Source organism: Hyperolius riggenbachi, chromosome 5 (genome assembly GCF_040937935.1).
Source record: "Hyperolius riggenbachi isolate aHypRig1 chromosome 5, aHypRig1.pri, whole genome shotgun sequence".
Lineage (NCBI taxonomy): Eukaryota > Metazoa > Chordata > Amphibia > Anura > Hyperoliidae > Hyperolius > Hyperolius riggenbachi.
Genome location: NC_090650.1, coordinates 374,877,123 through 375,021,301, shown reverse-complemented (window position 1 = coordinate 375,021,301; position 144,179 = coordinate 374,877,123). Strand labels below are relative to the sequence as shown.

The following is a 144,179-nucleotide window of genomic DNA, read 5'->3' as shown; positions in this document are numbered from 1 at the left end:
GCCGCATAGGCTGCAGTGCCCACTGTGTAATTTGGGCACTGCCAATGGCCAATAAATATCAGTGATTGGAGGTGCAGATATTGTAAAAGGGAGCATTTAACGGCAGAAGGCAGCGCTGATATGGGCGGAGATTGCATAAGGCAGCACCGGCACTTACATTATATCAACAAAAATCAGATTGATTCAATTAATCGGATTGTTTAAGAGATTGTTGTCCGTTAGTGGTCTTGAACAATCGTTTCCGATCGATCATACAAATGATCAGAAACAAAGAAGAAGGGGGCGGGGTAGGGGTGTTTGTTGTTGAGGTGTAGGTTTTATTAGGCATCAGTAGAAGGAAGGGTTAGCGTTGGAGGAGTGTTAGGTGATAGTAAAATATCAGTAAAAATTACATATATTCTACTATCAGAATTAGCCACTGCCTAATAGTATACAGTGGGTTGCAAAAGTATTCGGCCCCCTTGAAGTTTTCCGCATTTTGTCACATTACTGCCACAAACATGCATCAATTTTAATGGAATTCCACGTGAAAGACCAATACAAAGTGGTGTACATGTGAGAAGTGGATCGAAAATCATACATCATTCCAAACATTTTTTACAAATAAATAACTGCAAAGTGGGGTGTGCGTAATTATTCAGCCCCCGGAGTCAATACTTTGTAGAACCACCTTTTGCTGCAATTACAGCTGCCAGTCTTTTAGGGTATGTCTCTACCAGCTTTGCACATCTAGAGACTGAAATCCTTGCACATTCTTCGTTGCAAAACAGCTCCAGCTCAGTCAGATTAGATGGACAGCGTTTGTGAACAACAGTTTTCAGATCTTGCCACAGATTCTCGATTGGATTTAGATCTGGACTTTGACTGGGCCATTCTAACACATAGATATGTTTTGTTTTAAACCATTCCATTGTTGCCCTGGCTTTATGTTTAGGGTCATTGTCCTGCTGGAAGGTGAACCTCCGCCCCAGTCTTAAGTCTTTTGCAGTCTCCAAGAGGTTTTCTTCCAAGTTTGCCCTGTATTTGGCTCCATCCATCTTCCCATCAACTCTGACCAGCTTCCCTGTCCCTGCTAAAGAGATGCACCCCCCGAGTATGATGCTGCCACCACCATATTTGACAGTGGGGATGGTGCGTTCAGAGTGATGGGCAGCGTTAGTTTTCTGCCGCACATAGCGTTTTGCATTTTGGCCAAAAAGTTCCATTTTGGTCTCATCTGACCAGAGCACCTTCTTCCACTTGGTTGCTGTGTCCCCCACATGGCTTGTGGCAAACTGCAAACGGGACTTCTTATGCTTTCTGTTAACAATGCCTTTCTTCTTGCCACTCTTCCGTAAAGGCCAACTTTGTACAGTGCATGACTAATAGTTGTCCTATGAACAGAGTCTCCCACCTGAGCTGTAGATCTCTGCAGCTCGTCCAGAGTCACCATGGGCCTCGTGACTGCATTTCTGATCAGCGCTCTCCTTGTTCGGCCTGTGAGTTTAGGTGGATGGCCTTGTCTTGGTAGGTGTACAGTTGTGCCATACTCCTTCCATTTCTGAATAATCGCTTGAACAGTGCTCCGTGGGATGTTCAAGGCTTTGGAAATCTTTTTGTAGCCTAAGCCTGCTTTAAATTTCTCAATAACTTGATCTCTGTTCTGTCTTGTGTGTTCTTTGGACTTCACGGTGTTGTTGCTCCCAATATTCTCTTAGACAACCTCTGAGGCCCTCACAGAGCAGCTGTATTTGTACTGACATTAGATTACACACAGGCACACTCTATTTAGTCATTAGCACTCATCAGGCAATGTCTATAGGCAACTGACTGCACTCAGATCAAAAGGGGCCGAATAATTATGCACACACCACTTTGCAGTTATTTATTTTTTAAAAATGTTTGGAATCATGTATGATTTTCATTCCACTTCTCATGTGTACACCACTTTGTGTTGGTCTTTCATGTGGAATTCCAATAAAATTGATTCATGTTTGTGGCAGTAATATGACAAAATGTGGACAACTTCAAGGGGGCCAGATACTTTTGCAACCCACTGTATTGTAATTTTACTGATTTTCTACTGGTGGCTTTTCCTGACCTAAATTACCTTGCTGCCCTTTTTCCATGGGCATAATACTCCAGACCTGAGTAGGGAGGGTCACTGAGATACAAATAGTGCAGAATTATTGCCAGATTGAGTGCTAGTTTAGTTTAGGGAACACAGCAGGAAATCTCATAGGAAAATTCCACTAACGTGATTGGGTGGGCAGCACCCTCGCGAAATGCTAGGTTTCAGATAAGTTGTAATAAACTATGCCCACACTATTTGGCCAATCACAACACTTTATGCTGTAGAGGGTGCTGTGATTGGACAAGTGTTTCCTATGAGGTTTCCTGCTGGGTCCTATAAACTAAACTAGCACCCAGGATTGTGCAAACTTGTGCAGCATGAAAACTGACCAGTCCAATGCCACCTTAGAGAGCCCCAGTGTTGCCTAGATCTGGCATGCCAGATCTTTTGCATTGTGTGCATTGTTCTACTCACCCCACCCACCAAAAGCCACTTCACTGTGAGCTGCATATAATCCCTCCTCCATAACAGATTCATCCCTAGCATTTAGGCTAGTTATAAGGCCTCTTGCACACTGCACGCGATTCCGATTCAGATTCAGATTTTTAATCAGTTTTTACATCCGATTCAGATTCTGATTTGCAGTTTGCGCCCTGCACACTGCAAATCGGAATCTGAATCGGATGTAAAAACTGATTCAAAAGCGGAATCTGAATCTGAATCGCGTGCAGTGTGCAAGCGGCCTAAGTCTGTTATGAACTGGAACTCAAGGATCTCTCTCTCTCTCTCTCTGCTTATTCCTGATGACAAACGAAAGGAAACCAAGAGCTTTCATCTTTGAATTTTTTGCCTAAAGGTGCCCTGTCACTAATACAATCTTGATTGTACCATCTTTCAAACATCAATGTAGTAAAAGGGAAAACTAAGCAGATATACGTTGAATGGATATTTTAGGTATTACTTCATACTGCATAGAAGTGGTAAGATTGTGTACAATCAAGATAGTATCATTGATGGGCACCTTCAGATTTCTCTTGATTGGTGCAGACCAAGGAAGAGCTCAAATTTGAATAAAGCTGCCAAGGTTTCCCAGCCTTCAGTTGGTATGAACCAATTGGAATCTTTGGCAGGAAATCCAAATACGCCAGTTGTAGGGTTCCACCATTTGGCTGCAACAATAGGCAAAGGTCTGATGGCTTTTTCATCAATATATAACACACATGAAGAAAAGCAGGTATACAGGTTTGTTTTTCTACAGTGTCTTAAAGGACAACTGAATCAAGAGGGATATGGAGGCTGCCATATTTGTTTTCTTTTAAAGGATACCCAAAGTGACATGTGACATGATGAGATAGACATGTGTATGTACAGTACCTAGCACACAAATAACTATGCTGTGTTCCTTATTTAACTCTTTCAGGCAGAGAAAGAAAAATGAGGTATGTAAGTGGCTGACTCATTCCTGACTCAGACAGGAAGTGACTACAGTGTGACCCTCACTGATAAGAAATTCCCCTTTTTACCTCTTTCTAGCTCTCAGAAGCCATTTTCTGCTGGGAAAGTGTTTTATAGTTGGAATTTCTTATCAGCGGGGGTCACACTGTAGTCACTTCCTCTCTGAGTCAGCCACTTACATACCTGATAATTAACTCTTTCAGGCAGAGAAAGAAAAAAAAGGAACACATTGTTATTTGTGTGCTAGGCACTGTACATACACATGTCTTTCTCATCAGGTCACGTCTGGTATACTTTAAGCAATATCAGTTACCTGGTTATTCTGCTGATCCTCTGCCTCTAAAACGTTTAGCCATAGATCCTGAACAAGCATGCAGCAAATCAGGTGTTTGACATTATAGTCAGATCTGACAAGATTAGCTGCATGCTTGTTTTAGGGATTCAAACACTACTGCAGCCAAATAGACCAACCAGGCAACTAGTACCATTTAAAAGGAAATAAAGATGGCAGGTTGGCAGACTCCATATTCTTCTCACTTCAGTTGTCCATTAAGTAAACCTTATGAAGTGACTGATTAAAGCATCTGTAAATGACCTGGTTTACTTTAATTGGATGAGGTGGCCATCTAGTAGCCCAGTTATATTATCTCCAAATCCTTTTGTGGGGTATAGGGGTGGGAACGATGCTCTTGGCTAGAACATTAGGACAATGGTGCTTTGCAAGGAGATAAGATTCTCTCTTTTTCAGGTATCCCTTGTTTACAGCCAGGTGGGTTGGTTGGCTGGCTTACAGAGGCAAGGTAGGAGGGCATGTGTGTGTGGCTTTACAAGGGCTTTGTAGCCTGTTGGGAAAGGTAAAGAAAAATAATTTTTTCCTCCCCTTTTAATAAAGTTTGCATACTTTTTTGATTAAATAGGTATAGGGTCAAAAGTGACCCTCTATACCCATTACCTGGAAGGGGCTGGAGATATCTTGTGGTCTCCTTATTAAAGGGGGCTCACAGATTCCAACATATGCCCCCAGGACCTATCCTCCCCATTCCCCACCTCTCCAGGGCACCGGAGGTGGGGAAGAGCCTGTTTTTCATATGGACAAGTGCTCTGATGGAGGGGGAGGCTTTGTCAATAGAGTTGGGCCGAACCTCCGATTTTAGGTTCGCGAACCGGGTTCACGAACTTCCGCGGAACGTTCGGTTCGCGGAAAAGTTCGCGAACCGCAATAGACTTCAATGGGGGAGGCGAACTTTGGAAAAAAAATTCTGCTGGCCACAAAAGTGATGGAAAAGATGTTTCAAGGGGTCTAACACCTGGAGGGGGGCAAGGCGGAGTGGGATACACGCTAAAAGTCCCCGGGAAAAATCAGGATTTGACGCAAAGCAGCGTTTTAAGGGCAGAAATCACATTGAATGCTAAATGACAGGCCTAAAGTGCTTTAAAACATCTTGCATGTGTATACATCAATCAGGTAGTGTAATTAAGGTACTGCTTCACACTGACACACCAAACTCACCGTGTAACGCACCGCAAACAGCTGTTTGTGTAGTGATGGCCGTGCTGGACTGGTGCGCACCATGGCGAGAGTGCAGGTTTTGGTGGCTTTACAGCCCATATGGTCGCCTGGCTGATGTAGCTGAATGACAGAACAGTGACTGTCCAGTTGATCAAATTTGGTCTGACCACAATGAAGCAACGACCTTATTATCTTTTGTGTGCCCCCCGAGACACTCATCTAGGCGCCGGTCATTGCTTCATTGTGATACCAGTAGGGTATTGTACCGTGTTAGCCATCAGTAAAAGCAAGAAGTTTTAAATCAGGATGATACCATTTATTGGCTAACTACAAATGAATAAGAATAAACAAGCTTTCGGCCTTGCAGCCTTCGTCAGGTTTATATCCTGTTAGTTTGCAAGCTGGTGGTACAGACAGCTTATATACATGCAACATCAAAAGGAAAAACAGATATTTTTTTCAAGCATAAATACATCATTAAGATGCCTTAATACAAACAGACCATCTAAATGGGGTAAGATGTTTACTTTATTGCTCACAGACCTGGTATTAGGATTGACCCAGAGGTATCGTAAATTCTTAGTTCACAAGTTCAGCTAGGGTGGCTGAGACAGTTCATATATCATCAATCTCATACCAATATAGAAAGTTGTTGTCCTTATTCAGACCCTTCTGCACAGCTTTGAAACAATTTATAAATTTTGTTTCTGCTATTAATCGGTCATTTGACGTTTTGAAGCCGCCCTTCAGGGCAGTGACACGAAGATCATCCATGCTGTGTCCGTTGGACCGAAAGTGTGTAGCAACTGGGAGTCCAGATTTGGTATCATTAATAGTGTGCCTGTGTCCATTCATACGTTTGCGCAGAGTTTGTCCAGTTTCTCCCACGTACATAACATTGGGGCATTTAGCACACATGATCAGATATACCAGATTGGTGGACCCACAAGAAAATTTACCTTGTATTCTGTACTCCTGTTGTGAACCTGGTATCGTTACCCTGTCAGTGGAGTAAATGTGTCTGCAGGTCCCACATATTTTTTGTCGGCAGGGTGATGTTCCGTTTTGTTGAGGCCTATTCAAAGAGCTCCTGACAATCATCTGTTTTAGATTGTGTGGTTGCCGATATGACAAGAGTGGAGGTTTAGGGAATATCGTTCTCAGTCTGTGATCCTTGTGTAAAATGGGATGAAGTTCCTTAGCAATCCTCCTTAAGATTTCCAGGTGTGGGTTGTAGGTGACAACCAAAGGGACACGTTCCTCTTTCTGGTTTTGCTTATATTTCAGGAGTTCAGTCCTGGGGATGATGCTGGCTTTCCTGATTTGGGCCTCAGCCATGGGAGGACTGTAACCTTGTTTAATGAAAGTGTTCTTAAGGTGATCCAGGTGCTTGTCTCTGTCCATCCTGTCAGAACAAATCCGGTTGTACCTTATAGCTTGGCTGTAAATTATAGAGTTCTTAATGTGCTTGGGATGAAAACTGTCATATCTTAGGTATGTGGGACGGTCTGTAGGTTTGCGATACACAGAGGTTTGTATGTTGTTACCCCTGATGTATATGGTGGTGTCCAGAAAGTTAATCTCTGTGTGAGAGTAGGTAAGTTTCAATTTGATTGTAGGATGGAAGGCATTGAAGTTCCTGTGGAACTGGAGAAGATCATCCTCACTTGCGGACCAGTTGATTAAAATATCATCAATGAAGCGGAAGTAGGCCAAGGGTTTTATGCCACATGCATTGAGGTATTCCTCTTCGATTTTGGCCATGAATAGATTTGCATACTGTGGAGCGAATTGCGAACCCATTGCCACGCCCATCTGCTGTAAATAGAGGTCCTGTCCAAAAGTGAAATAATTATGAGTGAGAATGAATTTGATCAGTCCAGTAATAGGTTTTACAGGTATGCCCTGACCCTGAAAATATTTACGGCAGGCCGCAATACCATCATCATGGGGAATGTTCGTGTACAGGGACTCCACGTCCATCGTGGCCAGTATGGTTCCCTCAGGTACTGGGCCGATGGCTGACAGTTTGTTCAGGAGGTGGGTGGTATCCTGTAAGTAGCTGGGTCTTTTACAGACAAGAGGTTTCAAAATGTTTTCCGGCCACCCTGAGATGTTCTCTGTAAGAGTTCCGCTCCCTGAGATTATGGGCCTGCCAGGGTTTCCCTCTTTGTGGATCTTGGGAAGCATGTAAAAGCAGGCTGTTCTAGGCTCTTCAGGGATAAGGGTCCTTACATGTAGTCTGATGTTTGCAGGCAATCTGTTAACCATCCTATTAAGTGCCATCCTGTAGCCTTTTGTGGGGTCCCCCTGTAATTTGGCATAGTGAGCGGTGTTGGATAATTGTCTTTGTGCCTCCTGGATGTAGTCACTGGTGTTCATTATGACTAAGGCACCACCTTTATCCGCTGGTTTAATAATAATGTCCTTATTCTCCTTAAGGGATCTGATGGCCTGTCGCTCCTGTGGTGTTACGTTCTGGGCCAGTGTCTTTCTTTTACTCAGGATCCTGTCAGAGATTCTGCGTCTGAATTTGTTTATGTATTTATCCAGGGCCGGGTTTTTTCCTTCTTTGGGGGTCCATCTTTTTTTCTTTTTAGATCTGGTGCGTTTTGGTCCATTATCCATTGTATCACAGGCTTCCTTATCATGGTAGTGTTCCTTGAGTCGCAGCTTTCTGAAAAATTCCTCCATATCTCCACAGAGTGCAATCCTGTCTATGGGTCTCGCAGGGCAGAATGACAGGCCTTTGGAGAGTACTGACATTTCAGCTTCAGTAGCCTGATAAGAGGAAAGATTCATTACACCTGTGGGTTGCTCTTTTTCTGCTGCTTGTGCATCCAGGCGTCCACTCTTAATTCTAAGTCTCTGAAGTTTTTTCTTTTTGTTGTTAATTAGGAATCTCTGTAGTTTCACATAGAAGGTCTGTAGTTGATCCTATGTATATCCAGTGTGGTCATTATTCAGAGACAGTTTCAGGCTCTGTATCTCATCCTTTGTAATCCTCTTACGGTTATAGCAGACTCTTAAAAGGTTATTCCGTATTCTCTCCGAGCTCCTCCTGCAGATTTCTTCTGCAAACCTGCTATTGTATGTATGCAGGGTGGGATTCTGTATCCTTAGTCCTTGAGGTATAAGTTTTTCCTTTTTGCATGTAGTCAAGAAAAATATGTCGCTGTCCAGTTGTGCAAGTTTCTTCAGGTCTTTCTTTAGTTCCAGGAAAGTGCGGTACATTGCGGTATCTTCAAGCATAGTAGTAGCAGTAGGGTATTGTACCGTGTTAGCCATCAGTAAAAGCAAGAAGTTTTAAATCAGGATGATACCACTTATTGGCTAACTACAAATGAATAAGAATAAACAAGCTTTCGGCCTTGCAGCCTTCGTCAGGTTTATATCCTGTTAGTTTGCAAGCTGGTGGTACAGACAGCTTATATACATGCTTATATACATGCTTGAAAAAAATATCTGTTTTTCCTTTTGATGTTGCATGTATATAAGCTGTCTGTACCACCAGCTTGCAAACTAACAGGATATAAACCTGACGAAGGCTGCAAGGCCGAAAGCTTGTTTATTCTTATTCATTTGTAGTTAGCCAATAAATGGTATCATCCTGATTTAAAACTTCTTGCTCATTGTGATACGCAAGCCCCTTCACCACGGCAAGGTAATGATCACGAAGGGGAATGGGCGCATGTACATGCCTTTTCTCTTGTTGTTGCAGCTGCCCGCAGTGCAGCCAGAAAAATTAGGCAGTCATGTACACGCACCAGAAAAATTATTACAGCGGCCGCTGCTAGCAGCAGCCTAAAAAATTCAGCAATCCGCCTGGAGTCCCGGACCCTGTTGGTGGTGGCGGAGAAGGTAGTCAAGCGGCCTGCAGGCAGACATGCTGTGTGGAGGGACTGGGAGCGACTTAGTCTTCTTGGGGCAGGCCAGGCAGCCAGTCACACGGCGTGCAGGCAGAGATGCTGTGTGTGCGGGGACTGACTTAGTCTTGGGGCGGGCAGCAGCCCTCCGGGATCCATGCCTCATTCATTTTGATAAAGGTGAGGTACTTAACACTTTTGTGACTTAGGCGACTTCTCTTCTCAGTGACAATGCCTCCAGCTGCGCTGAAGGTCCTTTCTGACAGGACGCTTGCGGCAGGGCAGGAGAGAAGTTGGATGGCAAATTGCGACAGCTCTGGCCACAGGTCAAGCCTGCGCACCCAGTAGTTCAAGGGTTCCTCATCGCTGTTCACAGCAGTGTCTACATCCACACTTAAGGCCAGGTAGTCGGCTACCTGCCGTTCCAGGCGTTGGTGGAGGGTGGATCCGGAAGGGCTACGGCGAGGCGTTGGACTAAAGAACGTCCGCATGTCCGACATCACCATGAGATCGCTGGAGTGTCCTGTCTATGTCTGCGTGGACACGGGAGGAGGATTAGTGGCAGTGGTACCTTGCTGGCGTTGTGCTGTCACATCACCCTTAAAGGCATTGTAAAGCATAGTTGACAGCTGGTTCTGCATGTGCTGCATCCTTTCCACCTTCAGGTGAGTTGGTAACAGGTCCGCCACTTTGTGCCTGTACCAAGGGTCTAGTAGTGTGGCCACCCAGTACAGCTCATTCTCCTTGAGGTTTTTTATACGGGGGTCCCTCAACAGGCAGGACAGCATAAAAGACGACATCTGCACAAAGTCGGATCCAGTACCCTCCATCTCCTCTTGCTCTTCCTCAGTGACGTCACGTAAGTCAACCTCCTCCCCCCAGCCGCGAACAATACCACGGGAAGGTTGAGCAGCACAAGCCCCCTGCGACGCCTGCTGCGGTTGTTCTCCTGCCGCCGTCCCCCCCTCCTCCTCCTCCCCCAAAGAAACACCTTGCTCATCATCCTCTGAGTCTGACTCGTCTTCTGCACACGACTTCTCTTCTTCCTCCTCCTCCCCCCTCTGTGCTGCCGCAGGTGTTAAGGAAACAGCTGGGTCTGATGAAAATTGGTCCCATGCCTGGTCCTGCCGTAACGGTTCCTGGTCACGCTCATTCGCAGCTTCATCCGCCACTCTACGCACAGCACGCTCCAAGAAGTAAGCGTAGGGAATTAAGTCGCTGATGGTGCCCTCACTGCGGATCACCAGGTTGGTCACCTCCTCAAACGGCCGCGTGAGCCTGCATGCATTTTTCATCAGTGTCCAGTTGTCGGGCCAGAACATCCCCATCTTCCCAGACTGTTTCATTCTACTGTAGTTGTAGAGGTACTGGGTGACGGCTTTCTTCTGTTCTAGCAGGCGGGAGAACATGAGCAGGGTCGAATTCCAGCGAGTCGGGCTATCGCAAATCAGGCGTCTCACCGGCATGTTGTTTTTCCGCTGAATTTCCGCAAAGCGTGCCATGGCTGTGTAAGACCGCCTCAAATGCCCACAGAACTTCCTGGCCTGCTTCAGGACATCCGCTAAGCCAGGGTACTTTGCCACAAATCTTTGAACAACTAGATTCATGACATGTGCCATGCAGGGTATGTGTGTCAGCTTCCCCATATGCAAAGCGGCAAGCAGATTGCTGCCGTTGTCGCACACCACGTTGCCTATCTCCAGGTGGTGCGGGGTCAGCCACTCATCCACCTGTTTCTTAAGAGCAGCCAGGAGAGCTGCTCCAGTGTGACTCTCCGCTTTGAGACAAGACATGTCTAAGATGGCGTGACACCATCGTACCTGGCATGCAGCATAGGCCCTGCGGAGCTGGGGCTGTGTAGCTGGAGAGGAAAACTGCCACTCAGCCAAGGAGGAGGAGGACAGCGAAGAGCATGTAGCAGGAGGAGAGGAGGTGGCAGGAGGCCTGCCTGCAAGCCGTGGAGGTATCACAATTTGGTCCGCTGCGCCCTGCTTGCCATCGTTCACCACCAGGTTGACCCAATGGGCTGTGTACGTAATGTAGCGGCCCTGCCCGTGCTTGGCAGACCAGGCATCCGTGGTCAGGTGGACCCTTGACCCAACGCTCTTCGCAAGAGATGACACCACTTGCCTCTCAACTTCACGGTGCAGTTGGGGTATGGCCTTTCTCGAAAAATAAGTGCGGCCTAGCATCTTCCACTGCGGTGTTCCGATGGCCACAAATTTACGGAAGGCCTCAGAGTCCACCAGCCGGTATGGTAACAGCTGGCGAGCTAACAGTACCGCCACGCCAGCTGTCAGACGCCGGGCAAGGGGGTGACTGGCCGAAATTGGCTTCTTCCGCTCAAACATTTCCTTCACGGACACCTGACTGCTGCTGTGGGCAGAGGAGCAGGAAGCGCTCAAGGGCAGAGGCGGAGTGGAGGAGGGTGCCTGTGAAGGTGGAAGGGAGAAAGCGGCAGAAGCAGATGATGCACCTGAAGGAGGAAGAGGAGAAGGAGGGTGACTTTTCTTTTGTGTGCTGCTGCTGCTTTTGCTCAGGTGGCCATCCCATTGCTGTTTGTGCCTTTTCTCTAGGTGCCTTCGTAAGGCACTTATCCCTACGTGAGTGTTGGCCTTTCCACGGCTCAATTTTTGTTGGCAGAGCGAACAGATGGCTTTGGTCCGATCTGAGGCACACACATTAAAAAATGTCCACACCGCTGAGCCACCCTGGGATGTGGGCACTATGGGGACCTCAGCAGCTGATGCTGAAGGGCAAGTTGGCTGGCTGTACATAGGTGGCGATACATGGTGCCGGACACTGCCACCAGCTGTTTCTGACGAAGAGCTGCCCCAGCTTCTTTCAGCAACTTCTCTCCTCCTACTACTCTCTGACTCCCCCTCTGAACTGTCCCCCTCTTCATCTCCTCTATTGGGAACATACAGAGGATCCCTATCATCGTCATCATCGTAATCATCCTGCCCAGCTTTGCTTGCCTCAGAAAAATCCAAACATGCACCATCAGTAGGTCCTTCATCCTCCTTACACGTTACATCCATAGTGTTGCCGCGTAACTCAGACATATGAGCTGGTGAAAATTCATCTGGCTGTAACAACAATGGTTGTGCATCAGTGATTTCAACACTAAATAATTCTTGCGCAGTGTCAAATGCAGCGGAAGTGGTGCTAGTAGTAGCGCTGGTGGCTGAGCAAGATGAGGTGTTCTGTGTCGCTAAATACTCAACCACGTCCTGACAATCTTGGGAGGTGATGGGACGTGCCTTCTTCCGAGCACTGTACTGTGGGCCAGGTCCACACGAAATTACATTTACACGACCTCGCGCACACCTGCCGGGTGGCCTTCCTCTGGCTCTGGCACTACCTCTTCCTCTACCTGTTTTGTCCATATCGGGTATGCACAGAGTGGTATATCACTCTGCGTGCACTCACGTAGGTAGGTGGGTTCACTTAACTGCACAGGTATGCGCACTGATGCGGTGGGTTCACTGAACAGAACAGGTATGCCGTGGCGGGTTCACTGAACAGTACAGGTATACAGTGGCGGGTTCACTGAACACAACAGGTATGCAGTGGCGGGTTCACTGAACAGAACAGGTATACAGTGGCGGGTTCACTGAACACAACAGGTATGCAGTGGCGGGTTCACTGAACAGGTATACAGTGGCGGGTTCACTGAACAGGTATACAGTGGCAGGTTCACTGAACAGAACAGGTATGCAGTGGCGGGTTCACTGAACAGTACAGGTATACAGTGGCAGGTTCACTGAACACAACAGGTATGCAGTGGCGGGTTCACTGAACAGAACAGGTATACAGTGGCGGGTTCACTGAACAGTACAGGTATGCAGTGGCGGGTTCACTGAACAGGTATACAGTGGCGGGTTCACTGAACAGAACAGGTATACAGTGGCGGGTCCACTGAACAGAACAGGTATGCAGTGGCGGGTTCACAGAACAGGTATGCAGTGGCAGGTTCACTGAACAGGTATGCAGTGGCAGGTTCACTGAACACAACAGGTATGCAGTGGCGGGTTACTGAACAGAACAGGTATACAGTGGCGGGTTCACTGAACACAACAGGTATGCAGTGGCGGGTTCACTGAACAGGTATACAGTGGCGGGTCCACTGAACAGAACAGGTATGCAGTGGTGGGTTCACAGAACAGGTATGCAGTGGCGGGTTCACAGAACAGGTATGCAGTGGCAGGTTCACTGAACACAACAGGTATGCAGTGGCGGGTTCACTGAACAGGTATACAGTGGCGGGTCCACTGAACAGAACAGGTATGCAGTGGCGGGTTCACTGAACACAACAGGTATGCAGTGGTGGGTTCACAGAACAGGTATGCAGTGGCAGGTTCACTGAACAGGTATGCAGTGGTGGGTTCACTGAACAGGTATGCAGTGGTGGGTTCACTGAACAGGTATGCAGTGGTGGGTTCACAGTACAGGTATGCAGTGGTGGGTTCACAGAACAGGTATGCAGTGGCGGGTTCACAGAACAGGTATGCAGTGGCAGGTTCACTGAACACAACAGGTATGCAGTGGCGGGTTCACTGAACAGGTATACAGTGGCGGGTCCACTGAACACAACAGGTATGTGTAATATCCACCTTTTGCTCCAGCACCAGCAAACTCATCAGCAGGAGTTTGCAAACATGACTCTTCACACAGCAAGCAGGAGATAGACTTTTCTCAGGCTTCTTCAATGTTTACGTTATTTATTCAAGTCACAGAAAGACAGATAGATACAGTCATCATATCCTAGCTATGCCAATCTTCATGTTGCGTTACAAGCTCGTGATGAGACTCCCTGCTGAAGTCTATCAGGTACCTTCTTGTATCTACTCTATGTTACATCTAGACTACCTATGTACAGCTTACATTATATCAGATTACAGAAAGGAAGCACATACTTAGAGGTCCCAGTCAGCCTTGCGAGCTATTGCGAAAGTAAAGAGCAGAATGCCCTCTCCATCGCTCACCCCAGATTTAATACCGACTAGGAAAGAGTTAAATATGACATCATCTTCGCCATCCCCTATATCCGTCTATTGGTGGACCCACTTGTGGTGTCATCATACACACCTACTCGATTAATAATCAATGAGGCATTTGACCTACATGCAGGCCTGTGGATATTTACATAACATGGCTGATGTTTATTGTTCTAGTGGCGGTACATCTGCAGGTCAGGGAGACCTGCGGCCTTGTACTAGAACAGCTTCTTGGTATGTTCTAGTTCTGCTGACAGAACTGCAGATTTTCTCTCAGAGAAAATCCCCTTAAAGGGCAGGTCTGCTCATCAAGCCTTTTTGACTAACTCAGTCCAAATAACTAAGGCCTACTTAAATTATAACAATCCCCCCTAAAAAGGCTTGACCCGCAGATCCCAGCTTCTGAACCCACCCGTACCTGGTTTCTTTTCTTTAGGTTTCACTTTTCGATGTTCGTGCTCACACACCTTCTCTGCTCTCGGTGGTTACCCCTTGAAGAGAGAAAGAGCACGACCTCTTGGTCTTCCTGTAACCAGGCTCTCTGGGAAGGCCCTACTTCTAAGTCCCTCTATACCACATGCTCAGCATTTGCGTCACTTACGTATCACTCACAAACTTGCATGACCACAGAAAAGTGAAACTCGTTTGGTTGTTACTCAAGGGAGCAGTGCCAGGTGCCTTCTAAAAGAACGCCTTTATACAATCAGCTCCATCACAGGTACTACTAAACCTATACCCGTAACCCTGTATATCCCTTAATTTGAAAATATCGGTTCAGGAGATTGTTTATGAGGCACCAATCTCTGGACCAGGTTAATTTGTTTTACGTAATTTTAACACGCAACCTCACCTGGATAATGATGCCTAACGTTGTCATCCCCATCCAGACGACCAGTGGGTGTAGAAAAAACTTTGGAACTGCAGAGGCCCCGTCCGAGTGTCCCTGGAACATCACCGGAACCTCTGTCCACCAGGTCAGACTGGCACTCACCTGCTCATTTTTTGTGTTCTACCTCGTTAAGATCACCTGTATCATGGTGAAATCTTACCTCTAACTTCGTGTACTGTTTGTTTAACCTTTGTAACAAAATGTGGTCGTCTTGGATCAAATCCTGTTCCCCTTTGTCCCATGTCGTGTTCTCTTTCAGGACGGGAACTACCCGTGAAATTTTGCACTTTAGAGTTCTCTTAACAATTTGAGAAACAACGTCATCCAACCTGGATGACTGGATCCATATGGGATCTCCGCTCCCACAATATGTTCCCCTTGGAAACTCTCCCTTATCGGAACAATTATGAGAATATACCTTGAATGTATCATTAGACCTTATGTTAAAAAAACCAAACCTTTCCTTCAGCCACCGGAACTATCGGTTGGGCTTCAGGGTGGATCTTTTGAATGGTATCCTCGCATTCTGCGTTCTTGAGCCTGCAGGCTTCTTCACTAAATTTGACTTGCCCCGGCCAACGCAGGTATTTCTGCAAGAATTGCCTGCATGAGGACAACTCTACTTGCTTCACCTCCCCGTCTAGCACCAAAAAAGGTTGACCTCTCAGGTCCTGGTGTGAGACACGGGTTGAGGTGAGAACCAAGGAAGTGGCGGTGCCTAAAGGAATCTTGCACCGTTTCCCTTTGTTCACCCAAACATCTCGAAGCTGCCATGCAAAAGATCCTTCTCCAGAAAAATTAATATATCTCCCCTTGTCCAATCTCAGTTGGACAGGATTTTTAAGCCTCTCCCTGACAAAATATGCCCCCAACCGTCCTGATTGGACCTCTTCCCCCCTTACGTCCTGAGGCACAATAAGTACCTGAGGTCGGGAAGACAGTACTCTCTGCAATCTTTCAATTAAGAGTACCTCTTCACTTACCCACCTAGCATGAGGATAAGCGGCTGCATATGGACTGTGTAATATCGTCCCCTGTTGTGACCCGTGTGGTGTGAATGGGGTTCCCTGTGTGGGCTTTCCCTCCCCCGGGACTGCTCTCCCCACCCTCTTTGTCACCTGGAAATGTGGCTTGATCTCGATTTTTACTTTTTGTTTTGAGAACCACCAACCCTCGGCTATCCAGCTTTTACATGTGTATAGTTGTTTCAGAGGCACTCTCTGTTGGTAGCTCCAGAGTGTGATGTTGTCCCCTGCGTCTCTCTGGTAAAAGAATTGACGCCTCCTGCTCGTTCCTCTCCATTCTGGAACCATCTCACTCTGCATAACCAAGACAAGGTACCCCTGAATCACACACTCCACCTTTTGCATGTACCCATTGTACTGCAATGTACCTTTTAACAAACCTTTGGATCGGTGCATCGATTCTGGGAGTGTGACATTCAATAGCAGGTTTACACTGCCGTTCACGTCACCCTTCCAGCACACCTGACCTTTCAGCCCTTTCACCCACATTGTGCCATGTGCTGGCACAAGTGCTCTTTTCCTCCGTCCCTGCATGGTCCTTCTGTGCCAAGCGGAGGGAGGTGTGAAAGGATTAGTACCTTTGTCACCCAACATTAACATGCTTGGGCCTTGCATTCTCATTAACCTCTTATTATACATGAGAATGTCCTCTCTTCGTTCTCCTAGGACGGAATGGCAACCTAGGATCACCATCAGCACGGTACTCTTCATTATAAAAGCACCACCTTGGGAAAGAAAAACATTAGCAATTTGCACTATGCTTTGCTCAGACAGTTTTTTTAGACATTTTCCGATCTCAGGAACCTCGGTTTTTAGTCTCTTTCCAATTTCAGGAATCTCGTGTTTTAGTCTCTTTCCAATTTCAGGAATCTCGTGTTTCTCCAAACTTAGATTGGCATCTGAAACCTTTCGCTTATCCGACTGACATCTCCATCTTTGCTGCCAGCACTGCAGCTGTCTTGATTCCATATTGCCCAACTCCTGAAATCGAAATACAAACAAATCAATTCTTATTAATGATTTGGGATTCGCCCTGCGGCTTGTACTCTGTACACTTGAAATTGATCAATATATATCGTAATTGATCTCGTTGCTCTATGGTTCTCATGAACTCTGTTTACTCTTATTGGTAGATTGGAGTTAAACTTCACCCCCCTACCTCAGTACTATCCTCAGTACTTACCTGTTTAAAATATGCTCCCGCGGACTTCACCTTTGGAAGCTCTCACCTCATTGCAGCTCACTCCACATCCCCCCTTATCTGTCCATGCGCAGCCGTCGCATGCACAGATTACGGATGCCACACCTGTTGCTGCTTTGCAGGTGAGCCTGCAATGCTCTTACTCATTTTCGCATTGATTTATCTAGAACTTCATTGCGATACCAGCTCTGCTAGAAGTTCTGTGTGTTGTACCCTCTGATCAATGTTTGCCGTGCCACTACCCCCAGACCTCACAAAAAACCGGCTGCCTCCCTGTAGGAAGGAGCACTTTGCACTTAAACTACACAGGGTGCAGGGCTAAGCATACCAGCGTCACATGCCTGTATGCAGATCCCTGAATGCCCACATGGTAGGTAGTCACATGGCAAACAGCGTACTGTTACACTGTCACTCTGTACATGGCAATTCTATCATCTGTATAATTGCCCCATGAACTGCGGTCAGTTTTTGTTCTTTGTGCTACAATTGATAGGAGCTGGAAAAAATATATTTGACCAATCAGTGGACGAAAAAAAAACCGCACAAAAACCAGCCCCAGCCCAGCATAGACCTCTCAGTCAAGCTCTGGCCCTGTCCACGACAAAAACCGGAAAAAAACGTTACCGCCCTGCAACAGCGGCCGACAGAAACCCGGATTGGTCAACTCCCTTTTTTCCAACTCCGGCACCCCCTTGCTGCACTGTTGGGAACTCATGCAACACCCATTAAGGTGCCCCACTTACAGGAATAATCCCTTAAGCAACTCAGTACAGACCCATTTCTGATCTGCGCTGTTTCTTGTCTCCCTGCACCTAGCTGGGAAACATTTCCTATCCGTGAGCCTGCAACTTGCTTGGCTCACGTATGCGGACACTCCCTGTATCCAGACTTCTTCTGAGGAAATCATCTGGAAGCCAAGAAACTCAGTAGAATCTCTCTACTGTCCCCACTCTGGACCCCCCTCCCACCAGCTGCTTCCGTGCATGGCGCCTTGTGCACAGCTGTGACATGGGACGTGGGATCCCCCCCAGCACATCCTCCCCCCTGCCATCGGGGCGTGCTTATCAGTGGGCGCTTCCCGCCCCCTCCCCTCCTGATACATCATGCAGATGGGAGTGGTTTTCTCAGAAACCCGACGCCATGTTGAGTCATGGCATGCCAGCCAAGATGGCTGCTATGTCAGTCCCCCATAGCAACCACTTAATCCTATGCACCTTCAGAAAAAAACAGTTAGAACATACATAGAACATACAAGGCATAGTATGCACAGCAGTTTGAGAAGTTTCCTATCTTGGACATGTAGATGGAGGGAAAAAAAACATCCTGAACAGAAGGAATTCTCCACAACTACACCGGAACTTCAAAAAGCCAAATGAAATCATCTCCCTATGTTATAGCCTACGAGGGAGACACTAGCTGTCACTATATTTACGTCAAACTTTACTCCTAGCATAAACCTTTGCCTGGAATGCGGAGTGACAAAACTGAACAAATCTTCCAGCTGTTAGCAGATATCCACGGACACAAACCTTAACCGTGCTTCCCCCAATCTCTAGAGAGGGGGGTGGGAGGATGCCCTGTATTGGCCCCCCTTCCCACTAAACCTACGCTCTGCGATCCGCAAGAAAAAAACAAGAAAACCCATGACACTGAATCATGCTGAAATTACAGAAACATCACATAGCACTAACTAATAGCACTGAACTGGAACCAGCTTGCAGAACATCTCAGAAACACCCCTATGGACAGGGGAAAAAAAACGTGCTGTCTCTCTCTCACTTTTCTCATTACCAGTCTCCTCTCTCTTCCCTCTCTCTCCTTCTCCTCTACTACTCGAAAGCCTTAGCCCCCCCTTATCTCTCCTGCGGGGAACACCCATATCTGGCAAACCTCCCATACTCCCGCTGGACACACGGGAGAAAGAGAACGAACAAACAAAAACTGCACACAGCAGCCACTAGCACAACCCGAGAGAGAGGAAAAAAAACAATACAGGAAAACCAGTAAGAACACACACTGGAAACCTTAGAGAGAAAGCACTGCTGGAACAAACTGTCAACATGTAATACCAAACACTTGCATTAGAATTAAACAAATGAAACACTATACTTGCCAGTGTCTTGAGACGTTCTCCCCAAATGACCATTCGTTACAGCATCGGTCAAGTTTTGCTCGCGAAGTTCTGGACCCCCTCGGGCTACTGATTCCTTCGTTCAGCAGATCGCCACCACTACGGCACTTGCACCCCAAGCCGCCGCCCGGGACAGCCCACGATCTGGATTCTGGCGTTAGGCGTGTGTACAATCACACCTATATGATTCAGTCCACGAACCTTCGCCACTGTAATTACTCGAACGTCATTCCGTGCGCCCGGCTTTCTCGCAGCCTGGCAGCACCACTTATCTCTTCTCGATAAGTTTTAGCGAGCGTCTCAGCGTCTCCTCCGCTTGTTACTGTGGAAGTCCTGGAAAACTAGATAACAGACTGACATCTGGCCCGGTCCTTGCCTGCCTTTTCTGCTAGGCAGCGCTGGGTTCACGGCACCAATTGTAATATCCACCTTTTGCTCCGGCACCAACAAACTCATCAGCAGGAGTTTGCAAACATGACTCTTCACACAGCAAGCAGGAGATAGACTTTTCTCAGGCTTCTTCAATGTTTACGTTATTTATTCAAGTCACAGAAAGACAGATAGATACAGTCATCATATCCTAGCTATGCCAATCTTCATGTTGCGTTACAAGCTCGTGATGAGACTCCCTGCTGAAGTCTATCAGGTACCTTCTTGTATCTACTCTATGTTACATCTAGACTACCTATGTACAGCATACATTATATCAGATTACAGAAAGGAAGCACATACTTAGAGGTCCCAGTCAGCCTTGCGAGCTATTGCGAAAGTAAAGAGCAGAATGCCCTCTCCATCGCTCACCCCAGATTTAATACCGACTAGGAAAGAGTTAAATATGACATCATCTTCGCCATCCCCTATATCCGTCTATTGGTGGACCCACTTGTGGTGTCATCATACACACCTACTCGATTAATAATCAATGAGGCATTTGACCTACATGCAGGCCTGTGGATATTTACATAACATGGCTGATGTTTATTGTTCTAGTGGCGGTACATCTGCAGGTCAGGGAGACCTGCGGCCTTGTACTAGAACAGCTTCTTGGTAGGTTCTAGTTCTGCTGACAGAACTGCAGATTTTCTCTCAGAGAAAATCCCCTTAACCACCCTGGCGTTCTGATTAAATCGCCAGGGTGGCTGCGGGAGGGTTTTTTTTAAATAAAAAAAAAACTATTTCATGCAGCCAACTGAAAGTTGGCTGCATGAAAGCCCACTAGAGGGCGCTCCGGAGGCGATCTTCCGATCGCCTCCGGCGCCCATAATAAACAAGGAAGGCCGCAATGAGCGGCCTTCCTTGTTTTGCTTATATCGTCGCCATAGCGACGAGCGGAGTGACGTCATCGACGTCAGCCGACGTCCTGACGTCAGCCGCCTCCGATCCAGCCCTTAGCGCTGGCCGGAACTTTTTGTTCCGGCTGCGCAGGGCTCAGGCGGCTAGGGGGGCCCTCTTTCGCCGCTGCTCGCGGCGAATCGCCGCAGAGCGGCGGCGATCAGGCAGCACACGCGGCTGGCAAAGTGCCGGCTGCGTGTGCTGCACTTTATTTGATAAAAATCGGCGACCTCCGGCGGTGTTGGACGAGCTGAGCTCGTCCAGACCGCTCAGGTGGTTAAAGGGCAGGTCTGCTCATCAAGCCTTTTTGACTAACTCAGTCCAAATAACTGAGGCCTACTTAAATTATAACAGTATGCAGTGGTGGGTTCACTGAACACAACAGGTATGCAGTGGTGGGTTCACTGAACAGGTATGCAGTGGTGGGTTCACTGAACAGGTATGCAGTGGCAGGTTCACTGAACAGGTATGCAGTGGGCTCACTGAACAGAACAGGTATGCAGCCAGGAACAAGCTAAGCCTAACTAATCTTTCCCTATGAGAGACAGTCTGTAGCAGCTCTCCCTACTCTCACTAATGCAGGCACACGAGTGACCGTAATGGCCGCTGCTGCCTGCCTTATATAAGGGGGGTGGGGCTCCAGGGGCTAGTGTAGCCTAATTGGCTACACTGGGCCTGCTGACTGTGATGTAGAGGGTCAAAGTTGACCCTCCATGGTGCATTATGGGGCGAACCGAACTTCCGCATACGTTCGCTTGCGGGACGCGAACGCGAACCACGGAAGTTCGCATGGAACCGTTCGCAGACGAACCGTTCGGCCCAACTCTATTTGTCAACCCTCTCTTACAGAGTCCCCCATATCACATATACCATGTGGGTTGGTATGGGGGAGCCTCAGGGAGGTTGACTCCTGTCTATAATAGCCTTGCCTCTTCTCTCGTATCTTTGAAATCCCCATTGCTAGCCAGTTGCCACTGCCCCAGGCACCACAGAGCTCCTTGAATGTCTGCCCGGCTCTCCTGGGACCGTTGTTCCCGGTCACTCTGCACCAAACCAGCTGGTACTGCTATTGCTCCCCACTGCTTCTTCTAACACTGGAGTCCTGGCAAAGGCATCTTCATAGCTCCTGTTGGAGCTGGATCATGGGTACCAGAGGTGGGGGAAGAGCCCCAGTGATGGACCAATGATCTATTTGGCTAGTAATGTCCTATGCACAGAAACAAGCATGCAGATAATCTGGTCAGATCTGACAAGAATGTCAGCAACCCCTGATATTCTGCATGCTTCTCCAGAGTATATGGCTAAAAGTATGCTAGATACACACCATACAATTTTCTGGCAGATTTACCTGCCAGATCAATTATTACCATCTGAATTTTTATCAAATTTTCTGATCAATTTTTCAATCGTTTTGTAAATTGATTTTCATAGAAGTGAATGAAAAACGATAGGAAAAAAATGGTCAAACAAATTATCAGAAAAAACGATAATCGATCGAAATTCAGATCGGACATGTTGGAAATAATCGATCTGGCAGGTAACTCTTCCAGAAAATTGTATGGTATGTACCAAGCATTAGAGGCAGAGGATCAGGTAACAGGTATTGCTTAAAAAGGAAACAAATATGGCAACCTCCATATACCTTTTATCAAAGTTGTCTTGCCTTGACAAATTTCACTTTCAGCTGAAGTCAAACTTTCAGAGGCCCAGTGCACACCGAGCGGTTTTTGGAGCGATCCGATGGCCGCATCCGCCTGGAAAAATGCTTGGCTAATGTATTGCAATGGGATGGTGCACACCGGCGGTTTGAGGTTTTTGCCAAGCCGCAAACGCGCCTCCTGCTGCGCGTTTGCGGTTTGCTAAAAAACCTCAAACCGCCGGTGTGCACCACACATTGAAATACAATAGCCAAGCGTTTTCACTGGCTGATGCGGCTGGTGGATCGCATACAAAATCCGCTTGGTGTGCACCCGGCCAAATATCTGCTCTCAAAACCACTAGCGTTTGACGATCTGCTAGCGGTTTTGGTGTGCACTGGGCCAGACAGGAATAAGCAGGCTTGTCTGGAGTCAGGTATCCTTTGTCTTATCTTATTGTCTGGCAAGTTACAACTGTTGTCTTTACATACAGATTTTGGACTTGTTATTCCTTCAGGCTGGGGGCACACGTGGCAGTCCAGAAAACCATGAATGTTGTGCATTGTGTGTTTCTGCACATTTTTGTATGTGGTTGCACTTTGGGTATACTTGCATTTTTTTTTTTTTTTTTTAACATCCTCCCTGGAGAAAAATATGAGTACATACGTGACGAAACCGGTAGGGCGTGGCCTCAGGAACGGCGGTAGCAGAGACGCAGATGGGAGAGAGCGGCCGAGTTTTATACTTTGATATGCGCATGATCTTCTTACACTTGTGAGTGCAACTTTTATATGTTTTAATAAAATCGGAGTTATGCTATGGAGGCATTTGTTCTGAGTTTTTAAGGAAGGAGAGAGCAGGAGGAAAGTGAAAGTCCGGAAGGCGGCATCTGAATGACACCCAAGCGTGTTTGCTGATCTGGAAACAGTCAGCCTGTGAATCTGGTGAGCGTTCTGAAGTTCTGTGGTGGCGGTGTGTGCTGGCACAGAGGTGCTCACTGGTGGAGGGTGTCACTAAGTAGCATTGCCGCAACTGGATTACGCTATGTGCTTTTCTTGTATTGTTTGAGCCCAATATAGAATGAAGCTGATGAGGAGAGCTGATGCCTGTTTTTGTGCTGAGCGTGAATGCTGATATCTTGCTATCAGCCACTGGACACCGGTGAGAGTATAACTACTAACTGTGGAACTGTGTGCTAACTGCAAATCTGGAATTTGGGGGAACTATATGCTGGACTCTAAAGTAGAGTGTGTGGATAAGGGAATTTTGGACTGTGCTTAATCTAACATGAGCTGCATGATTGTCATATGATATTGTATTCTACATATCTTGCTGAAGCATAGAAGGGTACAGTGAGCCATAATCCCAGCTGTTTCCCACGCACTTGGAGCGCTGTACACATTACATTACTAATGAGTACATGTTGTTGTGGCACTGCTCAGTTCGGTGCAGGGAGCCAAATGACAGCTCTCCCTGCTGCCGCTAAACTCCGAGGTGGCAATAAATATTATTCCCCCTCCGAGTTGTCGCAGCTCGGAGGGAGCTGTAATACAGGTCCTGGCAGCCACCGGAGTCCAGAATTACCACTACCTGGGGTGCGCAGCATAGCATTGCTGCCATGACAGCGCCGCACCGAAATAACCGGCTTTGGAGAAACACTTTTTCTATATGCCCTTAGGAAAACGCAGAGATAAGAGTTTTACTTTGCGCCCCATAGAGGTCTATTGTTTGGCATAACACGTTTTCCCAAAGTGCTCACTGCCTCAGATTGCATTACAGAACTAAAGAGAGGTATATGTAGGCTGCCATGTTTATTTCCTTTTAAAGGAAATCCAAGGTGAAAATAAACTGATGAGAGAAACAATTGTATCCATCTTTCTCCTAAAAATAACTTATTTTAGATATCCCAGAGTTTTATTTTATATTGAAATCTTGTTTTTAAAGAGAACCCGAGGCCAGGTTCTAGGAATGAAATCCCCATACAGAGGCTGGGTCTGCCTAAAGAGCCCAGCCTCTGTTGCTATTTAGATTCCCCCAAAGCCCCCCCCCCCCTCGCGCGCTGTGAGACCCCATAATTCACAGCCGCGCTGCCGACACTGAGCGTGTCAGTAGCGGCTGAGTTTACCTTTGTAATGCCAGTCTCCGCTCTCCGCCGCCTCGCTCCGGTCCCCGCCCACGTCCCTTCTCTCCACGCTGTTTAGAGGTGAGGGACGCGGGCGGGAACAGAGCTCTGCAGGAGGCGGGGGAGAGAGGAGACTGACGTTACAAAGGTAAACACAGCCGCACAGCGCGGCTGTGAATTATGGAGTCTCGCTGAGCACAGGGGGCCTTAGGGGGAATCTAAATAGCAACAGAGGCTGGGCTCTTTAGGCAGACCCAGCCTTTGTATTGGGATTTCATTCCTAGAACCCGGCCTCGGGTTCTCTTTGTTTTTACTGTTTTATTGTCTCTGCTCAATTACACCTTCATTGAAGTATATCAGAGCTATGAATCATTGACCCTTTTTTATCTCTTTCCTGCTCCGGGAAGCCATTTACTGACAGGAAAGTGTTTTATGGCTATAATTACTTATCACTGAGGGTTATGCTATAGTCTGATCCAGTCCGACCCAGATATGCATACCTGATTTTTAACTGTTTCAGGCAATGAAAAAAAAGGAACACAGCCTAGTTATTTGTATGCCTGGCACTGTACATACACGTCTACCTCATGTCACCTCGGTTGTCCTTTAAGCAACACCAGTTGCCTGGCAGCCCTGCTGACCCTCTTCCTCTAATACATTCCGCCATAGACCATGAACAAGCATGCAGCAGATCAGGGGTTTCTGACATTGTCAGATCTGACAGATTAGCTGCATGCTTGTTTCTGGTGTTATTCAGACACTTCTGTAGCGAAACAGGCCAGCAGGGCTGCCAGGCAACTGGTATTGTTTAAAAGGAATAAACATGGCAGCCTCCATAGTCTTCTCACTTCAGTTGTCCTTTAATAAACGCCTTCTTTATATGGGCAGCTGCAGACAGGGCATTCACCACTTATAAGCGGCTTTCGTAGATATTTGCATTGCTTACAAGCGCTCAGCATGGGCAATAAGGAGGCATCTGTCTCATGGAGACAGAGTGTGTAGGCAACCAAAGTCAGGCGTGACTAGGTTTTTTTTTTTTTTTTTTTTAATGCAGCCCAAACCCCAAATCGCTTCTGCAAGATAAAATGAAAAATATCTGTTGTCCAAAGTCCAAATCACCCCTCTTCTTAGTCACATGGGCAGGAAGAGGAAGAGTGATTGATCAATCAATCAGACGAGGCAACGCCTCACTGCCTAGGACTACATCTCTGGACAGGTTTAGTAGTAGTAGTAGTAGTAGTAGTAGTAGTAGTAGTAGTAGTAGTAGTAGTAGTAGTAGTAGTAGTAGCAGTAGCAGTCACCTTTTTATGCTTTGCATTTTTACAAAACTTTTTCTCAGCATAAATAATTTCAAATGATGTCCTATTAAAAGGCAAATTTAAAAAAATTAAAATGCTTAAACATGGGCTTCAGGATAAAATAAAACAAACAAAAAGAACACAATGAAACGCAGCATAGTATTTCTATAATAACCTTTATTAGTATTTTTAAAAGATACAAGATAATCCTAAACAAGCTAATAGTAATGTACATTTATCATACAAACAAGTAACGTAGTATAGGAAACAATTGTTGTGCTCTGGCACCCTGTTAGCATGGCCAAATCATGTTTCTAATCTCCTCCCACTTTCACTACCTGGATAAAATGGCTGGATTGAGCGATACAACCACATACATTGTATATAGTATCTGCAATTCTATATGCTACACCATGGTTCTTGAACAGAAAGTGTGACTCCACTCACATAAGCATAATACAGATGCTCCACACTGCTTTTCTAAGGTTCAAGATAAATCACAGGCATTAATACTGCATATGGTACTGAGTTTTGGCCCGGTTATACGATGCAATTAAAGTGTACCTGTCTACACAACATGGAGGCGGCTATTTTGCAAACTGACACTATATTCAAGGCTTAATTCTCACTGAACCATCATGCTAGATACACACGATACGATTTTCTAGCAGATTTACCTGCCTGATTGACTATTTCCAACATGTCCGATCTGATTTCCAATCGATTTTCCGTTCACTTCAATGGAAAATCAATCGGAAATCAGCTAGGATCTCTTGGAAATAGTCGATCTGGCAGGTTAATCTGCCAGAAAATTGTATCATGTGTACCTACCTAGCATAAGGGCTCGTTTCCACTAGTGCGGTGCGAATCGCTGGGATTCCACCGCTGACGAAATCACATGCGGATGCGATTCCGCGTGCGTTTTTGCCGCGATTTCGCATGCGATTTCGCATAGGCAGGGTACATGCGAATTTAACCATGTCACTGCCTGGTTCAATTTACATTAGGTTTCATGCGAATTCGCACGCGAAATCGCAGCAAAAAACGCATGTGCGTTTTCCCTATCAAATACATAGCCTGCGAATCGCCTGCATTCCTCACGCAGGCGAATTCTGCAGGCCCTACCGTGCAGAAAAATCCTGCACAGAAAAACGCTGGAAAAAACTGACAAGTGGAAACAGGGCCATCCACTTGTATTGGCTGTGCGAATCCGCATGCAGACAACGCATGCGGATTCGCTCTAGTGGAAACGGGCCCTTAGTTCTGCTAAGTAGTTGACCAATTTCTCTTGACCATTTCCTTCTAAAGTGGAATGTGTGGGCAGCCATGTGACTGACTTGATCATGTGATTGATTATGTGTTTGACTGGTTGAAATCATGTGATCTGCTGTCATTTAGTTTACACGGGAAGCAAAAGTGATACAAGATCATATGCCTGCATCCAGCCAACCCCGTTTTTTTTTTTTTGTTTTTTTTACGGTCATGTTTCTCCGTGAACGCTTGTGGAAATTGGTTATTTTTGGTGTTAAGTTTTAAACAGGAAGGAGAACTAAAAATAGATCTTGGCTATATTTCATTGGATTAGGTAATGAATAAAAATAACATTTGTAAATTGGCATATTAAAAGTTTGTCATCAAGCATTTGTGGAAGCCTTTCATATTGTCAGTCAGCTGCTTGACTACTTATTGAAAGATAGTCTAATGACTGAAATGCGGGAAGGCAGGCTGGACTTTTCTGCGTCCTACAGGCATCTGGGGGTGAAAGCAATAATGGGGTCTGTCAGGGATCACTTAAAGGAAACCAGAGACAAGATTGAATAAAAGTTTTATACATACCTAGGCCTTCTTCCAGCCCCATGCGCACGGTTCGCTGCCACGCCGCCGTCCTCAGCCTTCTCCCTCTTTGGTAATGGGTCCTGTAAGTTTTGCCAGTCGCAGCTAGTCTGCGCAAGAGAAGTGCACTCTCTACCTATCTCTCGGGCCGCCGATAAATACGTAGAGAGCACACCTCTTGCGCAGACTGGTCGCAACGGTCAGAGCTTATGGGACCTGGAGCTGGAGAAGGCGGAGGATGGCGGTGTAGGAGCGATCCGTGCGGATGGGGCTGGAGGAAGCCCCAGGTATGTATAAAAAACTTTTATTCAATCTCGTCTCTGGTACATTTTAAAGGACGACAAGTGAGGAGATCATGGTGGCTGCCATATTTTATTTTTAAACAATATCAGTTGCCTGGCAGCTCTTCTGCTGTATTTGGCTGCGGTAGTATATGAATAAAAACCAGAAACATGCATGCAGCTAATCTTGTCAGATCTGACAATGTCAGAAACACCTGGCCTGCTGCATGCTTGTTCAGGGTCTATGGATAAAAGTATTAGAGGCGGAGAGCCAGCAGGGCTGCCATGCAACTCGTAATTCTTAAAAGGAAATAAATATGGCAGCCTCCATATAACTCTTGCTTCAGGTGTCTTTTAAAAAAGGTTGTTTTCACATGCAGCCCCATAGAGGGCTAAATAATAGGGATGGTCAATGGGATGCAAATAATTGCAGGTTGATGCAGATTTACGTAAGAAAATAGATATGGTTTGAAAATAGCTAAGTCATATCCCACCTTAGTGTCATTGCGTTAGTCAATTTTCAACTTTACATGATGACAAATCGCATAAAAATGCATCAACTCAGAATTATTTGCATTTCACCCACCAGCTCGAGTAATAAACAAAAAAAAACAAACAAAAAAAAAGCTACTGCTAATGCAGCCTATGCTTGTCTTATTTTAGGTTAAAGGAAACCAGAGCTGAATGGATTTAAAAGTTTTATACATACCTGGGGCTTCCTCCGGCCCCATCCGCTCGGATTGCTCCCACGCCACCATCCTCCGTCTTCTTCTGCGCCGGTACCGGGTCCCGTAACTTCCTCCAGCTACGGCCAGTCTGCGCAAGAGAAGTGCGCCCTCTACATATCTCACCGGCGGCTGCTGGAGAGATACGTAAAGAGCGCACTTACCTTGCATCAGGCTGGCCACGACTGGAGGAAGTTACGGGACCCGGTATCGGCGCAGAAGACTATGGACGGTGGCGTGGGAGCGATCCGTGTGGATGGGGCTGGAGGAAGCTCCAGGTATGTAGAACACCTCTTTAGTAACCAGAGGCTTTCCTTTCCTGAGGTAAGTACCTCCTAGGGGCACTTTTTCACTTCGGTTTCCCTTTAAAGGACAAATCTGAGCTCATTTAAAATAAAATAAACACCCTTACCCGGGGCTTCCTCCAGCCCCTGCCAGCCATCATGTGCCCTCGCCGCAGCTCCGCCCACCGCCGGTGGCCCAGGGGTCACCTCCGGCGCATGATGTCCACTGCGCCTGCGCGAGCGGCTCTGAGTCACACTGGCATCATCCGCACTGTACTGCGCAGTAGTTCTGCGCCTGCGCAGTACAGTCCGGATGACGTCAGCAAGACCAGCGAGCCGCATGCTGGAGCGCAGGAGAAGCCGACCCGGAAAGCTGACCTGGCATCTCCACCGGAGGGGACCGGGAGCCACCAGAGCTGCGGAGATAGCACAGGACGTATGCAGGGGGCATCCAGGTAAGTGGATTTTTTATTTTTAAACTGCTCGGACCTTCCCTTTAAATCCATTATGCATGTTAGCTGCCTGTCTCAATTGATTAGTTGTTCTGATGTTGTGTATACTTTCACTATCAAATAAGCCCTAAAGGCCTGACTATCAAACATTGTCAGATGGCAAAATACCGTCCTCCAGCGTGACCCAGCTACACAAAATGTATTCCCTATCAAATTGTTTTTATTTTTACTAACATCCTCAATTATACCTTTTGAAGTACTAAGAAAAGATCCCCCTCCCCCCATTCCCAACTCTTAGGGCCGGTTCACACGGACGGCAGGCGGCGTCTACCGCCAAGCGTTCGGGACCCATCGGCTAAACGCTCCCATTCAAGTGAATGGGAGCGTTTAGCATTGCGCGGTTACCGTCGATTACCGTCGATAGCATAAGCGCGGCGTTCCAATCCCGATTTAACGCGTCGTTTCGGCCGTCCCTAGAAGCCGCATGCGACGTCCAGGGACGGCTAGCCGACGCGGCTTCATGTCCCCCTGCGGGGAGGAGAAACGCTGAACGCGACGATCTCAGTACTGCCGCCAGCGAACAGGACGTCAAAGGACGACACGACTTCCTGGCCGCCCCAACGCCGCCTGCCGTCCGTGTGAACCGGCCCTTATTAGGAAATCATACAAACTGTAATTGGTACATTCCATTAGTTGAAAACAATGGCTTTTCTCACCAGTAGAAAAAAAAAACAAGATCTTTGAGTAAATATCAAACAACAGACACTCCACAGGTAAGCAGATTCCAGCTGCAGCTCATTTAAAAAGATCCACATGAAATTATCCCGCTGGAGATAAACGCACAGGCCTGATGCCCCGCCCCCCTCCCTGCAAAGGAAGTATGGACAGACATGGGTGTACCTGAAGATCATAATGAAGTATAAAGTTCTCAGGAAGAAGAGTACACTTACAACTTCCACATACAGCAATGGGGGCCACAGGGAAGACGACATACATAAAAGCTTGATGAGCACTCAGTTATTGCTTTGTATATAAAGGTGCATTCAGATTATGGGGAGTAACTGTGGCTGTATCAGAGGGCTGTGTATCAGAAATTCAGGATCTCAGATAATGTTCTGGCCATTGTATTGAGCAGTCATGGAAATCTGCAGGTAAACTGGTGCTTATTAGGCAAGAGAGGCATGCAGTAATATCGGAGAATGCAGCCTATGCTCTGTATCGGAGATGAAGTGCATTAAAAGGATTTATACATACCTGAGGCTTCTTCCAGCCCTCTTTATTTGTTACCACACAGTGAGAGAGTTATCTTATCTCTTCATTCCTTAAGTTACCTCCTTTGTAGTTATTTTCACACGCAGTTAATTAACAGCCTGTTTAATTTTAGAATTCTGGAGTTATTTTAAGGATTGAAGAGTTACCATAAAGACAGAAGCGTTAACTTTAGGTTTGCCTGAGGTTAATGTTTCCTGAATACTACATGCCTCATCACCATGGTGATAACTCTGGAAATGTTATTAAAGACAGGAGATAAGCATAGTGAATTGAGGCCTATGTATGCGCAGTCCCGGCCGCACAACCCCGTCCCCGATTGGGCTCCCGTGGCTGGGAGCACATTTGGGTGGGCGGGGTGCACACATACAGGACCACACATGTGCAGGGACCCGCAACGGAGTGCCCTGGACAGACTCAGGGGGCACACGGACTACAGGGGGCTGGATGAAGCCCCAGGTAAGTAAAAATCATTTGCTGCAATTCATCTCAGGTGTAGCCATTTACTTCTAATTTATCACCTGATGTGGCAAAACTATGGCTTCCTCTCTGATCAGAATCGACTCCTACCACACACAACATATCGATTTTCAAAAGATTCCAGCAGGGAGCAAATTGAAAAAAATAATTGATGGACCCAAATCGTTGAACACTCCCATGCAGTGCACCACTATGGGCTGCCCGTCAATCAACCGCTTCTCCAGCTCCTCCCCCAAATAAGCTAGATTTTCCTTACTGTCCCATCCATCCAAAATGGATAGATTTCATACTGAAAAATCTACGAGAGATAGGCGTGCAATGTGTGGGCAGGTAATAGAGTCTTCTCTGATCAGATTCCAGGTGACTTTCTGCTAGTGCAAATTGTGAAATAAGACCTGAACTGGGATGAGCCTAGACATCTCTCTGAACATCTTACTGGATCACCTGAATTTCATCCTTCAAAGAGGACCAGTCATTACTAGACACACAACATACGGTACTTGTAGTAAAGCGAATATAAATATACAAGCTTTCTTCATGGAAGAATTGCATTTTCCTCCTTACTCAGCATGTTTTCCTATGCTGGGAATATCCAATATGCAATATCCCGTCTAATCGACAGGTGATCGGACAGGAAGTTGTACCATGTGTACATTTCCAAACTGTTCCAAATCAATAAAAGGGACCGATTCTCCAATATTAACTTCACAAAATCAATCCCTTTCTCTATTAGAAACAGATTGAACTGGTCGGAAGTTAAATTGTGTATTCCCAGCATTACAGATGATGGTAGAGCAGAGTGTCAGTTTGGTAGACAAAGGCAGAGGCCGCCCTGTCTACTAAAGATAAGGAGAGCTGCCCTGTCTACTAAAGATAAGGAGAGCTATAGACTGCTTCATAGATAGGCATTTCTTTCTAAACTGCCATCAATCACAGGTGTTTACTGATCCATTGCTATTGAGTGCAGAGAGGGTGGTGTGATATGTGCTGGAGCTGTGCTGGGTGCCAATACAGCTGTGCATCATCACATCAAACACCACAGCCCTACAAGAACTTCTCTCACCAGTATCGGTGGTGTGTGTGTGTGTGTGTGTGTGTGTGTGTGTGTGTGTGTGTGTGTGTGTGTGTGTGTGTGTGTGTGCCGTGGCATACACATCTGTCCCACAACTGTCTGGCATACATATACGTCCCACCAGTGTCCCTTGACCTAATTGTTTAAAATGGACTTGACCTCTTGCACAGGGTAGAAGGAAAAAACAGAGAGAAATCCATCCTGTATGTATTTAGAGAGAGATAATGATCGGGAGATGCAAAGGATGACTGGCACTCGTAGCTTACTGGATATTCAGCAGTTGGATTGATGGACCGAATAGACTGTGCTCACCACCAAGTAGAACATACATCCGAGATTCAAGAAGAAAAGTAGGTCTGGCACCAGTCTGCTGCTTCAGTGAAAACTTTAATCCAACAGGTACAGTAAGGTTAACATCAGAGTACAAAAAGACGGCCTGACAGCCGTTTCGCAGATCTTCCTGCTTCGTCAGAGGCCTACTTTTCTTCTTGAATCTTGGATGTATTTAGAGAGCCTTTCTAATTAAGTGTCATCTGTGACTACTCACAAATTGAATTTGCTCCCTCAGCTGTATCAGCTGGCTGACTTTAGCAGAGCAGCTAAATTGTAAACACAGAATTTTAACCCTAGGTCTGCTTCCATGAAAGCAGGAAGTAGACACACTGGATATTTATTGCAGGATTTGTATCAGCTGTAACAAAGAAATGTTTTCTTTTGAAGGTTATTATGCTGCTGCTTATCTTTTAGAGCAGAGAGGAAGTTTTGAGTTCAGGTCTGCTTTAGAAAAAGAAAGCCTCCCGCTGCAGTTTTCATCCATTGTGTGAATACGCCAGGAGATAGAGACTTGATGTGACGGCCCTCTTGACCAGTATTGGGTTAAGATGCCCAAACATTACTTGATTTTTCATCAAGCGATTAAGCAATCGACTTCATTGGGTGATCAAAAACAGTGCGGTGGATTAAAGGTCAATTGACTAATTGCCCACACACTGCAAGCAAGATCCTATGCGATTTCCCTTTACTAATCGAGCCTTCATACTCTGAAACCAAAAATTGATTCTCTGTTGATCAAAATCATGTGAGCAGATTATTTTACGAATCTACCAATATTCTCCATTCTGCCCAATCAAATACATTGGTTGATTGGACTATATATCGTCCAATTTCCATCGATCTTCCAGAATGGAGCATAATTGATTCTACCCAGATCTGATAAAATGATCAAATCGTGTGGTTGATCATACAGGGAGATCATATTTTTCTGAGCTCATGCAGGATTATGTAAATTTTATCTAAATAGATGCAGCTTGAAAATGGACCAGTCAATTTAAATCTTGGGACTTGATTGGTGCATTTCCAAGCTGCATAAATTTGCATACAAATTTACATAATCCTGCATGAATTTGGAAATATTTGCATCTCATTGATCATAACTAAGGCCACATACACACATCAGACCATAGTCTTTGGAAAATGAAAGATCACAGACCAATCATACCACCCTTCCTGTAGTATAAGAACCATACTCTACACAGTCTTTTCTATGGAGCTGAACTCCCCATCAGAAAAAAATCTTTGCAAGATGCTGAACACACAGATCCTGTACAGACACAAAAGATCAGTATCTGCAAAAGATCTGTTCCTGCCAGAAATCCATTCCTGCAAATTGCAATGATAGTCTATGAGATCTGCAGATCATCATACACACATGATTTAACTGACATTCATCTGCAGATCAGATCCACCAGGATGGATTTTCAGATCTGCGGATCTGCAGATGAATGTCAGTTAAATCATGTGTGTATGATGATCTGCAGATCTCATAGACTATCATTGCAATTTGCAGGAATGGATTTCTGGCAGGAACAGATCTTTTGCAGATACTGATCTTTTGTGTCTGTACAGGATCTGTGTGTTCAGCATCTTGCAAAGATTTTTTTCTGATGTGGAGTTCAGCTCCATAGAAAAGACTGTGTAGAGTATGGCTCTTATACTACAGGAAGGGTGGTAAGATTGGTCTGTGATCTTTCATTTTCCAAAGACTATGGTCTGATGTGTGTATGTGGCCTAATTGTAAGCCCTTTGGGCTGGTGCACACCGAGCGGCTTTTTGGGCGTTTTCAGATCCGCTTGCGGCTGCGGATCTGCTTGGTCAATGTATCTCAATGGGGTGGTGCACACCAGAGCGGGGGGCGTTTTGCAGAAACTAAAAAATGCCTGGGTGAGGCATTTTTTGGATTGCGGGTGCGTTTCTGCCTCAATGTTAAGTATAGGAAAAACGCAAACCGCTCTGAAAAACGGCACTTCAGAGCGGTTTTGCAGGCGTTTTTGTTACAGAAGCTGTTCAGTAACAGCTTTACTGTAACAATATATGAAATCTACTATACTGAAAACCGCAGCAGCAATCCGCAAAACGCTAGCAAAACGCCTCATAAAAATAAAAAAAAGCGTTTAAAAATCTGCTAGCATTTTGCGGATCTGCTAGCGGGTTTTGGTGTGCACCAGCCCTCTCTGATTAGCACAGGGTCAAGCAAGTGACGGGACAACAGCCGCTCTGCCTCACAGAACTGACTCTCCTCTCCACCAGCGTCATTCACATTCTGAAGAAGCAAAGCTAAATGAGGAGGCAAATGAAAACCTTTCAAGAATGAGTCTTCACAGTTCTAACAATTTTATAAATATACCGTACACCACTCGTGACTGGTTCTCTTTAAAAGGCCTTGACAACAGCCACTATCTGACAGACAAGAAGCACATCATGATGCACCTTTAATGCAAGCTGCTACATTTTGGTTTAAAGGAAACTTATAGTAAAAAAATATGGAGGCTTCCATCTTTTTTGCCTAAAAAAAAAAGTTCACAGGCTTTCATACCGATCTCTTAGCTTTAAGGGCTCATACACACACTAAAACACTTGGCCAAAATGATTGGTCAGCGAGGTCTCAGCCAAGAGTCTAGCGTCTGTACAGGTGTCTCATGACCACTTATAGTGGTATGATCTCTAAGATACACCAATGAACAAACCTATTATGTTCACACGACCCGCTCTAAGGAAGCTGTTGCTTGTGTGCAGCACCATCGACCCTCCTCCTCTCTCCATTGGACAGTGCATGATTTTCTGTTACCGCTGAGAAGTGTGTCTGTACAGCCAGTACACACCAGTGTCACCGTAAGGATGAAGTAACAATGGGTAAGGGCGGCACACACAGAGTGCAGGTATCTGGGATTAAACCACCCAAACTAAAATTGAAAGAGACACTGAAGTCTTGTTTTTCTTATTCATCCTTCTTCAGCATTACATTCTAATCTGAATCACTGCATCCCCGCGGCAGAACAAGTTATTTATTGCCCTGAAATTGCCCTGCAAACTTCCAGGGTTTGCATCATTCTGCTTCCTGGTAGAGGCAGAGCTTTGCGCAGTAGCTTTGCCTCTACTCCAGTCAAGCTCCACCTCTCCCCGCCCCTCTCAGTCTTCTTTCACTGAGAGGGGCGGGAAGAGGCGGATATTGACTGGAGTAGAGCAGAGCTACTGGGCAATGCTCTGTACCCCCCCACCCACCCCCCGGCAGCAAAATCTACAACCTGCAAAGTCGTGGAACTTTGCAGGTCAATTTCATGGCTATAAATGACTCATTCTGTCGTGGCAATGCGGGGATTCAGCTTAGAATTTAATGCTGAAGAAGGATGAATAAGAAAGTAAGGTAAAAAAACGAGACTTCAGTGTCTAAGTATTTATTCTTCAATACATAAAAGATAATTTTAAAGCATTTTCAATCTTTAAAAAAAGGTTTTAATTTGTATGATAAGTAAAGAACAAACTTGTACTGCTGTTGTAATTGGCAAATATAATCATTGCCGGCCAGGAGACGCTCCTTGCCTCTCTGCCCGGCCTCTTCCCTGAGCTCCCCCGCCTCCTATGCCAAAGTGATGCATTGCCGTGGCAACAAATTTGAAAAATCTTTGGAAATGAACTTTTATGTACCCAAGAGTAGGTACTTAAATTTTACTTCAGGATGTTTAATCCCACTTTAAGTCATGCAGCAACAAGAATGCAAGTGGTAAGATAAGAGAACATCTTTATACTCAGAGTCTGTGACCCAGAAAGTATTAAGGTGCCCATTAACAGTACAATCTTCCGAACAATCAACCATATGGGCGATCGGATTAGGTATCCGTAATGTAGCCAATCGATGATGAACGATCATTCAGTCAATCCAAAATTTTGGAACAATCCTTTTAGTCTGATCGGATTACTTATTTTCCCCTCCGTAGGTACGCCCAAATGATTATTCCTGATCATTGACGGTTGATTGTTTGGGAAACTGGATTGTTAATGGCCAGCTTTAAAGGCATAAGGACCAGAGTTGCAGTCAGGCAAGCAGCACTTGTCAAATTAGAATAAAGATGGCGGCCTCCAGATCCTTCTCAGTACAGGTTACCTCTAAATGCAATATAAATGGCAGCATGAAGGCATTAGAAAAAGAAAAAAAGTGGAATGCAGATTTCTATACTTCTGCATTATCACCAAAATAATGGCACAAACGGAAAAGAATAGGACATTTTACAGTACAGCAGACTGGAGATGGAAGGCTAGATGCAGATAAAGCTTGAATATTCAGAACATAGATATCTAGCAGCAAAGACAAAGCTAATTTGCATATTATGTAGTGCAATGGGTATTTAGCACATCTCTTCCCAAATACTACCCCCACCCCCCTTCCCTCTAATGGATATGGATTCATGATAATGAATAGGCACACTTTGGCTTCAGGGTCGTCGCTAAACTACAGGGCCCATCATGCCTTGCTCCACACCAGGATATGTTGGAACCTCCAGGTCAGCAGTAGCAAAGTGTGTCCAACTAGATGCATTAAAAGGAAAACCTACCCCTGTCAGAACCAAGGCCACATCCCCGCATCATCAAGTCATTTCCTACAACCTATGATCCTCCAAGTTCCTGTAACCCGAAGAATGCAAACTGCAGTAGTCTGTAACTCATGAGGGAGCTGTACCTATGCACAGCGCTTTACCGTACAAGTCAGGAATCTGCAAAGTCGTTCCAAGTGGAATAAGACCTGGGGTGGAATATCCCTTTAAGTGGTACAAAGGCTGAAGAGTCCGTCGGTGTACTATTCTGAGGTAAATCCAGCCATACACTTGTTAAGGAAGCTAATTTCCAGAATCATTAGCCATAAATAAACACACTAGAATGTTCTATCACAGACGAATCTATGCAAAGGTATGCTCTGGATAGCTAACTTTTATAGCTCCCCAATAACAGGCTCGGATAAGACAAACTAAGCCTAATAGATAGGCAACCGCCCAGGAGACGTATGTGGCATGGTAGTGTCTGGCGAAATCTTGTGTGCCAACCTAGGAAAGAACAGAGATTACAGATTACCTACAGCAGTATTCTGCATGCACAGTTCATTTTAACACGGTCATCAGTGTTTCTCAACATTTTATTGGTATGTACCCCCTTTAAAACCTGAGTACCCCCTAGCATAGTAACCATTATGACAAGTACCCCTTAACAAATACATATTGAATCGTAGTGCATGATAATGGTTCTAAACAACTTTCAAGTATTTACTATTGCTTTTAATTAGCTAAAATACTCATTTGGTGTTGTTTAAATAAGATTTATAATTTTCTAAAACTCTAAATTGGTTATTCTTGGTTAAGTGTATCAAGCCAGAGTACCCCCTGGAACCATCAGAAGTACCCCATGGGGTACGCGTACCACACGTTGAGAACCTAGGATCTAGACAGTGTTCCCCAACCCTGTCCTCAAGGCCCACCAACACTGCATGTTTTGTATAAAATCACAGAAGTAGTTAATCCGCTCTGCTGAGACACTAATTACTCCACCTGTAATTGTGTGTGGTTTCCTGCAAAACATGTACTGTTGGTGGGCCTTGAGGACAGGGTTGGGGAACTCGGATCTAGAAAGTAACAGTCGTTTGCTTTTACCTGCCACGCAATGTATTCTTTCCGATGTAAATGTAACTTGCATCTGTCACACTGACCTTTTCCCTCAGTAAAGTCCAGTTCAGGCCTCTTGCACACTGCAAGTGATTCCGATTCAGACTCCGCTTTTTAATCATTTTTTACATCCGATTCAGATTCCGATTTGCAGTTTGCTCCCTGCACACTGCAAATCGGAATCGGATGTAAAAACTGATTAAAAAGCGGAATCTGAATGACTTGCAGTGTGCAAGAGGCCTCACACTTGCGTTAGAGTGGCAAACGGATCAGTGAAAACGGATCTGACCACCAGTCGATCAGAGCTGTTGCCACTCAAGTTTCTGTTACGCTGCATCCATGTGAAGAAACGATCAGTTTTCTCATTGCCTCCGGTTTTTAACAACACCCCCATCCCCCTCCTGTAAGGGACCCTGAGCAGAGAGCGCGGCTATACATTTTAGCATACCCACGAATACTTAGTAATTTTTCACTTAACTGCCCATCTTCTAAAGCTTTCTCACCACGGTCTGGCCAGTGTAAATCATACTGGGACCAGCAACTCAAAGTCGCGCTGTGACCCCGGAAGCTCCTTTCGTGCACTGAGCACAATGAAGAGCTGCTCATGCAGGGATAGGCTGAGAGAAGGATGACGGAAGCTGGAGCATGTGCAGATCACATGATCTAACTTCCGCTTCTGGAGTCACAGCGAAACTTTGCTGAGTCGCCAGCCCAATGCAATTTACACCAAGTGGAGAGAAAGCATTGGTAATAATCTCACTTACCGGCCCGCTTTCTCTTCTCGGTCCAGCCAGTGTAAATTGGATTGGACCGGCGACTTGTATCTTTCAGTTATACATGTAATTAAGGCTTAGTGTGGTTTTCCTTCTTAAAACAGAAGGCATTTGCAATAATTCAGCTTTAAGTGTGTAACTGTGGTTACCCCTAACGCACCTTTGCTGAAGATTATCTCTTTATGCCCCTGATGCCAGGATTACATCCAGAACTTCTGATGTATAGCAAGCCTATAGCTATAAAATTTACAGAGCCACATCAACCCAACATGCAGAAATCCTGTTTTGGCCTTTTGGCCCTCATCAGTGCATAGCAGGGATTGATATGGCTCTATGGGATAGAGCTTGGACGAGTAAAATGGAGTACCTAAGCAGCTTGGGGTGACCCACTTAGGCTGCTTAGATGACCCACTGGAGTTAAAACATAGACCGTGTTTGCGCCCTGCTGTTGTCAGCAATGAAGAGCAGCTGGTAAATCTTCAATATGGGAACTGCAAGAGTTGCCATAGAAAGGCAGCAGCTGAATGAGGTTTGCAGTCCCCAAACGGAACATGTTCAATCTACACTCAAAAGATTATTAGGAACACCATACTACGGTGTTTGACCCCCTTTAGCCTTCAGAACTGCCTTAATTCTATGCGTCATTGATTCAACAAGGTGCTGAAAGCATTCTTTAGAAATGTTGGCTCATATTGATAGGATAGCATCTTGCAGTTGATGGAGATTTGTGGGATGCACATCCAGCGCATGAAGCTCCTGTTCCATCACATCCCAAAGATGCTCTATTGGGTTGAGATCTGGTGACTGTGGGGGCCATTTTAGTACAGTGAACTCATTGTCATGTTCAAGAAACCAATTTGAAATGATTTGAGCTTTGTGACATGATGCATTATCCTGCTGGAAGTAGCCATCAGAGGATGGGTACATGGTGGTCATGAAGCGATGGACATGGTCAGAAACCATGCTCAGGTAGCCCGTGGCATTTAAACGATGCCCAATTGGCACTGAGGGGCCTAAAGTGTGCCAAGAAAACATCCCTCACACCATTACACCACCACCAACAAGGCATGATGGATCCATGTTTTCATTCTGTTTATGCCAAATTCTGACTCTAATCAAGACTCGTCCGACCAGGCAACATTTTTCCAGTCTACAACTGTCAAATTTTGGTGAGCTCGTGCAAATTGTAGCCTCTTTTTCCTATTTGTAGTGGAGATGAGTGGTACCCGGTAAATCCGCCTCAAGGTTGTGCATGTTGTGGCTTTACAAATGCTTTGCTGTATACCTCGGTTGTAACGAGTAGTTATTTCAGTCAACGTTGCCCTTCTATCAGCTTGAATCAGCCGGCCCATTCTCCTTTGACCTCTAGCATCAACAAGGCATTTTCGGCCAAAGGACTGCGGCATACTGCATGTTTTTCCTTTTTTACACCATTCTTTGTAAACCCTAGAAACGGTTGTGCGTGAAAAATGCCAGTAACTGAGCAGATTGTGAAATACTCAGACCGGCCCATCTGGCACCAACAACCATGCCACACTCAAAATTGCTTAAATCACCTTTCTTTTACAGTCTGACATTCAGTTTGGAGTTTAAGATATTGTCTTGACCAGGACCACACCCCTAAATGCATTGAAGCAACAGCCATGTGATTGGTTGATTAGATAATTGCATTAATGAGAAATTGAACAGGTGTTCCTAATAATCCTTTAGGTGAGTGTATAGTCAGCACTCTTAGCCACATATGTGGGTATGGGTCAATGGTTTTCATAGGCGACACAGGTCTATATTTTAGAAGGGATCAAGAAGCCCAAAATGGACACCTTCTAAAATACGTGAGTAAACTAAGTTTAAATGATCAGGTAGGCAATGGCTCATGACACAGGACACACAAGTATGCATAGCATACAGTCTCACTTACAGTTAAGCCAACCCCAATAAAAATGCAGATCATTCCCATAGTAATATAAGCACAGCAGCGTCGGCGGGGAAGTGCACTTCCTACAGAAGAGCTGAGAATGAGAAGAGAGAGACAAACACTTGAGTCAATCTGTCATCAAATACTTTCTACGTCTCAAGGTAATTCACACGATCAATTTTCAGTTTGCTTTAGGTACAAGGAGAGTAAAGGTGGCCACTATTCATACAATTTGCCAATCGTTTGCGAATGATTCTTGGTATGAACGATCGGAAATGATAGTTTGGGACCACTAATGGGCAAAAATCTAAGCAATTCAATCAGATTAATTAAATTTTCGGATCAATTTTATTAATCTGATCAAATTGGTTAAGAGATTTTTGCCCATTAGTGGTCCCAAACTATAATTTCCGATCGTTCATACCAAGAATGCAGTGAAAAGCCGTGAACTACAGATTATTATTATTTAGTACTTATATCGTGCTGACATCTTCCACAGCGCTTTACAGAGTAGATGATTATTGATTTATAAAGCGGCAGCATATTCTGTGGGGCTGTACATCGTAAGAAACCAATATGAGGTACATAATACAGACAAATGGAATATACCAATATACAAAATACATAATTGGAGACAAAATACAGAATCGATGAAAAAAAAAAACAAAACAAAAAAAACTTAACATGATGAATAAAATGTATAGTGAATTTCAAGACACCAAGGGTAAGAGAGCCCTGCCCTTGCAAGCTTACAAGCTAAAGGAAAAGGGGGGAAAACAAGAGGTGGCGTAGTATACAATAAACATACCTAGAGGCAGTGTGTTTTAAGATATCTAGGAGTGCATCTTGGCCTTAGGACAAAGGACAAAAGCGGAAGTGGCCTAAGGTAGAGGATATACTTGTCGGAACAAGTGAGTTTTGATAGACTATTTAAAAGGTAACAAAGGTTAATGAGTGAATGATGTGTTGTGGGAAGGCATTCCAGAGGAGGGGTGAAATGCATGCAAAATCTTGTATATGTGAATGCGAAGAGGTAATTCTAGAGGAGAAAAGAAGTCCATGTGCAGATCTGAGATTGCAGTTGGGTTGGTATCTGTAAACTAGTGAGGAAATGTACAGGGGAGAGAGACTGTGGAGAGATTTCTAAGTTAGCGTTAAGAGCTTGAACTAGATCCTCTGGTTAATTGGTAGCCAATGAAGAGCTTGAGAGAAAGGAAAAGCAGAGGAAGAGCGAGAAGAAAGATGAATGAGATGAGCAGCCAAGTTCAGTACAGATTGGAGTGGTGCCAGTCTGTTAGTATGTTACAATAGTCAGGACGAGATATTATAAGAGCATGTATTAACATTTTAGTCGTGTTTTGAGTAAGAAAAGGTCGGATGCGAGATATGTTTTGAGTTGGAGATGACAGGAGCTGGTTAGGGAGTAAATGTGAGGAATAAAAGAGAGAGGAGTCAAATCTAACCCCCAAGAGTCTTATCTTGTTTTCTAACTGTCCCTCAGAGGAACTCACAATCTAATCCTTTCCATAAAGTAGGTCTATTGTAGTTAAAGGGGTTCTGTGGGGGGTTGAAGACAGACACTTACCTGGGGCTTCTATCAGCCCTCTGTAGCAGTAATGTCCCACGCCGTCCTCTTCCGATCCGCCGTTGCCCGCCGCTGGCACCGAGCAATTATTTGTCTAACACAATGGTCCTCAAACTAAGGCCTGCGGGCCGAATGTGGCCCCCGAGGCTTTTTTTTTTTACCGGCCCCACACACACAAAATGTATTATAGATGCGGTCAACTACATCTTTAAATATTGGTGGTCTGCATATAGAATGAAGCCAGAAAGCAGTAATTTGCTGGTTTTCAATCAAATTCCACATCAGGTGACACGGTTGTCCAATTAGACTGCAGGTTGTCACCTGGGTATGCTTCACTGTCTGGCCCGCATAGGCTTCTACATCATGTTATGTATACTCTGGCCCTCCAGCAGTCTGAAATATGTTGACCCGGCCCTCGACCCAAAACGTTTGGGGACCCCTGATCTAACAAGACGAATAATGCACGCTCCAGTCATCAGAAGCTTACTGTGCTGCCACAGTATGAAGTTTTGTTGTACTGTGCCTGCGCACTAAGCTTCCGATAACATGCGCGGGAGCGAGCAGGTGTACGGCTGCGCAGCTGCATGGCATGCCGCGCTAAACCGGGGCCGGCGAACGGCAAATCGGAGGAGGACGGCGCGGGACATTACTGCTAAAGAGGGCTGATAGAATCCCCAGGTAAGTGTCCGTTTTTATTTTCAACACCCCCCCCCCCCCCCCCCCCCCACACACACACACACAGAATTTTTAAGAGGAAGCCAATTAACTTATCTGTATGTTTTTGGCATGTGGGAGGAAACTGGAAACCAAGATGGCCCCAGGTAAAGACAGAGTGTGCAAGTCTGTGAGAAGATCTGTTTTAGCACAGAATACAAGCATTTCTGAATTAATCTGAAGATATACTGCACTATACATGTAATGGCAGCTCCTAGCAATGAAATTTAGTGAACACAGGGGAACTGTGCACAACAAAGAGTAGGAGTATGAAAACAAAATTTTGGAAAATAGACTAATTCTGCTTTAAAGTGTATCAGTGACAGCAACAACTAAGAGTGGATACTTACACGGGGCTTCCTCCAGCCCCATAAGCACATCCCAGTCCCTCGCCGTCCTCCCGCGGTGTGCCGTTCAGCTGCAATCAGCCCCAGTAACTGGTTCAGTCGCGTCAGTCTGCACATGCACAGAAGACCCCGACTGATGTGACTTAGCCAGTTACCTGGGTTGATTGCGGCTGAACGGAGGCACGCAGGAGGACGAGGAAAGATGTGCTTCTTTAGTTGTTGCAGTCTCTGGTTTCCTTCAAAGTGTATCTCTGGGGGGAAAAAAAGTGTCATAAATGGGCACTTACCTCAGTAGAGAGAAGCCTCTGGATAATCCACCTGTGATTCATCGCAACCAAACTGACGCAGGAAGCTTCGCTCCTCAACAGTAGCTTAGAGTCACTTGGGCTCAGCTTTGTCCGCAAAACAGCTCTGTGCTACTGCAGAGGCACAAAGTGTCCTGGGCCTGCATAGTGCGGCTGCTTATTCATGGACGGGAGCATAGCCGCAAAGTTTCAGAGAATCCCGGAGAGAAGCGAGGGTCTGGAGAAGGATATAGGGAGCCTCTGGAGCAGTGGTCCTCAAACTAAGGCCCATGGGCCGAAAGCGGCCCGCCGAGGCTTTTTCACTGGCCCCCCCAAACACAATGTATAACTTATAGATGCTGCCCACTGCACCTTTAAATATTGGTGGCCTGCATTTAGAATAGCTCTGGAGGATGCAAAGGCTTCACTCTACCGAGGCAAGTATGACTTTTCCCTTAGCCAAACTTACAGGTTAGCTTGAAGTGCAATTAGCTGTTTCCATAAGAGATACCATAAGCTGGATGAATAAAATCCTTCCAAGGCAAGAAAACTTGAAATGAAAAGCCTTTGTACATCAAGTATATTATAATGGAATAATTTACAGATTTCCAGGTTTCCTGCTTCGCAATACAATCTTCAATGTGAGATTTCATTAAGTCTTGGCCTACATTGGCAGAGAGATTAGCAAACAATGAGAAAAACCTAGGGCATGACTGTATCCTCAGCATGAGTATCTACAGAGCTGGCCGCTCACATGACTGCGGTGTGACTAGGCTTTTCTTGTGGAATGTGTATGGGGAAGAGCCTCTGAGGGGAAAAAACGTGAAGCCAACTTAGCCAGGAACTTGTTTTTCATAGATCTGTGGGAGTGTGTTCTAGGGCTGCAACTATCACTGTTAGGGCCAAGCCAGCGTGTGTCTTGCAGGATGCACGCAAGTACTTGTAGTGATGCGAATACGCATCAATATCACTTAGCGGTGCCACGCACGGTTATAGACATTCGAGTGGGTGCTGCAGGAAATGGTGTGCGGTCCACAGGAAGCCAAAGCATTGAAGGTATAAGCAGTGTTTTGTCGGCAGGGAAGCCAGGCATAGGTGCCCTCAGTATAGGTAGCCAGGCATAGGTGCCCTCAGTATAGGTAGCCAGGTGTAGGTGCCCTCAGTATAGGTAGCCAGCTATAGGTGCCCCCAGTATATGAAGTCAGGTGTTGGCCCCTCTGTATAGGTAACCAGGCATAGGTGCCCTCAGTATAGGTAACCAGGTGTAGGTGCCCTCAGTATAGGAAGCCAGCTATAGGTGCCCCCAGTATATGAAGTCAGGTGTAGGCCCCCTCTGTATAGGTAGACATATATATAGGTATGCCAACCAGGCATAGGTGACTTCAGTATAGGTAACCAGGCATAGGTGCCCTCAGTATAGGTAGCCAGGCATAGGTGCCCTCAGTATAGGTAGCCAGGTGTAGGTGCCCTTAGTATAGGAAGCCAGCTATAGGTGCCCCCAGTATATGAAGTCAGGTGTAGGCCCCCTCTGTATAGGTAGCCAGGCATAGGTGCCCTCAGTATAGGTAACCAGGTGTAGGTGCCCTCAGTATAAGAAGCCAGCTATAGGTGCCCCCAGTATATGAAGTCAAGTGTAGGCCCCCTCTGTATAGGTAACCAGGCATAGGTGCCTTCAGTATAGGTAGGCAGCTATAGGTGCCCTCAGTATAGGTAGGCAGCTATAGGTGCCCCCAGTATATGAAGTCAGGTCAAAGGCCGGCCATGGCTAGTATAGTTGCCCCCAGTCCCCCCCTTCTGCACTCCCCCTCCAGATAGTTTCAGCGCATAGTAGGCTGAGGCGGGGAATTTACTCACCTGTCATCCGCGTTCCAGCGCCGACGTCACTCTTCTCTCCCTGCTTCTCCCCGCCTCCTTTCCGTCTGCATTTGCGGACATCGGCGGCCATTTTCTTGTAGTCTCCCTCTAATTACAGAGAGATGGTGGGGACGCCGGGGAGAGACAGAGTGGGCGGCGGAGAGGCGACACTGTACTGTGCGCAGCGTGCCGCCCGTGCGCCCTTGTAAGCTGGCGCCCTGAGCGACCGCTCCGGTCAAAGGCCGGCCATGACTTCGGCATTTGGCCCTTGTGGAAACAGGCCTTTACTCAAGGTCTATCCTAAACATTTGCTATAAAAGCACACTGTGGCTAGATAGTGTACTTATAAAGGGAACCTAAACTGACAGAAAAAAAGGAGTTTAAAGTGGAACTCCAGTGAAAATAATGTAATTAAAAAAAAAAAAATAAAGTGCTTCATTTTTACAATAATTATGTATAAATGATTTAGTCAGTGCTTGCCCATTGTAAAATCTTTTAAATCCTTGATTTACATTCTGACATTACATGGTGACATTTTTACTGTTGGCAGGTGATGTAGCTGCTGCATGCTTTTTTGGCAGTTGGAAACACCTGTAAACAGCCATTTCCCACAATGCAGCAAGGTTCACAGACAGGAAACTGCCAGGAGTACGTACTCAAGAGTTTCTTGTGGGAGGGGTTTCACCACAATATCAGTCATACAGCGTCCCCTGGTCTGTTTGTGAAAAGGAATAGATTTCTCATGTAAAAGGGGGTATCAGCTACTGATTGGGATAAAGTTCAATTCTTGGTTGAAGTTTATCATTAACTTACCTGGGGCTTCTACCAGCCACTGCAGCTGCCCTGTGCCCATGCTATGACAAACTGATCCTCCAGTACCCCGCAGCGACCCTCTTCTGGGCGGTCGACTCAGCGAGTCTATGGCTACTGCCCCGCACATCCTCGTGCCCGCTCCTGTCCCCGGGAGTGTTCTGCACATGTGCAGTAGAGATTTTTGCTTAACGTGCATCCCGTCCACGGGAGCATGATCAGGAGTTGCGCGGACCAGAGCAGTGCATCCAAGTGACAGAGGGTTGCTGCAGAGGACCGAAGGATCCGTTTGTCATGGAATGGGCACAGGTCGGCTGCAGGGGGCTGGTAGAAGCCCCAGGCAAGTTAAACATTTTTTTCCCGTTCAGTTTAGGTCCACTTTTAATGGCTCTGCCTCTGACACAGGCAGCCAGGGCTTGATTCTTGCCACTTCCTGTTCAGTAAGCCAGCACCTATTCAGTGAGGAGACCTTGCAAGACTCCCTAACAGTGCTACTGCCTACTGAGCGTTTCCTAGTGGCTGCAGCTCTGACGCTTTGAGTCCACCAGGAGAAAAGATTGATATAAATGTTGTTTGTCACACTTGAAATTAAAGGAATATGGAGGTTGACATATTTCTTTCGTTTTAAACATTGCACATTGCCTGGCTGTCCTGCTGATCCTCTGACTCTAATATTTTTAGCCATAGATCCTGAACAAGCATGCAGATCACCTTCTGACTGAAGTCAGACTGGAACCGCCACATGCTGATTTCAGGTGTGTGATTCAGACACTACTGCAGCCAAAGAGATCAGCAGGACAGCCAGGCAACTGGAATGGTTTAAACGGAAATAAATATGGCAGCCACCATATGGTCCACTTCAGGACTTCAGGAGTCCTTAAAGCATATGTTAAAATGTGAGGTACTATCTGCTGTATGAAGTAGCAGACAGGTTTTCCATGGCAGGTTTCAACTATTACTGCTCCTTTGCCTGGTTACATGTCTATATGGGTGATGCCATCTTAACTAAACCCTAATATATACAGTACTCAACCTTAAATTCTGAAACAAGGATTCCTCTAACCCTAATTTTCCTAGGTTAACTACAGTATATTTGCACACACTGACAGGGCACCAGATCTGTTAGGCAATATTCAAGAAAAATTACTATTTAAGTGGTTCAGGACCGCACCCCCCGTCCGATGCCTAAAAGGTGCCCGTTAACAGTACAATATTTTCATCAGATGCGATCTTACGACGCAATATTTACGATTGAATTATAGAGAGCAGTGCAGTGTTTGGTGAAAACTGAAGTGAAACCATATCGATCCAAAAGTTGGATTTTACATACGTCTCTGTAGAGAAAAAATGCCCTAATCAACCAGTTATGGAACGATCAAGAATTACCTTCCGATTACTTTTGATCGTAAAAAAGTGTATCGATAGATCGCACCAGATAAAAAAAAAACAACAAAACAAAAAAAAAAAAAAAAAAAACCTGTCGTTAATAGGCACCTTAGCCCTAACCACCCCCCTATGAGATGCCCAACCAACCCCTGTGCTGACACTGCCCCCTTTGCAATCCTGCCAGAAAAAAATATTAAAAGCAAGAAACACTGAATATAGTTTATAGAAAAATGCCACTATAGGTGCCCATATAAATATTGTTTATTTCATCCCTGATGCCACCTATCTATAGGCGGGAGGAGCTATAGCAGCACCCAAATGTCTGCAGCTTTCCAGCACCCAAATTTCCCGCTTCCCATCTCCCTACCTTAGTTCATCAAGGCAAGCATTCTCCGTGCAAGCTTATTTCAGCTTTCATCTACCATTGGTTAATTCATAGTGTACTGGTTAAGGGCACTGCCTTTGACTTGGGAGACCAGGGTTAGAATCCTGGCTAGGGTCAGTACCTATTCAGTAAGGAATTCAAGGCAAGACTCCCTTAGGGCTCAGACACACTATAAGCACTTTTTTGAACACTTGCGATTGATTAGCACTTTTTGAGCTGTAAAAAAAATTTTTTACTTTCATTAAAAACGCATACAAATCGTAAAAAACTTACGCGATCGCAATGATTTTGATGAACGTGAATGGGAGCCATTTTTAAAAAGCACTCAAAGCGCTAATCAATTACAAGCGCTCAGAAAAGTGCTTATAGTGTATCTGAGCCCTTACACTGCAGGGTGGCCTCTTGAGCGCGCGCCCTTAGTTAGAGTGACCAGACGTCCCGGATTGCCTGGGACACGTCCCGGATTCGGGGTCCGCTGTCCCAGGCTTAATGAGGTCCCGGGAAACGTCCCGCTTTCAGCAGCGGGACGTCCCGGCCTCGGGACTCTGGCCACTCTCTCCTCAATGAGCTGGCAGAGGCATCTATAGACGCCGTGCCAGTTCATTGCCTGCATCCCCGCTCCAGCCTCCTCTTCCGGTGTCTGTTTCCGACACCGGCAGGCGAGCAGGGCTACGGCAAGATGGCTGCCGAAGCCCTGTACTGGAGACCTATTTGTGTCTCCAATACAGGGCTTCGGGCGCCATCTTGCCGTAGCCCTGTCAGCGCGGGAGAGAAGAGCAGGAGGAACAAGACGGTCCCGGGACGGAGCAGCGCGCCAGAGGCCGGACACTTCTGCCAGGTGAGTAAATCATTGCTTTCTTTTCCAGGTGAAATGTTTGCCCGCATTAGGTTTCTTTTCCAGGTGAAATGTTTGCCCGCATTGTTTCTTTTCTAGCGAAATGTTTGCCCGCATTGTTTCTTTTCTAGCGAAATGTTTGCCCGCATTGTTTCTTTTCTGGTGAAATGTTTGCCCGCATTGTTTCTTTTCTAGCGAAATGTTTGCCCGCATTATTTCTTTTCTGGCGAAATGTTTGCCCGCATTGCGTTTCTTTTCTAGGGAAATGTTTGCCTGCATTGTTTCTTTTCTAGCGAAATGTTTGCCCGCATTGCGTTTCTTTTCTGGTGAAATGTTTGCCCGCATTGTTTCTTTTCTAGCGAAATGTTTGCCCGCATTGCGTTTCTTTTCTGGCGAAATGTTTGCCCGCATTGCGTTTCTTTTCTAGGGAAATGTTTGCCTGCATTGTTTCTTTTCTAGCGAAATGTTTGCCCGCATTGCGTTTCTTTTCTGGTGAAATGTTTGCCCGCATTGTTTCTTTTCTAGCGAAATGTTTGCCCGCATTGTTTCTTTTCTAGCGAAATGTTTGCCCGCAGTGCGTTTCTTTTCTGGTGAAATGTTTGCCCGCATTGTTTCTTTTCTAGCGAAATGTTTGCCCGCAGTGCGTTTCTTTTCTAGCGAAATGTTTGCCCGCAGTGCGTTTCTTTTCTGGTGAAATGTTTGCCCGCATTGCGTTTATTTTGTACCGACATGTTGCCCGCATTGCGTTTATTTTGTACTGACATGTTGCCCGCATTGCGGTTATTTTGTGCTGACATGTTGCCTATTGCGTTTATTTTCTGGTGTCCGGGGTAACTGTTACTACATTTATTATTTAATGGTCATAGATGGCTATGTTTGCTGCTTTGTGGTTACGGTATACTATTAGCATCACACAGTTTCTGCACACCCATGATGCAAAGTCTCGTTTGTCCACATCATGGCGTAAACACTGCTTTCTTATGCCTCGCTGTTACATCATTACGTTAGCTCCGCCCATACAATGTCATGGCCACGCCCAGTCTTCGCCGCTGCGCGCTCAGTCCTCCCCACTTTTCGACGCGGCGTGCACGCGCCCCCCCCCCCCCCCACTCCCCATCCCAGGTTGGACCCACAAAAATATGGTCACTCCCTTAGTGGCTGCAGCTCTCGAGCATTTTGAGTCCAACAGGAGAAAAGCGCTATACAAATGTTAGGATTATTATAATTATTTCTTTACCAGATAAAGTATGTTTTTACATTACAGCCGAGGTTCTTCCTCTGGACTAATTACAGATACTCACATTTTCTTGCAGTGTGGGCACTTTGCCAGCGTGTTGAATCTCAGTTCCATCCACTGTAAGACAGAAAGGGGAGGAGTCAGTGTTTATTCAGGGTCACCTAGGAGGCCTGTAGACAAGCAGCTCTCTTGGGTGTTATTTAACATGAAGTCATGACGTTCGTCTGCCAAGGAGCAGAAGCCCCACAGGCCGGTATTCCCAAGCCAGGGAGATTCCCAGGCTTCTGTGCAATCAGGTCAGCCAAGGAGTGACGTAATGCAGGCTCTAAGCAGTGAGGAGCATCAGTCACAGCATTGCTATATTCAGACCTCTGCATGACCTCTTCTTTACCATAAACTACTGCAGGTTCAACACCCCTAGAATGTAAACGAATACATGGGAAACTGCATTCATTCCCCCAAATGTCTAACCATCTCCACTAGAAGGGCCCGTGTCCCAAAATATATATATAGGGAGAGATTCTGAAATGAGAAGGAAACCCTTCAATTTCCGGAAGAGGAGATGGACTAGTCTAAAACATGTCAGTAAGAGGTTTAGAGTTATCAGATTAATAATACCAACTGTAAATGCCAGCGACATAGGAAATAAACCTTTTACATTGCATTTGTAAACATGCATTCTACATTTTCTAGTTTTTGTTCCATAAATGAAACCGAGGTTAAGTAGGGATATGGAGACCAACATGTCCTGCTTATCCTCTGCCTCTAACGATTAAACCATAGACCCTGAACAAGCATTCAGATCAGGGGTTTCTGAAAAATGTGACAAGATTAGCTGCATACTTGTTTCAAACACTACTGACCAGAACGATCAGCAGGACTGCCAGGCAACTGATATTGTTTAAAAGGAAATTAATATGGCAGCTTCCTTTTAAAGGGGTACATTTTAGGTCCTGCATTTATTCTTTCAGATTATATCTTGAGGAAACTTGCTGAGACATTTGCGATCATGTAAAAGGTACAAAAAAAAAAATGGAATGATTGTGAAACAAGCCTTCAAGAAAATCTTTTTTCCCTCACATACGGTACTAGTAGAAAAAAAAAAGAAAAAAGTTTGCACTTCCTACAGTAATTGAGAAAAGTGTGTTTTATAGTTAGGTCTGCTGTTGTTCCTGCAGAAGGGGTGACTACATGTGATCAGTAAAGAAGTTACAATTGTAATCGATTAAGCAAGACATTTCTCAAAGCATCATGGTAACAGGATCACGGAAACTATAAGGCCCCGTTCACACTGCACGCGTTTCCAGCCGCGTTTTGGAAACGCGTGCAGGAGGCAGACACGCACGACATCAGACAGTGCATAGAGTGCACTGTCTGATGTTCACACTGCATGCGTTCCGGACCTGTGCGGTCCGGGAACGCATGCTGCACGCATTTTTTGCAAAAACGCGTGGCTGTCCCATTCACTTTTCAGTGATGGGATCAGCCACGCAACGCATACAAACGCGGATGGCGTGCGTTCGTACGCGTTGCGTTTCGCGGGGGTGCCCGTCCGCGTTTGTAATGTGAACGAGGCCTAAAGGTCACTTTCCAAACCACCAGTTTCGAAGCTGGAAAAAAAAAAAAAAAAAAAAAATCACACCTCTGCCTCTAGGGCAACTTTTAAAGCTGTTAAAATGGCAAGTTACGGTATACAAGTCCAAATTCGTTAAAGCCCACCTTAAGATGATGCTCCAAACTTTATAAATGGTATCTCTCTCCTCGATTGTTAACCAGCTTCTCACAAGAGTAGTCCCCATATTGTGGAGGAACTGCAATTCCCTAGGCACCCTATGCCACGTTTTATGGGAATGCCCCCAAAACATCACTCCTCTAGGTAACCATTTCCTAAATTACTGCCATTGGCCTCAATTCACTAAGATCATGCTGGAGATAATAAGGCAAGAGAACACTTGCCACGACACAGTGAGAGAGTTATCTTATCTCTTCATTACTGAAGTTACCTCCCCTGTAGTTAATTTACCTCCTCTTTGGTTATTTTCACATGCAGTTAATTAACAGACTGTCTTTAAGTCTGGAGTTATTTTAAGGATTGAAGAGTTAACTTTAGGTTTGCCTGAGGTAAAATGTTTCCTGAATACTACATGCCTTATCACCATGGTGACAACTCTAGAAACGTTATTAAAGACAGGAGATAAGCTTAGGGAATTGAGGCCATTATAACGAACCATAACACTGACCCGCCCTCTCCCATGACATTGTTCCTTACTGGACAAGAAAGGTTCCCTGAAAGTTTCAGAGGACCGATCTTGCATTTGATCTGCTCCACTCACTAAGCTTTACTAGCAAACTGGTCCCGAGGTAATACTCCCTCACTCCATATTATTTTACAAACAACCCAGAGAGAGGACTTAAAAAAGTGGTCTGAAAGTCAGCAATTCTACTTTTCTCTAAACAAAGATTGCTCACATCTTGAAAGCTACTATCACAGAATTTTTTTTAGCAGAACATCACTGAAATGGTTAAACAAAGCACTTTATCCCGCTATTCAGCTTCAAATCCGTATCCAAACTGGAGACAACAGTATCTTTGTTTGCATTCCAATGTTGATACGTGTGTAAACACAGTGTAACAAGTGAAAGGGAGCTCTCTGTGAAGCGCTCTGTGCTTTAAGCACACAAACAGCTCAGAACAGCTAATTAGAAGATGTTAATATATACTCACCTAAAGGATTATTAGGAACACCTGTTCAATTTCTCATTAATGCAATTATCTAACCAATCACTTGGCAGTTGCTTCAATGCATTTAGGGGTGTGGTCCTGGTCAAGACAATCTCCTGAACTCCAAACTGAATGTCAGAATGGGAAAGAAAGGCGATTTAAGCAATTTTGAGCGTGGCATGGTTGTTGGTGCCGGACGGGCCGGTCTGAGTATTTCACAATATGCTCAGTTACTGGGATTTTCACGCACCACCATGTCTAGGGTTTACAAAGAATGGTATGAAAAAGAAAAAACATCCAGTATGCGGCAGTCCTGTGGGCGAAAATGCCTTGTTGATGCTAGAGGTCAGAGGAGAATGGCCGATGATTCAAGCTGATAGAAAAGCAACGTTGACTGAAATAACCATTCGTTACAACCGAGGTATGCAGCAAAGCATTTGTGAAGCCCCAACACGCACAACCTTGAGGCAGATGGGCTACAACAGCAGAAGACCCCACCGGGTACCACTCATCTCCACTACAAATAGGAAAAAGAGGCTACAATTTGCCACAAGCTCACCAAAATTGGACAGCTGAAGACTGGGAAATTGTTGCCTGGCCTGATGAGTCTCGATATAGTCAGAGTTTGGCGTAAACAAAATGAGAACATGGATCCATCATGCCTTGTTGGTGGTGTAATGGTGTGGGGGATGTTTTCTTGGCACACTTTAGGCCCCTTAGTGCCAAATTGGGCATCGTTTAAATGCCACGGGCTACCTGAGCATTGTTTTTGACCATGTCCATCCCTTCATTACCACCATGTACCCATCCTCTGATGGCTACTTCCAGCAGGATAATGCACTGTGTCAGAAAGCTCAAATCATTTCAAATTGGTTTCTTGAACATGACAATGAGTTCACTGTACTAAAATGGCCCCCACAGTCACCAGATCGCAACCCAATAGAGCATCTTTGGGATGTGATGGAACAGCAGCTTTGTGCCCTAGATATGCATCCCACAAATCTCCATCAACTGCAAGATGCTATCCTATTAATATGGGCCAACATTTCTAAAGAATGCTTTCAGCACCTTGTTGAATCAATGCCACGTATAGAATTAAGGCAGTTTTGAAGGTGAAAGGCCGTCAAACACCGTATTAATATGGTGTTCCTAATAATCCTTTAGGCAAATGTATAATAAAAAGCAGTTTGAATAAAAAGCAATGGCAGGTTTCAGGGCAAGATAAGCTACTCTTTGTAAACTTGTAATTCGTAAACAGACAATATTACTTATGCATAAAAGCAAATTTGATAACTGTATGAGTAATAAAAAAGTAGAAAAACATTTTTATTGAATGTTATGTCGGAGTTTCAGACCACTTTAATCAAAAAGAGTTGCCTCCATGACACACAGACCTGTCACAAGCACACTGGAATAGAATTAGGCATTACGGTATGTTGATGCCCACTTTGTCCCTTCGTATGACTCAAATTATAAATCTTCACATTTGTTCTAACCGGGAATACGTAATCTGGGGCAACCTTCTCCCCCCCATACCTTCCCTCTCAGGTACAAGACAACCCAACATTATTTGATCTGCTAGGATCCTCTGCTTTTAGCATTGGTACGACTGTTGCCAGGCCCATTTCTAGGCGTGCGCGAGGCGCAGTGCCAGAGGGGACAAAAGAGCATCATGAACAAGGAAGAAGAGTGCAGAGAGGGTGAAGCAGAGCGAGTAACTCACCATCCATGGCCAGGAAGGACACGCAATCTTGTTTCCTCTGACGTCCTGGTTTCCATAGCTGCAGGATGCCAGTCATCATATGAACGCCACAACCAGTGGTTTCCGCGATGACTGACATCCTAGTTATTGGGGTCCAGGAACCGTAAGAGGAAGACTGATCACGCGTCACTCCTGACCTGGGATGGTGGGTTTCTAACTCTGCTTTACGCTCCTGCATTTCCCTCCCTCTACAACCACTACATCTGGCAACGTGTACTGCAGGGGTCATATGGCTACCTATACTGGGTTCCACAGTTCCCGTTTTCGCTGGTGCCTGCCTGGGTGGTTTTCCTCTATTTGTTTGGGTCTCATATCGGTATTAATTGACCTACGGTATCCATTTGAATTTTCTGATGAATATAAATACTATGCACCGCTGGGTCAGATATCATTGATGTTCCTGTAGGCATCAGGAAGAGTCATTGACTCTAAACAAGCTGGCATTGTTGGCAACAAATAATTGCAGCTTATCCTGCTATTCATGATCCTATATTTGTATTTATTCCTGCAATTTTTTGGCTCTTACAGAAATACATGCATCAATCCTTTTTGTGAATTTTTGTACTGAATACGTTTTGCATCAAGAAAGAGTTTGGATTGAATTTTCTCAGAATCATTATCTGTTGCTATATTGTTTGCACTCGCTGCTTAGTGCAGAGTCCTGATTAGGCCTGAGACTGTCTTCTTGAACAGAAGTCCAACAGCTTCGTATAGTACTGTGAAAAATCATGTTTCATTTTTGCACTAAAACAATCATCCTTTGAGAATGTGACTTAAAAAAAAAAAAAAAAAAAAAAAACCTCACCAGGAAAGTGTTTCCACAATGACCACAAACTACTCTGGTTCCTTCTGGCTGAACTGGGAGAGCCGGCTGGGCTGGCTGTTCTTCTGGTATCAGCATCACCGGACCCAGATTAATGATACGTCTGCTATAAAGAGAGACCTATATTACTATCAAGCACTGTGTCAATAAATAAAAAATAAAAAAGAAGGAAGAACAACAAACCATTATAAATTAAAAAAAAAATACTTTTATAGTGACCTCATACCTGCTATTGACAATCAGGCATGCAATAATGTGAAATATTTTTGTGCTTTTGTGTAGCTATGTTTTCTGTTCTTCTCACATCACTGGGCACATCTGGATTAAGAGAAGCACTATATCCACAGAGTTTGTATGTTCTCCCCATGTCTGCGTGGGGTTTCCTCCAGGCACTCCAATCTCCTCCCACATCCCCAAAAAGCATACAGATAATTTAATTGGCTTCCTCCTAAAAGTGGCCCTAGACTGTGGTACATTCACTACACAAACATACATAGACATATGACTGTGGTAGGGATCAGATTGAGAGCCCCTCTGAGGGACAGCTAAGTGACAAGACAATATACTCTGTACAGTGCTGCGGAAGAGGTCAGCGCTATATATTATTAATAATAATAATAATAATAATAATACTAATAAGCGAGCAGTATGGCCCAGTCATACATGGATGGAAGCTCGGTCATGCAAGCCTTTTCATTGACTCCTTGTCGAATTGGTTTGGAGGGTCCCAGCACTGGAACAGTGACTTAGAAGTGTAGCTAACTTTTTAAACTCACAGGTACCCTTTAAAGCAATCCTGAAGGGAAAATAAACTTATGAGATAATGAATTGTATGTGTAGTACAGCTAATAAATAGAACATTAGTAGCAAACAAAAAAGCGTCATGTTTTCCAGTACAGGAAGAATTACATTAAAAAAAAAAAAATCAGTTATCTATGCAAAAGAGCTCTGAGCTATTCAACCCACTGGGTCTGATACAGTCCTGTTTTGTAAAGCACTTAAAAAGCCAAGAAACAGTGAGAGACAGCTTGAGATAAGGTTTCTCAGCAAGGCTTTTACGCTCTATAATAAAACCCCTGTGTCCGTGCGCTGTCCCTGTGTAGTGTTGTCCGTGCTGAACCGTTGTGCGCATGTGCGCACTGCGCAGCACGGACAACGATACACAGGGATAGCGTGGGACCAGGGAGCCGAGCGGGCGGCGTGTCAGCGGGCGGCCGGGTTTGCGGCAATTCAGCGGGTGGCGTGCGCGCGGAGTGCGCGCATGCGCGGTGACACTGCGATGCAGAGTGGGAGGGGAGGTGGGAGGCTAGGGGAGTGGAGGAGAGGGGAATAAGGGGATGGGGATTCGACACAGACCTAGAGGCCATTTTTAAACGGGCTTAGGTCACCTAGTTCTTTACAAAGATATTGTCTAAAAGTATTTAAAGAAGGATGCTGGCCAGCTTCCCTGCTCGCTACAGTTTTTTTTGGCAGTTGGACAGAGCAACTGCCATTCACTAAGTGCTTTTGAAAATAAATAAATCCCTGAGAATTCCCCATAAAGAGATGGACTAGTCCAAAACGACAGCAACATAGGAGAAAAGTAATTTATGGCTCATTTTACTCTGGAATAAAAATGTACTTATTTGCATATGTTTGCACATATTTTACAATTTTTCGCCATAGTGCCCCTCTTATGATTGTGGTCACCTGATAGCAGCCCTGCAGCGCTTTGAGTCTGCCAGGACAGAATGATCTGTGTCTATTACTGTATGGGAATTTGATGTCCCTTAAGGGGCCCATACACCTAACGATTTTCCCGCCGATATACGGCCGATTCGATCACAGTGATCGAATCGGCTGTGAAATCGCCGCGCACACCGCTGACAGAACGATCGATTTCCATCCGAAATCGATCGTTCCCGTCGATCCATCCATGCGGGAGATTTCTCACGAACGCCAGCGGGTCGGGAGTGCGTCGCTAGCGGCGTTCGAATGCCCGACGACCGACACAATACAGCGGGTATACATTACCTGTTCTGGCCGGTGCGAGTGCCCTGGTCTCTGCTGGCTTCTCTGGTCTGGTCTGGTCTCTGGCATGCTTCACTTCATCCTGCCCAGCAGGAAGTTTAAACAGTAGAGGGCGCTCTACTGTTCAAACTTCCTGCCGGGCAGGAAGAAGTGAAGCATGCCGGAGACCAGACCAGAGTGGAGAAGAAGACAGCAGAGACCTGGGGAGTCGCGCCGGCAGAGCAGGTAATGTATGCGCCACAGATTGTAATCGGTTTCAGGCTGAAATAGATTCACGATCTGTTTGCAGTAAAGGTGGCCATACGATCCCTCTCTTATCAGATTCGATCAGAGAGGGATCTATCTGTTGGTCGAATCTGATGGCAAATCGACCAGTGTATGGCCACCTTTAGGCTAGAAGAGAGATAGTGTAATCAGTTTCAGCCCTTGCTGGTTCCAGTACTTCTGGTGCAAGTCTTTCAAAAGCTGGTTGCTGTGTGTGGTGTTTTTTTTTTTTTTTCTTTTTTTACACACACTTCCTGAACACTGACCGAGTTAAGGAGCTCCCGTTCTCCGGATAGGGTGATGTTAAAACTACGTCGAATCAAGCTTAGGGCTGGAACCCACTAGAGCGCTTTTCTGAGCGTTTAGGGAGCGCTTTAAAATCGCTGGCGATTTCCCTAAACACTCTGGAATTTGTTAAATTTATTTTAAATTGGCAAAGTAGCAATTGCAATTAGCAAAATCGCAATCGCAGGCCATGCAGCATTTTGGGAGAGTTTGCTCTTCAATGTAAAGTATTGAAGCGCTGGCAAATCGCTCATAAATCGCTACACAGCTATTTGAGTGCGATTTTAAATTACTGCAAACTGTAAAATAAATGATACATTGAAAGGACCAATCAAAATTAAAAATCGGAAATCGGTAATTACAAATCGCTACACAATCGCTGGCAAAAAGCTTACACTTTTTAAAATTGCTCCAAAAAGAGCCAGAAAATGCTTACAAACCGCTAATTAAAAATGCTAGCGATTGCGCTAGCGATTTGTAGTGGGTTCCGGGCCTTAGACCAAAAGTCCGGTGTAGTTTTAACTACATGTGGTCCCGAACCAGTTAAAGCACACTTGAAGTGAGAGGGATATAGAGGGGACCATAATAATTTACTTTACAGAGACACTGAAGCGAGAATAAATCTCGCTTCAGTGCTTATATATAGCCGGGGCATGTGTGCCCCTGATGAAACGCCGCTATCCCGCGGCTAAACGGGGGTCCCTTCACCCCCAAACCCATCCCTGCAAAATAAACGACCAACTTGGTCGTAGATTTTGCTGCTCTTGAGGCAGGGCTAACTGCTGCAGCCCTGCCTCTCAGCGCCATCTATCAGCGGCGCATCGCCGCCTCTCCCCCGCCCCTCTCAGCGAAGGAAGACTGAGAGGGGCGGGGAGAGGCGGAGATACGCGCTGACAGACGTGCGTGGGGCAGGGCTGCGGCGGTTAGCCCTGCCTCTATGCGGAAGAGATCCCCCACTGCACGGAGGGGGATTTGTGAGGTAAGGGACCCCCGTTTAGCGGCGCGATAGCGGCGGTTTAGCAGGGGCACGCATGCTCCTGCTATCTTTGAGGTCTGAAGCGAGATTCATTCTCGCTTCAGACTCTCTTTAAGGCCCCTTTCAAACATATGTCGCATTGCGTCCTGGTACGCTCCTCCGACACAGTGGCCATTAGTCTCTATGGGTCTGGCCACACTACCCACGGTGCGATGCTGCGGAAGTGGTTACAATGACACAAAGGCGGCAGACTCTGCAGTGCATTGTCCGGCAGTACAAGCGCTATCACGTGGCAGGCATTTGCATTGGAGTTTATGGCATATTTGTTTGTACGTCCTGTCCAGCAGGGAGTATCCTGTCACCCTGTCTACGCTGTCTTTCACGGTGTGTGGGAAATAGGACATAGTGTGGTGCGATTTACCTGCCCTGGGCTCTCCTGCCATAGGACACTCCCACTGCATCATATGTGAAGTTAGTCCTAAACAACACCAGCTGCCTAACTGTACTGCTCATCCTCTCTCTGTAATACTTTTAGGCTGCTTTCACAGTGGGACGTTACAGGTGCATGTTAGTGCAGCCTGTAACGCAGCCCAACTCACATTAATGAAAAAGCAATGTGCTGTTCACAGTGCCCATGTTGTGTTACAGTGTAACGCTGGACGTTCAAATAGAGTGCAGCATGCTGTGCGTTATAGGTGGTTTTAGCTGCGTTAGACTGTTTGCACATGCTCAGTAAGGGGAGAGTCGCTATTGTTCCTAGCCACATGGCTAATAAATATTCACTGCACTGTAGTGTTGTCCAGATCATGAACAATTCAGATCTTTGGATCTTTTTTGTGAGTCGAATCATCCGGATCACCACAATGAAGGATTCGGTTCACAGTGGATGTCTCGAAGAAACAGGAACTGCAGCTTCTGTGCACAAGCACAATCTTCCTGCTGCATCTCTCCCTTCCCCATTAGCACCCTCAATGTGCCCTCATTCTCCTGCACCTCTCACTCTGCTGCACCCCTGCTTCTCTAGTAAAATGATTCAAAGATTCGGTTCAAAGATCCGGATCATTTCAATGATCCGGACTTCCCAGGATAGCATGAAGAGCCTCATAACGCAGCTCAATCTGACGTCCAACTTCAACACCACCATGCGTTGCGTTAGGGGCACGTTATGCGACCTTGACGTCCCCTAAAACGCAACGTCTTGGTGTGAAAGAGGCCTTAGCCGTATACCCTGAACAAGCATGTGCAGATCAGATGTTTCTGACTGGAGTAACCACATGCTTGCTTCAGGTGTGTGATTCAGACACCACTGACCAGAAAGATCAGCAGGACAGCCAGGCAACTGGTGGTATTTAAAGAGGAATGAAACCCAGCATTTCTTTTTTGCTCTAAAAAATTATTTACAGCATATTATATACAACCAGCATTTTTTTTTTTACTAGAACAGCATTCAAAGGGTTACACACAGAACTTAAAAGTTCAGTGCAGAGAAATCTGGACGCATCCGAAGTGGAGATAAATGTTATCTTGTGTTTACTTAATTGTATCAAGTGAGGAATGTGACACATTCAATGACTGTGCAGAAGCTCCCCGACACAGACAGACACTCAAAGCATTTCTGCCTTCAATACAAGATGAATAAAACCAGTTATGAATAAAATGCAAAGGCAGCTCTCAAAGCAAAAAACTGTTCTTTTGGGTAATTTCTAAATTACTAATACTTATGCACAAATGCAAATATGACAATCGTATGGCATATAAAAAAGTAGGAAAACATGTTTTTATTGAATATTATGTCAGAGTTTTACACCGCTTTAAAAGGTAACAAATATGCAGCCTCCAAATCCCTCTCACTTCAAGTTTCCTTTCAAGCCCTGGATATTAAACGGTTAAATAGAACTCCATTTTAAGGGAATTTCTGTGGCTCCGCAGTGGCTCTCACATCAGTTCTCTGAGCAGTAGGCAGTTACGTATTGCTCCCTGGCTAATCCTACACAAACTGCATCACCGCTGATATTAATGGGTTTAAGCTGCGCCGCACGAAATATGACGCTTGCTGCTCAGTGTGAGCACAGAGAAGAGCTGATGTCGCCAGCAGGGGGTGGATGGAGAATTCTCTGCTAATCTGTTGTCAGCCCAATCTGCACAGAGGAGAATGCTGCATGGAATACATCTGACTGCATTCAGAAATCTCATGGAGTAAGCAAGCATTCATCAGAGCAGATGTGGCCGCGTTATAAAGGCTCAGGACGTACCAGTTAGGCCGCGGGCATCCTATCCTCCGTGACGTATCCTTGCAGATAAGGAGACAGTTACAAGGACACCTGACGTACTTCTTACCCGTGGGAGGGGTCTTGATTGGCTAAAATACAAAACAGAATAAATTACACAAATATATATAACACACACACACACACACACACACACACACACACACACACACACACACACACACAGAGAAGCCGAGGTGGGTTTGAAGAATGTTATCTGCATACAGAGGCTGGATCTGCCTATACAGCCCAGCCTCTGTTGCTATCCCAAACCCCGGTAAGGTCCCCCTGCATTCTGCAATCCCTCATAAATCACAGCCACGCTGCTGACAAACAGCTTGTCAGAGCTGGCTGTGTTTATCTCTATAGTGTCAGTCTGCTGCTCTCCCCGCCTCCTGCAGAACTCCGGGCCCCGCCTGCATCCCTTCCCTCCCTGATGATTGGAGGGAAGGGATGGGGGCAGAGACTGGAGCTATGCAGGAGGCGGGGGAGCAGCCGAGACTGACACTACAGATTTAAACACAGCCTCACAGCACGGCTGTGATTTATGGGGGATTGCAGAGTGCAGGGGGACCTTAGGATAGCAACAGAGGCTGGGCTGTATAGGCAGATCCAGCCTCTGTATGCAGATAACATTATTTAAACACACCTCGGGTTCTCTTTAACCCATTAACAGTTTCAATAAAGTTCTCTCGTTAGTGAGATAAGCGCAATGTTTTTGACCTCAGTCCTGTTATTGTCTAATACTGCCCCCTACTGACACGTGCCCATAAACACACATTACAGCAGGACTAATTAGCAGGGAAATGTAACAAATAAGAAATAAAAAATGTGCCGAAATAAAACTGACCTGGAGCATTTGCAAGTTTCTAAATAAATTGGCTGCTAAAGTGTTAACTACACAGCTGTAGCAATGTATTATTAATATTTGTATAGCGACATCGTCCTCAGTGCTGTGCAGAGTATACAGTCTTCTCACTAACTGTCCCTTTAGAGGAGCTAACAACAATCTAATCATACCAAATGTGATGTGGGAGGAAAATGGGGTTCCCAGAGAAAACCCACACAGACACGGGGAGAACACACAAACACCTTGCAGATGTTGACCTGGCTAGGAATCAAACCGGGGCCCCAGCGCTGCAAGATGAGAGCACTAACCACTACACCACTGTGCTGCCCATGCTGGGAATTAATTTGGGATTTCAGAACCGAAGTGATTTTGGTCAGAAGGCTTTAGCAGTGTGCCCTGACCTAAAACTTTTATCTCTATAGAGGTCGTGTGTGTATATGTCCCTCTTTTGTCAATTAGGTTCAGTTCCTACTATAGCAATTGAGCAAATGTATTATCAATTCATGCTTGTCAGTCTACAACGGATCCCTTGCAGGAAGCACAACTCTTTTGCGGTCTCGATTTTTCCTGGACCAGTGGATGAGTTTACCATTTAGCTCATGGTTGAAATGCATCTGCTCCAGGCTCTGACCGGACCATCGGAGTGGACACTACACTGTTCACTCTTGCAGTGTTAGAGGGCCGGCTCAAGTGGGAACCTAGCCTAAGTCTACAAACAGGCTAAATGACTGCTGCCTGATCCAACAGTACTTGTAGTAAACACTTCCCATTAAAAAGGACACTTGAAGTGAGGTAAATACAGATGCTGCCATATTTCTGTCATGAATTAAAAATGCTTTATGTCTGAAAACACATGCAGAGCTGCTGTTATACTGCATGTCACACCAACAGACTGAAACAAAGTTGGAAAAATAACCCAGAAAATAGCAGGAACGCTGAACCAAGGGGAAGAAAGAAGGCACCTCAGGTGACACTGCATAACGCACATCAGTTCGGACTCAACTAGCTGCTTCTTATCTTAAAGTTTAGAATAGGTTTTCACTTTGCAGGGAGCACTGAAGTAGTTAAGCATCGGTGTTTACTGTACAGAGAGCTGCAGCAGCAGTGCTCCGGCAGTCTATTCACAGCTGCTGTGAAGAACTAGTTAGACACTGATGTGGCTAAGCAAACACAAAGCAGTGGGTTTCTTCAGAATCTACACATAGAATAAAGACTTTTTATTGTGTGCTGTGCAAGAGTTTGGTCCACTTTAAGGTGCATCTGTAAATAGGTACGATACCTTAGTATAGCCACATATGCTGGTCAGCTTACTCATTCTAAACCAACATGGCCAACATGAGGAGAACATTAACATACCAGGAATAGAAACCAGTGAATGTTAACAACCAATGCCAAGGTGGACATACACTTACAGATTGCCAAATTCAACCATCAGATAGATTACTGTCAAATCAAATCTGACAGGAATCTATCTAATGTGTGCCACACCCTAAGAAAAGCTTTACAATAGATTTCAGAATGAAATCTATTTTTTAAAAAAATCTATCGAACTGCAGCGTTGCACTGCACCGATCCAGTGCAACGCTATGCCACCGCTCTGGACCCGCTGGTGATCAACCTAAATTTTCCATCTGGACCAATCCAGTTGTTAGATTTCGCCCCCCAAAAAATTGAATGAATGGGCAGATCCCTGCATCGATTTCTATCCGTTTTGATCAGAGTGATCAAATCGGCTGGATATTGCGGAACAAAAACTGATGAGCGTTTGGCCACCTTAAAGCGGTATTGTCACCATAAAAATCAAATTTCAACAGTAACTCGTCTGAGTGTAAAAGTGATAAAGCTGCTAATCCTGCATTCAAAAAAACTTTAAAAACTTTTTCTGCTGTTATGGTTTGTAGTTATCACATACTTTAGGAGCACTGGCCCTAGTGCCAAACAGTTGAATGCTGGGAGTTCTTTTCATCTAGAATATATTCCTACTCTTCCATTTATTTCCCTGCCTAGCTCCTTATCAGAAACACCCTCTGATCACTTGTGTTTACAAGCAAGGCTGAGGTGACTCCGCGATTGGATGTGTAAATAAACAGTAAATAAACAGTGCAGTTGTTAGTATACACCTCAGTGGGAGTGTCTGAAGACTCTGGGAGGAGGGCAGCTAATGAATACACAATGAGCAAGAGAAGGGAGGGGGGGGGGGGGGACAAGAGTCAGGGAAGATATGATGTCAGTATTAGCTTGGCAAGATGGCCACTGCCTAGAATAGGATTTTCTGCTTTTCCTTTATAAAATTACAGGAATCATTACGTGGATAGCACAATACATCTGCTATGTAAGTAGAAGTAGTATTTATCTACTTATATATGTGTTTTTATTTCTAGGTTAGCATGGGTGTCGCTTGTTCTTTAAAGGGGGGTGGTCAGCCTTAAAATCAAATTCCATTTACCCACTGTTCTGTGTTTATTATGCAGTCTACAATCTGACCCTGCATTGGAAGCATTCCAATATAATCATAAAGGTGTATACTGTAATGAATCTTATCTCAGTCAGCTTGGCTCTATTTGGTACACTGCTAAGGAGAGGGAAGCTTGTCATCTCCCCTCCCACATTCCTCAATGATTGGCTGAGAGCAGTTCAGTGTAAAGCTACTGAAATAAAAATCTATGCTGTTCTCAAATGTGTTTACAAAGCAATCTAGATATGACAGTGCAGTTCCTAGGAAAGGGGGGAGGGGAGGAGTGTAATGCTGGGTACACACACACGATATGTTTTTCCGTCCAATCGCTTTTTTCAGTCGATTCTGCTCGTTTTTTCTTAACTTTTTCTATTCACTTCTATGAAAAAAAAAAAAAAAAAAAAGACCCAAAAATTATCAGAAGGAACATCGGACATGTCGGAAATTATCCCATCTATCGAGCGGAAAGACGTGTAGTGTCTACCCAGCATAAGGAAGGATATGAAATCAGGATTGGCTTCAGTCAGAGGCAGTTAAGATGTAAAATGTTTTTTATATGTTTTTTTCCTGGGATGGTATGGCTGTCCCTAATGCTTTAAGTCAATGTAGATGTTTACACTGAGAAATTACTTCCCATCTCTGGTGCTGGAGGACAGTATCTCCCAACAAAGCCTCTTACTAGCCAATAAAATGCCTTTACCGTGGCTTCATTGCAGACTGTGCACTTCACAACGTGCTGATGGAGCTTCCCGTCCAGATTAATAAGAGACTGGCACACCCGGCAGTTTATTACAGGAACTCCGCTGGCATCTGGGCTGGCAATGGCTGTGTATGGAGGAGGCAATTCAGCTGAAAAGAGAAGAATGAGTTTGTAAAAACTGACGGTCAACGTTTTATGTAAACATGGAGTCTGTAACGGAAGAAATCCCTGATAACGTATAAGGATGAGGCTCAATGCTACCCAGTAATCATATTTACAGCATTTTAAAATCTAATTAAGGGCACAGTTCAGTAAAAAAAAAAACCTCAGAACATCCACTATTAGCCGAGTCTATTGATAGAAACTGGAGATAAAGGAGGCCAAACGGATTGGCAGGAATGATGCCTTTCTGCATTCGGAAATTGCAGGACTAGAAGCAGTTAAAAAGCTTGTTGACTTAATACAGCTTTCAAACAGCAGCATTGTGCTCAACGCTGTCCCATAAAAGCCACCCACTAGAACCTAATGCCCTTTTTCTGTATATACTCTGATAGTCGGCACGTACAGGGTGGTTGGCAGCTTTCATAGTAATGCCTTCTCCAATAGGATCAAAGGGGATGAGTGATTGTCTTGTGTGCCACACCCTCTCCCAGCAGTGTCTGCAGGAGATTGGGCACCGCAAGGGTATGCTGGTGGTATTTCAGAAGATAGGAGGACCCCAGTGCAAGGTCATGCCTGCCGCCTCCAGAGAATGGAAACCCCTTTAAAAAGGCTAGGTGGGGATGGCAGAGAAGTTTCAATGCACTTCCATATATCTGCATACCATTTATCTGCATGAGTGTTTTACTTCAGCTTACATCTGGAAATATGCCTGAAGAAGGGGACTAGATCCCAGAAAGCTTGCATCATTTAACTCTATTAGTTATCCATTAAAAAGGTATTATTTTTTTTACAAAACATTTTTTTTTCTACCTATATAATGCACTTCTCACAAACATATTACTCATCATTTCATTATCCACCCATGTAAAGGCCACACTTGTTTATTTTTATTGGCTACCCAAGCCTTCTCTTCCCCCCCCCCCCCCCCAAAAAAAATAACCCAAACAACATTTTTTCCCCTCAGACCTGGGCTTTAAAATAGCTCTGTGTTAACGTTAGTACACAAAACAAAAAATAATGGCCGCCAGACAACACTGCGAACACTATAGCTTTAACCCAGTTTAACCCTTTCCACTCCTTTGTCCCACAGAGCAGGACATTACTATTTCTCCGGTCCAGTCCTATGTCCCATAGAGTGGGACATAAATATGATGGCGGAATTCCAGTCCAACACCAAAGTCCGACTAAAGGTGCGTACACACATGCGACTATAGTCGTTTGTAACGATCGTTCCCCGATCTTTACCAACGACGATCGTTACAAAAAACGAACCAACGACTATTAAGGCAAACGACGAACGAGGCAAATCGCTACAAAACAAAGTTCTGTCTTGGCGGATTTTTACCACCGACGATCGTTAGCAAAAGTGGCACATCGTTGGAAACGATCGTTCGTACCAGGCTGGACATGCGCATTTCACTTTTTCTCCAAGGAACTTTACAATTTTATGCGCAGGCGCATTAAGTGCTTTTACGTGGTGTAACGTTCGTTCTAACGATGTGATCGTTACATACTTTTTACAACTAACTTTACTTCGGTCGTTCTTTCGTCAATTAAAAGATCGTTCGTCGTTGACAACGAACGATCGTTGTCGCATGTGTGTACGTAGCATTAGGCTCAACTGATTCCCTGATACTAGAGACCATGCCCACACAGGAAGTGCCCCTCTGGCGGACACGAAAGTCCACAATCAGAGATGTAAGGAAGTGTAAGTATGGAGAGAGAAAAGCAGAGAAAAGCAATGGCGTGCAGTGCGGCAGGGGGAAGAGAATGTCAGCAGCTGGTGTTGCAAAGCTGCTTAAAGTGTCTCTGGTATAATACTTACCTTTGGCTTCCTTAAAGCCCTGTTAAGGCTGCTCGTCCCTCGCCGTCTCCCACAATTGCGTGCTCCCCTTGCTGCGCTCCCTTGCCTGGGAGCGATCTGCGCTTGCGCAGTACTTCTGCACAGGCGCAGATCGCTCCCAGGAGCGTGGCGCGGGTGCCTGCCTGGCCGGGCATGCGTGATAGGGCGCGACTAGGCCAGGCTTTTGGGTTCCAGTATATTGCACATCACAAACATTTCCAGTTATGTTTAAAGGCAACTAGTAATAACAGGTACTATAAACTGTTAAGACACAGGGAAAAAAAAGGCAAGAGAAGTGTATGGTTGAACAAATGACTGATCTACCATCAGAAATCTACACCGATCTAGAGAATAGCTAGCGAACCGATCATTCATCCAACTACCTGATAATTTCACTCTCTACTGAACATTAGGACTTCTTGTCAGATGTTCTGTTTATGGGAAGCCGATCTACCATTATTCTGTAAAGAATCTGCTTGCTATCACTTTGCTTTAACACATGAAGCCAGATGCACATTATAGGATTACTTTGGCCTTGTTCCAGGGCTGTGGAGTCGGAGTCGGGCAATTTTGGGTGCCTGGAGTCGGAGTCGGGAAAAAATGCACCGACTCCTAATGAATTTGTAACTGTAATTAAAATAGAAAATATGAAAAAAATGTTCTATTTCTCAGATAATAGTCATTACAAATAATGTATATATACAGTAATAGCTGTGCTTAGTCCACAAAAATGAAATAAACCAATCAAAATTAGTTACTTGTGCTGCTTCAATAAAGCAGTCCCCGTATTTTTAAGATCAGATATACATAGCTGATTGTGACTGTATATATGATATGATGTGTACACAGGAATCTCTTATATATACTAAATAACATCTATGCTTTAAGAATAAAGCCTGATGTGTAGCCGTGTCACTAATAGAGATGGTCAACGGGATGGAAATAATTCTGCATTGATGCTGATTTATGCAAATGTATGCACTCCCTTTGCTGATGAAATCAAATAATTTGATGTGTTAAAATTTGGTTTGGTGACTACAAATTAAAGGGTAACTGAGACGGAGGAAAAGTAAAGTTTTATACATACCTGGGGCTTCCTCCAGCCCACTTCAGGCTAATCAGTCCCTTGCTGTCCTCCACCACCTGGATCTTCTGCTATGAGTCTTGGTAATTCAGCCAGTCAGCACTGTCCGGCCGCATGCCGCTCCCACAGCCAGGAACATTCTGCACCTGCGCAATAATGCTGCACAGGTGTAGTATGCTCCTGGCGGCAGAGTGTGTGCATGCGCACTACGCCCGACTGGCTCAAGTACCTGGACTCATAGCAGAAGATCCAGGTGGTAGAGGAGGACAACGAGGGACTGATTATCCTGAAGGCAGCTGGAGGAAGCCCCAGGTATGTATAAAACTTTAATTTCATCTGTCTCAGGTTTACTTTGTTACACAGTAGTACTATACTCTACATATGCACTCCCCCCAGAGCTGCATGGAATCCACTGAGAATGCTGTGCACATTGAACACAGAGGTGTTGTCTGTTTACAATCTCCTCATTTCCCTGCAGAGTACCTGCACATCATTCTTACATGTACCCACACTTACATTGCCTAGGGCCTGATAGATGTTCTTTGTTCCGGTTTGTACCTTTTACAAGTACTCTTACCAAGGACTAGTTTTAGTCTAAAGGGAATAAATATAGTAGTCTACATATCCTTCTCACTTCAGTTGTCTTGTAAAATTCCTAAGCGTTGGCAGTTAAGAGACGAATTTCATGATACATACTTTTAATCAACAAAATTGTAATATGCAAATTAGAGGAGTCGGAGTCGGTGGAATCCTAAACTGAGGAGTCGGAGGATTTTTGGACCGACTCCACAGCCCTGCCTTGTTCACAGCGGTGCGATGTAACAGACGCTTTGCAATGCGGCTTTCCGCACTGCAATGCACCACCTCTGAGGCTTTCAGGTAACACAACGTCTCACTGTGAAAGTTGCCTTACTTTAATTTGTGTCTTTTTCCCCCCTTTCTTTATTCCTGTAAATTAAAAAAATTTTTTTTGAAAGTTATTAAAAACGTATACCTCAAGCCATACACATCAAACTCTAGCCCGTGTGCCAAATATGACCCCAGTGCCATCAAAATTGACCGGTAAGTGGTTTCCCCACTTTGCATTAGGTTTGGCCCACGAACCCCTCAGCGCTAGTTGCTGAAACTACGAAGAGTGAGGGTTGGGCGGAGCGAAAGGGGCCACATGAGCCAATAGGAAGTGCTGCCATGCATGCCAATGTGATTGCACAGCTTGCCGGACTCAGCGTGGCACAGTGAATAGGACAGCGCATGCACGTCACCAGCGTTGTGACTCCATGGGATTATTGTGGAAGTAGCACTAGCATTTCTCTTTTAAGGGACGCCATCACCACCTTTCCTACCTCTGGAGAAGAGGTTACCACCAGGGGTGCTATATTTGGAAGCACTAGACCACCGGGGAAGGCACATGGTGGAGGGAGAGGGGCCACTAGACACCAGGGAACAGTATAAGAGAGGGAGGTGGCCACTTGAAGTCAAGGTTGGCCCGTGACAGTGGTGTAGCAATAGGAGTTACAGAGGTCTTGACTGCAACGGGGGCCCTTGGGCCAGAGGGGCCCCGTAGAGCCCTCCCTCAACTGCAGTATTAGCTCCTCTAATGGTCCTGTGCTAGTAATCACCTCTATAGATGCTTTGAATAGTGGTAATCATTAAACTGTCCCTTATCCTCTTCTTGCACCTCTGACACTGTGGTTGTCCTTGGCAGGTTTTGGTGCGCCGTATCAATTGTTATGTATAGAGTGCCCGGGGGGCCCCAATGTATAACTCGCACTGGGGCCCAGACCTCCGTAGTTACGGAACTGGCCTGTGATTTGGTCATAGTTTTCAATGTTGGACCACTATATATTTGAGTTTGACACACCTCTGGGAATAAGACTGGCCTGTTCAAATCCTCGACTGACAGGTTTAAATCCCAAAAAAAAAAATGTTCCTGCATCCCTGTGAGCGCAATATTGGGCAGAAAACATTCTACAATTATTCCTAACGTTCTATAAAAGAATGGGCTCGGTGGTAAGGATTTATTGTGGCCTTTCCATCCCAGTGAATAAATCACACAGCCGGCCGCCCTTTGCCCTGACAGCAGCTCACATGACATTAGCATCAGCCGAGGTGGAAGGCAGGCAAGAGGGATTCAGGCCACAGCCTTCCCAATTCATTTTTATGCTCTGTGACAGAAAAATTCCTAGTAAAGTACTTGGCAGATTTAATGGTAATAAACTTGACGATTGCTGTGCGCTGCTATTCTACGCACCAGCCTATAGCAGCAGATGTGGGGGCACGTACTGATTTTGAGGGCTTAAAGGGAAAAATAAACCACCATTTAAAAACGGATATCAGTTATACACGAGACATTTTGTAATTTAAAGGACAACTGTAGTGAAACGGATATGGAGGCTGCCATATTGATTTCCTTTTAAGCAACACCAGTGGCCTGGCAGCCCTGCGGAACTATCTGCCTGCAGTAGTGTGAATCACACCAGGAACAAGCATGCAGCTAATCTTGTCAGATCTGACAAAAATGTCAGAAACACCTGATCTGCTGCATGCTTGTTCAGGGTCTATTGCTAAAAGTATTGGAGGCAGAGGATGCGCAGGATAGCCAGGAAACTGGTATTGCTTAAAAGGAAATAAATATGGCACCCTCCATATACCTCTCACTACAGTTCTCCTTTAAAGTTTTTAAAAATGACCTTTCCATTTTGACCTACACATTTCACAACATGACAAATTATTCAGATTATGTAGTCTTGTATCCATGACATAATAGCACCTTTTTGGACAACAGAACTCTCCCAATAATGCTTATTTAGGAACTTGTGTAATGGGCTCAGGAAGTAAGCTTTGCATTCCTTGACATTATCATCATTTAGTATTTATATAGAGACATTATCTTCTGCAGCACTGTACAGAGTATATTATCTTGTCACTTAACTGTCCGCCAGAAGGGCTCACAATCTAATCCCTACCATGGGTCTATGTATGTATCATAGTCTAGGGCCAATTTAGGGGGAAGCTAATTAACTATCTGTATGTTTTTGGGATGTTAGGAAATCCAGAGTGCCTGGAGGAAACCCACACAGACACAGGGAGAATATACAAACTCCATGCAGATAGCGTCTTGGCTGGGATTTGAACCAGGGACCCAGCACTGCGAGGCGAGAGTACTAACCACTACGCCACCATGCCGCCCAACATCATGGTTTATTATGGAATGTATTTGGGGAAAGCAGATGCACATATAAGGGCGCGTTTTCACTTCTACTTTACAATCCGAAAATCAGATGGCACATTAATCGTCTGCTCTTCCCAGATCACCAGGCTACAGTGATCATCATAGGAATTAAAGTGCCCTATTTCTACTGATGCACTTCAATTTTTACAAAAACGGTAGAGCATTTTTTATGCATCTGCATTTGGGTTAAAGCAAATGTAGGTGCAAGAAAATCCTATGCAAAACACACTGTTAAAGGGACTCTGAACAGTGCAGAAACTATGGAAAATGCATATCATTTTAAAGCTCTCTTTCTCCTCTTTCCAATGATATATAAATCGCCGCCCTACGCCTTTTAGTGTTCGCTATTTTCGCGATTGAAATTGCAGCGGCTGCGATTTCGATCGCAAAAATAGAGAAAACTAAAAGGCGTAGGGCGACGATTTAGGGGTCGTCAGAGAGAGAGCTTTAAAATGATATCCATCTTTCCATAGTTACATTGTATTACACAGAACAACACTTTCCCCAGTGTCAGCAGCTCCATTCAGCAGAATGGAGCTGCTGACTTTAGCAAAAAGTTGCCCTGTGTAATACAATGTAACTATCTTTCCATAGTTTCTGCACTGTTCAGAGTCCCTTTAAACTAAGAAAAAAAAGAAAAACTAAATTAGTACATTTACATCTTCTGTAACAAGCAGACTGACATAATGTAAAGCGAAGTCTGTAGCAGAGCGTGTTAGCATGTCCACTTCCCTATATCACTTCACCTGACACATCCAGCCAGGCAGAAAAGCAGTTCACAGCCAGGCTCCAGTTATTGGCAGAAAGACTTCAATTTATTACTCACACATGTGAAAACTTACAAGGCTTTTTCCTATGTATTGCAGAATCTAGTAAAAGTATGCTGATATATTTAATGAAATAAAAAGACATTGGCAGTCCATTCTTATGTGCTGCTCTGGTAGCTGGATAGTGCGCTGGTAAGGCTGTAGACACACTATGGGCCAGTGCACAACAAAAACCGCTAGCGGATACGGAAACGCTAGCTGTTTTTGAAGAGGTTTTTCTGAGCGATTCTAGAAATGTTTAGAGATATTCTCTAAACATACCTAGCGTTTTTTTTTTAACAATTTTGTGCAGCGTTTGCTATATTTTATTACCGTACAGCTGTAACTGAACAGCTTCTGTAACAAAAATGGATGGAAAACCGCTCTGATGTAGCGTTTTTCAGAGCGGTCTTCCACTTTCCTATATATAACCATCAGAGCTTTGAGCTTTTTTAAAAAAAAAAAAACTCCCATTAACCACTTCCCGACAGCCTAACGCACAGAGGCGGCCGGGAAGTGGACGCCGCAAGGACCGCCGTATAGACAAATGGCGGCGGTCCTTGTAGGGGCATGGGCGGAGCGATCGCGTCATCCGTGACGCGATCCTCCGCCTCCGCCTGGCGCCGCAACATCCCGCCGGCCATACGGAAGCGCCGGCGGGATGTTAACCCGATGATCGCCGCATACAAAGTGTATAATACACTTTGTAATGTTTACAAAGTGTATTATACAGGCTGCCTCCTGCCCTGGTGGTCCCAGTGTCCGAGGGACCACCAGGGCAGGCTGCAGCCACCCTAGTCTGCACCAAGCACACTGATTTCCCCCCCCCCTGCCCCAGATCGCCCACAGCGCCCATCAGACCCCCCCCTCTGCCCACCCCCCAGACCCCTGTTTGCACCCAATCACCCCCCTAATCACCCATCAATCACTCCCTGTCACTATCTGTCAACGCAATTTTTTTTTACCCCCCCCTGCCCCCTCCTGATCACCCCCCCCACCCCTCAGATTCTCCCCAGACCCCCCCTCCATGTACTGTATGCATCTATCCCCCCTGATCACCTGTCAATCACCTGTCAATCACCCGTCAATCACCCTCCAATCACCCCCTGTCACTGCCACCCATCAATCAGCCCCTAACCTGCCCCTTGCGGGCAATCTGATCACCCCCCCACACCAATAGATCGCCCGCAGATCCGACATCAGATCACCTCCCAAATCCATTGTTTACATCTATTCTCTCCTCTAAACACCCACTAATTACCCATCAATCACCCCCTATCACCACCTGTCACTTTTACCTATCAGATCAGACCCTAATCTGCCCCTTGCGGGCACCCAATCACCCGCCCACACGCTCAGATTGCCCTCTGACCCCCCTTATCAATTCACCAGTGCATTAATTACATCTGTTCTTCCCTGTAATAACCCACTGATCACCTGTCAATCACCTGCCAATCACCTATCACCCATCAATCACCCCCTGTCACCCCCTGTCACCGCCACCCATCAGCCCCTAACCTGCCCCTTGCGGGCAATCTGATCACCCACCCACACCATTAGATCGCCCGCAAACCCGCCGTCAGATTACCTCCCAAATGTATTGTTTACATCTGTTATCTTCTCTAAACACCCACTAATTACCCATCAATCACCCATCAATCACCCCCTATCACCACCTGTCACTGTTACCTATCAGATCAGACCCTAATCTGCCCCTTGCGGGCACCCAATCACCCGCCCACACGTTCAAATTGCCCTCAGACCCCCCCCTTATCAATTCGCCAGTGCATTAATTACATCTGTCCTTCCCTGTAATAACCCACTGATCACCTGTCAATCACCTGCCAATCACCTATCACCCATCAATCACCCCCTGTCACTGCCACCCAACAATCAGCCCCTAACCTGCCCCTTGCGGGCAATCTGATCACCCACCCACACCAATAGATCGCCCGCAGATCCGACATCAGATCACCACCCAAGCGCAGCGTTTACATCTATTCTCTCCTCTAAACACCCACTAATTACCCATCAATCACCCATCAATCACCCCCTATCACTGTTACCCATCAGATCAGACCCTAATCTGCCCCTTGCGGGCACCCAATCACCCGCCTACACGCTCAGATTCCCCTTAGACCCCCCCTTATCAATTCGCCAGTGCAATATTTACATCTGTTCTCCCCTGTAATAACCCACTGATTACCTGTCAATCACCTATCAATCACCCATCAATAACCCCGTCACTGCCACCCATCAATCACCCCCTGTCACTGCCACCCATCAATCACCCGCTGTCACTGCCACCCATCAATCAGCCCCTAACCTGCCCCTTGCGGGCAATCTGATCACCCACCCACACCAATAGATCGCCCGCAGATCCGACGTCTGATCACCTCCCAAGTGCAGTGTTTACATCTGTTCTCTACCCTAAACACCCACTAATTACCCATCAATCACCCCCTTTCACTGCTACCTATCAGATTAGACCCCTATCTGCCCCTATCTCAATCACCCGCCCACACCCTCAGAATGCCCTCAGACCCCAGCCCTGATCACCTCGCCAGTGCATTGCTTGCATCTATTCCCCCCTCTAATCACACCTTGAGACACCCATCAATCACCTCCTGTCACCCCCTAGCACACCTCGGCCAAACCCTCAGATCCTCCTCAGACCCCCTTCCGATCACCTCCCCAGTGCATTGATTGCATCTATTTTCCCCTCTAACCACCCCCTGAGACACCCATCAATCACCTCCTGTCACCCCCCTAGCACTCCTATCCATCAGATCAGGCCCAATACAACCTGTCATCTAAAAGGCCACCCTGCTTATGACCGGTTCCACAAAATTCGCCCCCTCATAGACCACCTGTCATCAAAATTTGCAGATGCTTATACCCCTGAACAGTCATTTTGAGACATTTGGTTTCCAGACTACTCACGGTTTTGGGCCCGTAAAATGCCAGGGCGGTATAGGAACCCCACAAGTGACCCCATTTTAGAAAAAAAGACACCCCAAGGTATTCTGTTAGGTGTATGACGAGTTCATAGAAGATTTTATTTTTTGTCAAAAGTTAGCGGAAATTGATTTTTATTGGTTTTTTTTTCACAAAGTGTCATTTTTCACTAACTTGTGACAAAAAATAAAATCTTCTATGAACTCGCCATACACCTAACGGAATACCTTGGGGTGTCTTCTTTCTAAAATGGGGTCACTTGTGGGGTTCCTATACTGCCCTGGCATTTTAGGGGCCCTAAACCGCGAGGAGTAGTCTAGAAAACAAATGCCTCAAAATGACCTGTGAATAGGACGTTGGGCCCCTTAGCGCACCTAGGCTGCAAAAAAGTGTCACACATGTGGTACCGCCGTACTCAGGAAAAGTAGTATAATGTGTTTTGGGGTGTATTTTTACACATACCCATGCTGGGTGGGAGACATTTCTATGTAAATGGACAATTGTGTGTAAAAAAAAAATCAAACAATTGTCATTTACAGAGATATTTCTCCCACTCAGCATGGGTATGTGTAAAAATACACCCCAAAACGCATTATACTACTTCTCCTGAGTACGGCGGTACCACATGTGTGGCACTTTTTTACACCCTAAGTACGCTAAGGGGCCCAAAGTCCAATGAGTACCTTTAGGATTTCACAGGTCATTTTGCGACATTTGGTTTCAAGACTACTCCTCACGGTTTAGGGCCCCTAAAATGCCAGGGCAGTATAGGAACCCCACAAATGACCCCATTCTAGAAAGAAGACACCCAAAGGTATTCCGTACGAAGTATGGTGAGTTCATAGAAGATTTTATTTTTTGTCACAAGTTAGCGGAAAATGACACTTTGTGAAAAAAAACAATTAAAATCAATTTCCGCTAACTTGTGACAAAAAAATAAAAAACTTCTATGAACTCACCATACTCCTAACGGAATACCTTGGGGTGTCTTCTTTCTAAAATGGGGTCATTAGTGGGGTTCCTATACTGTACTGGATTTCACAGGTCATTTTTGTTTCAAGACTACTCCTCACGGTTTAGGGCCCCTAAAATGCCAGGGCAGTATAGGAACCCCACAAATGACCCCATTTTAGAAAGAAGACACCCCAAGGTATTCCGTTAGTAGTATAGCAAGTTCATAGAAGATTTTATTTTTTGTCACAAGTTAGCAGAAATTGATTTTAATTGTGTTTTTTCACAAAGTGTCATTTTCCGCTAACTTGTGACAAAAAATAAAATCTTCTATGAACTCACCATACTCCTAACGGAATACCTTGGGGTGTCTTCTTTCTAAAATGGGGTCATTTGTGGGGTTCCTATACTGCCCTGGCATTTTAGGGGCCCTAAACCGTGAGGAGTAGTCTTGAAACGAAATTTCTCAAAATGACCTGTGAAATCCTAAAGGTACTCATTGGACTTTGGGCTCTTTAGTGCAGTTAGGGTGCAAAAAAGTGCCACACATGTGGTATCGCCGTACTCAGGAGAAGTAGTATAATGTGTTTTGGGGTGTATTTTTACACATACCCATGCTGAGTGGGAGAAAGATCTCTGTAAATGGACAATTGTGTGTAAAAAAAATTAAAAAAATTGTCATTTACAGAGATATTTCTCCCACCCAGCATCGTTATGTGTAAAAATACACCCCAAAACACATTATACTACTTCTCCTGAGTATGGCAATACCACATGTGTGGCACTTTTTTGCAGCCTAACTGCGCTAAGGGGTCCAAAGTTCAATGAGCACCTTTAGGCTTTACAGGGGTGCTTACAATTTAGCACCCCCCAAAATGTCAGGACAGTAAACACACCCCACAAATGACCCATTTTGGAAAGTAGACCCTTCAAGGTATTCAGAGAGGGGCATGGTGAGTCCGTGGCAGATTTCATTTTTTTTTAGTTAGAAGAAATGGAAACTTTGTTTGTTTGTTTTTTTAGTCACAAAGTGTCATTTTCCGCTTACTTGTGACAAAAAAATAATATCTTCTATGAACTCATTATGCCTCTCAGTGAATACTTTGGGATGTCTTCTTTCCAAAATGGGGTCATTTGGGGGGTATTTATACTATCCTGGAATTCTAGCCCCTCATGAAACATGACAGGTGGTCAGAAAAGTCAGAGATGCTTGAAAATGGGAAAATTCACTTTTTGCACCATAGTTTGTAAACGCTGTAACTTTTACCCAAACCAATAAATATACACTGAATGGGGTTTTTTTTATCCAAAACATGTTTGTCCACATTTTTCGCGCTGCATGTATACAGAAATTTTACTTTATTTGAAAAATGTCAGCACAGAAAGTTAAAAAAATCATTTTTTTGCCAAAATTCATGTCTTTTTTGATGAATATAATAAAAAGTAAAAATCGCAGGAGCAATCAAATAGCACCAAATGAAAGCTTTACTAGTGACAAGAAAAGGAGCCAAAATTCATTTAGGTGGTAGGTTGTATGAGCGAGCAATAAACCGTGAAAGCTGCAGTGGTCTGAATGGAAAAAAAGTGGCCGGTCTTAAAGGGGTAGAAAGCCCTAGGTCCTCAAGTGGTTAACTTGCATTAAAATTGCCTTGATTGCAATTTTTTTTTTAAAATGCAATTGCGACAGTTTAACTGGGATTTTACCGCGATTTTAATGCAAGTCAAGGGGAGCATTTAAAAAAAAATGTTCAGAACGCTCTGATGGTCAGAAAAGCACTTAGAAAGTGCTAATAGTGTGTCTACAGCCTTAAAGAGACGGGAGCGTGATGATGGGGGGGGGGGGGGGGGGATCGCGTTGGCTGGGCCGTGCATACGCACCAAAGTGCCAGGATTTTGGTCACTACTGAGAGTGACAGGAGCCACGCGGGGAGGTGGCGAGGGACGAGCGACCTCAAGGGGGGGATTATTGAAGCCCCAGGTAAGTATGATACCTGAGACGCTTCTCATGTCAGGTACACTTTAAAGGCACTGCCTCTGACGTAGGAGACTAGGGTTCGAATCTTGGATCTTCGGGTTCAGTAAGCTAGCACCTATTCAGTAAGTAGTCCTTATGCAAGACTCCCTAACACAGTTACTGCTTATAGAGCTCACCCTATTGGCTGCAGCTCTGTCCGCCAGTAGAAAAGTGCAATTTAAATGTTCTGTGTCTTGTCTTCTGGAGCAGATGTGTTTCGCAGAATACAGTAGAATCCTTTATAATAAACTCCAAGCGACAGGGCCAAGTAATTTACTATATCAAAAATGTACCAAATCAGAACATGTCACACACTGGCACGTGGTGGAGACCTGGGACCAGAGGTATAATATATCAGAGTTTACTATAATGAGATTCTACTGTACAGTCTTTGGGGGGTGCATCTGCTCCAGGAGATCATCATGCAGGTCAGGACCGAGTGATACAATCGTGTCCCGATTACTGAATCCATACAATCGATTATTGATGTGATTTGCCTTCTTAAAAAAACAGAAGGTACTTGCGATAATTCAGCTTTAAGTTAACATCTGTGGTTACCCACAACGCACAGATACTGAATATGCAAATCATCTCTTTATGCCCCTGAAGTCAGGCAAGCAGAACCGCTGGTGTATAGCAAGCCTATAGCTTTTACACAGCCATATCAACCCCACATGTAGACAGTCTGCTTTGGACCAAATGATGGCACCCAGCTTCAGCGCACAGCGCCACGTGCCGAAATAACCTGACTAACGATTTCATTATACCTGGGCTGCCTCCTCCCACCACATTTATGTTGTTACCACTACGACATATAGGGACACCTACCAACTTTTTGAGATGAGAAAGAGGGACACTTAAGCCCCACCCCTGCCACACCCCTAGTCACACATACCTCAAACCACACTGGTCCTTTCTATCCTGATTCATTTTCCTTCATATTAACATTTTAAAATTAGTAATATATCAATTTAAAGGATGGGAATAAAGTTTAGAGTCAAACACATTTTTTAGTAGAGAAATATATATTTACACTAGAAAGAGGGACAAAGACCAGAAAGAGGGACACGAGGAGGAAAGAGGAACAGGGCTTGCAAACTGTCCCTCCAAAAGAGGGACAGTTGGGAGCTATGATATAGGCCTCAATTCACTTAGCATTACAGCATTCGGTAATGCAGAAAACAACTGACCTTACCGATCACCTTGCCAATTTCCAATACACTAAGGCTAGTGATACACCAGGACGTTGCGTTTAGGGGACGTTATAGGGCACATAACGTGCCCCTAACGCAACACCTGGTGCTCTCTGGTGTGGACATCAGAGTGAGCCGCGTTGTGCAGCTCACTCTGGCGTCCGTGATGCGTACTCTTGGACGCATGCGGCATCACGTGGTCCCTCCCGGCCAATCGCCGCACAGAGCGGCAGCTCCAGGAAGTAAACCCTGCACGTCACTGAGTGCAGTGAATATTAATTAGCCATGTGCCCGGCCGCTCTCCCCTCCTCCCCAACGTGACTGAGCATGTGCAAACAGTCTAACGCGGCTTAGCCGCATAGAACGCACAGCATGCAGCACTTTGCTGCGTTACAATGTAACGCAACGTGGGCAGTGTGAACAGCCCACTTGTGTTACATTGCTGTGCGTTGGGGGAGCGTTACAGGCTGCACTAACGTGCGCCTGTAACGTTCCTGTGTGCAAGAAGCCTAAACCTATTACTCTACTGAAAAGTAAAATTACCAACTAGTGAGGTTAATACCCTCAATAGATGCCAAGAAATGTCAAGAAATTCACAAAGATTAAAAGGTTACTTAAAAGGACACCTGAGGTGAAAATAAACTAATGAAATAAACAATTGTATCTATCTTACGTCTCCTAAAAATGAATTAAAGGACTTACGAGGCCAAAATGGCTAAAAAAGCCAAGTACCTGCAAGATGTTTAAATGCACGGAGGACGCGGTCCGCGCCCTCCGTGCAGCTCCGCCGGGTCCCCTTCCTGAGATCGCCCCCCGTGCCGATCGCGACCCAACAGGCCGGGTCGGGCTCTCGTGCCGCTCCCAATATGGCCGCTTCCTCTGGCCGCGGCTGCGCAGTCCGCCTGGCCGCGAGTGCGGCTGCGCAGCTCTAGGGCCAACCCCTCCGAACCACGCTAGGATCACCTCACAAGCACAGCAACGTGGGTGCCGTTGCTGCAGCCCGGATTTGTGAGTATCATTTTGAGTGGCTGGATAGTGTAATGAAGCACCGCCTCTGACATAGGAGACCAAGTTCGGAATCTTGGCACTTCCTATTCAGTAAGCCAGTATCTGTTCTGTAAGGAGTCCTTTGGCAAGACTCCCTAACACCGCAGAGTGGCCTATTGAGCTCACCTTTAGTGGCTGCAGCTCTCAACCAGCATCTATTCAGTGAGGAGACCTTGGGCAAGACTCTACACTAACACTACTACCGCCTATAGAGCATCCCCTAGTGGCTGCAGCTCTGGAGCTTTGAGTCCGCCAGGAGAAAAACTTTCATATAAATGTTCTGTGTTTGTCAAGTGCTTTGAGTCCAACAGGAGAAAAGCACTATTTAACCACTTCAGGACCACAGGCATACACCCCTGTAGTGACCAGGCCATTTTTCACAAATCGGTGCTGTGCAGCTTTGACAGCTTGCTGCACAGCCCTACAACTCAGCACACAAATGAAATCTTACCTCCTTTCATGGTCCTTAACAGGACATTCTTTTGGAGGCGTCTGATTGCTCCTGGGATCCTTGGATTTATTTATTTTTTTTGTTAGGCTTAAAGAGACTCTGAAGCAAAAATAATTTGATATTTTTGCCTGCTAGTTTGCATAAGAAGTACTGTATGTGGAGAAGTGAAACGCCGCATCCCAGCGCAAAACGAGGGGTTAATACCCCTCAAATCCCAGGACAAACATCCACGACTTTGAACGGCTTTGCCCAGTAGCCCTGTCTCTACTGAAGTCAACCGCCGTGCAGATCTCCACCTCTCCCTGCCCCTCTCGGTGAAGGAAGATTGAGAGGGGTGGGGAAAGGTGGCCATCAGCTGCGATTGACTTCAGTAGAGGCAGAGCTACAGCCCAAAACTCTGCCTCTTTCAGGAAGCGCTCCCTGGATTTTCCCCCGGGGATTTGGGGGGTATAAACCCCTTGTTTTGCCGCTGGAAAACGGCGTTTCACTTCTCCTGATACTCCTTATGCAAACTATAAGGTATAAATATCAAATTTATTGCCGCTTCAGACTTTAACACGTTTGACTTTCCCTCCCATCTCCCTGCTACCGCACTTCCATGTCCTGAATTGACTAGGACAGCGATCCGTCCTCTTCTCCGCTTCTCATAGGCATGAGCCTATGAGAGGGCTTAGATTGCCAGCCGCTGTGAGGGACAGTTGAGTGTCCCTTGTAGAACACTGCACTAGACAGCAGCGCTGTACCGATGTAAACAAAGGGGTTTTCTTTCCCCTTTCGTTTACTAATGGCCTGCTAGCCGTGATCGCAGCTAGCGGGCTGATCACGGAGCCGAGCTCAGAGAATAGGCAGGGAACAATTGCGCTTGTGCTAAACTACAGCTCCAGGACTTGACGCCAATCAGCATTAGGTGGTCCTGAGGCTGCCAACTTCCTGACGCCTAGCGGCATTAGGCGGTCGGGAAGGGGTTAAAATGTTAGAAGTATTACCACAACTGTCCCATTTATCTGACATACTATACTATATGGGGCTCCTGGTGTCTTTTTTTTTTTTCCTGGAAGGCATGTGTGACCTCTGGAACCCCTACATATTCTTACTCAATTTTCAAAAAAAAACTCTTTAAAAATCAAATGCAACAGTTGCTTCCATTTGCAGTTGGAGGGGTAGTTGTCTCTGTGGCCCAGATTTAGGGAGTATTTGGACTCTGGAGTATATTATTGGGTCAGAAGGTGGAGGAAAGGGACATGTGGTGACTTTATGACATTCTTCTCATCTCCTCAGACACAAGGGGGCTGACAGAGACTGGATCTGGACACCTAATAGCCCAGAAAAAAAGCAGTCTTCAGGCGGATGGAAACGCTGCTGACAAGTAATTTTAATGCTGCTTTGTGCAATCTGTTTTACAAAACTGCGGAAGTCTGGGGAACAATTTATTGCTGTTCTAATACAGATGACAACTACATAAAAAAAAACAAAAAAACTAAACAACCGTTTGACCAGGAGCCATTAAACTGACAAGCTCTTTTTGGCGTGCTGGAATGCAGGTGTAAAACTCAAGGCCTGACAGCCTGCCTAACCATTTTATGTGGCTCACAACAGTTTCAAATGTGCAGGATTATCTCAGGGAAGGTATATGCCACATAAACTACACCCCGCACAATGCAGTTTGATTTTGTGATGTTCGAAATTACATCCCGCTGAGTGCAGTGTGTCTACTTGTGCATTTCACAGCTGATTTACCCTTTAAGAAAAAAGGCTGATTTCCTGAAGAAAAAAGGCAGAATACAATTGCAACAGATAATGTTTACTAAGGGTCCTTTCACACTATGCACATTACGGTAAGATCAAAGCAGAATAATGCAATGGTGCTGAAAAGTCCATACAGTGAAGCAATCAGTGAAGACCACACAGTAAAGCATGCAGTACAATTAAAGTATGCTTCACTGCCTTTGTGCACATTGCCTGGAAAACGCAAAGCACGCTGTGTGTTACTCTATCGGAACCCACATTTAAAGGACAACCGAGGTGACAACCGACAACCGAGGCTAAAAAGCGGAAGCCTTTTTCTGCAAGGTGGCAAGACTACACGCTGGAACCCGGCTGATAAGCCTCCAGGAGGTCTGTGCAGAGTATAGCGTGGGCATTTGCAACTCACCTACCCCGGTATCCAGACGCTGGTAGCCATTTTTCTTCCGGTTCTCAGAGGCTCTCGATCCCTCCGATGTCATGACAACAGACTGAGATCTCACTATACATGAAGAGCGCCATCCGCTGGGTGGAGGGAGAATTGCAGAGCTGGATCCAGGGGAGGTGAGTTAGATGCAGGTCAGCCAGAGATCTAACACCTTGTGAAAAAATTGCACCGCTTTTAGACCTTAAAATCTGGAGTTATCTGGAGTTAAAAAAATAATTGCAGTTTAAATTTATTAGGAGTCGGTGAATTTTTTTTTTTTTTACAGGTCGGATTTTCCAAGTACCCAACATTTGCTCCAATTCCTCAACTCCACGGCCCTGCATTTAATATCTTTACTATATCCAACATGTAATCTATATAAAACATTGAATAATGTATGGCAAGCATTGTAGCGAGCGATTGCATAACTGGCAGCTCTCAGAATGGTTCCTGGAAGTCAGATTGTTATTCAAGAAAGAAGAATACATCTCTACAGGGGAGGATCCGCCTGGACATTCCGGTGGGATGGAAGATGGGATATCCAGGATGAATACATCTGTTGTAACATTCCGTGTAGCTGGGGCCAGAGAGACAGCGCTTGCCTGCATGTGACACCTCCCCAGAGTGCACACAAAAAACACGAGGCTCTGTCCTCAGGGGTTCCTAAACCATTCCTTGTGATCATCATTTTAGCATGTAGAGTACACATTCACAGCACAGCCAAACCACATTACCCGAGCTGTCAATGCAGCTAGCTAATATCTCATGTCAGAAAACGACTAAATCAAGGCCCTTAACAGAACGCAGACACTTGGAGTCTATTTCAAAAGAAGCTAAAATCTTATTGCCTGATTGTCTTCTTAATCAAAGACATAGTTCAGGCACTTTTTAAATGTACATTTAATAGAGCATTATATAATATATTAATCACGTATGAACTTTTGTAAGGATGGGGGAAAAAAACCCAGCTTCTTTCTCACACCAAGTTAGCTTAACCACTTCCCCTGGGTCAAGTGGGCATGAAGGGACGGAGAAAGATTGTCTCGTCATATGAAGACACGCCTCCCTGCTGACTCATAGTCTATCATGGCATCAACCTGACTAGTGTGGGGATGAAGAGAGTGAGCAAACCCCCAGAAGCTCCTCAAAACAAGGGCTTGTCGAAGAGTGCGCAAGGATCCAGAAGCTTCCCTCTACCGAGAAATATCTGACTTTTGTGATTCCCAACGTCAGAGGTTTGCTTTAAACGCTTCCAGACCTTCATGATTGAAATCTATGCCCTGTTTGTGGTCACTTATTCCTGCCAGGGCATAGATTTCAATTACACTGCCATGCAATCTCTCTCTTGCTCTGCTGTCACACTGATGGCAAAGCTTCCGGATCTCAGTCAGGACTTGTGAATGCTGTGAACCAAACACTAAACAGGTACGTTAAACCACTTCATACAGCTTTATCGCTAAGGCTATTCAATAAGTAAACTACCGCCTCCCAAAAACATCTGCCTAACATCTGGAAGTGTTCTTCCCATGTGACAGTATGTCATTGTAATAAGCAGTCCAGTAATTTATACCCAGAGAAACAAAGGCTCATACCCACCAAAAGATTTTCACATCAAATCATTAATGACGAAAGACCAGTTGTTCAATATTGCATAACATTTAGCAAAAGTTTGTTACATGATGTTCAACGACGGCCAATTACCCGCGACAATCGTTCCTTTTGAACAACCGTCATGATGGAGCCTGTGGTGGACAGTCATTCCGATGCCCATAGACCCCCGTGCTAATTACCGCGATCATGCGCACCCGTCATTTGATCCCACGGTACAGGTTTGCGGAAAATGGATCGTGGGCGCAACTTTCATCTTTGCTTATCCCCCAATACATCTTATGAAGTCTTGTCGTGGGTATTCCGCTTAAGAGCAGACTTCCTCCGTTCACACCATGTGACCAGCACCAGCTTTTACTCCAAAGGAATAGGTGGAGATGGGATCTCAGAAGAGGAAACTGGATGTTCAGCAGTGAAATCATCAGATATGCAGGAAATGTAAACCTTGTCCCATACAGGTTGAAAGCAACCCAATTTTGCAAAAGGTCAATTGCACCCCAGTTCAAAATGGATTTCCACTACCAAGACCACTAATCAGTACCCACCTCAGTGTTCTCCCTAGGTTTTTTTTTTTTTTTTTTTGCAGGGTGGTCCACCCGGCTAATTTTGGTGAGCACCCGGCTGTCATCGGCTCGCATCATCCTCCTCTAATGTTATAAGCAGAGTTGCACTGGCCCAGCTACTTTTCATGCCATCCGGCGGGAAAACATTTCTGGGGAGAACACTGCACCTAGCTTGATGCTGTAAAAAAAAAAAAAAAAAAAAAAAAATATTGATTGGCTATGTTGGGGGTCAACATATCACAGGCAAATCTGCCAAAATAAAAAGATGATGTGGATGCTGCCATTTTTATGGTCATCCTTATCAGAGATGATATTTTTTTTACATGTGTCTCCACCTCAAAAATCATACTTTCCTCTCAGACTACCAATCAGCCTGTCGGAGGCTCACACAAAAATGGTAAGTAAGGCCCAGTGCACACCAAAACCGCTAGCAGATCGTCAAAACGCTAGCGGTTTTGGGAGCAGAGAGCAGATATTTGGCCGGGTGCACACCAAGCGGATTTTGTATGCGATCCACCAGCCGCATCAGCCAGTGAAAACGCTTGGCTATTGTATTTCAATGTGTGGTGCACACTGGCGGTTTGAGGTTTTTTAGCAAACCACAAACGCACAGCAGGAGGCGCGTTTGCGGCTTGGCAAAAACCACAAACCGCCGGTGTGCACCATCCCATTGCAATACATTAGCCAAGCATTTTTCCAGGCGGATGCGGCCGGTGGATCGCTCCAAAAACCGCTCGGTGTGCACTGGGCCTAACACTTCTTTCAACTTTCACTGAGGAAGAGTGTGAAATGTGTGTTTGCTGCCTTGATGTGGGTGGGGTTGTCTGTTCTGTGTGCCAGGTGTGTTTGCTGAAAGGAACACACACACACGAAAAATCAGATCAGATTTCAGAACTGCAGTTTCTTTTTATACTGGTCCTCATTAAGGCTCATACACACATCAGACCATAGTCTTTTGAAAATGAAAGATCACAGACCAATGTTACCCCCTTCCATGTAGTATGAAAGCCATACCTACACAGTCTGTTCTATGGAGCTGAGCTCCCCATCAGACAGAAATCTTTGCAGGATGCTGCACACAAAGATGCTGTAGACATTCAAAAGATCAGTATCTGCAAAAGATCTGTTTCTGCAAAAGATCCGTTCCTGCAAAATGCATTCATAGTCTATGATATCTGCAGATCATCATACACACCTTGTTTAACAGACATTCATCTGCAGATCAGATCCACCAGAATGGATTTTCAGATCTGCAGATGATTGTCTGATCTGCAGGTGAATGTCAGTTAAACAAGGTGTGTATGATGATCTGCAGATCTCATAGACTATGAATGCAATTTGCAGGAACGGATCTTTGGCAGGAACAGATCTTTTGCAGATACTGATCTTTTGTGTGTGTGCAGCATCTTGCAAAGATTTTTTTTTCTGATGGGGAGTTCAGCTCCATAGAATAGACTGTAGGTATGGCTCTCAAACTACATGGAAGGGGGTAAAATTGGTCTGTGATCTTTCATTTTCAAAAGACTATGGTCTGATGTGTGTATGTGGCCTTAGGCTTTAAGTGAAAAAATGCAACTAAAATAACTTCCTCATCCAGACTGTGACAAAACCCCGCACAAACTATCACTGCACAGCATAGATGGTCAATGAGATAAATAATATAACTTACCAGCAGCTTAGGCAGGGGTCACACTTATTAGAATTGCATGTGTTGTGGAAAAAAACTTGTTGAAAATAATTTTTCCACTTGCCCAGTATGAATAGTAATAAAAATGCATAATAGAAATGCACTAAAAACATACCCGAAAAATGCAAATGCAGGAAAAAACGCACAAGGCAGAAAACGCATGCTTTTCTGCATTGGCAGACATGACCCCAGCTAGACCTGGGCCAAGTAAATGAACCTTTTTCAATATGGATTGGGCCAATTCCAAGTTGTACATAATTTGCATTACATTTTGGAGCAAATCGGAATTATCAGCTCCTCTACTGACCATCTCCATTTCCACAGGGAGACACTGCTGCGTCTTGTGTTATGCTGGGTATACACGATGTGTTTTTTGGTCAATTTTCTGTCCGATCGATTTCCGTATCGATTTCCGATTTTATTCTTCTTCTTATCTATTTCCATTCACTTCTATGAGAAATCGCTCAGAAAAACAATCGAAAATAAGATCGGACATGTCAGAAATTATCGAACCATCTAACATAAAATTGTATGGTGTGTACCTAGCATTACAAAGCACGAACAGAGGTCTAAACTGGAGGTATGATGTCACAGGGGACTTAGGAGTCACATGCAGGAAGAACACAAAATTTGGTGAACAGGGATCATGTGACCTCTGTTATTAACTCAAGATTCAGCAAGCTGTGTGTATTATAAGGCGCTAACTAACGCACAACATCAGAATCATGTCTTTTATCCATACATTGCTGTGTATTGGTAGGCAACCCTGCCCTCTCAGTGATGCTTATCCCAGGCCAGTGATCTGCAAACTTGGCTCTCCAGCTGTTCCTTAAAGAGAACCCGAGGTGTGTTTAAAGAATGTTATCTGCATACAGAGGCTGGATCTGCTTATACAGCGAAGCCTCTGTTGCTATCCCAAACCCCCCTAAGGTCCCCCTGCACTCTGCAATCCCTCATAAATCACAGCCATGCTGTGAGACTGTGTTTACATCTGTAGTGTCAGTCTCAGCTGCTCCCCCGCCTCCTGCATAGCCCCGGTCCCTGCCCCCATCCCTTCCCTCCAATCAGCAGGGAGGGAAGGGATGCAGGCGGGGACTGGAGTTCTGCAGGAGGCGGGGAGAGCAGCAGACTGACACTATAGAGATAAACACAGCCAGCTCCGACAAGCTGTTTATCAGCAGCGTGGCTGTGATTTATGAGGGATTGCAGAGTGCAGGGGGACCTTAGGGGGGTTTGGGATAGCAACAGAGGCTGGGCTGTATAGGCAGATCCAGCCTCTGTATGCAGATAATATTCTTCAACCCCACATCAGGTTCTCTTTAAAGAGAGTCTGAAGCGAGAATAAATCTTGCTTCAGACCTCAGTCAGCAGGGGCACGTGTTAAAATGCCGCTATCCCGCGGCTAATCGGGGGTCCCTTACCCCCCGAAATCCCCTCCGAGCAGAGGGGGATCTCTTCCGGATTGAGGCAGGGCTAACCGCCGCAGCCCCGCCTCACGCGTGTCTGTCAGCACGTATCTCCGCCTCTCCCCCGCCCCTCTCAGTCTTCCTTCACTGAGAGGGGCGGGGGAGAGGCGGTGATGCGCCACTGATAGCAGCCGTTAGCCCTGCCTCTAGGAGCAGCAAAATCTACGACCAAGTTGGTCGTAGATCTTGGGGGGGGGGTCAGGGATCCTCGTTTAGCCGCGCAATTGCGGCGTTTTAGCAGGGGCACACATGCCCCTGCTGACTATGAGACAAGAAGCGAGATTTATTCTCGCTTCAGTGTCTCTTTATCAACTGGAGAGTCAAGTTTGCAGATCACTATCCTAGGCTGTTAGATAAGGGGGAATTTCACCCCCCATCCCCCCCCCCCCCAAGCATTTCTGGAGACCAGGTACATTTTCTACTGGCTTAAGAACTCCCAGAAACAAACATTCTGCAGTTCTCACCTGACAGGACTAAATATCTCACCACCTGTGATAAATTTCACAATGTAAATCAGGGTGAAGAAAAAAAAATTACAGTGACCAACACTGCCTACATAATTTATAGTTTTTCTTGAAATACTTTTAGGCATAAAGAATCAGTGCTCTGACTGAAGTCTGACCAGATTAGCTGCATGCTTGTTTCAGACACTAGTGATGCATTAAAAGTAACCTAAGGTGAGAGACCTATGGAAGCTGCCTTATATACTGTATTCCTTTTAAGCAATACTAGTTGCCTGGCAGTCCTGCTCATGTTTCTGGTCAGTAGGGTCTAAATCACACACCTGAAACAAGCATGCAGCTAATCTTGTCAGATTTGTCATGGACATCTGCTCAGCATGCTTATTTAGGGTATATTAGAGGCAGAGGATCAGCAGGACAGCCAGGCAATGTGCATTATTTTAAAAGGAAACAAACAGGTCAGCCTCCATATACCTCTCACTACAGGTTCCCATAAATGATCAGCAGGACGCCAGGCCAGTTTATACAGAAATAAATATGGGATGCCTCTCCCTCCAGGTGTCCCTTCCATGCTAATTTCTATTCATGGAATTTGTTGCCTTCAATTTCCAAGGGCTAAATAATTAGAGTGTATTAGAATGCAATGTTCTTTCTTTTGCAAATTAAAAAGTCATGCAACTGGGATTGGTACACTAGTAAAGATTAGATTAAATTATGGTTATAGTAAGCTTGTATGGCTTAAAGGACACCCAAGGTGACATGTGACATGATGAGATAGACATGTGCATGTACAGTGCCAAGCACACAAATAACTCGGCTGTGTTCCTTTTTTTTTCTTTCTCTATCTGAAAAAGTTAATCATCATGTATGCAAGTGACAGTTTCTGCCCGGGTCAGACTATAGCATAACCCTCACTACTAAGTAATTACAGCCATAAAACACTTTCCTGTCAGTAAATGGCTTCTGAGAGCAGGAAAGCGATAAAAAGTGTCAATAATAATTCATAGATTTGAGCTCTGGCATACTTCAAGGAAGATGTCATTAAGCAGAGACAATGAAACAGTAAAAACTAGACTTAGATATAAAATAAAACTGTGGGATATCTATATAAAAGAAGAAAAAAAATATCCTTTATAGGAGACTGAGGATAGATACAATTGTTTTTCTCATCAGTTTATTTTCACCTCGGATGTCCTTTAAAGCACAGGTGTTGAACTCCAGGCCTGGAGGGCCAGATCCATGCCAGTGTTTAGGATGGACTGAGAAAGAGAGGAATGTGTTCTACCTGATGGACCACACCTTTCCTGATTCAGAAAAATGTGTGAGGACCTTGGCCCTCGAAAGACCGGTTTGACATCCCTGGCTTAAAGTAAACAAAGGGACACAGAGGCACGATCCCATCTGAAGGACAAGCCTCTGTGTGCTCTCCTCATCACCCCCCCAAACAGCTCTTTGCTCTGCATTTGCAGCTTTGTGACTCCACAGGTCACAAAACCAGAAGTGCTGTAATATACCGAATAATGCACCGAATAGGTACTTAGGGAAGCCACTAAGGCTTGCCCATACCCCACCACCTGGCCGTTCCAGCGCTGGGACCCCTGGAACCTTTTCAACAAGGTCTTGTCAAAGAGAGTGTGCGTCTGAATGAGCATGGCTGCACTACGCAGGACGCCTCACGCCTGCGCAATGGTCCGGAGATGATCAGCCTCGGGTTTTCCGCCCCGCAACCCTGTGCTACTGAGCAGATGCAAGGCGAATGTCCAGAGGGTCCCAGCGCTGGACCAGTGGTCAGGAGGAGGGCATGGGGATCCTTCGGAGGAGAAATTATCTCACTGATCAACACAACCCACGACACACCTGTACAGCACTCAGCCCCCAAATAGTTGTCCCAGAGATCGAGTCCCGATCACTGCGGGCGTCATTGTTCCCACCTGTGTACATACCTCAACTTACCATGCCATGCTGCCCTTTCACAATTATTTACTACTGAGCACCGGTGGAGGTCCCACAGCAAGCACAATCACCTCAGCTTATTCCTCCTCTGACCTCAGTTTTGCTGCAGCGTAGTGATGTCCAATGAGGCAATAACTGCAGCTACAGTTTGTTTGCCTCAGTTTCTAGCTTCATGCTATTTACAACAAACTTGGAATATTGGATAACATTGATAATCTCTGATACAAATGTCGAAATAAAACATCAGAGGGGGAGGGGTGGTGTGTCTGTACCAGGGCTGTGGAGTTGGAGTCAGAACAATTTATGGGTACCTGGAATCGGTGGTTCCATAAACTGAGGAGTCGGAGTCAGATGATTTTTATACCAACTCCAGGGCGGTAAGTATTAGACTAAGGAGCCAAAGATGAGGAATCTGAGTAATTTTGGGCACCTGGAGTCGGTTTCATAAACTGAGGAGTCAGATGATTTTTGTACCGACTCCACAGCCCTGGTCTGTAGCTCTACTTGAAATAACAGCATCACCTGGGGGGCTTAGTTCAATCACTTTAACAAAGAGGGGGAATACAGACTGAGCGCTCGGACCAATTAGAGTGATTTTGGCCAAGTTTTTTGATCTCTGGCGATTCCAAAAATGCTTTGCCAATGAAAGGGAGTGGCGGTGAACCCACTAGAGCGAATGTGATTAGATATAATCGCAATTGACATGCAGCGATATACTCACTGGGCATCCCAATGTCTGACTTCTCCTAGCAGAAGAGGGCACAGACGCTTCTCTGATTGGAGTCAGAGAAGCACCTGTAACCTCTTCTGCTAGGGGGAGCCGCTACGGACAGAAGCCAGACATTTGTGACACCTGTAAGTATAATAAACTTTATTTACACACACAAAAAACAAACTGCAAATCGGAAGCGCTGTACAGTTTCATTGTACAGCACTTTAAAATGCCAGTAATAAGCACTTCAAAATGCCAGTCACAATTGCCTGGGGAAGCCCTGCACAAAGCGCTTGCACGATTTCAAAGCACTGCAGCAATTCCTAGTGGGTCTCTGTCCTGAAAGTTCAAGGTAAGGGCCTGATTGACATACTCACTGACGCTACAGACATCCTAACCTTCCCTTGGCTGACAATTATTTGTGATAATGCTGAGCGAGTCTAGAGCATTTAGCCAATACATTTGCGAGTCTAGAGTCTAGAGCCAATACATTTGTCCCCTCATGCAATTTAGGAATGCGCTCCTCCAGATGACTAAATGAATGAGTGTTGTATCTCTCTCTCTCTCTCTCTCTCTCTCTACAGAATGGAAGAATCTGCTCAGCTGTAGCCAAGCAGTGTGTCTGTACACAGTTCGATCCTAAAACTGTCACCTGAAAAATAGTCATCCATGATAGTTTTGAGTGAACATGATCATGCTTGTTTCAGATGTGAGATTCAGACATGACTGATGCATGAATCAGCAGCAGGATGCCAGGCAACTCGTATTGTTTAAAAGGAAATAAATATGGCAGCCTCCTTAACATCACCTCTAACTTCAGGTGTTCTTTAACTGCTTCCGGATGACGCTAGTTGAAATCTACGTCCTGTTTGGGACTGGTTATCCCTGCCAGGGCATAGATTTCAACTTCCCTGCCACACGCCCTCCCGTCGCTAAAGCCCATTGAGCTCCATGAGCTGGTCAGGAGCTGATTTCATTGGCTCCTGACCCTGTGATCACTATCTCATTGGCCCACAGTGATCACAGGGTCAGGAGCCAATGAAATCGGCCTGTGACCAGCTCACAGAGCTCTGCTGCTATAGCGGCAGGAGGACGAATGGGCTTTAGGGACAGGCAACAGCGGTGATTCCGTGTGGCGAGAGGTCCGTAAGCCCTGATTTTGGTACTGGCAGCCTCTGTTCCATGAAGAAAAGGTCAGAGGAAGAAGATTTTTTTTTACCTAGGGCTTCCTCCAGCCATCCTGTGCCCTCGCTGCAGCTTCGCTCTCAGCCGGTGGCCCCCAGGTCGGCATATACTGCGCAAGCACCGCTCACGATTGCGCTGACGTAGTCTGGAGTGTTTTGCGCAGGTGCAGTAGTTCTGCGCAGAACACTCCAGACCACGTGGGCGCGATTGGCTCTCGCACAGGCACAGTAGATGCCGGATGGCATCTGTAATGGAGGGGATCCTGAGACACCAGGTAAAAGCGGAGCTGCAGCGAGGGACAGATCCACTGCCAGGGGCTGAAAGCCCCAGGTAAATAGATCTTTTAAAAAACAAACAAACAAAAAAAAACAACTCGCATTTGTCCTTTAAAGGGGCCAGAGACTGCTGGTACCCAAGTAGTTAAAAAGTTCTATTTGTGCTACATTTTCTAGAACATAAGAGTGCATGTTCCCAAACATATTGCAGTGACAGGTTCATACTAAAATTATTTTTCCTTACTGGAGGCCACAGAGTAGGTCCCCCAAGTAGGTAGTAAGACCCTGCCTGTATCCTCAGGGACAGAGGCCGGACACCAAGGCCCACATGCAATTAACTTTTTCTCCTGAGTTTTCTCCAAAGTGAGATTTTCAAACTTGTCAATAAAATGCCTTTTAAATCACCCGCAAGCAAGAAAATAGTTTTAATAGTAGCCTTTCACTTACTTTTTGGTACTTTTCAATGGCAAAGCACCGAAAATCTTAATAGAAGATGAAATATTTCCTTGGAGAAAAAATGAATTTCATATGGGCCCAGGACAGAGCTAACATTCGGACCACAGCAGTCAGGTAGTCTACTTTCAGACAGGATGTGCAACCATCCAAGTCCTTATCCACATCCAGGTTGTTTTATTACTGGCCGTCAAACTACCATCTAGTTCTGAGGAAGTGGTGGAGGGATGCTGAGTTTATGCCATAGAGCAATTTGTGTCCTTTAAAATTCCCAGCACCCAGGTGAAATTTCCCAGGCCTAGTGTAGATGACAACAAAAGGCGAGTGATCTGTCTGAGAGCATCCATCAAACAAGTGTCACAGGCTAACAAAGTCTCTGGACCATTATTACCCAATTGGTTTATTGAGGCGACATGACAGGAGCAGAACATGTGATGTGTCACTGCAGCCCACTCCCACCCACAGATAATAGACAAGCTTTCTCACAAGGAATTTGCAGAACCATCACAGGGCAATTACAATTTCACAGACCAACCACAAAAGCACGTTGTTGAATCACTCCCACATCGCTTTGTGTAGCGCTCTTAATTCACCACATGAATTACTTACAGCCAGCCTGCCAGCCACCAGTTACAGGAAAATTATCAAGATGGGTCTCTGTGCCCACCTCTGACGAGACCAGTAATCATCTTCACACTGAACAATGCCATGCTCATACCAAAAAGTCAGTTTCCGATACACAATGCACTTTAAAGCCAATATAGTACCAGGAAGTGAATTTATAAGGGGAAAAAGTATGAAGAAATGTTCCTTCATATCCAACATTTAAAGGCAAATGAAATAAATTGTCTTAACAGTGCTTAATGATAACACAAATCTCATGCCAGGCTGTGTATGTGCCACACAAAGCTTGGTGCTAGGAAACAATTCAGCTTTCCAGCAGATATTTGATTTAAAGTGAACCTGAGGTGAGTGATATGGAGGCTGCCACATTTGTTTCCTTTTAAACAATACCAGTTGCCCGACAGCCCTGCTGATCTATTTGTCTATAGTACGCCAGAAACAAGCATGCAGCTAATCCTGTCAGATCTGACAATAATGTCAGAAACACCTGATCTGCATATGCTTGTTCAGGGTCTATGGATTAAAGTATTAGCAGCAGAGGATCAGCAGGATAGCCAGGTAACTGGTATTGCTTAAAAGGAAATAAATATGGCAGCATCCAAATGACTCATCTTGGGTTCACTTTAAAACAGGGGTGTCAAACTCAAATACAAAGTGGGCTGAAATTAAACACTGAGACCAAGTGAAAAGCTAACCTCAATGTCTAGTGCCAACCTTCCTCCCTTATAAAGTTCCCAGAGGTCTAGTGGCCCTCATCCCTGCCCTATACAGTTCCCTGGTGTCTAGTGGACCCCTTTCTCCCCAATATAGTTACCACCTGGTGCCTAGTCGTTCTCCTCCCACACCTTAATAGTTCCCTGGTGTCTACTGAAACACACACACCTATTGCCTGGTGAATCCCCCCCTCCATATGGCTCTTGGACATCTAGGGCTTCATCCCAATATAACTTTCCCAGTGGTCTAGAGTGGGCCAAACATAATGCCAAGTGGGGAAAACATCTGAGGCCCAAACCTGATAGCTCTGGGGGCCTGGCCCACAGGCCAGAGTTTGACATCTATGATCTAAATAAAAGAACTGAAATTAGTAGATGCTAAACCAGAACTTTGCACAGAGCTTATCCGATCGGGGGGAGCTCATGACCAATCAAGCTGTCAGTTCATTACTCTCCAACTCTAAATTAGCCCAGTGCAAAAGTCCTGTTCACTCTCTGCTAATTCTGGTTCATAAAGAAAATCAACTCAATGCACTTTAAACTGATCACACCCATCAGTGAAAGGGAGAGAAATGAAGGGATTTTCAATAAGGAACACAAGTCTCTGCTTTCCTGCTAAGCTGTGTGTGGCACACAAAGCTGGATACAGGGATTAGCACTTATGAGATTTATTAGATAACTCACACAGCACAGCTAACTAGCAAGAAAACACGTGCAATTAATAAATACCAATGCGTCCTGATCAATCATTATGATCTCTACACCCTTCACAGTCATCACAGCCCTGCCTGATCTGATAATCAGCAGAACATGAAGCCATCAGTCCCAGCAGTGAATATCAGTCACTGTACAATAGTGTACACACACATATAATGTATAGATATAAGATATATATTTATTTTCCATCTATCCCAGACAAACAAAGCGCAAGAGCTGCAATAGCCCGGAGCTCTGCAGTATCACATGTATAGGATGCCCCCCCACCCTTCCTGGAGGTCTCTGCAGGCATAGATGGTACCCAGTGCGGGGGGCTTACCTCGCAGGCTGCTCTCCTGCATGTAGGGGGGCGCGGTAGGGGTGACATTGCCAGAATTGGGAGAGATGAGAGGGGAGCGCTCATCCATTCCATCAGCAGCCATGACTGCTGCAGCAGAGGAAGGAGGAGGGAGGGAGGGAAGCCTCCTCGCACAATGTACATGTCACACTGGGGCTGGCAATCACACGGAGGAGGGGGGAGGGGACAGCCTGCCAGACATCCACCCACCTTCACCCTCATCAATGGACAGCGAGACTGGAGAGGTCGTGCTTGAATTCAGATTGTGTGACATTCATCCTCACCTTCTGTGATTTATGCCTCTTCATAATGTATTGCAGGGTTGACTAGTTTGTAAAGCTACCTACACACGTCAGATATAAATCTTTGAAATATGAGGAATCAATCTGATACATAGGTTTGGCAGGTAGGTTTGAATGACGGATCTTTTATAGACTCTTAAGGTGCGTACACACATGCGACTATAGTCGTTTGAAACGATCGTTCCCCGATCCTTTCAAACGCCGATCGTTTGAAAAAAAGCAGCCAACGACCATTAAGTCTAACGACGGACGAGCTAGATCGTTCAAAACGAATGATCTAGCTTGGCGGATTTTTCCCAACGATGATCGTTTGCAAAAGTAGTACATCGTTGGAAACGATCGTTCTTACTAGGCTTGACATGCGCATTTCACTATTTCTCCATGAAACTTTTAATTTTTATGCACAGGCCCAATAGTTACTTTTACGTGATGTAACGTTCCTTCTAACGATCTGATCGTTACACACCTTTTAAAACTAACTTTACTTAGGTCGTTCTTTCATCAATTAAAAGTTCGTTCGTCGTTGACAACGAACGATTGTTGTCGCATGTGTGTACGTAGCTTAAAGCTGCGTGCACACTTGCGATAACGATTGTTTACTAGGAACGATAATTACCATATGAACAATATTGGAACAATTGGAATGCAACCAGTGACATAGCTAAGGAGCTGTGGGCCCCGATGCAAGTTTTACATTGGGGCCCCCAAGCACTCTATACATAACAATGTATACGCCACACCAAAACCTGTCAATGGCGACTACAGTGTCAGAGGTGCAAGAAGGGAATGGGGAGCAGTTTGTTAATGTTTACCACTATTCAAAGTATCTATAGAAGTGATTATTATGAGCACAAGACCAATAGAAAGCTAATTCTCCAGTTTAGGGAGGGCCCCTTTAGCCCAAGGGCCCCGATGCGGTCGCAACCCCTGTTGCTACACCCCTGAATGCAACGATGGGATACAGCAATCACCATACACATATTAACGATTGTTTTCACAGAAAAGAACGATAAGAGGGTAATGTTGCGTACATATTAATATAAAATGAAAACAAACAAACATGGGGTTACAGTAGATAAAAATATATGCTAGTTAACTTGAAAACAGAGTTTATGTAAAATTTGTAATGTAACAATCGTTACGGGCCACGCTACACCTTGCGGAAGCTGGACAAAATCCAACGCAGGTGCATTGGCCCTTGTAACGATCACGCTCGGCAGATAACTGTACACACTATAGTTTTGTAACGATTGTTGTTCCATATGATCCGTCCTGTTGGATTTTTCCATCGTGCCGATATCATTCAATCCTCGTTGTACTTAATGATCATTTGGTAAACTTCTTTACCGGATTGTCGGCAGACCAATCATAAAGGTGCTGTTAGAAACGACCATAGTCGCAAGTGTGTACGTAGCATTATGGTGGCCACAAACTATACAGTCTTTTTCATCTAATCTTACCATCTCTATGTAATATAAAGGAACTGCCTAAATTATCCATTCAATACATTCACTCAATTTACCTTTATACTACACAGAAATGGTAAGACTGGACGAAAATTATTGTATAGTTAGTGGCCACCTTAACATGTGGAGAGGAAAAAAAATAATTCAGAACAAATGAAGAATGACTGCGTGTTCAGATTGTTTGCAAATTCAGGACACAAACGATGGCTTATATGAACGATCCACGGCAATGATCGGGCATTTCATGACAGATCACTTCAGCAGATAATCATTCATAAGCAGCAGTGTGTACAGAGCAATGAATGATTATTAAACGCTGTGTCTGTGAAGTCTACGGCAGAGTTCCCCAACCCTGTCCTCAAGGCCCACCAAACAGTACATGTTTTGCAGGAAACCACACACAATCACAGGTGGGGTAATTAGTGTCTCAGCAGAGCTGATTAACTACCTCTGTGGATTTCCACAAAACGTGCACTGTTGGTGGGCCTTGAGGACAGAGTTGGGGAACTCTGGTCTATGGCACTTTGCCTAGATCCTGCATCATTAAACGATCCAATTGTTTGGCACTTTGTTTGTAGTCTTGTATTGTCGTTCACATCACATCGCGTTGATATGTTCGGTGATGGATCGTGGAAGGATTATTCATGGGTCGTTTCACAGGATTCTTTCTTACAGTGTGTGTGTAGCTTATATTGTACACAAGCAAACAATCAGTTCACGCAAAAGTCCCAAGAAATGCTTCTGTAGTCCGTTTACTTCTTCATGCTTGTGCTGTTCTCACTGATCCGTTCCTGATCTTTTGCAGATACTGATCTGTTGAATGTGTACAGCATCTTTGTGTGCAGCATCTTGCAAAGATTTTTATCTGATGAGGAGCTCAGCTCCATAGAATAAACTGTGTAGAGTATGGCTCCCATACTACATGGAAGGGGGTAAAATTGGACTGTGATCTTTCATTTTCCAAAGACTTTTATCTGATGTGTTTGACCTTTAATAAGAGCACATGCTATATGGAGGAACAACAATGACATGCTGAACATAAGATATAGTATTCACTGTAACTTTGGCAAAACATTCAGAATGTCACTGATTGATTCACTCTTATTACGGGATCTTTTAACTCAGTATGTGACAAGCTCTCAATGAAGCAGCAACAGTAAGGGCCCGTTTTCACTAGGGCGAATCCGCATGCGTTCTCTGCATGCGGATTCGCATAACCAATACAAGTGGATGGCCCTGTTTCCACTTGTCAGTTTTTTCCAGCGTTTTTCTGTGCAGGATTTTTCTGCACGGTAGAGCCTGCAGAATTCGCCTGCGTGAGGAATGCAGGCGATTCGCAGGCTATGTATTTAATAGGGAAAACGCACATGCGTTTTTTGCCGTGATTTCGCGTGTGAATTCGCATGAAAACGAATGTAAATTGAACCAGCCAGTGACATGGTTAAATTCGCATATACCCTGCCTATGCGAAATCGCATGCGAAATCGCGGCAAAAACCGCACGCGGAATCGCATCCGCATGCGATTTCATCAGCGGTGGAATCCCGGCGATTCGCACCGCACTAGTGGAAATGAGCCCTAAGACATCAATCTCTACTCTGCTGTGTTGTAAAAGTCATTAGAGGCCATATGGTCATTAGCCTGCATGATAAGATCTAGGAATCCTTTCAGAGTGAACAAGGGAAAGTCTACAAGGTTTTTTCAAAATGTGACCCATTCTTTGTTAGGTTGTACATGCAGTCATCAGATCTTTGCAGCAGTGAGAGACAGATGTTTTTTTACGAACCCTAGGGAGCAGGGACAGTGTATAAATTCCAGAGTGTTTATGAGTCCTTATCTGTGTTTTGGACACATGCAGTCAATATAACAATGGTGCGAGAGCAGAATACGTTTTTCTCTCGTTCCCATAGCTGTCAGTCTCTCAAACTTTTCCCCCCCCCGTGGGCCCCCTGTGGCTTCTGGGCCCCCCTGCGGAGGCATCCCTTGCAGGGTCTATTGTTACGTCCCTGATTCTGCATCCATAATCTGCGTGCAGTAAATAGACACATGCAAAAACGGATGCAGAACTAGTGGAAATAGGCCCTTAGGCTTTGTTCACATCTAAAATTTAAATCGCTGACCCTGACGATTTTCGATATGACCCTGTTGTACTTGGCGAATAAATCTATTTCTACCTACCTGGAGGTTCTCGCCGCAGCTATAGTCTTCTCCCGGGTCCTAGTCTCACCGGCCCCCGATGGGTAGGCGCCTTCTGTGCATGCTTGGGCGTATGCGCCCACATCACCGTGATCGTGTTGTGTCTGTGCAGTACTATTGTGCAGATGCAGTAGGCTCTCAATGGCGTGGGCACATTTGTGATGGGTTGGCGATCTTCCACCCAGACCCGGGAGAACACTGAAGCTGTGGCAAGGACACATGTGACTTCGAGGGGCTGGAAGAAGCCCCAGCTAAGTAAAAATAGATTTTTTTGTGTTGCCTCGGATATGTTTTAAAGGGGTTCTCTTGCACTTTACAAAAACAAAACGAATAGAAGTGCGGCTGTGCGGTCGGGCACGTGCTCGCTCCCGTGCGCATCAGCGGGAGCTTACTGCACAGTACGAAGTTTTCCTGTACTGCGACTGCGCAGTAAGCCTACCGCTGATGCGCACGGGAGCGAGCGCCACGCTACTATTCGTCTAATTAGACGAATAATTACACCAGTGCTGGTGGCGGGGAACGGGTGATCAGAGGAGGACGGCACGGGACGTTCCAGCTGCGGGGGGCTGATAGAAGCCCCAGGTAAGTGGCAGTTTTTGTTTTTTTAAAGTGCAAGAGAACTCCTTTAAGTGTACTGCTGTCAGCTGTTTGTGTGCAAGAGCCTTTACTTCCTTATTTTTCACACTTGTGCTGTTCTCACAACAATATCTGATGATCTGACACATACCTTGTGGAAAGGAATCCGCCAGGAGGGATTTGACAGATTGAGAGACAAACATCTTTCATTGTTACCTTTTGAGGTGGTTAGACAAGACAAGACAAATAACATTTATATTGCACTTTTCTCCTGGCGGACTCAAAGCGCCAGAGCTACAGCCACTAGGGCGCGCTCTATAGGCAGTAGCAGTGTTAGGGAGACTTGCCTAAGGTCTCCTACTGAATAGGTGTTGGCTTCCTGAACAGGCAGAGCCGAGATTCGAACCCTTGTCTCCTGTGTTAGAGGCAGAGCCCTTAACCATTACACCATCCAGCCACATTTTCTCAAGGATTATATGCTGATCAGTCATTGATCATTTGTTTCTACAGATTACAAGTCAACTTTTCACACCTCTGTAATTGCCTGGTCAGTACTCACTGCACTGCACAATCCTTGCAATAATTTAGCAGCTGCAGACATAAAGCAAACCTGAACTGAAAAATAAAAGTCAAAATAAACATACACACGTCATACTTACCTCCCGTGTAGTCTACTTCTCAACCTTTTTCCTGTTTGTCCACTGTAGTTGATGGCATTCGCCAAACTCCATTTTAAAAATGGTGATGACTCTGTAACAGCTTCTGGGTCAGCACGTCATTAACTTGTAATATCACCCACTTGAGCCATAGGGAAACATGGACAATACCTTACACATCAGTTGTCCTTCCAGCTATAACTGACAGCAACTGATATAGTGGAAAAGTGCCCTAAGGCTTTCAGCGTCTGAAGAGACAGAGTTTGACTAGAATCTAGTCAGAACTGGAAGGAATCATTGTTAGAAGAAAATGGTGAGCTTCTGAGAGGAACTGAAAGTGAGGTTAGTATGTAATATACATTTGCAGGTACATCATGTGTTTATTTTAAATAATTTTACTAGCTTTATTTATGTAGGCCTATGCAGAAGACCTGGAAAAGGGGTCTACCAGGGAGAAGAGAGAGACCTAGAAGTGGGAACTATATGCAAAGGCCCCAACACAGCCTAGATGGATGTCGCCTGTCAGGGTTTAGACCCGATCCCTTTGGGTGATGTTGCAGGCTGACTCAGTACAGAAGTGTTGCTAGCCTATAGGCTAGTAATGTGTTTTTATTGCTATGCACTATGCATAGCTAGTAACCAAAGGAGGTGGGTCAGGGACTGCTGTACACACTAGATTCCAGGCAGAGGCAGTTGTTATCGTCCAAGTTTCATCTAACGATTTTATGGGGCTTTAAGCTGCATACACACGTGAGATAAAACCCCTTTTGAAACGAATGATTAGCAGATAATCTTTGAAATGAAATTTTACTTCACAACCTAAAAAGATAATGATGAAAGATATTTGTCTCTCAATTTGTCTAATTCATCCTGGTGTTTTTTTTCAGAATCAGAATCGGTTTTATTGCGTTGCCTTGCATATCTTGTAACTGATCCTGTTTATGTGTAGGGTGCTGGCAGCCGGCTGCATGCATCCAGCACTTGTGGCAACCACTGCATGTTCATCCGAGCTGGCGGCAGACAACCCTGGCTACGACATGCAGCGTTTTTTTTTACCAGGAAGTAACTGCACTGCGTGTCGACTACTGAACACTTCTGATTACTAACACTCCCATTCGTTTGCATGCCTTTAAAACTGGAAGTTGCTTGACCCTGGCAATTGAGCAACTAAATGGCACGTTAAATGTGACATTTAGCCGTTTGTCTGAGAGAGCCCTAAATGGACTACCAAAGCATTTCTTGGGTCTTTTGCATGAACTGATCGTTTGCATGCATACTCCAGCGTAAAGGTGCATACACACATCAGACCATAGTCTTTGGAAAATGAAAGATCACAGACCAATCTTACCACCCTTCATGTAGTATGAGAACCATACTCTACACAGTCTTTTCTATGGAGCTGAACTCCCCATCAGAAAAAAATCTTTGCAAGATGCTGCACACACAGATGCTGTACAAACACAAAAGATCAGTATCTGCAAAAGATCTGTTCCTGCCAAAAATCCATTCCTGCAAATTGCAATGATAGTCTATGAGATCTGCAGATCATTATACACACCTTGTTTAACTGACATTCATCTGCAGATCAGACAATCATCCGCAGATCTGAAAATCCATCCTTGTGGATCTGATCTGCAGATTAATGTCAGTTAAACAAGGTGTGTATGAGGATCTGCAGATCTCATAGACTATCATTGCAATTTGCAGGAATGGATTTTTGGCAGGAACAGATTTTTGCAGATACTGATCTTTTGTGTCTGTACAGCATCTTTGTGTGCAGCATCTTGCAAAGATTTTTTTCTGATGTGGAGTTCAGCTCCATAGAAAAGACTGTGTAGAGTATGGCTCTCATATTACATGAAGGGTGGTAAGATTGGTCTGTGATCTTTCATTTTCCAAAGACTATAGTCTGATGTGTGTATGCACCTTTAGAACAATCCGTTGCTCAAACCTTTCTGACAAACCAATGCAGCAAATTCACTCCTTGTTTTCCAATGATTTTTATATCATGTGTGTATCCAGCTTTATGCATGAATTCTTATGGTGTATGAATAAAAAGAAATGGTTATTTAGTGATAGCACTCAAGCCTTGAAATGCTGTCTGGCTCTTTGGCTTGCATCAGGACCAGGAAACTAACTTGTATAGAGTTTTGTATGTTTTCCATGGGATAACTTCCACATACCAAAAACATACTGAGACATTAATTGGCTTACCAAAACACTGAACATAGCCATAGCTACAGTCAGGGACGGTTTAAGCCACATGGGGACCCCGGCCGAGGCAAAAGTAATTTGGGCCCCCCATTAATGTCAGCTCCCAGGGCCCCCACGCTGCCCCCAGACAGCCTCTCCCGGTCTGCTCCCAGGGCCCCTGCACTGCCAGACCGACCCTCCAGGTGGCCTCTCCCCCTGACTGCGCCCCATGTTTGGTAGTTCAGCTGCCTTGAAATATCTCAATTGTCCTGGCGGCAGTTCCGTTCCACTCTCCATATTCAGCCCCATTGCCTGTGTCTTCTTCATCCGGTGCATGTTATGTGTAAATAACGTGGCGGGCAAAGAAAAAAACAGCTTAAAAAACACTAGCGTTTGCGGATCCGCTAGCGGTTTTTGGTGTGCACCAGCCCTCAGGGAGTCTAGCACAAGGTCTCTTACTAAATAGGTGCAGGCTTACTTAAAGGGACTCAGAGCTGAATTAAATAAAAAGATTTATACATACCAGGGGCTTCCTCCAGCCTCATACGCACGGATCGCTCCCATGCCGCCGTCCTCTGCTGCCCGCAGCTTCGGGAACCAGGTCCCCACGGTTCCGTCAGTCAGCTCCAGTCTGATGTAAAGGAAGTGCGCTCTTTGCATATCTTTCCAGCAGCTGCTGGAGAGATACTTTGAGGGCGCACTTCTCATGCGTAGACTGGAGCCGACTGACGGAAGTGCGGGGACCTGGTTCCCGAAACTGCAGGAAGCGGAGGACAGCGGCGTGGGAGCGATCTGTGCGTATGGGGCTGGAGGAAGCCCCTGGTATGAATACATCTTTTTGTTTCATTAAGCTCTGGTACACTTTAAAGAGAACCCGAGGTGTGTTTAAAGAATGTTATCTGCATACAGAGGCTGGATCTGCCTATACAGCCCAGCCTCTGTTGCTATCCCAAACCCCACTAAGGTCCCCCTGCACTCTGCAATCCCTCATAAATCACAGCCGTGCTGTGAGGCTGTGTTTACATCTGTAGTGTCAGTCACAGCTGCTCCCCCGCCTCCTGCATAGCTCTGGTCCCTGCCCCTGTCCCTTCCCTCCAATCAGCAGGGAGGGAAGGGATGCAGGCGGGGACTGGAGTTCTGCAGGAGGCGGGGAGAGCAGCAGACTGACACTATAGAGATGAACACAGCCAGCTCTGACAAGCTGTTTGTCAGCAGCGTGGCTGTGATTTATGAGGGATTGCAGAGTGCAGGGGGAACTTAGGGGGGTTTGGGATAGCAACAGAGGCTGGGCTGTATAGGCAGATCCAGCCTCTGTATGCAGATAATATTCTTCAAACCCACCTCGGGTTCTCTTTAAAGGAATCATAAATCAAAATATGCTGCCCCATGATATACTTACCCGGGGCTTCCTCCAGCCCCTTGCAGCCGACATGTCCCACACCACATCTCTACTCGCAGCTGCCGGCCCGGGGTCCCCGCCGGTTCAGAGGCCGATCTTGAGGTCATCCTCTACTGCGCCTGCACCGCTGTCAATCAAGTCCACAGTGTATTGAGCAGGCGCAGAACTACTGCGTAGTACACTGCAGATTTGATTGACAGCAGCGTTCGCACAGACACAGTAGAAGAGGTCAGGCTCTGCGCTGGCAGGGACCCCGGGTCAGCGGCTGGGAGCAGAGCTGCAACGAGGGACATGTCGGCTGCAAGAGGCTGGAGGAGACACGGGGTAAGTATATCATGGGGCAGCATATTTTGATTGACAATTCCTTTAACAGGAAAAGGTGAGATTTGAACCCTGGTCTCCTGTGTCAGAGGCAGAGCCCTTAACCACTATACTATCCAGCCAACTGGATATACAGGCAAGTATGATTTGTTACCACAGACAATATTCTGTCAAGACTGTCTGGGAGGAGCTTTCCCCCTCTTGCTTCTTCCTAGTTGACCATAGTTATTTTCATAGATTTTATAATCCTAAAGAGAGCCTGTAGTGACCATAAACTATACACATCAGTGCCATCTGTTACCCGATCTGTGTTAGCGGAGTCCCACGTGCCATCACATGATGCCAGCACTTATGGGCACTATAATGAAGGGAACACACAGACATTCTTCTTTTATATGGCAGGTTGTATGTGAGATTAGATTTTTTTATTCTCTAAATATTGCAGTGCTTGCTGTGTATTTAGCATCTATTATGCATTAGGTACACTCTGTGTTCTCCATTCATTTGATCACGTCCACTTGTTGTTGCGGCATTTCTAGCTCTTACATCTGAACATTTGTCTGCCTTTCTTATTTTCAGAAGTTGGGAGATATGTTACGGACAGTGGTGTAGATACAGGTAAAGATTTGGTTAAAGGGGCACTAAAGCAAATTAGCTAATTCCTAATTAAAGGACCACTGCCGCAAAAAATAAATAAATACATAAATAAGCAGTTAAAGAGAAGCCATAACCAAGAATTGAACTTCATCCCAATCAGTAGCTGATACCCCCTTTACCATAAGAAATATTTTCCTTTTCACAAACGGATAATCAGTGGGCTCTGTATGGCTGATATTGTGGTGAAACCCCTTCAACAGTGTGATGTCAAGACCATGGTTATGACTAGGGCTGCTCAAATCCGGATCCGGTAGAAACCCGGAGAGTTGCTATCCGGATATCTCCCAGTAAACCTGGGCGAGCGGGGTTAAACTTACCTGTCTGACGTCTTCTTCGTCCGTCCCTGGCGCCTCCCTTGATGCGTTCCACGCGCATCACGTGACTACAAACACTTCCTCCTTCAACCCTAAAGGAGGAAGTGTTTGTAGTCACGTGACTGCCGCGTGGACCGCATCGTGGGAGGCACCAGGGACGGACGAAGAAGACGTCAGACAGGTAAGCTTGACACCCCCGCCCAGGTTTACTGGGAGATATCCAGATAGCAACTATCCGGGTTTCTCCCGGATAAGGATTTGAGCAGCCCTAGTTATGGCATCACACTGGGGGAGCCTTGTTTCAATGGGGGGAAAAACAGTTGTATACAGCTGTTTCCAACTGCCAAAAAAGCAAGCAGCATCTCCTTCCACTGACATCACTTGCCAGCAGTAAAAATGTCACCATGTGATAAATGTCTGAATGTAAATCAGGGAGAGGAAAGATTTTACAATGAGCAAACTCTGACTAAATGTAATGATCTGCTCTGCTGTCTGCACAGGCAGGCAGTTTTTGACCATTTTTCAGGTCTGCAATTTGCAGGTCCCTGGAAAGGAGACCTGTTTTCACTCTGCAAGTTTCAGACTTGCTGTTCTGGTGAGGGATTTGCATTCACTTATCTGTTATTGATAGCTGTGCCTCTCTTGAAGGCTTGCAGTATAAATGTCATTTCCTCCCAGAATTCCCTGCTAATCATAAAAGTTTGGTTCTGCTGGATTTACCTTGAGTTTCAGCCCTCTACTATTGTTTGTTAAACATTGTCTTAGAGTAGTTATCCTTGGGAGTGCACTAGCATTCCTTCTAGCGCAGTCAGTTTGTTTATTATCTGTATTGCCTAGTTCTGTCTTGTCTTATCTGTTGCGATTGCATTTTCTCCAAACGGCGGCTGATAGTGAATCGCTCTGTCTGTTTGGATTGCATTCGCCCTAGCGGTAGAGGAGGTGGATCCTTCTGTACTCTGTCTTGGAGTGTAACCCAGAGCAGCGGTTGCTACTGGTTACTCCTTCTGTCTGTCTTGTCTGGTCCGGGCGAGGGTACTGTCGCCAGCGGTGGCTGACAGTGAATCGTTATGTCCTGTTTTTAGATCGCATTCGCCCTAGCTTTAGAGGCGATGGATCTCTCTTGTCTGTATCTTGGAGTTTAACCTTAGCTGCGGTTGCTACTGGTTGCTCCTTCTGTCTGTCTTGTCTGGAACGAACGCTTGCTGTTGTCTGGTGAGGCAACCGATTAGCAAGCGTTCGTGTTCTCTGTTTATTTTCATTTTTCCGTGTTTCATGTGTTAGTCAGGGTTGGTACGTTTTGTCACTGTTGCGCTTAACGTGTGGTGACCGTGCCTTGAACACGCTTTGTCGCTATTGCGCTTAACGTGTGGTGACCGCGTTTAGCTAGTCCTGTCTGTTCTTTCGTGTTGGATTGCAGTTTGCTAATTTGTTCTGTCTTTATTTATTCTATATTCTGTCTTTACTCTGTCTTGTGTCTCTGTTAGCAATCGCTATTCTTGCGATTGCTTTCTCACTTTGATCTTCGCTGTTGTATGTCAACTAGATTGGTGGACATACATACATTCTGTCTCTGTGCTCATTCTCTCCCGAGTGGCTATCTTGCTCTGTTTTGCTTCACTTCGTACAATCTCCATCTGGCATCTGTGGTTGTACAGAGACCGAGTTCCTCTGTACTCCACAGCTCCATCTGCCGGTTGGAATTCCCCTCTACAGGTGCATTTGCACCATAGCTGAGTTCCCTTATTTAACCACTTCCCGACCGCCTAACGCACAGAGGCGGCCGGGAAGTGGACCCCGCAAGGACCAGCTCATGCCCAAAGGCGGCGGTCCTTGTAGGGGCATGGGCGGAGCGTCATCCGTGACGCGATCCTCCGCCGGCGCCTGTCACCGATCACCCGCCGCAACATCCCGCCGGCCATACGGAAGCGCCGGCGGGATGTTAACCCCGCGATCGCCGCATACAAAGTGTATAATACACTTTGTAATGTTTACAAAGTGTATTTTACAGGCTGCCTCCTGCCCTGGTGGTCCCAATGTCCGAGGGACCACCAGGGCAGGCTGCAGCCACCCTATGTCGCACCCAAGCACACTGATTTCTCCCCCCCTGCCCCAGATCGCCCACAGCACCCCTCAGACCCCCCCTGCCCACCCCCAGACCCCTGTTTGAACTCAATCACCCCCCTAATCACCCATCAATCACTCCCTGTCACTATCTGTAAACGCTATGTTTTTTTATCCCCCCCTGCCCCCTCCTGATCACCCCCCCACCCCTCAGATTCTCCCCAGACCCCCCCCCCCCCCCCCCCTTGTGTACTGTATGCATCTATCCCCCTGATCACCTTTCAATCACCCGTCAATCACCCCCTGTCACTGCCACCCATCAGTCAGCCCTTATGGTCAATTGAATGCTAGAGCAGTCTCTCACCCAGGACACACAGCCCGGTCCGCCGGTGCTCAATCCCTCAGTGGATCACCACCTCCACTCCAGAAGATTCAAATGCAGTTAGAAGGAGGCACTCAAAAGGCGTATAAACGTTAGTTTAATCCACAGGTGCTAACACAACATGTTTCGGGGTTTCCCCCTTTCTCAAGTGTACAAGCCACCCCAGCAACACAACCACTTATGAACCACAGTGCACCACACCCACAACAGGACCCCCACCCACTTTGGTCAGCTGACCAGTGATGATGAGGCAAACGACATTAACCCCTCAGGGATACATCTTATTGGGCACTACATACAAAGATGTCTACCCAAACAATAAACACCTAAGTCAACATAAGCGTAGGCAACATTTGCATTCAAAAACATCTATGAAATGCATATACAGATTATCAACCAGCTGTACACTCAAATTTGTAACTCACTGCCCCCGGGAATACAATGGTTCCCTCTCTCCACCACCCACCATTCGATGACATGGCATCAATACCTGGGGGAGAAAACAGAGCAGAATAGCACATTAGTGACACTTACAAAAAACATTTCAAGCTGTACATATCATTTAAACCTCTAGGGGAGATGGAATCCAATCTCCTCATCCATCTAGCTTCTCTTTGAAGCAAGATTTTGTCCCTATCTCCCCCTCTGCTGAGTGGTGGAACATGATCCAATACAACCCACCTCAACTGCGACACCCCATGACCTAGGGCATGAAAATGTTTGCCCACTGGGGTGTGAGTGCTGAGTTTGGTGGGATTGAATCCTCGGATAGAGCTCTTGTGCTCCTGGATCCTAGTCTTAACATCTCTGGTCGTTTTGCCCACATACATAAGACCGCAGGGACACCTCAATGCATAGACCACGAACATGCTATTGCACGTATACATCGACCGAATCTGAATTCTCTCTCCCGTGTGTGGATGATTCACGTATTCGCCTTTCATTATTCACCCGCAGCAATTGCAACCCATGCATGGAAATGTCCCTCTCTTGGTTGTTAATTTGCTCATTTCAATACATCGTGTGGACAAGTCCACCTTGCTGACCATATTTTTAATGGTCTTGCCCCTTTTGTATGAGTACAATGGAGGCTCTTTAAACAATGCTCCATATGTTGGGTCTTGTTGAAGGACTGGCCAGTACTTGTTCACCGCGTTCCTCACCAAACCTGACTGTTTGCAAAAAGTTTGCACAAAGGGTATTTTTCCCATTTGTCTGTTCTTTTTAGGTTCACCCTCCAATAACCGGGATCTCTCAACTCCCTGCACTTCTCTCTTTGCCCTCGCTAAGGTGGTGGGATCATACCCCTTGCATTCAAATTTGTCAATGAGCATGTTTGCTGCTTTGTGGTAACCTTCCTCTGTGGATGCTATCCTTCTGGCTCTCATCAGTTGACCTTTAGGTATGGCCTTGATTACATTTCTATTGTGAAAACTATCCACTCTCAAAAGGTTGTTCCGATCTGTTGGCTTGGTGTACAGATCTGTTTGCAACCCATCTGGAGTGACAGAAATCGCCACATCCAGATAGTGGATAACCCTATCCGAGTGTTCCATAGTGAACTTAATAGTTGGGTGCGCCAAATTGGCCTCATCCACCATTGATTGGAGCTCGTCTAACTCGCCCTGCCATAGTATCAAGACATCATCCACAAACCTAAAATATTTCAGTATCTTATCACAGTACTTTACATTGTTAGTGAACATTTTTTGTTCAAGTTTGTACATGAACAAATTAGCGAACGAAGGAGCTACTGGCGATCCCATGCTCGTGCCTTGTGTTTGTAAATAATAGTCATTTTCAAACTTAAAATAATTATTCCTAAGAACCATCTCAAGGCAATCTAGCAGGAAATAGATCTGATGATGTGACAGTGTTGTGTCCAAGAGGAATTCCTCAATGTATCCCATTCCTTCCTCATGTGGAATTGAGGTAAACAAACTCTGCACATCTAATGTGGCTAATATCAAGCTTTTACCCCTCACCGAAACCGCTGAAAGATTCAGAAGTAAGTCTGTGGTGTCTTTCAGACATGTGGGGATGATCTTCACCAGTTCCTGTAAGAATGAGTCTACATATTTGGAAAGTGGATACAGTGTAGACCCGATGGCCGATACTATCGGACGTCCCGGGGGATTTGTTAAGTTCTTATGGATTTTAGGGAGTAGATACAGCAGCGGCACCTGAGGGTGTGCTACATCTAAGTACTCTGATGTCTTCTTGTCTATCATGCCCATCAACAGGGCTTCATTAATTAAATGGTCCACCTTTGATTTAATGACCCAAGTAGGGTCACTTCTGCACCTCTCATAGTGGCCCTCAACATTTAATTGTCTATGCGCTTCTTCCACATACTGTTGTTTATCCATAACCACTGTGGCACCCCCTTTGTCTGCTTTCATCACTAAAATGGTTTCATTTTGTTTAAGGGATTTCAGTGCCCCCCTTTCAGCAAAAGTCAAATTAGAGCTGACTGTATGTTTCAAACTGGGCCACCCCTTCTGTATCTCAGCATAAACCAATTTCTTAAACATTTGCAAAGCGGGGGTCATCATATCTGGTAACCACGTACTTTTCTTCCGCAGCCCAGGTGCCAACGGCATTGCAGAAGTATCCTTAAAACACATTTTCAACTGAAGATTCCTAACAAATTTATCAAATTCTATCTCCCAATCAAAGAAGTCTTGATCAAATACAGGTACAAAACCTAGCCCTTTCTCCAGAACTGAAAGTTCAGCGGCAGTTAATGTGTGGGTGGAAATATTAACCACCAGGGAGCTTACCTCTGCCCCTTCGGCATCCTGTCCCTGTGCGGGTAGTTGTCCCTTGGTACCGGTGCACGTGGGTTGCGGCGAGGACGTACTGGGGCTGCCCCCTTTCCTGCCCCTCCTCTGCCGCTTGTCCCTCCTGTGTCTGCGGAGACTCGAACGTCCTGAAAATCCTGATGTTGCTGATCAGCACCCTCTGACGCCGAGCTGCTGTATCCGCCTGTACTTCCTCCGCTACCAGCGGACGGAGTTCCGCTCTGTACCGGCCCCTTTCCTCTGGGCTTCCTCCACTGACGTGGCTTCCTGTGACGCGGTCTTTGCTCCCCTGCACCGCCTCCTGACGCACCTCCTGCTTCACCAGCTCCCTCCTGGGGCCTTTGAGGTCTGCGCTGTCGCTGAATGCGCCGTTCGGATTTCCAGGTATAAACCCTGTTTGCACGGTAATCCTCTGCGTCACGCACGATTTTTCCTTGTTTCCTCTGCAGGATGACTTTCCGCGCTTCCTCTAAAGCCTCCTCCTGATCCTGGCACAGCTCCTCAAACTCCTCCTTGGATAATACAACTTTAATTTTCTCCTCCAAGTCTCCGATCTGCTTGTTCAACAGACTCAATCGGACGTGTAGCCTTTCAACTGTGAGTACCATCACATCCAAACTTCCTTTGTTTAAAATTTCAAAAAACCTGGTTACAAAGATAGGGTCATCTCTCAGCAGGGTGGACCTCAGACTGATCCGATAACCTCTTGGTATACGTTTGTTCTTTATATAGTCCACTAGGAACGATTGATGTAGGGTGTAACTCAGGTACTGCTTTTTCAACTCAAAAAGCTCTTTCTGGGATCCAACTTCTAGGGCTCCAGCCGCAGTATCGAATGGTACACACTCCACCTGGCTCAATATCCGAGTGATGTCATCATCATTGTAGGCAAAAGTCACTGCAAAATTGAGTGGATCAGCTGGTTGAACATCAATGTTGTCTTCAATGGTCATGCCGTTATCCATTGAAACCAGAGGTCTGCTCAAGCTGGTGATTAAATATGGTCAATTGAATGCTAGAGCAGTCTCTCACCCAGGACACACAGCCCGGTCCGCCGGTGCTCAATCCCTCAGTGGATCACCACCTCCACTCCAGAAGATTCAAATGCAGTTAGAAGGAGGCACTCAAAAGGCGTATAAACGTTAGTTTAATCCACAGGTGCTAACACAACATGTTTCGGGGTTTCCCCCTTTCTCAAGTGTACAAGCCACCCCAGCAACACAACCACTTATGAACCACAGTGCACCACACCCACAACAGGACCCCCACCCACTTTGGTCAGCTGCCCAGTGATGATGAGGCAAACGACATTAACCCCTCAGGGATACATCTTATTGGGCACTACATACAAAGATGTCTACCCAAACAATAAACACCTAAGTCAACATAAGCGTAGGCAACATTTGCATTCAAAAACATCTATGAAATGCATATACAGATTATCAACCAGCTGTACACTCAAATTTGTAACTCACTGCCCCCGGGAATACAATGGTTCCCTCTCTCCACCACCCACCATTCGATGATGGCAGGGCGAGTTAGACGAGCTCCAATCAATGGTGGATGAGGCCAATTTGGCGCACCCAACTATTAAGTTCACTATGGAACACTCGGATAGGGTTATCCACTATCTGGATGTGGCGATTTCTGTCACTCCAGATGGGTTGCAAACAGATCTGTACACCAAGCCAACAGATCGGAACAACCTTTTGAGAGTGGATAGTTTTCACAATAGAAATGTAATCAAGGCCATACCTAAAGGTCAACTGATGAGAGCCAGAAGGATAGCATCCACAGAGGAAGGTTACCACAAAGCAGCAAACATGCTCATTGACAAATTTGAATGCAAGGGGTATGATCCCACCACCTTAGCGAGGGCAAAGAGAGAAGTGCAGGGAGTTGAGAGATCCCGGTTATTGGAGGGTGAACCTAAAAAGAACAGACAAATGGGAAAAATACCCTTTGTGCAAACTTTTTGCAAACAGTCAGGTTTGGTGAGGAACGCGGTGAACAAGTACTGGCCAGTCCTTCAACAAGACCCAACATATGGAGCATTGTTTAAAGAGCCTCCATTGTACTCATACAAAAGGGGCAAGACCATTAAAAATATGGTCAGCAAGGTGGACTTGTCCACACGATGTATTGAAATGAGCAAATTAACAACCAAGAGAGGGACATTTCCATGCATGGGTTGCAATTGCTGCGGGGCAATGATGAAAGGCGAATACGTGAATCATCCACACACGGGAGAGAGAATTCAGATTCGGTCGATGTATACGTGCGATAGCATGTTCGTGGTCTATGCATTGAGGTGTCCCTGCGGTCTTATGTATGTGGGCAAAACGACCAGAGATGTTAAGACTAGGATCCAGGAGCACAAGAGCTCTATCCGAGGATTCAATCCCACCAAACTCAGCACTCACACCCCAGTGGGCAAACATTTTCATGCCCTAGGTCATGGGGTGTCGCAGTTGAGGTGGGTTGTATTGGATCATGTTCCACCACTCAGCAGAGGGGGAGATAGGGACAAAATCTTGCTTCAAAGAGAAGCTAGATGGATGAGGAGATTGGATTCCATCTCCCCTAGAGGTTTAAATGATATGTACAGCTTGAAATGTTTTTTGTAAGTGTCACTAATGTGCTATTCTGCTCTGTTTTCTCCCCCAGGTATTGATGCCATGTCATCGAATGGTGGGTGGTGGAGAGAGGGAACCATTGTATTCCCGGGGGCAGTGAGTTACAAATTTGAGTGTACAGCTGGTTGATAATCTGTATATGCATTTCATAGATGTTTTTGAATGCAAATGTTGCCTACGCTTATGTTGACTTAGGTGTTTATTGTTTGGGTAGACATCTTTGTATGTAGTGCCCAATAAGATGTATCCCTGAGGGGTTAATGTCGTTTGCCTCATCATCACTGGTCAGCTGACCAAAGTGGGTGGGGGTCCTGTTGTGGGTGTGGTGCACTGTGGTTCATAAGTGGTTGTGTTGCTGGGGTGGCTTGTACACTTGAGAAAGGGGGAAACCCCGAAACATGTTGTGTTAGCACCTGTGGATTAAACTAACGTTTATACGCCTTTTGAGTGCCTCCTTCTAACTGCATTTGAATCTTCTGGAGTGGAGGTGGTGATCCACTGAGGGATTGAGCACCGGCGGACCGGGCTGTGTGTCCTGGGTGAGAGACTGCTCTAGCATTCAATTGACCATATTTAATCACCAGCTTGAGCAGACCTCTGGTTTCAATGGATAACGGCATGACCATTGAAGACAACATTGATGTTCAACCAGCTGATCCACTCAATTTTGCAGTGACTTTTGCCTACAATGATGATGACATCACTCGGATATTGAGCCAGGTGGAGTGTGTACCATTCGATACTGCGGCTGGAGCCCTAGAAGTTGGATCCCAGAAAGAGCTTTTTGAGTTGAAAAAGCAGTACCTGAGTTACACCCTACATCAATCGTTCCTAGTGGACTATATAAAGAACAAACGTATACCAAGAGGTTATCGGATCAGTCTGAGGTCCACCCTGCTGAGAGATGACCCTATCTTTGTAACCAGGTTTTTTGAAATTTTAAACAAAGGAAGTTTGGATGTGATGGTACTCACAGTTGAAAGGCTACACGTCCGATTGAGTCTGTTGAACAAGCAGATCGGAGACTTGGAGGAGAAAATTAAAGTTGTATTATCCAAGGAGGAGTTTGAGGAGCTGTGCCAGGATCAGGAGGAGGCTTTAGAGGAAGCGCGGAAAGTCATCCTGCAGAGGAAACAAGGAAAAATCGTGCGCGACGCAGAGGATTACCGTGCAAACAGGGTTTATACCTGGAAATCCGAACGGCGCATTCAGCGACAGCGCAGACCTCAGAGGCCCCAGGAGGGAGCTGGTGAAGCAGGAGGTGCGTCAGGAGGCGGTGCAGGGGAGCAAAGACCGCGTCACAGGAAGCCACGTCAGTGGAGGAAGCCCAGAGGAAAGGGGCCGGTACAGAGCGGAACTCCGTCCGCTGGTAGCGGAGGAAGTACAGGCGGATACAGCAGCTCGGCGTCAGAGGGTGCTGATCAGCAACATCAGGATTTTCAGGACGTTCGAGTCTCCGCAGACACAGGAGGGACAAGCGGCAGAGGAGGGGCAGGAAAGGGGGCAGCCCCAGTACGTCCTCGCCGCAACCCACGTGCACCGGTACCAAGGGACAACTACCCGCACAGGGACAGGATGCCGAAGGGGCAGAGGTAAGCTCCCTGGTGGTTAATATTTCCACCCACACATTAACTGCCGCTGAACTTTCAGTTCTGGAGAAAGGGCTAGGTTTTGTACCTGTATTTGATCAAGACTTCTTTGATTGGGAGATAGAATTTGATAAATTTGTTAGGAATCTTCAGTTGAAAATGTGTTTTAAGGATACTTCTGCAATGCCGGTGGCACCTGGGCTGCGGAAGAAAAGTACGTGGTTACCAGATATGATGACCCCCGCTTTGCAAATGTTTAAGAAATTGGTTTATGCTGAGGTACAGAAGGGGTGGCCCAGTTTGAAACATACAGTCAGCTCTAATTTGACTTTTGCTGAAAGGGGGGCACTGAAATCCCTTAAACAAAATGAAACCATTTTAGTGATGAAAGCAGACAAAGGGGGTGCCACAGTGGTTATGGATAAACAACAGTATGTGGAAGAAGCGCATAGACAATTAAATGTTGAGGGCCACTATGAGAGGTGCAGAAGTGACCCTACTTGGGTCATTAAATCAAAGGTGGACCATTTAATTAATGAAGCCCTGTTGATGGGCATGATAGACAAGAAGACATCAGAGTACTTAGATGTAGCACACCCTCAGGTGCCGCTGCTGTATCTACTCCCTAAAATCCATAAGAACTTAACAAATCCCCCGGGACGTCCGATAGTATCGGCCATCGGGTCTACACTGTATCCACTTTCCAAATATGTAGACTCATTCTTACAGGAACTGGTGAAGATCATCCCCACATGTCTGAAAGACACCACAGACTTACTTCTGAATCTTTCAGCGGTTTCGGTGAGGGGTAAAAGCTTGATATTAGCCACATTAGATGTGCAGAGTTTGTTTACCTCAATTCCACATGAGGAAGGAATGGGATACATTGAGGAATTCCTCTTGGACACAACACTGTCACATCATCAGATCTATTTCCTGCTAGATTGCCTTGAGATGGTTCTTAGGAATAATTATTTTAAGTTTGAAAATGACTATTATTTACAAACACAAGGCACGAGCATGGGATCGCCAGTAGCTCCTTCGTTCGCTAATTTGTTCATGTACAAACTTGAACAAAAAATGTTCACTAACAATGTAAAGTACTGTGATAAGATACTGAAATATTTTAGGTTTGTGGATGATGTCTTGATACTATGGCAGGGCGAGTTAGACGAGCTCCAATCAATGGTGGATGAGGCCAATTTGGCGCACCCAACTATTAAGTTCACTATGGAACACTCGGATAGGGTTATCCACTATCTGGATGTGGCGATTTCTGTCACTCCAGATGGGTTGCAAACAGATCTGTACACCAAGCCAACAGATCGGAACAACCTTTTGAGAGTGGATAGTTTTCACAATAGAAATGTAATCAAGGCCATACCTAAAGGTCAACTGATGAGAGCCAGAAGGATAGCATCCACAGAGGAAGGTTACCACAAAGCAGCAAACATGCTCATTGACAAATTTGAATGCAAGGGGTATGATCCCACCACCTTAGCGAGGGCAAAGAGAGAAGTGCAGGGAGTTGAGAGATCCCGGTTATTGGAGGGTGAACCTAAAAAGAACAGACAAATGGGAAAAATACCCTTTGTGCAAACTTTTTGCAAACAGTCAGGTTTGGTGAGGAACGCGGTGAACAAGTACTGGCCAGTCCTTCAACAAGACCCAACATATGGAGCATTGTTTAAAGAGCCTCCATTGTACTCATACAAAAGGGGCAAGACCATTAAAAATATGGTCAGCAAGGTGGACTTGTCCACACGATGTATTGAAATGAGCAAATTAACAACCAAGAGAGGGACATTTCCATGCATGGGTTGCAATTGCTGCGGGGCAATAATGAAAGGCGAATACGTGAATCATCCACACACGGGAGAGAGAATTCAGATTCGGTCGATGTATACGTGCGATAGCATGTTCGTGGTCTATGCATTGAGGTGTCCCTGCGGTCTTATGTATGTGGGCAAAACGACCAGAGATGTTAAGACTAGGATCCAGGAGCACAAGAGCTCAATCCGAGGATTCAATCCCACCAAACTCAGCACTCACACCCCAGTGGGCAAACATTTTCATGCCCTAGGTCATGGGGTGTCGCAGTTGAGGTGGGTTGTATTGGATCATGTTCCACCACTCAGCAGAGGGGGAGATAGGGACAAAATCTTGCTTCAAAGAGAAGCTAGATGGATGAGGAGATTGGATTCCATCTCCCCTAGAGGTTTAAATGATATGTACAGCTTGAAATGTTTTTTGTAAGTGTCACTAATGTGCTATTCTGCTCTGTTTTCTCCCCCAGGTATTGATGCCATGTCATCGAATGGTGGGTGGTGGAGAGAGGGAACCATTGTATTCCCGGGGGCAGTGAGTTACAAATTTGAGTGTACAGCTGGTTGATAATCTGTATATGCATTTCATAGATGTTTTTGAATGCAAATGTTGCCTACGCTTATGTTGACTTAGGTGTTTATTGTTTGGGTAGACATCTTTGTATGTAGTGCCCAATAAGATGTATCCCTGAGGGGTTAATGTCGTTTGCCTCATCATCACTGGTCAGCTGACCAAAGTGGGTGGGGGTCCTGTTGTGGGTGTGGTGCACTGTGGTTCATAAGTGGTTGTGTTGCTGGGGTGGCTTGTACACTTGAGAAAGGGGGAAACCCCGAAACATGTTGTGTTAGCACCTGTGGATTAAACTAACGTTTATACGCCTTTTGAGTGCCTCCTTCTAACTGCATCAGTCAGCCCTTAACCTGCCCCTTGCGGGCAATCTGATCACCCACCCACACCAATAGATCGCCCGCAGATCCGACGTCAGATCACCTCCCAAGTGCAGTGTTTACATCTGTTATCTACCCTAAACACCCACTAATTACAAATCAATCACCCATCAATCACTCCCTATCACCACCTGTCACTGTTACCCATCAGATCAGACCCTAATCTGCCCCTTGCGGGCACCCAATCACCCGCCTACACGCTCAGATTGTCCTCAGACCCCCCTTATCAATTCGCCAGTGCAATATTTACATCTGTGCTTCCCTGTAATAACCCACTGATCACCTGTCAATCACCCATCAATCACCCCCTGTCACTGCCACCCATCAATCACCCCCTGGCACTGCCACCCATCAATCTGCCCCTTGCGGGCAATCTGATCACCCACCCACACCAATAGATCGCCCGCAGATCCGACGTCAGATCACCTCCCAAGTGCAGTGTTTACATCTGTTATCTACCCTAAACACCCACTAATTACCCATCAATCACCCCCTATCACCACCTGTCACTGTTATCCATCAGATCAGACCCTAATCTGCCCCTTGCGGGCACCCAATCACCCGCCTACACGCTCAGATTGCCCTCAGACCCCCCCTTATCAATTCGCCAGTGCAATATTTACATCTGTGCTTCCCTGTAATAACCCACTGATCACCTGTCAATCACCTGTCAATCACCCATCAATCACCCCCTGTCACTGCCACCCATCAATCACCCCCTGGCACTGCCACCCATCAATCTGCCCCTTGCGGGCAATCTGATCACCCACCCACACCAATAGATCACCCGCAGATCCGACGTCAGATCACCTCCCAAGTGCAGTGTTTACATCTGTTATCTACCCTAAACACCCACTAATTACCCATCAATCACCCCCTATCACCACCTGTCACTGTTACCCATCAGATCAGACCCTAATCTGCCCCTTGCGGGCACCCAATCACCCGCCTACACGTCTCAGATTGCCCTCAGACCCCCCCTTATCAATTCGCCAATGCATTAGTTACATCTGTTCTTCCCTGTAATAACCCACTGATCACCTGTCAATCACCCATCAATCACCCACTGTCACTGCCACCCATCAATCACCCCCTGGCACTGCTACCCATCAATCACCCCTTGTCACTGCCACTCATCAATCAGCCCCTAACCTGCCCCTTGCGGGCAATCTGATCACCCACACCAATAGTTCGCCCGCAGATCCAACGTCAGATCACCTCCCAAGTGCAGTGTTTATATCTGTTCTCTACCCTAAACACCCACTAATTACCCATCAATCACCCCCTGTCACTGCTACCTATCAGATTAGACCCCTATCTGCCCCTAGGGCACTCAATCACCCACCCACACCCTCAGAATGCCCTCAGGCCCCAGCCCTGATCATCTCGCCAGTGCATTGCTTGCATCTATTCCCCCCTCTAATCACACCTTGAGACACCCATCAATCACCTCCTGTCACCCCCTAGCACACCTACCCATCAGATCAGGCCCTAATTTGCCCCGTGTGGGCTCCTGATCACTCGGCCAAACCCTCAGATCCCCCTCAGACCCCCTTCCGATCACCTCCCCAGTGCATTGATTGCATCTATTTTCCCCTCTAACCACCCCCTGAGACACCCATCAATCACCTCCTGTCACCCCCCTAGCACTCCTATCCATCAGATCAGGCCCAATACAACCTGTCATCTAAAAGGCCACCCTGCATATGACCGGTTCCACAAAATTCGCCCCCTCATAGACCACCTGTCATCAAAATTTGCAGATGCTTATACCCCTGAACAGTCATTTTTAGACATTTGGTTTCCAGACTACTCACAGTTTTGGGCCCGTAAAATGCCAGGGCGGTATAGGAACCCCACAAACTGACCCCATTTTAGAAAAAAGACACCCCAATGTATTCTGTTAGGTGTATGACGAGTTCATAGAAGATTTTATTTTTTGTCAAAAGTTAGCGGAAATTGATTTTTGTTTTTTTTTCACAAAGTGTCATTTTTCACTAACTTGTGACAAAAAATAAAATCTTCTATGAACTCGCCATACACCTAACGGAATACCTTGGGGTGTCTTCTTTCTAAAATGGGGTCACTTGTGGGGTTCCTATACTGCCCTGGCATTTTAGGGGCCCTAAACCGTGAGGAGTAGTCTAGAAAACAAATGCCTCAAAATGACCTGTGATTAGGACGTTGGGCCCCTTAGCGCACCTAGGCTGCAAAAAAGTGTCACACATGTGGTATCGCCGTACTCAGGAGAAGTAGTATAATGTGTTTTGGGGTGTATTTTTACACATACCCATGCTGGGTGGGAGAAATCTCTCTGTAAATGGACAATTGTGTGTAAAAAAAATCAAACAATTGTCATTTACAGAGATATTTCTCCCACCCAGCATGGGTATGTGTAAAAATACACCCCAAAACACATTATACTACTTCTCCTGAATACGGCGGTACCACATCTGTGGCACTTTTTTACACCCTAAGTACGCTAAGGGGCCCAAAGTCCAATGAGTACCTTTAGGATTTCACAGGTAATTTTGCGACATTTGGTTTCAAGACTACTCCTCACGGTTTAGGGCCCCTAAAATGCCAGGGCAGTATAGGAACCCCACAAATGACTCCATTTTAGAAAGAAGACACCCAAACGTATTCCGTTAGGAGTATGGTGAGTTCATAGAAGATTTTATTTTTTGTCACAAGTTAGCGGAAATTGATTGTTATTGGTTTTTTTCACAAAGTGTCATTTTCCGCTAACTTGTGACAAAAAATAAAATCTTCTATGAACTCACCGTACTACTAACGGAATACCTTGGGGTGTCTTCTTTCTAAATTGGGGTCATTTGTGGGGTTCCTATACTGTCCTGGCATTTTAGGGGCCCTAAACCGTGAGGAGTAGTCTTGAAACGAAATTTCTCAAAATGACTTGTGAAATCCTAAAGGTACTCATTGGACTTTGGGCCCCTTAGCGCAGTTAGGGTGCAAAAAAGTGCCACACATGTGGTATCGCCGTACTCAGGAGAAGTAGTATAATGTGTTTTGGGGTGTATTTGTACACATACCCATGCTGAGTGGGAGAAAGATCTCTGTAAATGGACAATTGTGTGTAAAACAAATTAAAGAATTGTCATTTACAGAGATATTTCTCCCACCCAGCATCGGTATGTGTAAAAATACACCCCAAAACACATTATACTACTTCTCCTGAGTACGGCAATACCACATGTGTGGCACTTTTTTGCAGCCTAACTGCGCTAAGGGGCCCAAAGTCCAATGAGCACCTTTAGGCTTTACAGGGGTGCTTACAAATTAGCACCCCCCAAAATGCGAGGACAGTAAACACACCCCACAAATGACCCCATTTTGGAAAGTAGACACTTCAAGGTATTCAGAGAGGGGCATGGTGAGTCCGTGGCAGATTTCATTTTTTTTTGTCGCAAGTTAGAAGAAATGGAAACTGGTGATTTCCTGGCTGCATAATTCCTATTGTTGGGAGATGTTGTGTGTCCCCATCATGCATTTCAGCGGACAGGCTTCCAATTAGACAGGGGGGCAACAGACCAGCCCACCATAGGAATGTAAATGCAAGCTGCCCCCCCAAAGCCCTCACAATTAGCGAACCTCTCCTAGCGGGAGGTTTATTTGAGATGCTTTAAAGGGTGCCTGAAGTGAAATTTAGGGGAATTGGGAAAACGTTAGATACTTACCTCAAACAGTAGAGGTTGAGATCGCTTGTAGTGCTGGGACCCTCTGGACCTATTAGAGAAGGTCTGCGCAGCTGCACTGTACAGGTGCAAGATGGCCCGTGCTTCGGTAGTAGCATGGCGCCACATGTGCACAGCTTTTTCATTCATGCACAAGCTGCATTGTGCTACTGCGCAGGCTGTCAGTGCCCCTGTGCTTGTTCACAGACAGCAGCACAGACGCGAAGAGGGTCCTGGCAATCAGCAGTAGGCTCAAGAAGGTGTAGAGAATCTTACCTATCTACAGAGGTAAGTATCAAACTTTTTGGTTTTAGAGTCCCAGATTTGCCATACCACCCAACTTTTTGAGATAAGAAAAGAGGGACACTTAAGCCACACCCCTGATCACGCCCCATCACAACCCTAGTCACACATTCCATAAAGATTTCATAAGTAAACTATGTTGTTTTATAATTCAAACCACACTGGTCCTTTCTATCCTGGCTCATTTTCCTTCATATTAACTTTTTATAATGAGTAATATATTAATTTAAAGGATGGGAATAAAGTTTAGAGTCAAACAAACACATTTTTAGTAGAGAAATATATATTTGCATAGAAAGAGGGACAAAGTTCTGAAAGAGGGATAAATGAGGAGGACAGAGGGACAGGTCTCCCAAAGAGGGACAATTGGGAGCTATTGCTTTACATTTTTCAAGTCGGAACTGCTAAAATGTCACTATCTCTAGTTCCAGCTTGTAACTTAGACAAATGAGAAACAGGAAACATCACAGAGCTATAACAATGTTTATATTGCTAATATTTACAACACAACTCTTCACTGATTATCGAAAATATGAAATATGGATTTGCCCATAACTGGCATGGCGCTCCGCTGCTACGTACAGCCTCTTGGCCTAGTCCAGCATGCGTGGAGAAGGAGCCAATCAGGAGCCGCTCTGAGCGCCAGCGGGTGCAGGGGCTTCCTATCCAGTATCCACATGGCCAGGCTGGCGCAGCGTGGTGACGTCACGCTGGTGTGCAGCTGTCAGTGCTGGGATGAGAGTGGAAGGTGAGCTGAGCAGGATGGAGGAAGATGAGGGAGGATCGGAGGAGGCCGTGCTGATCAAGCAGCACCGCAAGGAGAAGAAGGATCTGCAGGGTGAGAGGATGGGGGTGGAAAGCTGCCTGTGAACAACGACCTATGCACATGGCATGTTTATCATATCCCTACAAAATACATTGCATAGTGATCACAACATGCTCCTTTTCTGTTTATAACATAGTATATAACCATGCAGTATATATAATAAAATGTAATAAGTCTGGATGCTTTAACATTTAGACAGCAAATACTATAGGAGACACCAGGAACTGCCAAGACAGCTTTATGTGCTGCTCTTTACCCACAAAGCTCCTCTGTAAAGAGCTATGTACACATGAGATTATGGGCACCATGAAGGGAAACTGTAAAGAGACGAATATGGAGGCTGACATATTTATTTCCTTTTAAATAGTACCAGTTGCTTGGCAGCCCTTCTGATCTATTTTGCTGCAGTAGTGTCTAAATAACACCAGAAACAAGCATGCAGGTAGTCTTTTTACACATGTTCTAAAAGAGGACAAAGCAAGCATTATAGGGTACTAAAATATACACTTTATTATACAAAGTACATCTTAAAAATGCAGGTGTGCAAACTTGTTTTGAGAGGCCTGGAGGAGTTTTTTTTCTTCTTCCCCCACAACTCCTAATACATGTCTGGAGTGGGGTGTAACTATTCACCAGGTCTTTCTGCAACACCTTGCACTCAAAATTAAAAAGAAAACGTGTTACTGGTTAGAGGCTGTGGCAGGACTAAATGCCTGCTCAGCACTAAACCATATTTCACTGTTTTAAGCCGTACCAGTACTATAAATTGCGGGGTGATGGAAGATATAACATTAAAGAGTGCTCATACATATATACAATGCTGACTAAGGGCTGGTGCACACCAAAACCCGCTAGCAGATCCGCAAAATGCTAGCAGATTTTTAAACGCTTTTTTTTATTTTTATGAGGCGTTTTGCTAGCGTTTTGCGGATTGCTGCTGCGGTTTTCAGTATAGTAGATTTCATATATTGTTACAGTAAAGCTGTTACTGAACAGCTTCTGTAACAAAAACGCCTGCAAAACTGCTCTGAAGTGCCGTTTTTCAGAGCGGTTTGCGTTTTTCCTATACTTAACATTGAGGCAGAAACGCATCCGAAATCCAAAAAATGCCTCACCCAGGCATTTTTCGTTTCTGCAAAACGCCTGCCGCTCTGGTGTGCACCACCCCATTGAGATACATTGACCAAGCAGATCCGCAGCCGCAAGCGGATCTGAAAACGCCCAAAAAGCCGCTCGGTGTGCACCAGCCCTAAACCAGTGACTCGACATGTTTCACTCCGAAGGCTTCATCAGGAGTGCTAAAGGGTGCGAGTTCTATCTACACTTATATACAGAAGATATATATACACAATTACATCTCCCAAATTATTTCATACCACCCCCCATAAAGCCCATGTCAGAGCTGACTTTTGGACCCTACGTATAATATTTATTCCCCTGGTACAACATCTCAGACAGTTTGCAATGCAGTTTTTGTCAGAACTGACAATAATGTCAGAAACACCTGATCTGCTGCATGCTTGTTCAAGGTCTATGGCTGAAAGTATTAGAGACAGATGATCAGCAGGACAGCCAGGCAGATGGTATTGCTTAAAAGAAAATAAATATGGCAGCCTCCATATCCATCTTGCTTCAGTTGTCCTTTAAATGGTTGCTTTTCAGTTTGGTTGAAAATCTTCAGTTTGCTGTCTGTTCGTGGTAACCCCCTCTCCATACAGAACTAGCTGTTTAGTCCATATCTGAGCAGTTGATCTGTACACCAAGGCAGGGATCACACTTGTGTCTGCTGGAAGCGCAGCTGATTCCCTGTAAGCTTTTCCCGCATGATATGCATGTTTTGTATGTGTGTTAGGCCCCGTTCACACTTGCGGTTGTCTGCCAAACGGACCGGATGACCTGACCGGATCCGGACCGGATCCGGATCGGAACCGTACGGTTCTGATCCGGATCCGATCCGGGTCCGGTCAGGTTGCATCAGGTGTTCATCAGGATGCGATCCGGATCCGTTTGGCAAAAGTTACGTAAAAAACAAAAAAAATGTTGGGGTCTGGGAGGTCAGCAGAAGGGGGACCTGTGGAATCAGGCCCTCCGCTGTTTAGCACTCACCTCCACCTCCAACATGCTGCCAACATCTCCAGCTCGTGCTGCTCCACTCCAAAATGCTTGCCCATGTGTCCCCGATCCAATATCGCCGCAACAATCCTCATAGGAGGTGGGGTAGAACATCCGGATTTTTAGCCAGTGTGTTGTGCGCTATCCGGTTCTCATTGATTTGTATTGGCCGGATGGTGCAGTCCGGCTCCGCCCCGGATACGGCTGCCGGAGGAGCCGGACCAAAAAATAGCGCATGTTGGAACGGACGCCGGAGTCCGGATCCGGTCCGGTCCGGACGAAACGGACGCATGTGAACGGTGGCATAGACTTACATTGCTATGCCGTGCGTCCGTTTCGTCCGTTCCGCATGCGGTGCGGCTCCGGCACGGCGATTCCGGATAGCCACCGCTAATGTGAACCGGGCTTTTGGGAAGGTTCACGCAGGAGCTGTAAAAAATAGAAATCAAAATCCACTTACCTGGGGCTTCCTCCAGCCCGTGGCAGGCAGGAGGTGCCCTCGCCGCCGCTCCGCAGGCTCCCGGTGGTCTCCGGTGGTGATCCCGACCTGGCCAGGCCGGCTGCCAGGTCGGGCTGCTCCTGCGCTCCAAGTTGCGTGTCACTTGTGCGCGCTGACGTCATCCGACGTCCTCCGGGCTGTACTGCGCAGGCGCAGAACTTCTGCGCCTGCGCAGTACAGCCCGGAGGACGTCGGATGACGTCAGCGCGCACAAGTGACACGCAACTTGGAGCGCAGGAGCAGCCCGACCTGGCAGCCGGCCTGGCCAGGTCGGGATCACCACCGGAGACCACCGGGAGCCTGCGGAGCGGCGGCGAGGGCACCTCCTGCCTGCCACGGGCTGGAGGAAGCCCCAGGTAAGTGGATTTTGATTTCTATTTTTTACAGCTCCTGCGTGAACCTTCCCTTTAAAGGGACTCCAAGCACCTCCCATGGGCATGCCTTTAAGCCAGACTACTTCCAGAGAAGTCGTGCTATCATCCCTCTGGAGGAGCCTTTCTCTTCCTGCTTCATTCAGTGATGCACTTCTCTAACAGAGAAGACAGGAGTGACCCCGAAGTTATAACACAGCCAAGATGGCAGCTGCGATTTTTAAATTGAAATCGAATGAAAACTATTTGGTGTAAAACAAATGAAAGAGGAGAGCACAAGCTACAGAAAGGTATGCATCTTTAAAGGATTTACGAGGCCAAAATGGCTAAAAAAGCCAAGTACCTGCAAGATGTTTAAATGCACGGAGGACACGGTCCGCGCCCTCCGCACAGTTCCGCCAGGTCCCCTTCCTGAGATCGCCCCCGTGCCGATCGCGACCCCACAGGCCGGGTCGGGCTCTCGTGCCGCTCCCAATATGGCCGCTTCCTCTGGCCGCGAGTGCTGCTGCGCAGCTCTAGGGCCAGCCCCCCGAACCACGCACTGTAGCGTGGATCGGAGGGGTTGGCCCTAGAGACAATCTAAAGGGTGAGGGTGGAGACAATAGGTGCATAATAGCGCTTCCTGATAAGGCAGAGCTTATGGCTGTAGCTCTGCCTCTCAGCGTGCCAATCCCCGCTGATTGCCGCCTCTCCCCGCTCCTCTCAATCTTCCTTCACAGAGAGGGGCGGGGGAGATGCGGAGATCCACCGGCAGATTGACGCACATGGAGGCAGAGCTGCAGCTCATAGATCTGCCTCCGTGAGCAGCAAAATCCACGACCAAGAAAGTCATGGATTTTGCAGGGGTGATTTGGGGATAAACCCCTCGTTTTGCCGCAGGATAGCAGCGTTTTAGCAGAGGTTATAGTTCTTAACATGGCTGCATGTTTTTAAAAAAGTGAATTTAGACTCGCTTCAGAGTCTCTTTAACGCCGTCGGGGAGTTTAGCGGCCGTAGGGAGAGCCGTCATGCGGCTCGCCCTGTGCCGAACTGCACGAGGCCGAGATGCCATGTACTTGTCTACTTTAGGGGACCCAGCAGGAAAACTCATAGGAAACACTTCTCCAATTACAACTCCCTCTACTGCACTAAATGTTGTGATTGGCCAAATAGAGAGGTTTTAGTAAATTATACCCAATCTGAAACCTAGCAGTGTGAGAGACAAGAGACAGAACATTTACATTGTGCTTTTCTCCTGGCGGACTCAAAGTGCCAGAGCTACAGCTACTAGGAAGCGCTCTATGGGCGGTAGCAGTGTCAGGGAGTCTTGCCCAAGGTCTTCTCAATGAATAGGTGAGCCCGTAACCAGTACACTATCCAGCCACTGAGAGGGTGCCGTCCACTCATTAACATTAGCAGAATTTCATTATGAGGTTTTCCTGCTGGTTCCCCTAAAGTAGTCTAGCGCTGATGATTCCTGAAGACAGTGGCCCCATAGAAAATCATGCAATTTTTGCATTGTGGCAAACACTACTGAACTGGTCAAGTGCGATCCCTGCCTCCAAAAATATGCCCTACTTACAGTTTATAAAGAAAGTCAATCAAAATAGATTAGACCACTACAGTGTACATGTAGAAAAGTACAGTCAATTGGCAATACAGCAGGACAGAAAGACCCTTTACTGATTTACTGAGACTGACACTTGTGTCTACTGCTTAGTAAAGCCCTGTTAGTGGCTGCAACCAGTGCTGCTGAGGTAACAAGGCTGTGTATTATACAGCCTTACTGCTAGACAGGGTGGAAGTGATTCGCTACAAGGTCACAATTTTTTGCTTTCCAAATAGTTGTTCCTCCTTGCGTTAGACTTGTTGATTGTATTGGTGTGATCAGTCATTGTTTGTATTGCTACTTATTTATGAAGGCAAAATCCAGAGCATGAAAAATGCAGTGCCTAAAAATGACAAGAAAAGAAGGAAACAGCTGACTGAAGACATTGCGAAGCTGGAAGCTGAACTTGATGAGAGGCACAGTCAAGAACTTGCAGCATTGTCACAGAAACCATCTACCCTGACAGAGGTGAGCATCACTCACTTACTCAAGGGATTGTACCAACTGGGTTGCCATTGGGAAAGCTGAAACATAAGCCCCATACACCAGTTCAACAGCAGTCTTTATGCAGCACAATTGCTGAACAACTTTTGTTGTGAAACAAGTTGAAACCACTGAAAAAAAAGTATTTTGCTATTGTTCAAACAGCTGATAACACTGATAAGAATTCAATCCAACTGTTGGATTGACTTCTTATCAGCAGTTGTGCTGCATAAAAGACCGCTGTTGAGCGTGTGTATGGGGCTATAGATACACAAAATGATCAACTCATAATTATCTTAACGTACTCTTGAATCAGGGAAAGTACAAAATTAAATTATGCCCATGGAGGGCTAGTTTACCTAATCTTTAGACTTCTCAAGCTGCCTGTTGTCTTCAGGTTCCCTCCTGTCCCTGGTCTTCTTCGTGTTCAACTGGCCTGCTCTATTGAATATCCTTCCAGAAGTCCCCAATCCAGGCTGTTTACAGTGACTGCCAAACATCTGTTAAAGAATTGACAAGCTTGATCTTTAGTGATCCCTGATGCCCGGGCACTACCTGATCTCCTCTCTGCCCCGCCTGTGGGAATCTGTTCCCTCAAGCATCAACTCTGCTGCGACTTACATAGTAGTTATGACTGTGGATGTCCTTCAATGCAAGGAAGATTTTTTTTTTTTTTTTTTTTTTTTTAAATGCAGGTATAACATTTGCCTTAACTACTTCATGTGGTAACATTTTCCACATTTTAACCACTCTTGCTGTAAAGAACCAAAATGGATGGCAAAACCTTTTTTCCTCCACATTCAGATCATGTCCCCTTGTCCTTTGTACAAGCCTAGGGACGAAAGCTGATCTGCAAAGCTTATGTATTGCCCTCTGATGCATTTATACATGTTAATCAGGTCACCCCATAGATATCTTTTTTTTTTTTTCCCAGTTTGTCCAAGCTTTCTTGGTAAGCGATGAATAATCCCTCTGATTAATGTAGTTGTCCATATTTTTACTTTTTCTAGTATGACCTGTCCTTCCTATGGTGTGGTACCCATACTCAGGGCCGCCATCAGAATTTTCTGGGCCCTATACTTAGCAAACCTACAGGCCCCCCCCCCCCCCACGCCAAATAATCTGATAGTAGAATGGTAGATTGTTTGGGGGCAGAGCCACGGTATGTGGGGTAGAGTCAAATCAATTTACCTGGGGCCCATAACACCCTCCCCCCTGCATTGATGCGTGCTCACCAATCACGCAGCAGGGAAGAGGTAGACGCCACACAACTCCTGTTATGCCATGGTACAATTGCCAGCAGAGGCTCGAGAGGCACTGCCACTGTTTGGGCCCCAGACCCTTCCTGGGCCCCATACTAATGTCCCTCTTGTACCCCCCTGATGGCTGCCTTGCCCATACTCCAGATGTTTTAAAATCTGACAAAATATTCAATAAAATGTGTTTTCCTACTTTTTATAACCCATACAATTATCATATTTGCTTTTGTGCACAAGTATTATTATTCATTTAGAAATTATAAGTTCCCAAAGTTCAGTTTATTTACTTTGAAAGCTGCTGGTGCATTTTATTCATAACTGTTGTATTTCTATTGTAAATGCTCCCAGTAATGATTTCTGAGCAGTGTTTCAGTTCAGGACTCATTAGCAAAAGTTTCTGCACAGTCTCAGAATGTTTACTTAATTGTATCAAGTGAAGAATGTACACACAAGATAAGGTTATCACCAGTTTAGATGCTGCTGCCACTGCAGGAGAAAAAGTCAGTCCTATGATTTAACCCTTTGAATGCTGTTTTGCTAGAAAAAAAAAATTGTGTTAGTAATTATTATTATTAGTATATTATATGCTGTAAATAATCTTCTAGAGCAAAGAAGAAATGCTGGGTTTCATTCCACTTGAAATATAGTATATGCAAAATGATTAGTAAAAACATTGATAGCCCTGTCCAGAGATTCCTGCTACAGTCACTACACCGTGTAGTGTAAGATGAGTGCACTTTAAAGGGATGGTCTGTGCCTGCGCAGTACGCTCCTGGTGACACCAGGGGAAGCGAGGACACGGCAACGCAGGCGCAGTGGTTTTCAGACTTTAAAGTCTGAAATTCCAGAAGTGAACCGGAGGCGGGGCCGGAGCATCGCTGAGTGGCTGCACGGGCACAGGATGCCTACGGGGGACCATTAGAATCCCTGGGTAACTTCAACTCATTTTCCCCCAGAGAATTAAGTGGAGCAACCTTCTCACATTGATTAGTTTGCATAAGATCCTATGGATTGTTACCTGCAGCTGCTCAGTGAACATAAGTGATGGACAGATTGATGTATGTATGAAGTATGATTTTTTTTTTCACTAACTGAAATAATTTGCAGGTAGACAACGTAGCTAATGAAGTCACAAATTTACATCTTGAAACCGAAGTGCCTGCTCAGCAAACTCGTGTTTCGAAAGCACAGAAGAGGCGGGTAAGACCTTGTTCATAATGTACGCTTCCGTATGACTATGCTTAATGGTAGTGGCTATCAAGCAGTTAAAGTGAACCGAGCATCATTTTTAACTCCCAGGGCAGCTCTATACCAAATAAAAAATGCATTCTAAAAACGTGGTTTATTATTAAAAAAAACTTTAATTTTACCTCATTTTTTTACATCTAAGAGTTAAATTAGCCACTTTGTCCGACCGCAAAGGACCAGCGGTCCCTGAGCAGGAGATGGTGAAAACAGATAAGAAATTACCTCTTTAGACTTAATTGACCACAAACAAACCCCCATTGTACTTCAAACAGAAAACATCAGTTACAGTTGAAGAATGTCACACCTAGCCTGGATAACAGCACTTGTAAAACAGCAGGGGTTGAGCTTCTGAACAATGTCAGCCCTTGCAGCTATTTGAAGCCAAGAGCTGCTTGGATCCCTTTAAGAGGCAATCTCTGAGGAGACGACGCCCACCATGTAAATGAATGAGGATATCACTAGGCAACTGTGTCCAGCTGTTGGATGGATGCACTGCCACTGTAAACTTGAATGGGAGACGCTTCTGACCTCTGAGCAGCTATTCAATTTTTTGCAGAGGATGCAAAAGGAGGAGGTTTATGGATGTTTAAGGAATTACCTAATGGCAGTACTCTTAAAGAGGAACTGCAGTGAAAATAATGTAATAAAAAAAATTGCTTCATTTTTACAATAATTATATATAAATGATTTAGTTAGTGTTTGCCCATTGTAAAATCTTTCCTCTCCCTGATTTACATTCTGACATTTACCACATGGTGACATTTTTACTGCTGGCAGGTGATGTCAGTGGAAAGAGATGCTGTTTGCTTTTTAGGCAGTTGGACCCAGCTGTAAACAGCTGTTATTTTCCACAATGCAATGAGGTTCACAGACAGGAAACTGTCAGGACAATGGTCCTGACATCACACTGTGAGAGGGGTTTCACCACAATATCAGCCATACAGAGAACCCTGATGATCTGTTTGTGAACAGGAAAAGATTTCTCATGGGAAAGAGGGTATTATTATTATTTATTGTATTTATAAAGCGCCAACATATTACGCAGCGCTGGTCATTAGTTTAGGTTACAGACAATATTTAGGGATGACATACCGCAATATGACAATACAGAAATACAAGAAAGCCAGATCACACAGCACAGTAAGAGTACAAGGTAATGCTTAGTCAGTCACTGGATGGGAGCATGGAGATTAGGCAAGTTAGGTTCACTCAGATCCATAGCATGGGTTTACAGTAATGGAGGTGCGTGATCAGGTAGGACACAAAAGGAGGAGGACCCTGCCCAAAGGCTTACAATCTAGAGGCTATTGGCTACTGATAGAGGGTATTGGCTACTGATTGGGATGAAGTTCAATTCTTGGTCACGGTTTCTCTTTAAACTATCTCTGAAGCAAGAAGACCTACCTTGTAAAGGCCACAGTAACTGCTTTAACCACTTCCAGACCGTGCTAGTTATACTCTACGCCCTGTTTATGTCTGTTTATCCATGCCAGGGCGTAGATTACAACTTCTGCATTTGCCACATACACACCACACCTGTCATCTGCGCCGATTCTGTTACGTTGAGTGCAACGCTCCATATCTTGGAAGACGCTTCACCATTTTTGCATTCTATAATAATGCAAAGAACACAATTCAGTTCTATGAAAAAAACTGTTTAACCTTCTAATTATAATAAAAATTTGGCCTAAAAGACCCATGTACATTCTACAGCAAATCTTGCCTTTTTATTTATTTATGTATGTGTGTGCAGGAGAAGAAAGCGGCCCTGGAGAAGGAGCGGGATGAGCGGATAGCGGAAGCGGAGATTGAGAACCTGTCTGGAGCTCGTCATGTGGAAGGCCAGAAGCTCGCTGAGGTCCTGTCACAGAGACAGCTGCAGATTAAACACATCCCCTCAGACGGTCACTGCATGTACAGGGCTATCGAGCACCAGATGAAGGAGCGGGACATCAATCAGTCTCTCTCCACACTCAGACACCAGACGGCAGACTATATGAGGAGCCATGCTGATGACTTCCTGCCATTCCTGACCAATCCTGCCACGGGAGACATGTACACGCAGGGTGAGGGATCTCCTGACATTACAATATCTTCTCCTCACGTACACTTTGATTATACTGTGCACTCTGCACCCTGTTTTAGCAGATGTCACCTGTGGCCATGGCTAGTCACTTCACTACCCTTGAGTGGTTAGCTGTTATGAATAGAAACGAGTGACTAAGGGGTCGATGCACTGACCAAATATGATCATAGATTGTTGCCGGTTGATGCACTAACTGCCGGTAATATTGCCGTCACAGCAATATTACCGGTACAACTGCCAGCAGTGTACAACGCGTTGTGTTATTAGCATGATCCACGATATGCTGGTAATGTTGGACTCTGTAAGGGGTGGGGCATAGCATTCTCCTCTCTTACAGAGCCCTTGTGTACTATGGACAAGGGGCTTTCCACCATCTCTGGTGCCTAGGAAAAGGTGGGGGGCTTATGTTGGTATCTGGGAGCCCCCTTCAAAGAAAACCTGAAACAAAAAAAAAAACCCTCTGGGGGATACTTGCCTCTAGAGGGGGAAGCCTCTGGATCCTAATGAGGCTTCTGCTGTCCCGGCAATCCAGTGCTGCGACTCCCCGAACAGTGGTGAGGTAAATATTTACCTACCGCGATGCAGGCGCAGTAGCAGCTCTTCGTTCAGGCTAAGGCGGAAATAGCCGAGCCCGATCATGTCCATTCTACTGCGCAGGCGCGAGTGTGCGTGAGCCGCTACTGCACCTATGCTGAATCGCGGTAGATAAATATTGCCTGCCGCTTGTCAGCTTCGTCGAGGGGGTTTTGGGGGAGCCAGCACACTACAGAGGATGGGGAAGCCTCATTGGGACAGAGGCTTTTTTTTCTTGTTACAGGGTCTCTTTAAAAAGGGAACCCCCAGATGCCCGGGCCCCCTGCAGGTAAATGGGTATAGAGGGTCTCTTGACTTTTGTTCATAAGTAAATACAAATTTGCTGTTTAGCAGATCCTCTGCTCAACACTAAAGCTATGTGCAGAGTGATGCAGCATTGTATATAATAGAATCTCATTGTTTCACACAGAGGAATTTGAGAAGTACTGCAATGAAACTGCCAACGCACCAGCCTGGGGTGGACAGTTAGAGGTAAGCATCAGTCTTTGTCATTATACTAGAAGTGTAAATTCACAGCAGCTCATAACATAGAGGCTATCCAGACCTCTCGCTAAAGGGACCTTTGCTTGAATCGAAGTAATGTATTCCTTCTTTGAAAACTGCATTGAAAAATTGTCCAAAAGTACACTCAGGCGAAATCTTTGCAAAGTACATTTTGTGACTAGAATCCATGCAGCCAGCTGAAGTTGGGAAGTTTTGTGTTGTGCAACTAAAGGACAACTGATGGGAGTTGAATATGGAGCCTGCGTCCCTTCCCTCCCCGCCTCTGTAAGCTGATTGGAGGGAAGGGACGCAGGGAGCGGAGCTATAGAGGAGGCGGGGGAGCGGTGGTAAATGACAGCCTGGATGTAAACATCTGGCTAGTGACAAGCTGCATGTCGGTAGCGCGGCGTTTTTTTTCTGCTTGACAGCAGAGCGCTGGGGGGGGGGGGGGGGGGGGGCACAGTATAGTAACAGAGGCTGGTCATTGTATGCAGAACCAGCCTCTGTCCTGATAGCATTCTTAAAACCCACCTCGGGTTCCCTTTAAGCAATACCAGTTGCCTGCTGATTCACTTTCTCAAACACTTTTAGCCATAGACCCGGAACAAGCATGCAGCAGGTCAGGTGTTTCTGACATTGTCAGATCTGACAATATTAGCTGCATGCTTGTTTGTTGTGTGATTCAGACACTACAGCAGCCAAACAGATCAGCAGACCTGCTAGGCAACTGGTGGTGTTTAACCGGAAAAATGACAGCCTCCATGTCACTTTCAGTTCAGTTATCTTTAACCTCCTTGGCGGTAACCCCAAGTCAGACTCCGAGTAAAAGTAAAAAGTTGCTGGGAGCGGTAATCCCGGGGAAGTGAGTCTGTGCAGGGGCTGCTGTAGATCTCTCTCCAGTATTTTTTTTGCCTGCTTTCAGGGTAAAGCACATGAAAAAAATGTACTGCTTCTAGACCTTAAAATCAGGAAAGAATCGCTAGGAAAGTCATATGAGCTGTTACATGTCAGGATCAGGTCATTGTCTAGTGAGCAGACAACTGACACAGAACTGGCATCGTGTAACAAGCTGTATGGAGTGGCAAATGTGTTTTGAATCACAGGATTACGTGAGCAAACGCACACTGTATTTTTTGGACTATAAGACTTACCTTTCTCTCCCCCAAAAGTTGGGAGAAAAAGTCACTGCATATTACAATCTAAATGCAGTAAAAACGCCTGCCAATCCGAACCTCTAACCCGCCGCAATGTCGGAAACCCCCTGTACTGTGCCCATGCAGAGGAGGACACAAGGACAAGGGCATAGAGGATGCTACACGGAGGACAGAGGCGGACACATGGGGGACACAGAAGTACACAAGGGGGAAGGAGGAGGACACAGGGAGAAACATGATGTACAAAGAGGCATAATCCACAAGATGCCCCTTCACCATGGCTGCACCAGGTTTAGTTTATATTATTTTCCCCCTGGTTTATGTCCTCTAAACCTAGGTGTGTCTTATAGGGAACCTAAACTGAGGATATGGATTTTTCCTCTTGAAATAATACCATTTAATCACAGCTCCTGAACAAGCATGCAGATCAGGTGCTCTGACTGAAGTCAGACTGGATTAGCTGCATGCTTGTTTCAGGTCTGCGATTCAGCCTCTACCGCGAAAGAGATTAGCCGGACTGCCCGGCAACTGGTATTGTTTAAAATGAAACCTCCATAACCCTCTCAGTTTAAGACGCTCCATACCTTAAAGGAAACCTATAGTCAGAAGATGGTAAATCATTTAGCAAGTTTGCACGCTTTGTATGCCTCTGCGTGTTTAGCTGCATACTGGGACCTTCTTATAAATGTTTTCTTTAAAATAACCACAGCCTATTAGGCAGTTATTTCTTTATTGAAGCGATGTAGCCAGTCAGCTTGCCTAGTTTAGCTGTGTTTTGCAGTGCTTTTTTTTTTCTTTTTAAAGAATCTTTATTTGGAAGTTTTTCATGAACATGCACATTCATATGGGCTCCTGGGAGACCATCCGTGCCCTCCCTTTCACATTCCTGTGCTTTATTGCCTGTCTCCAGACCCACCCCAGGGTGGCCTTATCTCCTGTAGATCAGGATCGCTACTTTAAATTTTTTCCTGTGCGGTCCGTATAGCTGCTAGTGCGGCTGCGCAGGTCTTGAGCTCTGCCTGCCCCACGTCCTCTCTCCCAGCAGACTCGTATATGTGTCATGTGGGCGGACTCACATGACAGTCATGGGAGCCCGCCCACATGACATGTACAAGCCCGCTGAGAGAGAGGACGCGAGGTGGACAGATCTCAAGACCTGCGCAGCCGCACTAGCGGCTATACGGACTGCGCAGGAATAAATTTAAAGCGGCGATCCTGATGTACATGAGATAAGGTGACCCTGGGGTGGGTCGGGATCTGCTCCGGAGCCTGGAGACAGGAATGTGAAAGGGAGGGCATGGATGGTCTCCCAGGAGGAATGCTCTTTGAAAGAGTTACATAACTTTTTTTTTTTTTTTTTTTTTTTTTTTTTCAGGATTCGCATCATAAGTTTACCTGAGGTGATATAACATGAGATAAATGTGTACTGTATGTACAGTGCAAAACATATTAATAACTCAGCTCTTTTTATATTTTGGTGCCTGAAATAGTTAGTCAGGCATGCAAGTGACAGCTTCTGTCTTGTCAGGAATATAGTAAACACTGCTGATTATCAAATTACAGCCGTAGAATTTATATTCTCTTTTTATATCTAAACTGCCTATAATTTTTCTGATCTTGACATGGTAATTATTTAGTATTTGTAACCAATTTTCTGAATTTGTTCTTCAGCTCAGAGCTCTTTCACACATCCTGAAAACAGCCATAGAGGTCATCCAGGCAGACTCCTCTCCTATCATTATTGGCGAGGAATACTCAGGCAAGCCAATCACTGTAGTGTAAGTATCCTGAATACTCAGGGGAGCCAATCATTGTAATGTAAATTATCCTGAATACTCAGGGGAGCCAATCATTGTAGTGTAAGTATCCTGAATACTCAGGCAAGCCAATCACTGTAGTGTAAGTATCTTGAATACTCAAGCAAGCCAATAACTGTAGTGTAAGTATCCTGAATACTCGGGCAAGCCAATCACTGTAGTGTAAGTACACGAAATACTCAGAGGAGTCAGTCACTGTAGTGTAAGCATTCGGATACTCAGACAAGTCAATCACTGTAGTGTAAGTATCCTGAAGGCTCAGGAAAGCCAATCACTGTAGTGTAAGTATCCTGAATACTCGGGCGAGCCAATCACTGTAGTGTAAGTATCCTGAATACTCAGGCAAGCCAATCACTGTAGTGTAAGTATCCTGAATACTCGTGCGAGCCAATCACTGTAGTGTAAGTATTAGATGAGCCAATCACTGTAGTGTACGTTTTCTGAATACTCGGGCAAGCCAATCACTTTATTGTAAGTATCCTGAATATTAAGGCGAGCCAGTAACTGTAGTGTAAGTATCCTGAATATTAAGGCGAGCCAGTAACTGTAGTGTAAGTATCCTGAATACTCTGGCGAGCCAATCACTGTAGTGTAAGTATCCTGAATACTCAGGCGAGCCAATCACTGTAGTGTAAGTATCCTGAATATTAAGGCGAGCCAGTAACTGTAGTGTAAGTATCCTGAATACTCTGGCGAGCCAATCACTGTAGTGTAAGTATCCTGAATACTCAGGCGAGCCAATCACTGTAGTGTAAGTATCCTGAATATTAAGGCGAGCCAATCACTGTAGTGTAAGTGCACTGAATACTCAGGGGAGGTAGTCACTGTAGTGTAAGTATCCTGCATACTCAGGCAAGCCAACGACTGTAGTGTAAGCGTCTGGAGTGAATATTGGGGAGTGAGTATGCTGTTGTTCCATTTGATACATCTTTAATGTGGCAGCAACATTTAATTATGTACCTGCTACGCTGGATACAGAGGAATAGTTTATAAGGGAGACCATATTGTAGTTGAGACATAGGAGGCGAAGTAGGTAACTTCGCTTCGCAAATGTCCTTTAAAGGAGAACTGTAGCGAAAGGTATATGGAGGCTGCCATATTGATTTCCTTTTAAGCAATACCAGTTGCCTGGTAGCCCTGCTGAGCTATCTGCCTGCAGTATTGACCGAATCACGCCAGAAAGAAGCATGCAGCTAATCTTGTCAGATCTGACAAAATTGTCAGAAACACCTGATCTGCTGCATGCTTGTTCAGGGTCTATGGTTAAAGGTATTAGAGGCAGAGGATCAGCAGGACAGCCAGGCAACTGGTATTGCTTAAAAGAAAATAAATATGGCAGCATCCATATACCTCTCACTACAGTTCTCCTTTAAGCCTCATTCCCTCCAGAATGGAGCATAACAATGTGAACATTTTGCATGCCTTTTACTACGCATATTTTCATGAAATTTTGTGCATTTTATGCCTTTTGCGGTTCAATGCAAATGACTATACCCTTCACTTTCAGTGAACTGCATGCAGATTTCCTAAAATAAAAATGTATGTTGTAGTGCATTATGGCAGAAATCCACTGCAGTGGGATCTGCAGCCATATATGGTTGTGGAAAACAAAATGTTTTTGCCCGCTGTGAATGAGCCGTTACTCCCCCCATATAATCTCTTCAGGCAGTACTTGGCTCTAATTCCAACACGTTGTATCCAGCGCAGGAGAATTGGGCGCAGCCGGTGCCACCATAGACTGTAATAGAAATTATGGCTATAGCGGCGCACAGTGAGTGACTTCAGCGCCATCAGAAGATGGAGTTGAAGTTACTTTGAAAACACTGCATTGGAAAGGGTCATCGATGGGCAATACCATTGCACTGCTGCAGTTTGATCGATGGAAAACCAGTGTACTGTGTGTGTAGAAGGAGAGTAATTGATCAGCAGTAGGAGAACAGAGGCGCCAGCAGGATAAAAGCGGATAAAAACTTTAAAATTTGCTGGGAGCAAGTGGTGGACTTACCTCCATAAAGCAGACACGAAAGACTGTCTGAATAGTAGCAATCACATTTATTAAATAGTACCCCAAAAAAGTGCAACGCGTTTCGCAGGCCCAGCCCGCTTCATCAGGCAATAAACGTGGGGACAAAACAGAATTTCGGCATTAGCAGGTGTAGCGCCTCAGAATGGCACACTTTTCAGCCATGTATGGCTAGCTTTACATTTGTTCCTGTCAGACCACAGCCTAATTCCTTCCAAAGCCTTTTTCAGTTTTGAATACAGTGGGAAAGGTTGCAAGAATGCCAGTTTGTGTCCACTGTCTTTGTCTGGTATTGGGGAAAAAGATGAAGAAAGAATATTGTCCTTGTGGCTCCAAGAGCTCAAATTGCAGTCCACAATATCCTAGTTCCTAGTATGTGCCAAAATTACATTATGGAAATTAATTTGTATTCAGCTGGTGCTATGTCGCCATCTTGTGGTGATATTCATCTATTGCAAGCTTTTTAAATTCTATATGTAGTGTAATTTGCCTTCTAAAGTTAGGTACACACATGAGATAAAAGTCTTTGGAAAAAGAAAGGTCAAAGACCAATTTTACCATGTTCCATTTCCAGGTAGTATGAGCGCATAACTACACAGTCTATTCTATTAAGCTGAGTACACTCATTGGATACAAATCCTTGCAAACTGAGGAATTGGTCACATAGGTTTGTCGGGGAGGTTTTAAAGACTTGTCTTTTAAATATGCTGTACACATGCAAAAGATCAGTTCTTCCAAAATGCTTTCATTGCCCATGATAGCTGCAGATCTCATACACACCTTGTTTAACGGGCAGTCATCTGCAGATCAGATCCACCTGAATGGATCTAAGGGCTGGTGCACACCGAGCGGCTTTTTGGGCGTTTTCAGATCCGCTTGCGGCTGCGGATCTGCTTGGTCAATGTATCTCAATGGGGTGGTGCACACCAGAGCGGCAGGCGTTTTGCAGAAACGAAAAATGCCTGGGTGAGGCATTTTTTGGATTTCGGATGCGTTTCTGCCTCAATGTTAAGTATAGGAAAAACGCAAACCGCTCTGAAAAACGGCACTTCAGAGCGGTTTTGCAGGCGTTTTTGTTACAGAAGCTGTTCAGTAACAGCTTTACTGTAACAATATATGAAATCTAATATACTGAAAACCGCAGCAGCAATCCGCAAAACGCTAGCAAAACGCCTCATAAAAATAAAAAAAAGCGTTTAAAAATCTGCTAGCATTTTGCGGATCTGCTAGCGGGTTTTTGTGTGCACCAGCCCTGAAAGATTGAGAGATAAAAAAAAAAACTTTGGTCTGGCTCTCTTGAGGTCTTTTGTGAAGATGTGTTTGAAGATTTCATGCCAGGTGTAATCTAAATTTAAATTCACATTTGGCTTTGCCTTTGCTACCATTGTACATTGTTAGGAATATTGATCTATGATGATTAAAGGGGCACTACAGCAAAAAAATGTAAAATTTTAAAATATGTGCAAACATATACAAATACGAAGTGCTTTTGTTCCAGAGTAAAATGAGCCATAAATTACTTTTCTCCTATGTTGCTGTCACTTACAGTAGGTAGTAGAAATCTGACAGAAGTGACAGGTTTTGGACCAGTCCATCTCTTCATAGGGGATTCTCAGAGATTTATTTATTTTTCAAAAGCACTTAATGAATGGCAGTTGCTCTGTCCAACTGCCAAAAAACTGTGTAGCGAGCAAGGAAGCTGGCCAACATCATTGTTTAAATCCTTTTTAGGGAATATCTTTATCAAGAATAAAAGTCTTGCTGAGCATCCCCTGTGAAGAGATGGACTAGCCCAAAACCTGTCCCTTCTGTCAGATTTCTACTACCTACTGTAAGTGACAGCAACATAGGAGAAAAGTAATTTATGTCTCATTTTACTCTGGAAAAAAAACGTACTTTTTATTTGTATATGTTTGCACATATTTTAAATCTTACAATTTTTCGCTGTAGTGCCCCTTTAAATAAAATCAGAATCTGTTTAAAGTGTGTGAGGGTACTTATATCTATGTGTTCTTAAACTGAGGTCCTGATCAGTAATGTAGTATTACTGATTTTTTAGCTCCATCTTGTAATACAGACAAGTGTGGCCATATTAGCAACATGCTAGTTGCAGGTGGGTGATTCAGACACCACTGCAGCTAAAGGGATCAGCAGGATAGCCAGGCAACTATCATTTTTTTTTTTTTTAAGAAATGAATATGGCAGCCTCCGTATCCCTTTCACTTAAGTGCCATTAAGTCTGGAACATGACAATACTGATGAGTAGTTTTCTTTGTGTAATCAGTGGGAGCGACATGTCAGCACTTTGCCAGTATTTGACATCAGAGATAAGTTAAGTAATGCAAGTAAACTGCATTATTGCCGAGAGCCTCAGTTGGAGTGGCATGCATAAGTACTACACAAGTCAATCTGTAATCTAGTCTTATTTGAATTGACTTTTCCGCTTAAAGTGGATCCAAGATAAACTTACGGTACTATTCCGTTCCTCCAGGCCGCCATGGATAGAAGGGAAAGATGCAACCTAGTGGTTGCGCCCGGCTAACGGAAAAGAACCACTTTTACTTATTGCATAATTGTGTTCCTTTCATATAGTTTATAGGGCATTCCTCAAGCCAAATTCTTTTTGTTTTGTTTTAATACTCTAATTCCCTATAAACTAAACAAGCCTCACCCACAGCTTTTCACAGTGCCTTGGCGCTGGAGCAAGGGCTTATGGGAGCTCAGTCTGGGCAGGAGGAGGAGGAGGTTACTAGCCATGGATTTCACCCTGTTTCTTTAATTATCATCCCTCCCTCCCTACAGCCAGCCAATTATGGCGATCGGTTGTCATAGGCTTCTGCCTACGAGAGCTAATCGCTCTCTTGTCCCCCAGGGGGACAGCCGTGTCACACGGCTGTCCCCAGTGCAGCGCTGCTGCTGATCGCATCGCTGCACAGTGTAAATAGACGGCGTGATCGCCGTCTTACAGTCCCCCGAGCGGCAATCGCTGCTCGGAAACTGAAGAGGGGGCGGAGCTCAGCCCCCCAAGCAGGAGATGCGTGCGCAGCCTGCGCGCGATCGCCTGCAAAACAGAGCCCCAGGACTTTACGCCGATTGTTGTTAGGCGGTCCTGGGGCTGCCACTGCGGCCATGCCCATCGGCGCGACGCGGTCGGCAGAAGGTTAAAACAGAAGGTATTTGCGATTATTCAGGTTGAACATATGAGGTTTCCCACAATGCGTCACTGCTGAATATGCAAAACATCCCTTTGTTGTCCCTGTAAGCTAACCACACCTCCAGAAACGCTGAAATGCAATGATGTGTCAGCTTGTTAATAGTACAGAGCCACAATATTCTAACATGCATATAAACTGTTTCAGACTGATTGGTCCTCACCAGTGCATGGCATGCATTACTATGGCTCTGAGGTAGGACTAGGTTCAATAAAAGCACTCAGTACAAAATTGGTTTACATGGCTGAGTTTGTTTTATAATTCATGTTATTTAATAATAATCCTAATAGTCAACCTCCTTCTTTTTCAGATATATGCGCCATGCTTATGGACTGGGAGAACATTATAACTCTGTAGAACCACTAACTATCCCACCAGCAGAATAAACCTGTGTGCCAAACGCTCGCTGCCGCGGGGAGACCTTCATGCTTTCTAATGGGATTGTTTATACAAGAGCCCAATAAGCTGATGACTTCATAGCTGAACTAATCGGCATTGGTGGGAAACCAGCCTATCGGGTGTCCAAGAACATTGAGCATAATATACTCCTTTGATCAAGCTGCTGGCTGAATGAACCAAGAACAGGTTCTCTTCACGCTGTGTTAATAGCGGACACAAATGAATATTTATTTTTTTTCTTTGATTTGCTCCAGACAGCCATTTAGCCATTGATAAGCCCTGTACACATTTTCAATTATGACTGGCCAATCACTGACCAATTTTACCACTTCCATGGTAATATGAATACTATGAGCAGATTGTGTCGGTAAACCCTCATACTACATGGAGGTGGTAACATTGATCAGTGATTGGCCAATAATAATTGAAGGTGTGTACCAGGCTTCACTCATATGGAAGGGTTTTAGCACTTTAAATGGGATTGGGTTTATTGTACTGGCAATAATAATGTTGAGAGCTCCACAGTAAGCCTTTTGTACGTTAAAGGATACCCAAGGTGACATGATGAAATAGACATGTATGTACAGTGCCTAGCACTCAAATAACTATGCTGTGTTCCTTTTTTTCTTTCTCTGCCTGAAAGAGTTAAACATCAGGTATGTAAGTGGCAGTTCCTCTCTGAGTCAGGGCTAGGTTAGATTAGAGTGTGACCCTCACTGGTAAGAAATTCCAACTATAAAACACTTTCCTAGCAGAAAATGGCTTCTAAGAGCAGGTAAGAGATAAAAAGGGTCAATAGCTCATAGCTTTTAGCTCTGGCATACTTCAATGAACGTGTCATTGAGCAAAAACAATAAAACAGTAAAAACTTAAAAAGTAGATTTAAATATACAATAAAACTGTGGAATATCTTAAAAAGTCATTTCTAGGAGAAGGAAGATGGATACAATTGATTATTTAATTAGTTTATTTTCACCTCGGGTGTCCTTTAAGGCATTTTCCGATAATGCCACATGCCTGTGTCACATGTGACCACACCTGTAGAGCTACCACTCCATATTAATATGCCCGCTCGAGGCAGGCTTCCACTGAAATATTTAGAGAACTTGCAGAATAGTATGTAAGAGGATTCTAGATTCTCTCTTGGTTGCATCACTAGCACCTTTAACTTGCCAAAAATATCCAATTTTCCTTAAAGTGGATCTAAACTTAGAACTCTCTCTCTGCTCTAAAATATTAGGCACAGCATAATAACCTTTATGGGAAAAAAATATTCATTACAATTTATGGAAAGCCTAAAAAAAAACCTAAAGTTTTTTTTTTAACTGGATTAACTTTTAGGTTGCACTGAAAGGATTAAAGCCTCAGTCTTTTCCTGTACAAGCAGAGCCTCATTGCTTTCATTCATGCTACTGATAAGGCTTATTAGACTTTGATGTAGCTAAACAGACACACAGTTCAGAACAGTGGAGTTCTACATTATGTGCTGTACAAGAGTTCGGGTCTGTTTAAATTAGGTCAAGTTAATTTTGATCATTTGGCATTGAATGCAGTCAGTTATCAAAAACTGGAACAGTGAATCTGACCAGCCACTGTATAAAACATCAGTTCTTTTAAAATCAAGTTTAAGTGTGTCTATTCGTGTATAGCAATAATAATATATCATGGCATACGACTACCACACATGTTGAAATGTGGTCATGTTGGATTCAACAAAAATGATCACTTCTGGAAGCATGATCTGCTAATGGGTCATTCGAATGCAGTTATGTTTTTATTGGAATCACCCAGATTATACAGCAAGAAAGCCTGAAAAATCTGAGCTAGCTGGATGGAAATGGAAGTAAATTGCAACAGGCTTTTAAATCCGTTGTATAAAACAGTTGCATTAAAATCTGTG

At 45.3% G+C, this 144,179-nt stretch overlaps 2 protein-coding genes across 2 annotated transcripts; one reads left to right on the top strand and one right to left on the bottom strand.

Annotated features, from left to right (window-relative positions):
* Positions 1-35,602: 35,602 nt before the first annotated feature.
* PIP4P2 (phosphatidylinositol-4,5-bisphosphate 4-phosphatase 2) lies at positions 35,603-95,915 on the bottom strand. The gene is made up of 7 exons (XM_068234869.1): positions 95,785-95,915; positions 65,138-65,286; positions 61,118-61,224; positions 55,313-55,436; positions 50,089-50,141; positions 40,591-40,681; positions 35,603-37,287 (listed from the first exon to the last, which is right to left on the bottom strand). The coding sequence occupies exons 1-7, from the start codon at positions 95,885-95,887 to the stop codon at positions 37,144-37,146; spliced, it is 771 nt and encodes a 256-aa protein (XP_068090970.1). The 5' UTR covers positions 95,888-95,915; the 3' UTR covers positions 35,603-37,143.
* A 26,907-nt stretch (positions 95,916-122,822) lies between these two features.
* Positions 122,823-143,902, top strand: OTUD6B (OTU deubiquitinase 6B). Its single transcript, XM_068237595.1, has 7 exons — positions 122,823-122,963; positions 127,835-127,989; positions 130,371-130,463; positions 132,265-132,577; positions 133,601-133,662; positions 136,500-136,606; positions 142,191-143,902. The coding sequence occupies exons 1-7, from the start codon at positions 122,861-122,863 to the stop codon at positions 142,264-142,266; spliced, it is 909 nt and encodes a 302-aa protein (XP_068093696.1). The 5' UTR covers positions 122,823-122,860; the 3' UTR covers positions 142,267-143,902.
* Positions 143,903-144,179: the final 277 nt, after the last annotated feature.

Excerpts from the sequence above, each read along its gene's own strand:
- OTUD6B (XM_068237595.1), top strand. The coding sequence starts at position 122,861 with ATGAGAGTGGAAGGTGAGCTGAGCAGGATGGAGGAAGATGAGGGAGGA. Across the intron at positions 130,464-132,264 it reads CGAAAGCACAGAAGAGGCGG|GAGAAGAAAGCGGCCCTGGA; the intron begins GTAAGACCTTGT and ends ATGTGTGTGCAG. Across the intron at positions 132,578-133,600 it reads GGGAGACATGTACACGCAGG|AGGAATTTGAGAAGTACTGC; the intron begins GTGAGGGATCTC and ends TGTTTCACACAG.
- PIP4P2 (XM_068234869.1), bottom strand. The coding sequence starts at position 95,887 with ATGGCTGCTGATGGAATGGATGAGCGCTCCCCTCTCATCTCTCCCAAT. Across the intron at positions 61,225-65,137 it reads CAGTCTGCAATGAAGCCACG|CCAATCAAGACCCCTCCCAC; the intron begins GTAAAGGCATTT and ends TTTGTATTTTAG. Across the intron at positions 50,142-55,312 it reads ATTGTGGAAACACTTTCCTG|TGGATGGAACTGAGATTCAA; the intron begins GTGAGGTTTTTT and ends TCTGTCTTACAG.